This window comes from Stomoxys calcitrans, chromosome 1 (assembly GCF_963082655.1).
Source record: "Stomoxys calcitrans chromosome 1, idStoCalc2.1, whole genome shotgun sequence".
In the NCBI taxonomy this organism is placed as follows: domain Eukaryota; kingdom Metazoa; phylum Arthropoda; class Insecta; order Diptera; family Muscidae; genus Stomoxys; species Stomoxys calcitrans.
The window spans coordinates 113495125-113617020 of record NC_081552.1 but is presented as its reverse complement, the minus strand read 5'-3'; the positions used below and the strand labels follow the sequence as shown (position 1 = coordinate 113617020).

Sequence of the window (121896 nt, the reverse complement as noted above, 5' to 3'; positions counted from 1 at the left end):
AGGTATGTAACCCCACCTTTAATCCTAGTGCTGACTTCAATCAAAATATAATTTTAGATGAATTATTAAAAACTAAAAAGAAAAGGATTAAACCTTTATTAATGGGGTATGAGCCCAGTAGCTTAATTAGCTTATCTTTTTAAATATATTTTGGTGTAAAATGGCCATTAAATTATTGCGAAATGAGACGGACTCGTTTCTTTGTCAGAACACAAACAAAAGTCAAACAACAACACACAACAAAGACTATAGTATGGAAGCAGAGTTGATTCGCCCCATTTCGTGAGCTTATACAATAATTACATTTGCAATTAAAATTGTGTGAAATTTATTCTGATGCAGCGACATGTCGCTACTATTTTGCTTATAGAACTCAGTACCACTTGTATTGAATGTGTTCGCATTATCTTTGTCACCAATTTTTTATAGTGCGATTTGGCAGTTGTTCGTGTGAGAAGTCGAAGCCAGTTCTAGGCTTTTGGGTTGGTATTCTATTCTGCTTTCGGAATAGTCGCGAAAATCTTTAATTGTTCCGCGAGTGCAATTTGACAGTAATGTTTTTATTTTCATCTGCACTTATGGTTTTATTATTTTTTATTTTTATCTGCACTTATGGTTTTATTATTTTTTTCGCATTAAATAATTAAAAGAAAAAACGAACCATTGAAACCAATAAAACAAAAATGGTGCCGACAATGATGTCAAGTGTTGCCACTAAAATTTCTTTCGCCATTTTCCTTACTACTACTTTTCGCCTATTTTCCTCCAGCGTTTCGCCGATTTTTTTATATGGAGTTTGCAGCATTCCGCCTGAAAAGCAGAACAGAATACTCAGCTTTTGCAGGAGTCATGGTTCAGTAATCGATTACTTGTATTTTCATTAAAATATCAAAGAATCGATTGGAGGAAAATCGACTATTCCTTCATTCTTTTTAATTCGTAAAACAGTGATAGCAGCAGAGAGGCACCTCTTTCTCTCTCCGTCCTTTTTGTAAGGAAAATCCATTCCAAATAGCAAACGAATTAACGGCAACACTTGTGTGTGCGAATAATTTTAAAAAATATAATAAATAGCTATGGGTGGGTCCAATTCACCAAAGTTATACGATATCCAAAATTTTTGAAGCATAAATTAATATAAATAAACTAATTACATTTTTGTATATTGCAAACCAAAAAGTAGCGTAAAAATTAATGTAGCAAAAAAGAAAATCAAGTGCAATGTCTAGAGATGTAAACGAATCCAATTGGAAGTTTCTCCGCGAAGATCTTGTGAAATAGATATTTCCTTTAGTTTAGTCGTTGTTTTAAGCGATAATATGTGCATCACGCCCAAAAATTAATAAATTCTATGGAATCCTTCTGCGAAAATAAAAAAATTAAGTGCAATGAGACATGAATGCCTTTACAAAAGTGAAAAATAAAACAAAAATGCAAAGTGATGACTGAGAGCAAAAGAATTCAATTCGCAAGTGTATGGTGGGCCTCTGTTCGTGTGTCTTCGTATACAATTGTGCGTGTCATATGGTTGTGTATGTGTATCAATGTTCTGGACAATGGCCCAGTGGTTGGAAATTTATTGTGGAAACTGACTATGCTTATGTTATATCGACAATATGTTCATGACAGCTGTTCATGTTCATACAACGTTACTTTTCATTTCAAACTGCGGAATGGTTTGTCTCCGCAAGGTGTGCACCTGCCACACCACCATTTAGTTGTTATTTGGTCAAGTTGTATTATTGCTTACATGTTGGAAGGTTTAATTTGCATCAGGGATGAGAATTGCGGTTCGTGAAATGGTATTAAAAACAAGTAGAAAAGGTACTTTTTGGTTTTGTGTAGCTTGGTGTGCTGATTTAAACAATGTAAAAAATTCTTGAGAAATACGCCCTCAAAGGGACGGCCAAAATATTGCAATATATCAGTTGTTATTAAAGCGATTTGGATGAACTGCACATCAACTTAAGGATTTTTTTTAATATCTTTCAGATGAGCTATGCTTTACAACGTGCTTTAGTGTTTCCCAAACATCCCATTGCGGAACAAATTAGAGGGAAACTAACTTCTCACAATATCATTTGAGTGCCGCCCGTTTCAAATTTAAGCTCAATGATATGGGGACCTCCTGTTTTATGCCGAGTCCGAACGGCGTGTTACTGAAAAGTGACACCTCTTGGTTGAGAAGTTGTGCATGGCTGAAATACCCACAAATATTGTTAGCATTTGGTGAGGGAATAACCACCGCTGAAAAATGTTTTAAGGTATTCTAGCCGGCAGGGAATGAACCCGGGCGTTTGGGCACGATATGCGGGCATGCTAACCTATGCACCACGGTGGCTCCCAGATGAGACAAAAAAATATTATTTTACCCCTTTTTTTAATTAATTTCGTTAAATCTCAGAACGTGACACATATAATCAGTTGTTTTTCCCCATTTCAATGAAAATCCCTCTTTCAGACCTTTCATTTGGTATATAAAAGTTTAGTTTTGCATGTTGTTAAACTCAAGTAATTCATACATATTTCGTAAGAAAAAATGTTCTAGAGAACATTTACTCGTTTTTACTGTTGGTCATATGAGAGAGGAGAAAATTTTAAGCCCGGCCGATAAATAAAAAGGTTTTTTTTACCTAAAATACTATTGCTTTCATGAGAAACTCTAACTTTTTTATTTAATTTGTTCTTATAGACATACATTTTTTGAGAAGTTTTAGACGTTTTTATACTGTTGGACCTATGAGAGAGGAAAACATCTTAAGCCCAAATTTACCCCAATTTTGAAAAAAAGAGTAACTTTTTTAACAAAAATACTATTGAATTTATGAGAAACATACATTTTCTAGTTCAATTTAATTTTAACGCCAAGATTTGTTATTGCATTTGTATAGTTGTATCATTAGATCCTATAAAGTTTATGAACTGTATTTTTGTTTTTTGGTGGGATAATTTGAAGTTCAACGCCTTAAATTAAAGCTTGAGATCCTAGCTATTAACTCACGTACAAACAAACATACAGATGGAAATTTTTTTTGTAAAATTGCAGTTTTTTACATAAAATATAAAAAGGCTACAAGATGCGCATTATTTCGATTATATCGGCCCATTATAAAAGGAGATATTCGCATTTATATATATAAAATTTTAAAGGTCTATATTTCAAGAACCGGGTACTTCCCGGACAAAATTTTTATTTTATTTGGTTCGTGGCATGAAGCGCTATCTCCTGAAAAATTATTCAAATTGGGGCTCATAAACTACATTTGCTCCGAGTGTTCTTTCATATACATAATAAAATATGGTTATTGTCGAAAAAGTACCAAATCACCCCAGGTGTACCGTGGTACTTTCAATGTTCCAAAAGTTCCAAAGTATCAAAATTATCATCCCTGATTTGCCTTTTAAGATTTGAGATACTCTTTATACTCTTGGAATTTTAAGTAAATGAGTGAGATCGAGAGTGAATAAAGAGAAAGAGACCTTTGACGCTAGTGATACATATTATATGGTTACTTTTATGATTACGTGAATGAAAAATGTAAAGACCTAAACAGAATGAGAGCGCTGAGGAAGGTTGCGTTGAAGAATACAACTCTACAAACAAAATTCAAAAAATCAACTCGCAAAAGTTAAACAATTTTTAACTTTGACGAAAAAAAAAACGATACTGAATTGCGGCAACAGAGAAAGACGTTCGCTTTCAAGCGTTAAAGTTTAAAGTTTTAAAACTGTTCCGCGTCGCTTTTGTGGGATTTGTGTGCCGAACTGAAGGTTAGGTGAAACTCGACGATCACAAACAGCTCAACGCGTTCATTCTGTTTCGGCCTTAAGGATTGGAGGCACCTCATTTACAAGCAACTTGCATATCGATGCGATTTTTGTCAATTTACTTAAAAACTCTATCATCTTAAATTTACAAGGTTTAATTAATTACAATTCGATTGAACAGGAAAAATTTACTACTGCGTCCTCGTTTTTAATATATTTATATATGATTTGTTGTACTTTTATTTATATTTGATGGTTCCTTATTGGTTGAACAAATTGGGCTAAATTGCAGTTTACGGTAAAATCACAAAAAATAAAATTTTTTGAAAACTTCCCTAAAAGAGGGGGTTTTCTAAATTTGAAACACTCTATGGAAAAAATTTATACAATATAATAAATTATAAATTATATGTTATCAACACAATTCTGAAATCTCCCTGGATAATAAACTCCCGGGGAATTAATTTTTCCCTCGAATAAAATCATCCTATTCTTAATGAATAGAGAGGAAAAAAATTTGGGAGAGCGAATTTTCGAAAACAGCTGTTTTGCTTCAGCTGTTTTATTTAAGCTAAACATTTGAAAATAAGTTATAAATGATGTGATTGTGGAGTAGTTTTATTGAACACAATAAAGTACGAAAAAGGAAGTAAGAAGGAAGATAACTAGGTTTGAGATATTATTTTTATAAAAAGTGCATAGTATATGGGTTGTTGTTGTTGTTGTTGTTGTTGTAGCAGTGTTATACACCGAGGCGGCAGCCCTTGCCGATGAAGATCTTCATCGGGTCAATCCGGTACGTACAACCGGCTGCCATGGGATTGATAGTATATGGGTTGCATAAAAGTGTATTAGCGAGATGCCAGATCCTCATACACCAACAATAAAGGTTGTTAAAAAGTATAGTTGTTGTTGCCAATAAAAGACTCATGTTTATTTAATATAAAATTGTGCGACAATTAATTCGATTAACTTTTACGAAAGTCTATAGCTGAAAGCTGAACAACTCACGAGCAACTAGCAATTGCTTTCGTCTTTGTCTGGCAGCCGAAAGGTTGCCATCTCGTTTACTCGTAGAAGTCGGCAAGTTCAAGGTTGCCACAAAGTTTACAAACACGTTAAGGTTGCTTTTGTTAATGTTTATTTTTTGTATTTTAATAATACATAATAGCTTGTCAAGATATTTCTGTGTTGTGATAACAACATTCCGTCTTTATCCAACAATCGTTGGCTGAAATCAGATGTTTTCAGAGTGGTCTGGAGGACAGGCAAATATATTGTGTCGTGTTTGTGGAGTAAATGCTTTCAAAAGTGGCACCAAGTATTTTGGAATAATTGATTGTCTGATGTGCAATGTTCCAAATTTGTCCACGGTCATTGCGTTAAGAGACATGCAGAAGACATGGCGAAACAATTACAGGTGGTCTCATTTGTACCACAATAACAAATCATATAGCACAATCTGCCTACTCGACATCAAAATTTTATTTCAAAAATTACATTGTTCTCAATAAAATGAAAGAAACTTGCACTCGTGTGTGTACGAAAGTACTGAAAGGAGTGGTTTGCTAAGAATGTAAACCACAGATGCAGCGTTAACGTTTTGGGCCTTTTCTACCAAATTTGATAGGATTTACTTTAATTTTAAGGGTTTTGTCGGATGTAAGGCCCATTTCGATGTTTGTAGATTTTTAGCGATTTTGTTTTTATACTCACTACCTAGGACAAGGTGGTTATTCATTAAGTCATTCCGTTTGCAACACATCGAAATATACTATACTTTCTTTTAAAAAATCCACAATTACTTTTTGGGCAACCCAATATAATAACTGTTACAAGAATATTGCGTGTATTTCTATTTATTTTATAACTTTGGTCGGCTGGTAGGTTTTTTTTTGAAATTTTTTGGTCGGAAAACTTTTGTAGTGGCAACGCTGCTGAGACACGTACAAAGATCAGAAATAAACGAAGAAAATCAAGAGAAGAAAGAATTTCAACATAACTCTGTATGAACAATGAATGAGTTTTCAATGGATTTCGGACACTGTTTTGCTTTTAAACCGTTTTTACAAAACATTTTTTAACTCTCTTTTTAGCTTCATTTTGTTAATTAACTTGTATATTTCTGCTGATTTTGTGTTCGTAAGAGTGTTTGAGACTCTTAAGAATGAAACAAAAGAAAACGTCAGATTTCTAATCGCTGTTCGTGGTTGCCATTTTTTTGTGTGAGGACAAATTCATCTATGGGAAATCTATTGTTTGTGATGTAAACACAGAACTGACAACTTAATACCGTCAAACTGGCCGGCTATTTTCAGCTGTTCGCGTGAGACCACCTTCCTTATCCACCTTGTACAGCAGACTTCTTGCATATCAATGAGTGCTGCCTGATACTACTTTAAGCTCAATGATAAGGGACCTTTTAGTATCCGACTCCAAACGGCGTTCCACTTGGCGACATCTCTTTATACATATGGTTTAAGAATATTAAAATATGAACCACATATTTTGATACCTATGATATTCATATACCAATTTTAGAATTCTTTTATCTTATATATAAAAATCAATTTGTGTTTGTTTGTAGGTTTGTTTGTGTGTTCTTTATAGACTCAGAAAATATGGGACTCAAATGAAAGCTATTGAGGATAAAAAACGTATCTGATATCCAAATGTCGGACCAAGTGTTTGGGGGCCACCCTAACCCCCAAAACACCCCTAAATCGGACATATTTACCGACCATGGCAATATGGGACTCAAATGAAAGGTGTTTGCGAATAGAATACGAATCTGATATCCAAATGTGGGACCACGTTTCTGGGGATTCACCCCTTCCCCAAAACACCCCCCAAACAGGACTTATTTACTGACCATAGAAATATGGGGCTTAAATAAAAGGTACTTAAGTGTAGAATTCGAATCTGATATCCAAATATGGGACCAAGTGTTTAGGGGGCCGCTTCTCCCAAAAACTTCCCCCCAAGGGAACAAATTTACGACCATAGCAATATGGGGCTCAAATGAAAGGTCTTTGGGAGTAAAGCACGAATCTGATATCAATATTCGGGAAAAGTGTCTATTGGGGCCACCCCGGCCCCACAACTACACCCAAATAGGATGCATTTGCTGACTATTGCAATATGAGGCTCAAATAAGAGGGTTTTTAGAGTAGAACACGAATCGGATATATATTTTCAAGGCCAACTCACTGAGTGGCCGTCCATCCCCAAAACACCCCCCAATCCGGTCATGTTTGCCGACTTTGGAAATATGGGGCTCAAATGAAAGGTATTTGGGAGTAGACCACGTATCTGATACCAACCTTAGGGACCAATTGTCTAGGGGACGTTCTACACCATAACAACCCCTAAATAGGACGTATTTGCTCACCAAGACAATTTGGATCTTAAAGAGAGTGGAACTAAATATTTAAAGTTTTTAGGGCCAATACCCCAAACCGGACATATTTGCTGACTTTTGCAATAAGGCGAATTTGATATACAATCAAATAAATAATATATAGTCATATGAGAATAGAACACGTTGCTGATATATTTTCAGGGCTTAGTGATTGGGGGACCACCCCACTCCCCAATACTCCACAAAGAGCAATATTTTACTGATCATGCCAATATATGGCTCAAATGAAAGGTATTTGAGATTAGAAAACGAATTTGATAACCTATTTTGGGCCTATGTATTTGGGGGACGCCTCATCGTGTAAACTCCCCTAAACCAATGGCAATTTGTGGTTTAAATAAATGGTATTTGAAGGAAGAGCACGATGCTGATATTTTTTCAGGGCCAAGTGTCTGGGGGACCATTTCACCCAGAAAACACTCCAAAAAAATATCATGAAAATATCGGGCTGAAATAAAGTATTTTAAGAATGGAGTACACCTTACATTAAATTCGTAGACCAATAAAGATCATATGGGATCCAGATGCTTCGACCAATCAAAGCAAGAAGGAAGAAGTTTTTCAATTTTTGAGTATCAAACAAAAAAAAAAACAAATTTAAAAATGTTCAAAATTCCAATTAGCTCCAGGCAAAACCAACAGGACGGCAGGTTTAAAAAGTTTTCACTAGGTTGTTGTAGCGGTAAACTAGCTACCAATAATGCATTTAACCTTCCACGGTAGACCAGGGTAGTTATAACCCAATTCCAATGGGGCTGGGATTGATTCTAACATCATAGACGTTTGTCTCTATTATTTATAACCAGGGCCCACGCATCACATGTGTCAAACGCATGACTCTCTGGATTCCTTTTGAATTGAGTTCATTGATGGGCAGGATAATAAGCGTCCACCAGCAAAGTGCTCCCGGCACGGGATAGCTGTGTGCAGTACAGAAGCTGGAACTTTGAGGTCCGATCTGTTTGGTGTTCTTTGGTGTCACGTGAAGCTTAGCTGCAGGCGCGTCCACAGGTTGCGGATAGTGGAATGCTCCATACGGAGTAGCTGCAACAGCAGTCGCGGACAATCAGCGGTGTCGAGCGGAGAGTCTCAATGAAAGGTCGGGCGGCACTGGTTCTTGCACAAATACTGAGTGCCTATGATGCTCGATATGACAAGGCGAGTTATTGGCCTTGTAATTTATTATCCCATATTTCTCACTTTTTATTTTCTTTTCCTCACAGGCCAGACTGGCCACCGAATGAACTCACCTTTTCATGGTTAAAATTAATTGTAATAAATTCCACAATGAAATCATAGAATAGGAGAAAATCAGTTTTCTAAATAAAAATTTAGATTTTCATCACGGCACAATAAGTTATGGGATTTCTCAAAAAAAATAATAGTACATTCTAAAAAATTTTTGCAGCGCTATTTTCCAAAAATAATATTTTTTAAAATGTTTCACCTGCGGCGCTCTTTAAAAAAAGATAAATTTTTTCTATAACATTGAGCGACTTCGTATTCGTGTTCCTGGGGTAATTTTTTTGGGGGATGCAAAAAATTTTATTTTTTGCTATTTTCCCCGTAAACTGCACTTTTGCCCATTTTCCTACAACATATTGCGAAAACATCAGTAAAGTGTAAAAATATACCTATATACGATCACAAAATAAAAACATATTTTAGCTTTTTTTCATTTATACAAATGGTTTGTGCCTTTGCAAGACGTTTTTTTTTTACTAAATTAAATTGTGGTTTTGTTATTTGAAAAGCTACTTAAAATGCGAGTGCACCGAATTTTCTCCTTCAAAGGAACAAATGGGCGGTGTGGCAAAAAAAGCTTTTCGCTTTGCATTTCATCATCATACAATGCCAAAACCCAAATTTCCGTGAAAATCGGAACAGTACTGTATGTTCTTTTTTTTTCAATGCTTATTGCTGATTCCATTCAGTGGTATTTTTTGCTGTGTTTTGAAAAAAAGTTATCATGAACAAATAATGATTTTTATTAATACAAATTTGGTAGTGTCTTAATTGAAAATTTTGATTTTCACTGCAAAACAATAACTAGCAGCGGCCTAACGTCATGATTTTCCTCATGAATTGTGAATTTTACTAAAGCATATTTGTGTACAATTGGTAAAAAAAACCGATTCGATTAAACAAGCCATCAATGTTGCGACTACTCTAAGAACGTTTTGTCGCTTTCCAACCATTAATTTCGAATTTTATGAGAATTTACTCTCCCCCATGTAAGGTCTCTTTCTCTCACACACACTTTGATATTCATTCAATACCGTACACAACGTTGTGTTTGTCGAATGACAATTTGGCCAAAACGGGCAACTACCAACAAAATTTACAGTCAAGTGCCTTATACCAAGAGTGACGCATATACGGGTTGTCTCGCGGACTATCAGAAAGGTGTGGAGTGGACAAATAAGTTAACAAGATAGAACCAGAAGAGCTAAAACTAAACAAGTACAAAATAAAACAGCCCGATAAAAAAATAGAACAACGTCAAGTGTGCTAAGTTCATTATCATTTTACGAAAACCACACGCACACAAATGTAATACCAAGAAGCAAGAAATTCTTAGCCCATTAAATAAAAGAAAAAGTAAATAAAAACAAACAAGGCGATTTTTGTGCTTTGTAATTAGAAAAAAATAATAAAACAAATACGAAAATTCGTGTTGGCGAACAATGAAGGCAATACAAGAAAGTGGCGTTGCCGCCCTTGGTTAGTGATATAGTGTCGATCGATCAATGTGTTGAATTGTTCAAAATTCCGATGATGATATACTCATAAGATTAATTTCTGATGTATTCGAAAATCTTTAGGGAAAAGATTTTCTCTTTTAAATTTCTAACAAAGTCAAGAATGACTATCAAGTAATTGTGTCATTCTGTGAATGTGCTAGTACGAATTAATTGAATTAACCAGAATATTGATTGATTGAAATATTTGAAATATACTTGGCATTGTTTTCTCGTTTTTTTTTGGTTTTGTTTCAAATTTAGGCCACATCTAAGCGACATCTCTGAACGGCTAGTCCAGGCTGAAAGCACTAACACAGAGCCTGCTAGCTTATATGTTGCTAGATAAAAATGGTGCATAAACATTAAGGAACCCGAAACACATTTTGTTGCAATTAACTACCCAAGACACCAACCTAGAAAACTACAGGCCTGATTGTGTTTCAACGAACGAATCGAGTAAATTGTTGGAAGTAAAGGATTTCAATTGAGTCATATCACAAGTTCATTTCATACACATCTCTACTAAAATAACAAGCAACGTTTTAAAGTCCAATCAAAAATATAAACCCTCAGAAAAGGATTGTCGAACGAAAAGGAGAATACGATATATGTGACAAAGAGAAGGAAGGAAAGGAGTGGAACATTGTATTTGTGGTCAAAGACTAAGCAACTTCTGGTGATACATACAACATATTTACATACACTTACTACAACAAAGTTTTATTTTATATTAAAACGCACAAAGGGAATTTTGTTACTGTAAATATACGACTCGCGTCAAACACTCAACACCAGCACAATCACCTGTCTTACATACGACACGAAACGCAAAAACTTTTCCAAAAGAGGCCAACAAGCGGAAAGAATTATTATCTAGCTTACAGTTAAAAAACATAATATTAAAAAATATGACATCATATGCCTCGTTACCGGACAATGCGAGAACGCATGAGGATGGCTTTACATCAAATTCTAATTCTACAACACCCTTGTCACCGCCTTCCGAACAGGAACTGGCTTCAGCCATTGGTGCCAAGCAATTGAGAACACCCCTGACACCGGACTCCTTCTCCGAAAGTGAACGGGAGAAAATGGACTCTACGCCAGAAAATATAAAAAAGATCGATGATGTCATTAACGAGGGCGATCATCACCGTTCCCAACACCAGCGCCAGAATATGCCATCAGCGGTGTGTTTTTCACCTCAATCGGAACAATACACACCAAGTTTTGTCCCAATTGGACTAGCCGCGGCAGTAGATGACTCAAATGCTAAACTCTGTCTTGCCAAACCACCACCATGCATTAGTTCAAAAGGTAATAATAAAATGTTTTATGCAAATCGTTCGCCACTCTTTTTGTTGTTTTTACCCCTTGGGTAGTATTTCTTTTGTCCAATTTTAAAAAACTTATCATTATTTGTTGTGGTTTTCCATTCCTGCTCATAGTTGCCGCAGCCAATTTTAACGCTTGCTTTGTTAGAGATGTTTTCGCAGCCGTGAGTTTTTCAAATGTCGATTACTTATGCATACCACATGCTCTACAGTGAGTTGTCACTGTTTCAGTGTATTTCGCTGTGTTGGAATTTCTGTTGTTTTTTTTTTAATTTTGTGCTAAAAAGTTCGTGTGCTTCAGTTTTTTGTCACTTATATCAATGAGTTATCTAAATCTTGAAGGGAATATAAAAGGGGAATGTTTGTGATTTAATATTTGTCGAAGCAGTTCTGAATCAAATTTACAATTAGTTTGTTGTTTTTAAGCCATATTTGCATGTGGAGGTTGCGATTCTCGTCAAGCTATCAAAGGTGAGCAAGCTCGTTCCGGTGCCGTCCGGTCTTTTACTGAGTCTCGCCACTCGATGCAGTTACAGCTTCTCCGTATTGAGCATTCCTAGAGATGGACGATGCGTAAATACCCAAAGGTAGTTATCCGTTAAATTGGGTAACTACCCGGGTATTTACCCATTTATACCCAAATTCTGGGTATTTATAATTTTGCAGATATCTTGGGTATTAAAACATTTTCCAAACAATTTTGGATGATTTCGTATTTTTTGTATATAAACCTGACCCTCTGATACCATAAAATCGGAGTTTTGTTTTATATAGTCGCTATATAGACCGATCTTCAGACTTAAAGTCTTGAGGCAATAAATTGGCCATTTTCATCCGATTTCGATGAAATTTGGCACAGTGAGTTCTGGCAGACCCCTTCCCATTTCTGTGAAGTGTGGACTATATTTGGATATCGGACCATATTTGGATATAGCTATCCTATAGACCGAACGCTCGGTCCGATCTGGACGATATTCAGCAAAAAGTTGTAGAGGTCTACCAAATCTCACCGTTTTAAATTAAATCAAAATCGGATGAAAATCGGTCTGTATGGCAGCTATATCCACATATGGTCTGATCTCGACAATATTCAACAGAAAGGGGTAGATGTCTATCAAAACTTTCTGCTTCAAATTTCATCAAAATCAGATGAAAAATGCCCCTCTTATGAGTTCAATACTATATATCGGAAGATCGGTCTATATGGCAACTTTATCTAAAGATGGCCCGATCTGGACCACATTCAACAAATAGATGTAGGGATCTACCAGAACTCAATGTGTTAAATTTCATCGAAATCAGTTGAAAAATGCTCTTTTTATAAGCTAATTACACTATATTGGGAGATCGGTCTATATGGTAGCTATAACAAAATATGGTCCGATGTGGACCATATTTGACAAAAATGGGAAGGGGACTAACAGAACTCACTTTGCCAATTTTCATCGCAATCGGGTAATTAATGGATTTTTTATAGCCTTAACACCCTATATCGGGAGATCGAGCAGCCATATTCAAATAAGTTCCGATCTGGACCACACTTCACAGAAATGGGAAGGGGTCTACCAGAACTCACAGAGCCAAATTTCATCCAAATCAGATGGAAAATTACCAATTCATTGCCTCAAGACGTTAAGTCTGGAGATGGGTCTATGTATGGGCTATATATAACTAAGTTCCGATTTTATGAGATCAGAAGGTCAGGTTTATATACAGAATATACGAAATCATAAAAAAAATTTGGGAAAATGATTTCATTACCTAAATATCTGAAAAGTTATAAATACCCAAAAAAGTATTTAATGGGTATTTACCCAATAAGTACCCAATCATTGGGTATTTGCCCGGTAGACACCAATCTCTAAGCATTCCACTATCCGCAATCTGTAAACGCGTCCGGTAGCTCTCAGCTAAGCTTCTCGTGACAACGAAGGTTGAAGTTAAAATTTCCAGCCTAAGTGTTGCCCACGCCAGGATTAATTTGTAAATTGGATTTGGTTGTCGTCGCAGTTTTAGCTATAAATCGAAAAAATATTCTTATCGCCTACTCTATTTTCCACAGGTCTTCTTAAACATTCATAGGCGGGTGACCTTTTTTAAAAGGTTTTTTTGAGGTCTAAAACAAATGACTTCAAAACTGTCACCCCTTCTTGACCCATCCGACCGTGGAAATGATCCTCCCATTGCACAGTGAACAAAACAGCGAGCCTAGTGCGAGATAATTCAAATTTCACAACCCGAGTAAAAAAAAGTTGATATGTTCAGATCCAATTATATCTGGCATCAGATACAATCAGGTTTTTTATTATGTGTTTACCTTTAGACAAACAAATACAATTGGTCTATTTTTAGAACACACAGCATCGTCTTTTGCTCCCATCGGTACTCCTTATTTTATAGTTTTTTGCTTGCTCTAGGAATGTAGTTATGGATTTGAGTTTCCTCTTACTCTTCCAATTCAAAGGTAATTTAGGTTTAGGTTGCGCGCACACCCAACATATCGTTCATGTCTAGAGTATTCTGCCCATAAAAGGAGCATTTTTATCCAATTTAGATCAAGTTTGTAGTAGTGTGTTTTGGTACACCCACACACCTATTTATTTAATTGTGGTCTAGATTGGAAATCCATTTTTGGATTGGACCATATTTGGATATAGCTGCCATATAGACCGATCCCCCGAAATAGATTGAGCCCATAAAACGAGCATTTTTCATCTGATATCGATGAAATTTGAAACAGTACGTTTTTGTAGACCTTTACATTCCTTTGTCGAATGTGGTCCAGGTCGGACCATATTTGGAAATAGCTGCCATATAAAGAGATCCCCCGAAATAGAGTATTGAATCCATAAAAGGAGAATTTTGAGTCCATAAAAGGAGAATTTTTCATCCTATTTCTATGAAATTTGAAATAGTGAGTGAAACGTCAGGCGCTGGGGTCCATTATGTGCAACATCTGCTGTTCCTTTTGAATCTCATAAATTTGTAGAAAAATCCGTTTTTGCAAAAGAAAAACTTTGGACGAAAAACAAACAACTTTAAATTGGCGGAATGTGCAGATGTAAATAAAAATATTTTTAATATTTTAGATTCTGTAACCATATTAGGTAGAGGACTGGTTAGTGGACTAAGAATTCGGGGATTTATACTAATCACGGGTACGGGGAATGGGAGATACAGAGCATGTATTCTTACAAATAGTAGTCTAAATGTTTTTCTTCTTCCGTCGCTAAGTACTGAAGATTCAGTGGAATCCAGCCTTGAAATAAATACGTCTCAATAATTGCTGGCACACGATTCAGAGTTGTTGGTTGAAGTCGCTTCTGCAGAGAAGTAAAGCCTCATTTTAGGAAGTGATGCTAATGCACATCACCAGATATGGGGAAGTTCGGATGTCAACGAAAGGGGTGAGCTGCTTATCGAATATATTATAAGTTACAATCAGGCGATTTGTAATAATCGGAATAAACCGATTTTTATTACCAGGAACAGGCAGGAGGTACTTGATATTACCTTTGAATTGGAAGATATAAGCTCAAGAATATGCGACTAGGAATTGTTGCATGACCACAGTTTGTTTGATCATCGTTATATTAGTTTCATCTTCTGAGAAAATACTGCAGAAGTGGTCCATCGGCTAAACGGAAGAAAGGCGGATTGGGATAAATTTCGGCACAAATTTTGCACTTCTATCCCTTCTAGACTAGAAAAGGAAGTGGAAACTATGGAAGATATAGACATAGTGGTCCGCTTAACGGTTTGCCAAGGGGCAAACAGTGACCGCCAAACAAGAAAATATAAGGGCGAGCTGAGAAAGGCTCAGAACAAATCCTGGGTTGTTATTGAAGCCACATTCTCATGGGGAGGTGGCGATCTTCGTCAAGCTCATATAGGTGAGTAAGCTCGTTCCGGTTCAAAGGACCGATCGTCGTGGAAATAGGGTGACCATAGCTCATTTGAAGGCGCTAATAACTCGCCTTGTCATATCGATCATCATAGGCACTCAATATTTGTATAAGAGCCGGTGCCGTCCGACCGCTCACTGAGATTCTCCGCTCGATACCGCTGATTGTTCGCGACTGCCGTTACAGCTACTCCGTATGGAGCATTCCACTAACCGCACTATTCGTGACAGCAGTGAACACCTCACAGGTCGGATCTCAATGTTGCAGTCTATGTGGTGCAAACAGCTATCCCGTGCCTCCCGTGCCACTCTGGGTGGAATTATGCAGCTCCGTGGAGGAGACATCTGAGGCCTCTAGGCTTAGGAAGATTCTGTCCTCTAGACCTTTTACTGCGGGCTTTATTCAGAAGTCAGAGAATGAATGGACAATGCCTAGTGTTGCGGAGGCAATACATGAAAATATAAGAAAAATAAAACCATTGGATTTTAGTATTTTTACTTAAAATAAATAGAGGCCACCGTAGCGCAGAGGTTAACATGCCCGCCTATGACGCTGAACGCCTGTGTTCGAATCCTGGCGAGACCATCAGAAAAAATTTTCAGGGGTGGTTTTCCCCTCCTAATGCTGCTGTGCCATGTAAAACTAGTCAGAAATTAGCCCCTGTTCCTTAGTGGAATGTTCATGGGCAAAATTTGCAATTTTACTTATAATAAACAGAGCACATTTTTATTTAAATATTGTTCGAAAAAACAATATCTTACTTTTGAAAAAAAAAACCGATTGGTCGCTTGTTGGTGGCCGAAAATCCAAGAGAACAAGCAATTCAAATGTAACGAGTAACATACCTTGGGGCAAAGATTCCTGGTATGTTTCTATCACCTGTCGCAGCAGCAGCATGCATATAGTAAAGACAAACCCACTGAAACAGCCCTTCACGACTTAGTCGCCAACATAGAGGGTTCTCACGCTGTCAAGGAATATACAATGGTAGCATTTCTTGGCATTGAAGGTGCTTTCAATAACGTAAAACCGACGTCAAACATGAAGAAGTTGGAGTTTCTAGGCATCAACTATGCCGTCAGAAAGTTTATTAATAACTTACTAAATGATTCATTACGTCAGGCATGGGATCTGTGGATCTAAAAAGGTGGGTCAGCAGAGGAACTCTCAAGGAGGCGTACTGTCTCCTCTACTTTGGAGTATAGCCATTAACAATATATTATTGTCTCTGGAAGAAAAAGGTGTAAAGGTCCAATTGCGGTTAGGGAAAGTATATTTCAGGAAACTTTACGTGCAACAGCGAAGTGGGCTACCGAAAGTGGTATAGGCGTAAATCTGTGCAAGACAGAAGTAGTTATTTTCGGCAGGAGATACAAGTTACCTACAATGTCACCGTGTCTCCTTGGGAGGAGAGAATGTTCAATTTACAGAAAGCGCAAATATCTGGGTGTTTTGTTGGACACGAAATTGAACTACAATTTCAACTTTTTAGAAAGTGCAAGAAAAGCAACTCTTGCAAGAGAGCCATTGGCAAAATTGGGGGATTGGACCGCGCGTGATACACTGGATATATACTGCAGTTGTGAAACCTATAATGCTATATGGTGTTGTGGTCTGGTAGACGGCGCTTCAAAAGTCCACCTACTGTCCAATAGTCAACAGGATCCAAAGGATGGCTTTTTTGTGCACCACAGCCGCATTGAGGACGACACCATCTGATGCACTGAATTCAATGCTACATCTAATGCCTCTGTACATTGTGGCTAAACAAATTGCTGCGACCACTACCGTGAGGCTAAGGGAGCTTTCTCTTTGGTCATGTGGCGGCTACGGACACTGTGTAATCATTGATACAATGTCCGATGTTCCAGGCAGTGTGGATAACATAGTGGTCGCCTACGGCACGTCTAAATAGTGCCCAACATCTGTGAGCCTTCTCAGTACGCTCTTGAATTTGACACTTCCAATTCAGTTTCCTGTCCAAGATCACACCTAAGTATTTGACCTTGTCAGATATCAAAATCGTCTTATTGAGGAAACGTGGTGCGTTAAATTGACCCATTGGGTTAACATTAAGACCTCTGGGTCTAGCCCAGTCATATGCCATATGCAAGACCCTTTCGGCCCTTCTGCATAGTTCGTTCGGATCCTTACCCCTTAGAAGTATTATAACAACGTCTGCTACGCATCCGTAATAGGTCTGTTATGGTGATTACCATAGGAGGGACGAAAAAATGCCCCCCTGTGCCGCTTTCTCCCTTATATTTATGCCATGGGACACAAGTTATCCACCTGTTCCTTAGCATATGGTTTATCCAGTCTCTAAGGACCAGGTCTGGCTGGTTTAAGGATTGGATCAGTGTGTCGGTCCGCATATTGTTGAAAACCCCCTCGATGTCAATGCACATCGCCAGTGTGTACGTTTTGGCATCGAAGGATTCTTCTATTTTATGCACAACTTCGTGCAGAGCAATCTCCACCGACCTTCCCTTGACATAGACATGATGTTTGTATTTGAGCAGTTCGCTGGATGTCATACTCTTTATCATGGTGTCCACAATACGTTCCATGGTTTTGAGTAGAAAGGACGTGAGGCTTATGGGTCTGTAGGCCTTTGGTGTCGCATAACTTGCCTTGCCGGGCTTGGGTATTAACACTACCCTTGCCCCCTGCAAGGCTTTCGGAGTATATGCAAGTCCTAGGCACGCTGTGAAAATTTTGGCCAGACGAGGCGCCAGATAGTCTGTCTCCGTGAGTTCCTTTGTATCCTGTAGAAAATGGGTTTTCACCAAAAGCCTCAACATGTCCTCCGTTGTCTTTGCCCTCACTCTTGTGGCGTCATTAACGCTATCGACCTGTTCGCAGAAAAGCTTCCAGGAGGCACGTTTTGCCGCTCTGGTAATCTTATTATATTCCTTGAGCCGTGTGTAATACACATCCCAATAAACTTCCGCTTTTTTACGACGTGCTCTGTTAAAAAGTCTGCGAACCTCTTTCCCAATATTGCGAATCTCCCTGGTCATGCAGGGTTTTTTTTTGGACTGATTTCCTTTCCCGAAGAGGACAACTACCTTCGCAAGATTACGAGTGCAGTCGTACTCCTGTTGACACTTTCGTCAATGCCATCTAAGCTTAGACAATCTAAATTAACTTGCCCAAGTCTTCATCTGAATGGTCTTCCGAATTTTGTGCAATGTAGCGATAGTCAGAGAAAGAGTGTTCCATGGAGACGCTCCAATCCTAAACCTCATCGATCAGATTTTCTGAACATATCCTCACACCTAATACCTCCTCCCTAATCCTATTAACAAAGGTAGCGGTGTTACCAATATTAAGTGTTATTAGATCGTTAGTATTCAAGAACTCTGCCAGGGCTTGGCCCCGCTTATTAGTGTTGGTAACTACCCCACGAAATGTGGTGAGAGTTCGCATCGCACCCTATTAATACCTCGTTTCCTGTCTGTTTTGCTTTTCTTACCAGCCGTTGCAGCTCCGATGTGGGTGGTGGTGTCGGAGAGCCGAAAGCAGATAAAGTGATGCTCCACCCTTGACAACTCTGGGGAAAATATATAATTAAAATTTTTATGAAAAATAACGCAGGTCCTCGGCCGAGTACCAGTGTTAGCATATAATAATTGGTAGTTGATATGGTTCAGCCCAGAAACTTTGTTCCGTCCATGGCTCCTGGATTAGGGCAATATGAATCTTGCCCTTGCTGATTTTCTCCATCTCGCTCCGCTGGACGTTTATCTGGATTTTACAAAGTTGGTAATGGTTCCATCGTCGGGTCCCTGTTCGATAATCTTAATTGGGTTTCCATTCCCTGAACTGCCTGATGTTTCAATACCAGGATCTTTGCCTATCTTAGCCTTCCAAATCTTAAGTAAATGGGCTTCTTGGAAGCATGTGATGGTACCATCATAGGCCCCCTGTTCGTTGGGTTGTCGATGCGCTGCCTAATGTTTCAATATTAGAATCTTTACCTATCACAGTATTCCGAACCTTGAAGTCGGTGATGGGTCCGTCGTCGGGTCCCTGTTTGTTAGGCTGTGTTGGGTCTCTCGCCCTGCACTGCCTAATATTTTAGTATTAAGATCTTTGCTTATCCTACTTCTTTCCAATATTGAGAGAGGCCGTGATTGTCTCGTTGTTGTTGTTGTAGCAGTTTATTGTGTTCTATCTTTCGTCTGCTTGATTCTGTTGAGTGTCAAGGAATTCTGCGACTAAGATGGGGTGCGTCCACATGGATGTGGATGTGACGTGTATCGTGCGGTCCTTGGTTACAATCGGGACATACATCTCGCACGTCGTCGTAAATCCCTAATCTGTAGAAATTTAGGCGGCTGTATCTGCCGGAACGTAATTGAACCAGAACTACTCTGGTTTGCCGGGGGAGGTCAATTTCTTCAGGTGCAATGGGAGGCGGTCGTTCTCCAAGGACTACATTCACCCGGTAGCCATTTACCGCATCTGCTTCCGTGTCTACATGAATGCTGCCTAGACCTGCTTGATCTAGACGTTCTCTCTTGTAGCGCTGAACCTCACGCTCTAGATGATGTAGATCTACCTAAAGGCTTCTGGGCGGTGGATATCTATCCACAAGATGATGATTTGGTATTGGTTAGACAACATGTGGTTATGTCTTCGCACTGGTAGGATCTTTGTCTCCTGATGGAGGTGGTCCACATGAGAACTGAGGAGACAGCCCATCGCAGTTCGGAGGGCGGCATTCTGACAGATCTCAATATTATTCAACTGCGTGTCACAAAGTTGACGAGACCACACTGGCGCTGCATAACTTACCACAGACCGGCCAATTGCTTTGTACGTGGTCAACAAGGTTTCTTTGTCTGCACCCCAAGTGCTCCCACCAAGTGACTTGAGGACATTGTTTCTACTTTTGACTTTATCGCAAATTGCTGTGGCATGTGGGAAGAATGTGTAAGAGCTGTCAAATGTGACACTTGATGGTTGGAATCATTTCTCCATCGACTATCACAGTCAGCTCAGTATTCACCTCACGCGTATTTATAGTGAACAATGTGGCTGAAGATTTGGTGGCAGATTTCTTGCAGCGAAATATGAGGCAAGTTCGTTGATGTAGACGTTCAACATATCGCAGATGTCAACAATGGGTAGGTGACCTGATGCTATGATCGTACAATCGTCCGCATATGATACGATCTCTATGCCCTCTGGAGGGGGTGGAATGGAGGATAGGTAGAGTTTAAACAGTGTCGGAGATATCAACCCACCTTGGGGAACTTCCTGTTTCACTCTACGGTGTTTCGACTTCTTATCCCTAAATTCCACAAATGACTGGCGACCACACAGATAATTCGCGACCCATTATTTCAGGCCTGGCTGGAGGGACGTGTTGGCGACGTCCTCAAATAATTTGGCATGGCTGACCGTGTCGAATGCCTTCGATAGGTCCAGTGCCACGAGGACCGTCCTATCACATGGCTTGGGCTGATTTAAGCCACGACAAATGCGTGCGGTGATGCATGCAAAACAGTTATTGTGCTATGCAGTCTTCGGAATCAATGTTGATGCTCGGCGAATGGAAATTCTCTTACGAGGCTCGGGAGGAGTAATGCCTCAAGCGTCTTTGCCACTGGTGAGTCTGTACGACTCCCCCCAAACTCGGGTCCTTTCCAGGCTTCAGTAGCGGGATCACTCGCCCATTTTTCAGACATCGGGAACTATAACAGTGTTCAAAGACAGGTTGAGGACAGTAGTAAGGTACTTAACTCTAGGTGAATCCAGATATTTCAACATTAACGAAGAGATTCCGTCGGGGCCCAACGCCTTAGATGTTTTGGCGCCACGGATGACATTTGTAACATCGCCCACTGTAAATTGTGATGGCTTTTCATCGGCTTGGAGACCACGAATACAGCGAATGGCTCTCCTCCTTGCCCTGTCACTCTCGGGATGCACAATAAATTGACGGTTGAACAAACTGGCGCATCTCTTCGGATCAGTCACGGTTATTTCGCCAAAAGTGACTGAGGTACTGTTACCCGTCTACCGGGGTTCGGGAGTGACTTAACAGTAAACCACAACTTGGCTACACCGGTGCCTTAGTTACATTGCTCCAAGTGTTCTAGCCCCAAATTCCCCTTATGTTCGTTGACAACCCTGTTTTCTCCAGATTCAGCTCATTGATTCTGGGTTTGGTGGGGTACATTCCACGAATTCCATCATGCACTTCTGCGAGTACCACTGCCTGCGTCGGGAAATTGGAAAGCACTTGGGGTATTCGACCGGCTGGTAAAAAGCGAGCGGCTGCTGCGTTAATGTTGTCTCGGAATTTTCTCCCGGCCACTAGCACATCCGAGGGGGGTGGCAGTTCATTGAAGCGGCAATTGGTATACTCTCTGAAGCCAGTCCAATCGGCCTTCTTCTGATTGATAAACGTCCGGCGCTCAGAGGTTAGGAAGTCGGGTGGTTGGTCGATGGTGAGAATTATGGGGAGGTGGTCTGACCCCAAAAAGATGACGGCTTGCCAGGATACGTCACTCAGGAGATCAGGGGATGCAATGGAAATGTATGGCGAGCTGCTGCACCTCCTCGTAATCCTAGTGGGGGCATCCGCATTCACCGTGCAAAACGTGGAGCTTTCAATCTGCTCTGCCAAAGCTATGCCACGCTGATCGTTACCTAGGGAAGAATGCCATGAAGTGTAATGGGCATTAAAGTCCCCCAGAACCACCTTGCGACGTATCCAGTATGACTATGGTCCCGTAGTGAAGTGAGGCCAGAGCAAGATCGGAAATGTACCCACTCCATGCACCGGTTACACCTCACCGACCCCGACCGATGATGGAGGCGGTTCTGGCAAACCGAACAGAACCAGCGTCCGGGGTTCTTTTCAATCCCGGCACGGACCGGAAGCGTGCGGAGAAGGCACTCCGGGAAGTGCCTCCCCCATGACGAAAAAAGATGAACACGTACACTGAGGAGGCAGCCCTTGCCGATGGGGTTTCCTTTGGGTCATCCCGGGGCGTACAATCGGCTACCATGGGATTCGTTGTCAGCCCCCTGTTCGTTGGGCGGTGTTGATTTACCTGCCACTGCACGGCCTGATGTCTCAAAATGAGAATTTTTGACTATCCTAGTCTTCCCAATATTGAAAAAGATAGTTTTGCTCCCGTAGTGCGCCATGCCTTTAGTCTTAGCCAAACTCGTCACGGAGAGTGGATCAATGCCAACTAAAAGTAGAATTCCTTCCTCCTTCACCTCCCTGTGGAAGACCTCCCACTTCTCTGCGACCAAACCTTGATTTTGCTTGCCCAAGAATGCCAACATTCGTTCCGTCGCAAATTTACTGCCCCATCCCTTGATGAAGACCGTCGCCTATGTGAGCTGGGGGATATCCATCTTTCTTACCAGGTCGAGCTTTGCGCCCTCCCAGGGAGCGTGAATACCTCTGACGAGCTGTGTGACGGTATCAATACACTCTGCCGACGCAAAACGCAGCGTATAGATGTCATCTCTATACTTGCAGCTTATCTTTTGTAAGGGTGGACCCTCTACAGAGTTCGACACATGTTCGAAAATCCGATCCTTAACCAGATCCTTCACTTGGGACCGATGATCTGGTGGAATCCTACCGGATGCACAGCCGATATTGGTGACTGCATAAGTCACTTCCTCTGAATCCGAGTCAAACACCACCACCACCAGCACCAATCAACTTGTAGTATTTGCATTTCAAATGTTCACATGCATCCATGTACATTTATGCATTCATAGAAATTTTGCTACAACGAATTTTGGAACCAAATCGTATACTAGCCCAATCTACCTTTCCAGCCAGTCTAACATTTAACCACTTTTACATTGATACATCATTTGGACTCTTCAGATGTGTGTATTTACACCCAATAACCGTTAACCTAAAATAGGGGTTTCATTATAAATTATAGTTAAATCTTAATTATGTGTTTCAGATTTGGACAGTTTTATGGTGCTGTGGTGAGGCTTTTTGTGGCTTCGACTTAGTTTGTTCAGTTCGGTTAGCGATTTGCCATTATATTTTGTATTCGCTCATTCGTTCGCACATAATACTAGTAATAATATTTATTTGTCTGCTCTTCTTTGTTTTCTTGCGTGTTTTTCGTCTGCAGAAATGGTTACTAGCAAAAGCGGAACTGAGAGGAGCAGTGAAGACTGTGGCGGCAGCAGAGTTGATAACCAAAATGATGAAGACGAGGAAAAGTATAGTACGAATTCATCAAGGCACCACCACACATCGAGTCGAACAGTGACGGCAGGTAACGAGGCACACGTCCCCCCGCATGATCAAGAGGATAACGTTGAATCAGTATCATCGTCAAACGGTGGCAACACAACAATGACTACTTCTGCCAAACAGTCGTTGGCCTTTACAATTGACAATTTTAATGATAAGGAATGTGATGCTGCCGCCCAGGCAGCCAAATACAAGAGTATGATGGAGCGATTTCAAAATCGACATCGTCGTGGTGCCTCCATGTCTAAATTAGAAAATGATGAGTCGGGCAAGGCCGAAACACCTACACGTCTAACAAGTTCTCAGTCTTCTACGCCATTGACAACAAACCGTCCGTCGGCCCGTAACTCAATGGCAAGCAGCGAGGAGTACAATGCAACTTCCATGGATTCGGAAACGTCAGTAACACAAAAGGTAAACACTCATAATTTAGCAGAGTTAATTGAAAAACACTTTTTGTGGTGATCTTTTGGGAGAAGGCAAGAGATCCCCACCCAAGCAAGCTGATGAGTAATCGAATGGACTTGCTTGCTTTTCATTCTTTGTTGGTTTTTCAACGCATACGCTTTTGACTAAGTCTGAGTAATTATTGTGCATACTTCCATATATGACGTTTTCATCAAGTGTTTTATTTGAGTCAGTCGGTTGGATTTGATATTAAAAATATTTAAATGAGCTTGGGAGACGAAATATTCTCAATCATAAGATAACACAATGTATTATTATATAAATTGGTTCAATGTACGTAATTGAGCTAGTTTGCCGGGGGAGGTGAATTTCTTCAGGTCCAATGGGAGGCGGTCGTTTTCCAAGGGCTACATTCACCCGGTAGCTATTTACCGCATCTGCTACCGTGTCTGCATGAATGTTGTCTATACCTGTTTGATATGCCGCTTGATCTAGGGGTTCTCTCTTGTAGCGCTGAACCTCACGCTCTAGATGATGGAGTTCTACCTTAAGGCTTCTGGGCGGTGGATATCTATCCACAAGCTGATGATTTGGATAGTCTCTGCGATAACAGCCCAAAAGGTATTGTTTAGACAACATGTAGTTATGTCTTCGCACTGGTAGGATCTTTGTCTCCTGATGGAGGTGGTCTACATGAGAACCGAGGAGACAGCCCGTCGCAGTCCGGAGGGCGGCATTCTGACAGATCTAAATATTATTCCACTGCGTGTACAAAGTTGACGAGACCACACTGGCGCTGCATAACTCACCACAGACCGGCCAATTGCTTTGTACGTGATCAACAAGGTTTCTTTGTCTGCACCTCAAGTGCTGCCGGCAAATGACTTGAGGACATTGTTTCTACTTTTGACTTTATCGCAAATAGCTGTGGCATGTGGGCAGAATGTAAAAGAGCTGCCAGATGTGACGCCAAGTCTTTTGGGACACTTGATAATCGGAATCATTCTCCATCGACCATCACAGTCAGCTCAGTATTCACTTCACGCGTATTTATAGTGAACAATGTGGCTGAAAATTTGGTGGTAGATATCTTCAGATTTCTTGCAGCGTAATATGAGGCAAATTCGTTGATGTAGACGTTCAACCTATCGCAGATGTCAACAATGGGTGGGTGGCCTGATGCCATGATTGTACAATCGTCCGTATATGATGCGACCTCTACGCCGGCTGGAGGGCGTGAAATGGAGGATAGGTAGAGCTTAAGCAGCGCCGCAGATAATACCCGACCTTCTTACCTTCTTTCTTCTTTCCCTAAATTCCAGAGATAATTCGCGACCCATCGTTTCAGGCCTGGCTGGAGGGACGTGTTGGCGATGCCCTCAAATAATTTGGTATGGCTGACCGTGTCGAATGCTTTCGATAGGTCCAGTGCCACGAGGACCGCCCTATCACATGGCCTGTGTGCGGTGATGGCATGCAAAGCAGTTGTTGTGCTATGCAGTCTTCGGAATCAATGTTGATGCTCGGATGGAAATTCTCTTACGAGGCTCGAGAGGAGTAATGCCTCAAGCGTCTTTGCCACTGGTGAGAGAAGGGAGATCGGTCTGTACGACTCCCTCAAACTCGGGTCCATTCCAGGCTTCAGTAGCGGGATCACTCTGCCCATTTTCCACACATCGGGAACAATAAGAGTGTTCAAAGACATGTAGAGAACAGCGGTAAGGTACTCAACTCCAGGTAAATCCAGATTCTTCAGTATCAGTGTAGAGATTCCGTCGAGGCCAACGCCTTAGATTATTTGGCGCTACGGATGACATTCGTAACTTCGCCCACGGTAAATTGTGATAGCTGTCCATCGGCTCGGAGACCGCGGATACGGCAAATGGCTTTTCTCCTTGCCCTGTCACTCTCGGGATGCATAATAAATTGGCGGTTGAACAACCTGGAACATCTCTTCGGATCAGTCACGGTTAGTTCGCCAAAAGTGACTGACGTCCTGTCATCCCGTCTACCAGGATTCGAGTGACTTAACAGTAGACCAAAACTTGCCTACACCGATGCCTAAGTTACAATGCTCCAAGTGTTCCAGCCACAAATTCCGCCTATGTTCGTTGACTACCCTGTTTTCTTTTCAGATTCAGCGCACTGATTCTGGAGTTAGTGGGGTCCATACAACGAATCTCATCACGCTCGTCTGCGAGTACCACTGCCTGCGCCGGGAAATTGGGCCACACTTGGGATATTGGACGGGCTGTTTTAAAGCGAGCAGCTGCTGCGTTAATGATGTCTCGGAATTTCCTCTCGGTAACTAGCAAATCCGAGGGGGATGCCAGTTCACTGAAGCGGCGATTGGTGTACTCTTTGAAACCGTCCAAATCGGCCTTCTTCTGATTGAAAACGTCCGGCGCTCAGAGGTTATGAAGTCGGGTGGTCGGTCGATGGTGAGAATTATGGGGAGGTGGTCTGATCCCAAAGAGATGACGGCTTGCCAGAATACGTCACTTAGAAGATCAGGGGATGCAATGGAAATGTCTGGCGAGCTGCTACACCTCTTCGTAATTCTTGTGTGGGCATCCTCATTCACCGTGCAAAACGTGGAGTCTTCAATCTGCTCTGCAAAAGCTATGCCACGCTGGTCGTTACCTGGCGGAGAATGCCATGACGTGTGATGCGCATTAAAGTCCCCTAGAACCAGACGATTATGGCCAGATAGTAACCCACCTATGTGTGGGTTGTAATCTTTGCCAGCAATCTGCAGGTGTTTGTCAGCTTGGTGTTGTTGTTGTAGCAGTGTATTGTACACTGAGGCGGGAGCCCTTGCCGATAAAGTACTCCATCGGGTCAACCCGGTACGTACAACCGGCTGTCATGGGATTGTCAGCTTTGTGTCCTAGATCGCTGCGACCAATATGTCCTTCCGACTCATAAAATCCACAATCTCATCGATCGTGCCACGGAGAGCGTTGCAATTCAGTTGCAAAAATGATACACTTCCCGGCACTGTCCTGGCAATATTGGGGCTGGGATGCTGCTGTTGCATATATTGCCGCAACATGCTGTTGCATATATTGCCATGGGATTTGCAGCTGCGGTGGTGGCATCAGACCGTAGCATGTGGTCCTCCTCTCCTATAGGTGTGGATTCCTTGGCACCTGTTTGATAAGCTCACAAGCAGACCGAGAAAGCGATCCGGTGCACTACGAAGGAGACAGAGGTGCGTGTACCGGCAGCTCAATCCGGCGAAAGCGAAGGGTGCTGGAAGGGATAGAACTGACATTCCAAGCAATTCTATGGAAGCTAGAAAGTTAATCAGATTTCCCGAAGAGCATAACACTGCCAAGACGATGAAGAAGAAAAAGAGCTCCCCGCTTTCAAGTACTCTGGGAAGGGATGACCAAGCCAGCTCCACCGCAATGGGTGCCGGGCTATAGAGATATCGCAGGGAATTGTACAGAGACTAGCTTGCGAGCCTAGCACATTCCAAGGAAACTGGAATCCGTGTGGTGTTCATTGCTGATACGAGAGGCTTAGCTGCGACCTGCCAGGCGAGTCTACAGGTTGCGGAGTAGCTGCAACGGCAGTCGCATATAATCACCGGCCGGGTGGCCCCGGATCTTGCACAAATACTGAGTGCCTATGATTCTCGATATGGCAAGGCGAGTTATTGGCGCCTTTAAATAACCAATAGCCACCCTGTTCACGCGGCGATCGGTCCTTTATAGCGGTCGAGCTTGCTCAACTACAGTGGCTTGACGAGGATCGCCACCTCCACCTCCACATACAACAATAACAACGAAAACGTCTTAGTCTGATGACAGACTGCCACTTAAACCTAACCTAACCTATAGTTAGAATTCTCAAATTCCAATATTGAGCGCTGTTGAATTACTTTGTTTCAAACGCATCCCTATAATCAACTTTCCAAACTGTATTGGTAGGTGTTCGGAGCAATGATTTAACGATCATTGTACTTTCGTGCAGAGTTTTTGTTTCCAGTCGGGTCAAATTCGTCTCTTTTAGAGTTGACCCAACGCTATTATTTTTCTATTCGTGACACATATAGCGGTTGGGTCAAACGTACCTATTCACTTGCCAATTCGCTTTGTTACCTAAGTTTGTACATACATACTTATATAGCCCTAACAATTGTTGAATTCAACATCTGTTGCTGCTTTTTGTTTTTTATGTACGGCAGAGTTTCCCAGTTTACCAATCCATTTCACTTAATTAAAACTTGAACACTATTTAATTACATATTTTTATGGCTTGAGATCGAGTTTAGACTATCATAAGCTTATTATACCGAAAACCACTCAACTAATTATAAGATTTATTTTTACATCCAAAATGTGATTTTGTTTTTTTCCACCGTTTAGTTTTATACAATATTTTATTTTTCTACATGGTATAATTTTTTTTCCTACATTGGGTTTTGTCGCCCAAGTTTATATAGGACAATATCCAAATTAATTATTATAATAAAATTGTGTAGTTCATTATGACTTGCTGAGTTTCCAAACAAATGTCTGATTCATAAGCAACCGCGAATCTTATGGGATACTGTAGTGGGTTCATCTAGCAAATTGTAGATGGTTGAACAGATGAACAGGATGGGCGGGCAGTGTGCAATGACACCGAAGTGCACAAAACTGCTTGGATAAATGCCATTTAAGTTTTTATTGTGTCCTATGTCCCTCTTCTACTTCGCTTTGAAGCACGCATAACATCTTCCGCTAGACTTTCGTTCCCGACCGTTACGAAATTGAGTCTTATGGATTCAGATTTCAGTTCTAGGTACCACCAAAAGTTACAAGTCAAGCTATGTGAAGAAGCTCAAAGGCGGGAGTAGAGAAAGGAACAAGCCAATCATTTGAACTTAACTCAATTACAAAGTTTTCATTAAAACCACGATGCAAGTTGTCAAAATGAAAAATTAAAAAGAAATCGTCTAAACACACAGATATTGCCCATAGTCAAGGGCATATAATACGAATTGGCATGGCTGAATTTAACGCATTTTTATTTGTTTTTTCTTGATAAAAATTCTGCTTCAAACATGTAGCACATTTATAATCAAATTCAATTTATTTTCATCAACAGGTTAAAATGCGTGCTCGCGACCGTAGCACATCACGAGTGCGTGATGCTTCAAAACGTCATAGTTGGTCACCACGTTCAAGCACAAATGAGGACAGCCCGCAAACTCCACAGTTGAAGTCATCGGCAGTGACAACAACTACTCCATCAGCACTTCCACGCAAGACTACGAAAGCAACAAGCAAACCAGCACCAGCGCAAGTCCCCAAAGGAACATCCAATATGGTGGCAAACCGTACGCAATTTACCCCAAGATCCACGGCCATGCAATTGGCACTCAAACAAGTCGATTTTATGTGTCCCCAGCCGCCGCTGGCCGACTTTAAACATCTCAATGCTGATGCCGACGCCGATGATGTCAGTGAGGCGGGCACATATACCTTAGATGGAGATAACTACACAGAAGAGCAAAAGGATATCATGAATATAGATAAGTATGGCCAAATCATAACGGAGTCTGCGCGAAGAATCAAATCCCGTTCTAAACAGTTGAGTGATGTCACTCCAACGCCAAAACAACGATCGTCCATGGAATCGAAGAGGTCAAACAATGTATTGGAAGTCAATTACTACCATGGATCTGAAGAGCCTCAACAACTGGCCAGGCCACGCACTAGTACAGCAGCATCGGATTTGATAATGGGCTCCCATCAGTCAGCTGGAGCCTATCTGGAAAAGATAAAATTAAGGGTTTTGCGCAACATGAATGCTACAAAACAAATTGATAGTAAACAGGAAATGTTAAAATCAAAATTACCCAATGAAGATGATGACAATGAGGCCGATACCGGATGTTTTACCAGTGTAACAACCAGTGGTGTTCTGGCGAAGCAGCGAACCCTTGATGTCCGTCCAAAACTTTCGAGGCATAGTGGTTTATCGACATCGCAAATTGATAGTTCCGAGTATGTAAGCAACGAAACTAAACTGAAAACCTCAGGTACGCCGCCATCATTTGCAAGTGGCTTTACTGATCACCAAAAGGCCGAATATAGACTTAATGTCTTTACAAATCAGAAGGAGGCTTCGCAGAAGTTTGCAGCAACAAGAAATTTTATAGAAACCCCTCCAGAGACACCAACAGGACTTCAGCCGGCGTCAAAGTTAAGCGAAGTAGCGGTTTTACAAACAGCTCAAACAAAGCATGATTGGATTCAAGAGTGGGCTCGCAATGCCCGTGCGCGTAGTTTGGCAAGTGATAGGCACAGTACTAGTTCCAGGCAAGCGAATAACGATATGTTAATGACAAGATCGTACACTTGTGCCGATACTGGAAATGATTCCATGACAGATGATAGCCTCTACAGTGCGAACTGTAAACAATTTAATTCTAAACTAAACAGAACTTTGGCTGAGCGATACCGTTTGTCAGGCGGTAATGGCGATTGTGATTATACCAGTGACCCTTCATTGTCTAGTTCATGTACTAAGCCACCGAAGAGCCCAACAAAGATACCTTCGCCCCTTCATACATTGGGGAGAACACGTAGTGCGAGCCGCACAAGATCATCGTTACAGAACGTTATGGCGCCCGAAGAGGAGGATTATCTCCAGCAAACAGCAGCTGCCATCAATAATTTGCAACAGAATTTGTCCCGCAAAAATTCAATCAAGTCACCCTCACATTCAGCTTCCCCGAGGGCTCATTCAGCCCGTTCACATATCATGTATTCACCTGAGGGCACTGGGGTCGACTGCAGTCCACAGCACGGTTTGAACTCACAACGTCAGCAACGTCAAGCCGCACAGAATCTTATGACGAGCAGTATTAACGAGCAGCAATTGCAGTTGTTGACCAGTGGCGAATATTTGCTGAGGCAAATGCGGATGCGAAAAAATTCTTTTGATGGTAACTTAGGTGTCAACGGTTCTCCCCATCGAAGAGTACTGCAGGCAGGTGTCCCACCACAAGTCCAGTCGCCTACCACACCAACGGCAGCCTCAAACGAAGAATCGCTATCGCCTTTAAGAAGATCGAGCTCATTCTCCGCTCGAGTTGCAGCCACTCAAAGATCCGGCCGTCCTAACTTTCAGAACCTGTATACTCCTCCGGCGGCACGTCACAGTTATGGTCTAAACCTTGCGCCACCACCACAGTCATCTATGCAGTCCGCAGGACATCCCATCAAGAAATCGGCCAGTAGCAATAATTTCGGTCAGGCCTATAGTGATTATGACGAAAACTTGCAGTATTATATAAACGACGAAGATGATCAGGATGACTTGGTCGAAGAATATTATTCGAGTGGTGGAGACGATAACGGTGAGCCGGGTTACTACGAGAATGCCGAAACAGAAAACAGCGTTCCTCTATCCAACACTAGGTATAATAAAGCCTTGCTCATGCGAATAGAACGCAGCAAGCAAAAGGTCTCAGCCAAACCCCAATCGGCACCACCCACAAAAGCGGCTATGCTAATAGCTGGTGGTGGGGTAATGGCTTGCCCCAATACTCCAGAATTGCCGCGGAGAAATGTTAAAAGCGCCACTACCCGTTCTAGTGTCACATCACAACGCCAGTCCATGCCTCGGGACACTAGTCTAAGTCGGCTTGCCCAACAGGTACCGAACTCATTGGCCTCAGCCAAAAAACAACTACTACAAACTGCTGCCAATGTACCATCCACTGCTGCTGCAACACAACGTTCTACTTCTAGTCAACGGGCCACGCCACGCTATTTAGATATATCGAAATACAAGCCCGCCCAAAGTAACCAGTTTTTACGTAAAAATGATGCCAAAAGTACCCTTAAGCCTCAAAACAATTCAAATGAAATTATGAAACGTAGTCCCAGTAGTTCGTCAATGGGCCTTTCACGAACGGATCCCTCTCGAACGAGCAATCGCTCGGTACGGTCGGCCAGCTCAGCTATGACCAGCAGTGCCACCTCCCTTGGTGGTGGTACTGGAAGAGCTTCTTCTGCGGTTAGAAGAGATGCCTCAGGTAGTATTGCAATTGTCTTTGATTATTCTCCATTTTAAGCATTTATTTTTTTCGTTGGTGATTAGTATCTAAACAAAAAGAAGCTGAAATGGCAATGTGGAAACGTCGTTCCAAATACGATCCTATGAAGGCAGCCGCCGAAGATCGCCGCAAGAAGGAAGAAGCCAAGCGTTTAGCTCAGACGCAGCAATTAGGTGTTGTTGGTGCTATGCCAACGGAGAGGTAAGCATTTAGCTATTATTTATGATTTGCTGAATAGATTCATAGTTTGTCTGTTTTGGAGGTAAAGGTGATTTCATTTGTTTTCCAAAGAAAATTTTCTTCAAAACTAAACGTAACTAAATCAAAAACAATTGGTTAAGGTAGTAGCTTTAGAAAGACCGAAATAGACAACAACAACTCGATCTAGCAAGCAATTAATTAGTGAATAGGGAAAATCAACTTGATTGTCGTAATAGTTTAAAGTGTTGAAGATATAATAATAATAATAATTTATGTATAAACACCACACGTTTGGGTGTATCCCTAATTATCGCATGAATGTTAAGAACCTAAAATATATGGCAATTATATATGTATAAGTCCTTTATTAACAATTGGGGTATATTAAATATATTTAAAAAAAATATAATCAATAGTAACAAGTTCAGTGTGAACAAAGTGTGCCCTTTACTTGCTTGTATATGCAAAGAAATTTTAATTTTATTGCTCGATAGTGAATTCTAAAAATGATAGACCTTCATCGAGTTGAGTGTTCTGAGCTGAAAATAATTTGCGGCATGTCTGGAGTCCAATGAAAAAGGCTATAAATAATTATAAACATTAGGATAAGCTAATTTAATATAATCATTATTCCGAGGTGGGCATGAACTTACTTTATTAATGCAGATATCTGATTTGTTTTGATCCGATTTCATTCAAATCAAATTTCATCAAAATCGGATGAAAAATGCTCATTTTATAGGCTCATTACTCTATATCGGTCAATATGGCAGCTATAGGCAGCTGTGTAGAGGTCTACCAGAATACTCTGTGCCAAATTTCATCGAATTCGGTTAATAAATGAATCTTCTATGGCCTCAATACCCTATATCGGGATATTGGTCGGTTGGTCTATAGGGCAACAGAAATGGGTAGGAGTCTACCAGAACTCAATGTGCCAAATTTCATCGAAATCAGATGAAAAATCACGAATTTATTGCCTCAAGACTTTAAGTCTGATCTATATAGTGGCTATATATAACTAAAATCCGATTTTATGAGATCAGAAGATTAGGTTTATATACAAAGAATACGAAATCATTAAAAGTTGTTTGGAAAATGTTTTTATATCCAAGGAGACCACCATAGCGCAGAGGTAAGCATGCCTATCTGCCTATGACGCTGAACGCCTGGGTTCGAATCCTGGCGAGACCACCAGAAAAAAATTGCAGCGGTGGATTTCCCCTCCTAGTGCTGGCAACATTTGTGAGGTAATATGCCATGTAAAACTTCTCTCCAAGGGGATGTCGCACTGCGGCACGCCGTTCTGACTCGGCTATAAAAAGGAGGCCCCTTATCATTGAGATTAAACTTGAATCGGTCTGCACTCATTAATATGTGAGAAGTTTGCCCTTGTTCCTTAGTGGAATGTTCATGGGCAAAATTTGCATTTTTACCCAAAATATCTGCGAAATTAAAAATACCTAGCTTTTGATTTTTTCAAGTTTTTTTGTCTGTTAGGGCGAAGATCATTAAATTTTACAATTTTCGTTTGTTTCTCTTTCGAGACGAGCTCAATGATCGGAGATGCAAATGGAAAAGGAAAGCCAAAGATAGAAACACACACCAACCACTATGGGATGCCAATCCCATGGCAGCCGGTAGTACGCACGGGATTGACCCGATGGAATCCTCATCGGCAAGGGCTGCCGCCTCAGTGTAGGTGTTCGTCTTTTTTTTTCGTCATGGGAGAGGCACATCCCTGAGTGCCTTCTCCGCAAGCTTCTGGTCCATGCCGGGATTGAAAATTACCCCGGGCCCTGGTTCTGTTCAGTTTGCCAGAACCGCCTTCATCATCGGTCGGTGTCGGTGAGGTGTAACCGGTGCATGGAGTGGGTACATTTCCGATCTTGCTCTGGCCTAACTTCACTACGGGAGTATAGTCATACTGGCTATGTCGCAAGGTGCTGTGCGAACATAGCCAGCAGTGGGTCACAAGCGTCGTCGTCGTCGCCTTCGGCGTCCTCGTCGTCGGACTATGTGACCCCCCGACCTCTCCCATACGGCAATTTAGACAAAGCTGACCAACACCTGCAGCTTGCACAGTTGTCACGGTTACAATGTGCTACGTAAGGATCGCCCAAGGAATGGAGGTGGGGGATTGGCCTTCGTTATACACCATTCCGTGCAGTATAGACCTATCTCGCCTGCGCTTGACGCTAGTGACCCCTACATGGAATGTATGGGGGTAGCAGTCAGGTCTGGTACTGCCGAGATAGAGATATACAACGTGTATATACCGCCGGTTGGTAGCTGTGTCCCGATTAATGGGCAGGCTTACAACCCCGACATAAGTGGGTAGCTATCTGGCTATAACACGTCATGGCATTCTCCCCTAGGTAACGACCAGCGTGACATAGCTTTGTCAGAGCAGATTGATAGCTCCACGCTTTGCACGGTGAATGAGGATGCCCCCACTAGGATTACGAGGAGGTGCAGCAGCTTGCCAGACATCTCAATTGCAACCCCTGATCTCCTGAGTGACGTATCCTGGCAAGCCGTCATCTCTTTGGGGTCAGACCACCTCCCCATAATTCTCACCATCGACCGACCATCCGACTTCAAAACCTTTGAACGCCGGACGTTTATCAATTATAAGAAGGCCGATTGGACTGGCTTCAGTGAACTGCCACCCCCCTCTGATGTGCTTGTGGCCGAGAGGAAATTCCGAGACATCATTAACACAGCAGCCGCTCGCTTTATACCAGCCGGTCGAATACCCCAAGTGCGACCCAATTTCCCGGCGCAAGCAGTGGTACTTTCAGACGATCGTGATGAGATTCGTGCTATGGACCCCGCTGACCCCAGAATCAGCGAGCTGAATCTGGAAATAAACAGGGTAGTCAACGAACATAAGCGGAATTTGTGGCTGGAACACTTGGAGCAATGTAACTTAGGCACCGGTGTAGGCAAACTGTGGGCCACTGTTAAGTCACTCTCGAAACCCGGTAGACGGGACGACAGGACCTCAGTCAATTTTGGCGAGATAACCGTGACTGATCCGAAGAGATGCGCCAGGTTGTTCAACCGTCAATTTATTGTGCATCCCGAGAGAGACAGGGCAAGGAGTAGAGCCATTCGCTGTATTCGGGGCCTCCGAGCCGATGAACAGCCATCACAATTTACCGTGAGCGAAGTTACGAATGTCATCCGTGGCGCCAAATCATCTAAGGCGTTGGGCCCCGACGGAATCTCTACATTGATGCTGAAGAATCTGGATTCACCTGGAGTTGAGTACCTTACCACTGTCCTCAACCTGTCATTGAACATTCTTATAGTTCCCGATGTCTGGAAAATGGGCAGAGTGATCCCGCTACTGAAGCCTGGAAAAGACCCGAGTTTGGGGAGTCGTACAGACCGATCTCCCTTCTCTCACCAGTGGCAAAGACGCTTGAGGCATTACTCCTCCCGAGCCTCGTAGGAGAATTTCCATTCGCCGAGTATCAACATGGATTTCGGAGATTGCACAGCACAACAACAGCTTTGCATGCCATCACCACACACATTTGCCGTGGCTTCAATCAACCCAGGCCATGTGATAGGACGGTCCTCGTGGCACTGGACCTATCGAAGGCATTCGACACGGTCAACCATGCCAAATTATTTGAAGACATCGCCAACACGTCCCTCCAGCCAGGCCTAAAACGATGGGTCGCGAATTATCTGTGTGGTCGCCAGTCATTTGTGGAATTTAGGGATAAGAAGTCGAAGCATAGAGTGAAACAGGGAGTTCCCCAAGGTGGGGTGATATCTAGGGCACTGTTTAACCTCTACCGCCTCAATTTCCACAGAGCTAGGATTGATGCCGACGTGCAAGATGTATGTCCCGATTGTAACCAGGGACCGCACGATATACGTCACCTGTTTAACTGCCCGGCCAGACCCACTCGACTCAGACCCAGATCCCTGTGGACGCACCCCATCTTAGTCGCAGAGTTCCTGGGTCTTGACACTCAACAAAATCAAGCAGACGAAAGATAGAACACAATAAACTGCTACAACAACAACAACTATGGGACGCGTTTCGTCTTTGGTTAAAAGACTTTTCAACCATATTAGGCGTGATGGCTTCAAGGGCCGCGTGTTGGTATGTTGTATTTGAATCGTATTAATAGCGAAAACGCATCTATGATACAATTACCACATTAACCAGCTCGGCAACCCTGCTGATGCAAATAGAAAAGGTTATAAATGGTTATAAATGGATATTTATAATGGGTATAATGGGTACAATTTACCGGGTAAATACCTTTTGGGTATTAACCCATCGCCCATCTCTACTTATCTTATATATAAAAACCAATTTGTGTTTGTTTGTAGGTTTGTTTGTTTGTATGTTTGTGTGTTCCTTATAGACTCAGAAACGGCTGAACCGATTTTCTTGAAATTTTCACTGATGGTGCATAATGATCCCGTGGTAAAAATAAGGTACAACATTATTTGATATCTGAAGGTGGAGCGGACCCTCCTCCTTACCCTAATTTCAGAAACGCCAGATCTCGGAGATGGGTGTACCCTAAGAATAAAAATTTGGTATCCAAATTTCGGATGGGGTACCTAGGGGGGCTGCCCCACCCTAAAACCTACCAAACATGCATTTAGACCAATCACGACAATATGGGACTCAAATGAAAGGTATTTAGGATAAGAAAAACGTATCTGATATGCAATTGTCGGACCAAGTGCTAGGGGGACCACCCCAAGCCCCGAAACACCCCTTAATCGGACATATTTACCGACCATGGCAATATGGGACTCAAATGAAAGGTATTTGCGAGTAGGATACGAATCTGATATCCAAATGTGGGACCACGTTTCTGGGGGTCCACCCCCTTCCCAAAACAACCCCCAAACAGAACTTATTTACATACCATGGGAATATGGGGCTTAAATAAAAGGTATTTGAATGTAGAATACGAATCTAATATCCAAATATGGGACCAAGTGTTTGGGGGCCGCATCTCACCAAAAACATCCCCCAAAGGGGACAAATTTACGACCATAGCGATATGGGGCTCAAATGAAATGTCTTTGGGAGTAAAGCACGAATTTGATATCAATATTCGGGAAAAGTGTCTATGGGGCCACCCCACCCCCACAACACCACCCAAATAGTAAGTATTGGGTTGCCCAAAAAGTAATTGCGGATTTTTTAAAAGAAAGTAAATGCATTTTTAATAAAACTTAGAATGAACTTTAATCAAATATACTTTGTTAACATTGCTAAAGCAATTTAGAAAGCTAAAGCAATTACTTTTTGGGCAACCCAATATTTTCTGACTATTGCACTATGAGGCTCAAATAAGAGGGTTTTTAAAGTGGAATACGAATCCGATATACATATATTTTCAAGGCCAACTCACTGAGTGGCCGCCAATCCCACAAAACACCCCCCAAGCCGGTCATGTATGCCGACTATGGAAATATGATATCAGATACGCGGTATAATAGAGCACGTTGTTGATATATTTTCCGGGCTTAGTGTTTGGGGGACCACCCAATCCCCAAAACACCCCTAATTCTGGCATATTTACCGACCATGTCAATGTGGAGCTTAAATGAAAGGTATTGGGGGATAGAGCAAGAATTGATACCCATTTCGGGACCAATTTTCTGGGGGTCTACCCCTTTCCTAAAATACCCCACAAACAGCAATTTTTTACTGACCATCGCAATATGGGGCTCAAATAAAGGTATTTGGGAGTAGAATAAGAATTTGATATCCAAATGTAGGACCATTTATTTAAGGCAATACCCCTTTCCTAAAACACCCCCAAAGGAAAAAATCTTTTCGACCAAGCCAATATGTGGCTCAAATGAAAGGTATTTGAGATTAGAAAACGAATTTGATAACCTATTTTGGAGCCATGTGTTTGGGGGACGCCTCATCCTGTAAACTCCTCTTAAGCCAATGGCAATATGGTGTTTAAATAAATGGTATTTGAGAAAAGAGCACGATGCTGATATTTTTTCAGGGCCAAGTATCTGGGGGACCACCTCTCCCTCGAAAACACCACTAAATCAGACATCATGGGAATATTGGGCTGAAATGAAGAATGGAGTATACCTTATATCCAAACTTAAATTCGTATAGACCAATAAAGATCATGTGGGATTCAGATAAAGGCACTTATATTGTTAAACTGTTAGTCAAGTTAGCATGGTATTTCACTAAAAGATATTAAACTGTAGAAAATAAATATTCCAAGGGAACTGAAATAATAAATAAACAAAATCAGTGCAGAGACATTTTTTTATTGTTGTTGGTGCCATTATTTCTATTTAAGAAAATATACATTTCGGTGTAAGTGTTTTTTCAATCCAAGCTCCAATATTGAATAGAAAGAGGAAAAAAACTAACAAATATCTTCTTCTTCTTCATGTTGACGTATGTGTCAAAACCACCACCATATATTGGTTGCCCAAAAAGTTATTGCGGATTTTTCATATAGTCGACATTGACAAATTTTTTCACAGCTTGTGACTCTGTAATTGCATTCTTTCTTCTGTATAAAAGTATAAGAAAAGTATATTTGATTAAAGATCATTCTAAGTTTTATTAAAAATGCATTTACTTTCTTTTAAAAAATCCGCAATTACTTTTTGGGCAACCCAATATATAAAAAATGACATGAGATACTAAGTCTATACTGTCACTCTTATGGGGTATGCAAGTTTGAACTTATATGTTCATATCAAAAAGTTGTTATCGACATAAAATTTGTATAGCCGTACATAGACCTTGTCGTTGTCTCTCCTGAGAATGTCAATGATGGTTCGTTCTCCGATACCATGGCTCATCAGGGTCTGGTTGAGAAGGTTTCTTGCCGTTGGTTGATTTTCGACCATTGAAATGCCAGGTGATCGATAGATTGTATCTCGCCGCAATCGCAGCGATCTGTGACCAGTATGTCTACTTTGTATAAGTGCCGTCTCGTCCTTATGTGGCTACAACGAAGTCTACACTCCATCGTGATTATGTTGCGTAGATGATAGAGAATAGAGATGGCGTCCGTTATGCTCGAGTCCCATTTTGCCTGCCAAGCCTCTATTGCCCTCCTTTTATCATGGGACTTAAGGTCGTTGTGGGGCATTGGGGGGAAATTCCAACATCGTTGTGATTTACGTATATGAGATCAGCGTGCGTATTGCTATCAATATCCTAATGTCCGGGTATCCATAAAATCTGAATTGTGTATTCCCTCTCCTCTATGACAGCCACAGCTTCTGCCGAAAACATCGGGCTCTTCGGATGGAGTGAGAAGCTGGCTTCAATATCCAGATTAGGTACCCAAAATGCGCAGCTTGTTTTGGTGTTTGTTGTAGAGCTGTCCGTAAAAACGCGAATAAAATCATTAAATTTGTTCGTTATAATGGCGTCGAATTTTGCATGGATATCACTAAGGTCCGCGGTTGCCTTCCTTATCTCAAGGTAAAAAACATGGTGGCCGAATAATGGATATCTCGATGAAATTCGTATCTATGGGGTTTCCTGTTGAAGATTTCAAGATTTTCTCTTCATATTTCTGGTGAAGTGTTGGTCTACCCACAAATTTATTATTATAGCGCTGTATGTATTTGGCTGCAGGATGTCTTTCATTAGATATCATACGTCGGATATAATTTTCAGCTAGATATAAAAGTTTCAGGTATAGGTATTGCATTCCTGTTCCTGTTCCAAGGCAAGTGTATGAGTGGAGATCAACGCACCGAATGCAATTCTTATGCATTTGTATTGGATGCGTTGCAACTTCAACGCACTGAGTTTACTGGTTGGACAATCTGGTAAGAGCGGTGCCATGAATTCGATGATTGACATTATTACGCCGAAATATAGGTGGAGCGAATTAGAAGGATCGGACCCCCAAGAGACGCCACATAAAGCGCGAAGTATATTGATAAAACCGAAGCACTTCTTTTTCACATTTTCTATGTGCGGTTTGACTTTAAGGTGTGCTGCGAATGTGTATCCTAGAAAGTTAAATTCTGTCACGTATTCGACATAATCTCCGTTAATCTGCAAATGAGTACCACACGATATATTTCTGGATGAGGGTTGAAATATCTGACATTTAGGCTTCTGTGCCGAAAGATAGATTGTAAATTGTCTAGCCTTTCTATGATAACATCCAGGGCGGACTGCATCTTCATAACGGCAACGTCAATCGACTGGTGGGAGAAGAAGATGACTAGATCATCAGCGTATACCAAAATATCCACGTCCAAATCATAAAAAATTTCATTTACATATATGTTAAAGCTGAGGGGGCTAAGGGGGAGCCCTGAGGAGTTCCTGTAAGTGACCGTCGCTCTATGTCATCCTCTCCCAGATTAAAGATCAGCTCTTTATTTTGAAATAGCTTGTGTAATATGTTGCAAATTCCCTTCTCTATTCCAAGCGCCTTGTATTTGCCAATGAGGATGTCGATATTTACATTTTCGAAAGCATTTTTAATGTGGAGAAAGAGTGCCACCATAAATTTCCTTTCTCTTCTCGCCAGCTGTGCAGCCGACCAGAGGGTGACAGTGTTGTCACATTTTGCCCTCTCTCGACGGAAGACAGACTGCGCATTAGCAAGCTTCACAGATGACTCAAGCTGGTAGTCTATTCTATTATGGATAATTTTCTCAAACAAATTTCTCAAGCACGATATAAGGGCTATAGAACGCCATGAATTAGGGTTTTCGGGAGGCTTTCCTTTCTTTTAGATCGGTCTTATTTTGTATTTCATCCACGTGTGAGGAATTTTTCCGGATCTTAATATGTGACTGAATAAGTCTAGGATGGTTTCTATCACGAGCCCATCGAATTGACGAATATGTCCGTTACGTATTCCATCAATCCCCGGAAACGTGTCTTTAGATGTCTCTATGGCCGATTTAAGTTCCTCCAAGGTGAACAGATCGATGTTGTCTAGGGCCTCAACAGGCTGCATATTAATTGTGCCTATGGGGCCCGACATCATATCACAATATTCTGATGATGTGGTGTCGCAATCTACGCTTTCGCATAACGATTTCCATCCACGCCTTTTCTCACGTCTTAAGGTATAAAAGTATTCCTTTTTCCTTACCGATAGCTTACGAAAATACTCACTTGAAGGGTTTCGCTTAAATTCCGCTAATTCCCGTGTGAGTTGGGCTTATTGCAACTACCATTCCACCATGGGTTGTCGGCGTAATCTTTAATCTTCTTCTTTATCTTAAATGTGGTGTGGAATGCTTCTGACAGAAGGTCAAGTCTGGCCCCTTGAGGTGCATTGCAGAATTCGTTTCTATCATGTATGACATCCATTTTTCTATTAAGTACCTCCTCGGGAATATTCTTGGGTATGACAAAAATAGTACGTTGGCGGAGTAATGGCCTGATGTGTAAGTTAATGTTTATGGCGCAATGGCCACTGCCTAAACATTCATTAGACGTCCTCCAGGAGGAGACCAATGAAAGTGAGGCGCTGGCATTGTGAGTTCTATTGCAGAAGGGTTAGCGCGCCAAAAAAGGTTTGGGAGTCGTCGTTGAGAAGCGAACTAGGTTGTGACGCTCAATAAAATCAAGAACTTGCTCACCACGTTGGTCTGTTGCAGCGTTGTCCCATTCCCTTTAGTGCGCATTGAAATCTCCACAGATAAGTAGTTCGGTGCCAGTAGGAATCTGGTCGATTAGAAAGTCAAGGTCAGATGTTGTAAAGTCTGCTGATATGTATAACGTATAGCGATGATACGACTGTTTTACCGCGGTTTGCTTCAATTTCACACGCTATTATCTCGATTTGTTGGTTTCTGGGAGTTAAGTTTATTCTCTGAAAGACATCGATTTCCTAAGAAGGATGGCAACTCTCCCGTCATGGGCAGGGCGATGCTTTCTGATGATATTAAATAATGGAATTTCATATTTATCCGAATTGTTCAGCCATGTCTCTGAGAGGCAGGCTATGTCGATGGTTTTCTTTTTTAAGCAGTCGAGATAATTGCGGTTTTTTGTTTCTTGCACTTGTTAGATTAATCTGCAAGATCTTTGTCATCGTTAATATCATCTAACAATTCTCCATCCTCGCGGATAGATTGTTGAAATTGTTCAAATTTATCAACAGCGGTATTTATAGTCGTATGTGAAATATTTTATCTTTCTAACTCCAGTCTTAGAAAGAGGGCTTCGTGTTTCTGTGATGGGTGTAGAACCTGGGTCAGCGCTTTTGCGTGCCAGAACGTTATTGGAAAGTTGTAGCGATATCGCAAGATGGCTATCATCTATAGGGCGATAAGATACATAATCTGGTTCAGACTGGGCTGAAATGATCATATCTTTATGACTGTTAGTTGCTTATGACATGTTGATCGCTGGGTTGTCCCCGTCGACATCAACGGTTGTGGGCTCCGAATGTAGGGTGTCTGATGCCTGGGCATCGGTACAACCGTCCGGCTCGGAGGTCAGTATCTCGGGTTCACGATCTTTATTCTTTGCATTCTTGCGCCTACTACTACGCCTGGCTGCAGACAACTTAGGGTTTTTTTGGAGATCTCTGGAAAGTCTTCTTTATTAAGATTGAAAAAGTTATTCTCAGGAATAAGATCGTGGTCTAGGTCAAGTTTACGGGGCTGGAATTTCTCCGCTTTTTCTTTCGCTCTTTTCCCAAGCTCTAATCGCTTATCGCATTCTTTCGCACTTGCATCATGGAATTTGCCCCAATTTACGCAAGTTGGTATTAGTTCGCATACTCCGTCATGCGGAGCCCCACATCGTGGGCAATTTGTGCATTACGTCTGCAGAACCTGCAGAACGCCAGCATTTCTGACATTGGACTACCGGCTCGATAAAAGGTTTCACTGGGTAGATTATCTGGTCCAGAGAGACATGAGAGAGTAGTTGGTTGCCAGTAAGCACATCATAATGATGTCTGCATCGATTCTTTGGCAATTCTTATTATCATCAGGCCTGTGAATCTTTTTACTTCAGTAATTTCGGTAGTGTGGTGCATGGGTCCATATTCAGGCATATGTCTAATTCGGGCATTCTCAAAGATATATTTTTCCGTATACTCGGCTTCAGTCGGGATTTCCATTACAGCTTTGGTCTCGCAAAGTTCTATGGGAATGTGTACATTTTACTCCGTCCTCAATGCTTTGTCCTCTGCAAGCAAATTAATAGTCTCACTATTAACGCTTACTGCACGAAGTTTTCTCTTAGTCACTAAGAAGATATCGACATCCTTGTATCATCTGTATATATCCTTGCTCAGTTTCACCAGAGGAAGCGCCTTCTTCTCCTGGCGATGCTGATGGATGATCACCTCGTTTTTACACCTAGTATGCACATATCTTCTAATTCAATTGGCTCCGCCTCAGGCCAAACCATTTTGAACAAAAAGTGATTCGCGTCTGCCGCGTCAATCGCCTTGTCTATTTATCCTAACAAATATCTGGCCATCAACTATTGGGATGTAAGAACAATAGGTGTTTTTATTTTAGTACTTTATAGGTCAGTGAAATTTGTATGAATATGTAGAACATCTGTCGTCAGAATTGCCATGATATGTTTTTTCACAAATAAATGAAGCCACAGACATCGTCTATTGAGAATGGCAAAATAAAATTAAAACCAATTATTTATAAAATTGCGTGCACAAATCTTAATACATTATTTGACTTTTATGCCCTCAAATATTGTTAAAATTTTTTATAAATTTTTCATATATTTTCACTTTTTTCCTCGTATTATTCTGGCAGGTTTGCAAACGGCGTTACTACCTCATGGCAAACAAACAGACTTGCACTGAAAACTTGTTTGGGTTTTATTTTTGCCCTTCACGGCTTGTCTCTCCAGTACTAAGTAAAACACAGCAAATAATAGTCACTGCGGTCAGTCGTTCTTTTTGATCATTGGTCTTCTTCTTGCTTGCCTACAGGCTAGTACTATATTCGTTTTTATACCCTCCACCATAGGATTGGGGGTATACTAATTTCGCCATTCTGTTTGTAACTACTCGAAATATTCGTCTGAGACCCCATAAAGTATATATATTCTTGATCGTCGCGACATTTTATGACGATCTAGCCATGTCCGTCCGTCCGTCTGTCTGTCGAAAGCACGCTAACTTCCGAAGGAGTAAAACTAGCCGCTTGAAATTTTGCACAAATACTTCTTATTAGTGTAGGTCGGTTGATATCGTAAATGGACCATATCGGTCCATGTTTTGATATAGCTGCCATATATACCGATTGTGAGTCATGACTTCTTGAGCCTCTAGAGGGCGCAATTCTTATCCGATTGGAATGAAATTTTGCACCACGTATTTTGTTATGATATCCAACAACTGTGCCAAGTATGGATCAAATCGGTCCATAACCTGATATGGCTGTCATATAAACCGATATTGGGTCTTGACTTCTTGAGGCTCTAGAGGGCGCAATTCTTATCCGATTTGAATGAATTTTTGCACGAAGTATTTTGCTTGGTATCCAACAACTGTGCCAAGTATGGTTCAAATCGGTTCATAACCTGATATAGATGTCATATGAACAGATCTAGGGACTTGACTTCTTGAGCTTCTGGAGGCCGCAATTCCTATCCGATTTGGCTGAAATTTTGCATGACGTATTTTATTCTTACTTTCAACAACTGTGTCAAATAAGGTTCAAATCGGTTCATAACCCGATATAGCTGCCATATAAACCGATCTGGGATCTTGACTTCTTGAGCCTCTAGAGGTCGCAATTATTATCCGATTTGCCTGAAATTTTGTACGACGGATCCTCTCATGACCATCAACATACGTGTTTATTATGGTCTGAATCGGTCTATAGCCCGATACAGCTCCCATATAAATCAATCTCTCTATTTTACTTGTTGAGCCCCCAAAGGGCGCAACTCTTATTCGAATTGGCTGACATTTTACACAGGTCTCTAACATATAAATTAATTGTGGTCCAAACCGGACCATATCTTGATATCGCTCTAATGGCAGAGCAAATCTTTTCGTATATCCTGTTTTGCCTAAGAAGAGATGCCGGGAAAAGAACTCGACAAATGCGATCCATGGTGGAGGGTATATATTGGGTTCCCCAAAAAGTAATTGTCGGTAATATAGTAGTAATATAGTCGGCGTTGACAAATTTTTTCAACGGCTTGTGACTCTGTAATTACATTCTTTCTTCTGTCAGTTATCAGCTGTTACTTTTAGCTTGCTTTAGAAAAAAAGTTTTTTCGCCGATTACTTTTTGAGATAATAGATTCTAAACTTATTAACTTCGTTCAGTAGGACATTCCCTCATTACTTAGGATAAAATTTTAATAAAAATGTTATTTTATCATTGTTATTTTCGTAATGTTTCAAAAAAGTAATTGTGAAAAAAGGGTTTTCAATGGTGGAAAATGAACATAGTACCAGCCATAAGCACGAACATATTTACGTCAGTCGCGAAAAGAGTATTGTCAATTGAGTCACTTTTTTAGCGTTTTTCTTAAGTTACGAAATGAAGCCTTTTTTGGTGAAAAATTTTGGTGTTTTTTTTTTTGAATAAGAGATAAATACATATATTTATAAATCGGAAAACGAAAATTTTTTCGTCGCATGCACTCTATACGCGGTACTCTTGACATTTGAGCAATTAAACGTTATTTCTATAAAAAATCGTGTACCTTCTCATTGTCGATTTTGATATAATTTTATAAAAAGATTTATTACTGTTGGCTATTCGCGTGCATTTTATAGTCCGTGCACCCAAAATAGGTCGTTCTTTTGAATATATTTCGATTTTTTTGTTGGTTTTTTACGATTTCTTCCCTATTTATTTTATTTTTCGATACAAAAAGTAAGAAGCTGTGTGTTTTTAAATACAATAAAATAAAAAGGTGTATTTATTTGATTATTATTGGTTTTTTTGCCAGTAATAAATATATTTGCCGTAATAAAATAATTTACGTTCGTTTTGGGTTAAACTTTTGTTCGAAAATTAACATTTTTAAGATTTTCTAGTTCTGAACGTCAAAATCATTCGATTTTGATTATTATTTCTGAAAGTATTCTGAAATTTGTTTGATTCTTTGAGGATTAAAGCTTTCTTTCGTTCGTAATGTCGCTTACTCCATTGGATTTTGCACCAAAGCAACAGATGAGCATATTAAATTTGACGCCCATTTTTCTTCTGACCGAAATGAAGATTTAGATATTTATTCCCTTGAGGCCCAAGCTGTTGAGGTTATGAAAACGTGTGGTAGATTGAAGGAGATGCTTTATAAACGTCTTTCATATTTACAAACTTCTGAAAGTATAAAGGCCGAGGATATTACATTAGCGAAAAGTAAGTATCAGAAACTGGATGAACTGCGGGCTCCACAGAAGACATCTACTTCTACGGTGGGGAGAAGTTTTAATAGTACTCCTCAGGCAGAGTCTCGGGGAATCGATGGGAACATTCTTCTGGTCATTTTAATGATTGTGGTACCCATAGTCTAAATTTACCTCCTAGTGATATTGAAGTTCAACGGCGATTTTCTTTTTTGGCCTACGTTTCGGGTTTTTCCCAGCGGTGTTTATTAACAACAACTGCCTCAGCGGCATTGAAGATTGTCATTTACTTAAAGTTTCCTTTGACTCATAGAAGCTTCAGTTTAGCATGGAAGACCTTAAAGGACACATATGACAATGTCCGAATTCTTGTTTATAATCAACTGAAGTTGTTATTTGATCTTCCCGTTATAGATTCAGAAACTTGTTCATGTCTGAAAATCCTTCAAAGAGCTATTAACGGTTGTATTTTGGCTATGGCGATCTACGAGGTTTCTACAAACAATTGGGATCCCATATTGGTATTTATGTGCATTCAGCGTTTGCCTAAAGATACGGATTCCTTATGGGAGCATGCAGTGACAGATAAATCTGCGTTGTCTACTTGGAAAGGTTTGGACAATTTCTTTCGGAAAGGATTCAACCCCTTACATGCCTTCGTGGTATTGATTCGTCTAGTTCAGTAGTTCTTAGTGCCCTTATGGCAGAAAATACAAAAATGCCACCTATCCTGGAGCCTGAAAAAACACTTTCCGATGGTAAAAATAAGTCGGCTCCGCCGAAAGTTTTAACCCCTGTCGGGAAAAGGTCAGGTTCGAAAGTAAAGGAAAGATGCATTTTGTGTGACAAACATCATAAATTGAAGGACTGCTAGGTTTACACCGAATGTCCCACGAAAAAAGGTCAGAGTTTTAATCTCAATGTTGTTGTCTTGAAAGGAACAAATTTCGCAATACATGTCCAAATTCGAGGATGTGCAAAATCTTTCCCCCCTTAGATAATTCCCAAAAATTTGATGTTAGATCATTCAAAGGCAGAAAAATGGTTCCTTGTCCGCCGGTAGCTCACAGTTCACATTAAATTCTGTCGATCCGATGTCCTGTTTCCATGGTGGAGCAGAAGTTGTCGTTTAAACCTACGGTCACACTAGTTCCTACCATGCTCGTGCAAACTGACATAGAATGTCGTCGGATCCCAGTGCGAGCACTTCTAGGTCCATGTACCGGACACAGCCGAATATGTGTATTCCTTGGCTAGGCTTACTCCTAAAACAATGAGCCATGGGATATTTTTCCCATTGACAATATAGTCCATTTACGATCGTACTCAACAGGTTATGGTTTTTGCGCAAACGATGCCTTTGCAGCATTTGATTAAACCATCAATGTCTGAGCCGGAATGAATTAAAGAGAGCTATGCTGGGTTACAATTAGCAGGTCAATCCCATGGCAGCCGGTTGTACGCACCGGATTGACCCGATGGAATCCTCATCGGCAAGGGCTGCCGCCTCAGTGTACGTGTTCGTCTTTTTTTTCGTCATGGGAGAGGCACATCTCGGAGTGCCTTCTCCGCACGCTTCTGGTCCGTGCCGGGATTGAAAGGAACCCCGGACCCTGGTTCTGTTCGGTTTGCCAGAACCGCCTTCATCATCGGTCGGTGAGATGTAACCGGTGCATGGAGTGGGTACATTTCCGATCTTGCTCTGGCCTCACTTCACTACGGGAGTATAGTCATACTAGCTATGTCATGTCGCAAGGTGCTGTGCGAACATAGCCAGCAGTGGGTCACAAGCGTCGTCCTCGCCGCCTTCGGCGTCCTCGGCATCATCCTAGCCCTAATATTGCCAGGCCAGTGCCGGGAAGTGTATCGTTCTTGCAGTTAAACTGCAACGGACTTTGTGGCAAGATCGATGAGATCGTGGACTTTATGAGTCGAAAGAGCATATTGGTCGCAGCTATCCAGGAGACAAAGCTGACCAACACCTGCAGCTTGCACAGTTGTCACGGTTACAATGTGCTACGTAAGGATCGCCAAGGAATGGAGGTGGGGGATTGGCCTTCGTAATACACCATTCCGTGCAGTATAGACCTATCTCGCCTGCGCTTGACGCTAGTGACCCCTACATGGAATGCATGGGGATAGCAGTCAGGTCTGGTACTGCAGAGATAGAGCTATACAACGTGTATATACCGTCGGTTGGTAGCTGTGTTCCGATTCATGGCCAGGCTTACAACCCCGACATAAGTGGGTTGCTATCTGGCCATAATCGTCTGGTTCTAGGGGACTTCAAGGCGCATCACACGTCATGGCATTCTCCCCTAGGTAACGACCAGCGTGGCAGAGCAGATTGATAGCTCCACGTTTTGCACGGTGAATGAGGATGCCCCCACTATGATTACGAGGAGGTGCAGCAGCTCGCCAAACATCTCAATTGCATCCCCTGATCTCCTGAGTGACGTATCCTGGCAAGCCGTCATCTCTTTGGGGTTAGACCACTTCCCAATAATACTCACCATCGACCGACCACCCGACTTCATAACCTCGAATGCCTTCGATAGGTCCATTGCCACGAGGACCGTCCTATCACATGGCCAGGCTTCAGTAGAGGGATCACTCTGCCAATTTTCCACATATCGGGAACTATAAGAGTGTTCAAAGACATGTTGAGGACAATAGTAAGGTACTCAACTCCAGGTAAAACCAGATTCTTCAACATCACTGTAGAGATTCCGTCGGGGCCCAACGCCTTGGATGATTTAGCGCCACGGATGACATTTGTAACTTCGACCACGGTAAATTGTGATGGCTGTTCATCGGCTCAGAGACCACGGATACGGGATGCACAATAAATTGACGGTTGAACAACCTGACGCATCTCTTCGGATCAGTCACGGTTACTTCGCTAAAAGTGACTGAGGTCCTGCCATGCCGTCTACCGGGGTTCGAGAGTGACTTAACAGTAGACCACAACTTGCCTAAACCTGTGCATAAGTTACATAGCTCCAAGTGACCAAAAATTATCGTGTTTATTTAACTGAGCGCAGGTACGAGAATTTGAGCGTGGAAATGGCCACCCTAAATAATTTTTCACCTCAAGTGATGGTATAGGAAGCCGCGACCGCCGATGGCTGCACTCGTTTTCATCGAGCCTGTCGTTAATGTAAATTCGCCTTATTATCGGGAAAGGCGCCCAGTTAACCAAGTTGGCAGAGTGGATCGGATTGCCAGCGCAAATGTCGTTGGTTCGCCGTGGGCACACAATCATTTCGGTTGTAGACCTTGGGAGGCTAAAAAATCATTTTCATTTTTACCTTTTATTTTCCACTACCTGACCCGGGCCTCTTCGCTGCGCCTTCTTTTACTTTATATGGAACAAAAGTTTCCTTGGAATATTTATTTTCGACAATTAAAATCTTTTAGTGAAATACCATGCTAACTTGACTAAGAGTTTAACAATATAAGTACCTTTGTCTGAATCCCATATGATCTTTATTGGTCTACGAATTTAAGTTTGGATGTAAAGTGTACTCCATTCTTAAAATACTTCATTTCAGACTGATATTCTCATGATGTCTGATTTAGTGGTGTTTTCGGGGGAGAGGTGGTCCGCCAGATACTTGGTCCTGAAAAAATATCAGCATCGTGCTCTTCTCTAAAATACCATAGACCTTGGGAGGCTAAAAAATCATAAAAATATATTGTGGCGACGAGGATTTATTTCGAGGAACCACTGCAAGCCACAATAACAATTGTGGCGATGAGGACTTCTAAAAAGAAAAAAAGTAAGGTGCAAGCATACAATCACACTCATAATATCAATTGTGGCGACTGAAGTTGTCAAAAAGGAATTGCAAATTGATCAACACGAACACCGCTGCAGTTGTGATAAAAAATGTCGGTGGATTTTCAATAGCAAATTGCAATTATCAGCAGCCTTCCCGAAACAATTTTGGTGACTGGTATTTCATCATATTTGCAAACCACCAACACACTCACACACACACAATAACAACTGTGACATGTCAACATATCCCTCCAAACATTTTCTATCGTGCGAGTCACTAAATCTGCACTCAAGGAAGTTGGAAACAATCTAAGGCGATATCATTTTTTACTCTAATTAGTGTCTCGGTACGGGAGAAAACGTGCCACTTGGCGATATATACCCATGAGTGGCTAAATAGGGACTAAAAAAGTGTAAAATTCGATTATCAACGTCATTTATAAAAATAAATTTTTATTTCCCAAATGTTTTTTTTACCTTTTAAAGTGAGGCTAATTTTAATTTCTCTTTCTAATTTATTTCTTTCCCAAATCAAGATTAATAATCGAAGATTTTATTTGCAATGATTTTCCCTGACTGGGATTTGAACAGCCAACCTTACGATTGTAAGGCGTATGCTATCCCTCTGTGCTACCGGCCTTTCTTCATTACAGAAGGCTAAGTTAACATACATTCTCTTGTTTGGGGTTTTTTGAGTTAGCGTCCAAAACAACAACAAAAAATCTATTTTTAAATTTGTAGCAATAACAGTTGATTATGAGAAACTAATTAGCGAAACATGAATGATAGAATTCCGACAGTAATGTATTTTGTTGTTGTGAATCTTGAAATCTCTACAAACTATCATACAAAAGGACCTAAAAAGTGACTATTCTGGGAGGGAGTGAGAAAGTCACTTCCAAATGTTTGGAGGGTAATTGCAGCACTGCAACACAAACAGAGAAACCTTGTCGAGAATTTCTACATATGTATTTGCAAGTGATTAACACACAAGCAGACCTAGAACAGCCCTCCAAACATTTGGAAGGGACTTTCTCACTCCCTCCCAGAATAGTCACTTTTTAGGTCCTTTTGTATGATAGTTTGTAGAGATTTCAAAATTTACAACAACAAAATACATTACTGTCGGAATTCTATCATTCATGTTTCGCTAATTAGTTTCTCATAATCAACTGTTTTTGCTACAAATTTAAAAATAGATTCTTTGTTGTTGTTTTGGATACTAACTTAAAAACCCCACACAAGAGAATGTATGTTTACTTAGGCTTCTGAAATTAAGAAAGGCCGGTAGCACAGAGGGATAGCGTACGCCTCACAATCGTAAGGTTGGCTGTTCAAATCCCAGTCAGGGAAAATCATTGCAAACAAAATCTTCGATTATTAGTCTTAATTTGGAAAAGAAATAAATAAGGAAGAGAAATAAAAAAGCCTCACTCGAAAAGGTAAAAAAAATATTAGGCAAATAAAAATGTATTTTTGTTAATGACGTTGATAATCGAATTTTAAACTCTTTTTAGTCTCTATTTAGTCACTCATGGGTATATATCGCCAAGTGGAACGTTTTCTCCCGTACCGAGACACTAATTAGAGTAAAAAATGATATCGCCTGAGATTGTTTTCAACTTCCCTGAGTGCAGATTTAGTGACTCGCAGGATAGAAAATGTTTGCAGGGAGTCTACTAATATTCGAAGAAGCAAATATTGTGCAAATACTTTCAAGTGGACAAGATTTGTTTATCAAACTCACGTAACTCATTGCAAACCAAGGTAGAGATCTGAACGCAGTCACGCCATTAAACCAGCGGCAACAGTGCACCGGATAGAGTTGGACTTTTATAGAGTTTTTCAAAAAAACAAAAACATACAAAATTCAGAAAAAAGCATGAAATCTTTATTTGAATCGGTAGTACGGTACATATAATTTAATGTTTAAAGATTATTTCATGATTATAGACATGATCTTTAACATAGCCCCACAAAAAATAATCTAAAGGCATTAAATTGCATGAACTAGGCGCCCAATTGACCAGTCCCGAACATGAAATAAAATGTTCTCTAAACTCGCCTCTCAATAAGTCTATTATTACGTGTGCTGTGTGGCATGTGGCACCATCTTGTTAAACCAGAGGTCATGCAAGTCAAGCTCTTGCATTTTGGGCAAAAATGTTGGATATCATCTCACGGTAGGACTTACCATTCACAGTTACGTTACGATTCGTATCATCTTTGAAGAAGTACGATCCAATGATGCTACCAGCCCATAAACCGCACCAAACTGTGACTTTTTCTGGATGCATTGGTAGCTCTTTCAATGGTTCTGGCTGATCTTCACTCCAAAATCGACAATTCTGCTTATTTACGTACCCATTGAGCCATAAATAAATTTCAATAATTTGCAAGCGTTTTTCGTTTGTAAGACGATTCATGGTTAAATTATAGACTTAACTGAAGATGTTTGACATTGAAACAAAACACGAAACGTGCGTGAGCTGTTTAAACCAGTATTGCCAAAAAGGTAATAGCTAAAAAAATCACCCTTTAAATGTTCCTTAACTCTAAACCATAATCTATATGCACAAATAAACTCCGTCTTTAAACAAATTCGTACATATAACACAATAGACGATGAGGGGTAACTTAATTACATATGCTATCAAACTGAGTTAATGCTGTTGGAAACTATATAATGTAAATAAAAAATATTTTACTATATTGAAAAACGAAAATAATGTAGAAACGTCTGCGTAATGCCAGGATCTTTCATTCCTTTGTCTGGCTCTTTGTGCGCCTTCCTCTTTCTTTTGAGACCTGGCACGACTATCTTAGTGTGTCATACAGCGGTCAAAAAAAGTATTCATCATTAGCAAAATTGATAATAAATTCACTTATTTTGGGTAATTGAAGAAAATTTAAAGTAAACAAATAATGCAGTTTTATGCAATAGTTTATTTTTCGTAATATGTTTTAAAATAAATTCAAAAAATAAATTTAATTAGCGCAAAAAATGCAATTTTATATAATAACACCAAAAACAGAACAAAAAAAGTATTCATCATTGATGTGCTATCATCAAAGTCAAATTCAAATATTATTTGGGAATCCCCCTTTTCTGTTTTATTTAGTAAAGGAGGCTTTGCCCTTGACAGCAAATATTTAATTTCATTGAAAATATAGTTTTTGTCAAAATGGGTCGTAAGCAAAACGAGGTTTCTGATGAGGTAAAAGTTTTGATAATAAAACACCACAGGAATGGTTTAACTCAAAAAACTATCAGTGAAATATTAAATAGACCACGATCTACTATACAATCCATCATCAGAAAGTGGACAGAAACGAAAACTGTTGACAATAAACCAAGATCTGGTCGACCAAAAGCACTTTCAGTTGGAGATGTGCGTTGGCTAGTGCGGCAACTTCAGAAAACTCCGAAGACAAATGCGACCATTCTTCGTAAAAACACTATGGAATATTTAGGGAAGGAAGTTACTACACAAACAATTCGAAATACACTCAAAAGGCATAGTTACAGAGGAAGAACTGCACGTAAGAAGCTATTTATAAATAAAATAAACCGAGTGAAAAGGCTAAACTTCGCAAAAATGTATGTAAAACAGCCCGAATCATTTTGGAAAACAGTCATTTTTGCAGACGAGAGCAAGTTTAATCTTTTTGGGTGCGATGGAAAGGTCATAGTGTACAGAAAACCAAATACAGAGCTTGAAGAACGAAACACAGTTGCTACTGTAAAACATGGTGGAGGTGGTTTAATGGTTTGGGGGTGTATGGCGGCTTCAGGAGCGGGAAATCTTGAAATTATTAATGGAGTAATGGATCATAAGTATTACATTGACATTTTAAAGAGGAATTTAAAAGATAGTGCTGTAAAACTTGGGCTTGGTAATAACTTTCAATATTATCAAGATAATGACCACAAACATTCTGCTTTAAATACCAAGATGTGGATGCTGTATAACTGCCCCAAAGTCATTAAAACTCCTCCTCAAAGTCCCGACTTGAACCCAATTGAACATCTTTGGGAACATCTCGAACGCAAATTGAGAACGCGCAATTTTTCGAGCAAGAGTCAAATGCAACAGGTGATAATGGAGGAATGGACTAATATAGACCAAAATATAACCGCTAAATTAGTCCAATCGATGTCAAACCGTTTAAAAGAAGTTATAAGACGCGGTGGTCGAATAACAAAGTATTAATTTTTTTAAATTATGTTATTTATTTTTTTGTTTTTTTGCAATGATGAATACTTTTTTTGTTTAATTTTTTGTGTTCAGCTGTAAAATGGCCCTTTTTGTTCCAATAAATACTATTTTTTTCTTTAAAAACAATGAAATTGTGTACATATATATCACACAAGCACTACTGCATCATTAGTTTAATATGTTTTTATTCCAATTGTCTTTGTAGACTTATTAAAAAAAAACATTGAATGATGAATACTTTTTTTGACCGCTGTATATGGTCACACGCGCAAAAATATGCCTATTTAAAGTTACACTTAAAACGACTCTAGTCTAACACAGCTGCATTCTAAAATGCACTTAAAGATGCATACAGCACTTAAAGATGCTTACACATACTTCTTATGTATGTATGTGTACATTAGGTAGACACACGACTATTTTAGACTAAATCCAGCTAAGAAATACCTTGCCTATGTGTGACCTACGTTACAAGTGCCTTCAAATCTCGAAGTTAGAACCGATTTCAAGGAGTACGCCAGTCGAGTTAATCTTCAATATGAAATTTTTATACTTGGTCTTAAATCATCAGGGGACAGCGAAATCCAGAATCCGCAACAGCGCTAACAAAGGCAGCAGAGCAAATCAAAATAAACAAAAGAGCAAAGCCAGTCATGATTCAAACTGAACGTCAAACAAAACAAAAGATCCAAATTCCAACAACAGAGCAGAATTTCGAAATTAGTGTTTGCTGTAAATCAAGTTCAATTTAAGGAATTAAGAAAATATGTCACAGTGAGCTTGAATACAAAACAATTAAAGTTACAAGTGGACAAGGCCTTTGACATAACTATTAATTTAACCTCTCGATATATGCTAAGGTCCAATTCTTAAAATGCAAAGCTGAGACCCCCAACTTTATAACGTATTTCCATTGCCCCAAGTAATAACTAATTGCATGCAAAAAATTTTTTTGCGCCATCCAAGGATTGAGGTCTCTACAAACATTTTACTAAAAAATGCGAATTTTTCAAACATCTTTCCCCAATGTGGGATATTCGTCTACAAATTTGTGAAAAATTAGAACGATATCTTTAGTAGTTTTGGTTTTATGATATTTTCAATTTGAATTTTATTTTTCACCAAAGTGTATTTTTGGCCTCATTTTGGGTATACCCAAATAATACAACTTTAACCTTTTGTTTTTGCATTTTATTGTACCACACGTCTTGATCCTTCCAGAAACGCGTAATTTGTATACATAAATATGTTTTTATATGGGCCAAAATCGATGCACAATGTGCACACCTCGGTCATTTTGGCATTCATTCATGACAGAAAAGTTGCCTCGAAATTATAACTGTGTACCAAGGCATGCAGTTTGTTCATTACATATATGTTTGTAAAGGGTGATTTTTTTGAGGTTAGGATTTTCATGCATTAGTATTTGACAGATCACGTGGGATTTCAGACATGGTGTCAAAGAGAAAGATGCTCAGTATGCTTTGACATTTCATCATGAATAGACTTACTAACGAGCAACGCTTGCAAATCATTGAATTTTATTACCAAAATCAGTGTTCGGTTCGAAATGTGTTCATTCAACGTTCAGCGATGAGGCTCATTTCTGGTTGAATGGCTACGTAAATAAGCAAAATTGCCGCATTTGGAGTGAAGAGCAACCAGAAGCCGTTCAAGAACTGCCCATGCATCCCGAAAAATGCACTGTTTGGTGTGGTTTGTACGCTGGTGGAATCATTGGACCGTATTTTTTCAAAGATGCTGTTGGACGCAACGTTACGGTGAATGAACACATTTCGAACCGAACACTGATTTTGGTAATAAAATTCAATGATTTGCAAGCGTTGCTCGTTAGTAAGTCTATTCATGATGAAATGTCAAAGCATACTGAGCATCTTTCTCTTTGACACCATGTCTGAAATCCCACGTGATCTGTCAAATACTAATGCATGAAAATCCTAACTTTAAAAAAAATCACCCTTTATATTGACCTACGCCATATTTGATTGAATTATGTCATAAAATATGACCTGTTTGACCTTTTTCCAATTTAATTGCATCAATATAGTATGTAGTCGAAATATGTCATAAAACATGGCAAAAACCCTTCGCAACACAACTAGAGATTTAAAAAAAGGTTGGTTCTATTTTTTATTTGTAAAATATGTATCTCTAAATTATTTGATTTCAATAAAGTAATCGTCTGTGTTGGAATTCAGATCTAAAAGGTACATAAAATCCTTTACATTTTTTGAATTATCAGAGGTTAAAGACCTGTAACAAATCCATCTGTCCCTACACGCTGATAGTACAGGGTCCGAAGATAACAAAAGATGTTTAAAAATATCCTCATTCTGGGATTCTCTGGAACATTTGCGAGAATGGAACCGTTGGAAGTGTCGAAAATCACGATTTCTTGCCTCTTGGGGTTCTTCTGTGAGTTCTCCTAAGGGAAGAATATTATTTAGGACAATGTATTTGCAATACCTTGTGAAGTGTAGGTGTCATTTGTTTCCATGGATATAAATCTGTATACAGGTTTGAAACTTCCGAACAATATATGCCAAATTTCCCTGCATTAATTTTGGGTTTGCTATTAATTGCCATTAAAATGATATTAATTTTTTAATCAATATTTCGTCAATACGAGTGATTTCCGTTGTGGTTTCAGAGTCCATTAAAAAACGCCTCGCAGTATTACCATCGTTAGATCTTCCATAGCCAAAAAGTGGCTTATCAATATTTAGTCCTGATCTAGACTTAAATGCATCTTGTATCCTTTTCCTCTCCAGAGCGCGCATTTCTTTAAATTCCTGCTGGTTTAGGGATTTTTAAGAGTCCTTTAGTATTGTATGGTATTTGGGGTCGTATGAAAAATGCAGAAAGTGATTCAAAAACCGGCCAAAGCGGCCTAAAAAAGTTTTTTGATCCAGGTGTTCAATTTATCCAAATATCATAATACTTGTTGAAGCATAATCCATATCAGCATGTTTTCGAATTCTTAATAGAACCAAAGATGCCATAAAAACGCTTCTATAGTCCGTAGTCGAGGCTTGCTTGTATTTGGGAAGTGTAGATAAGCCATCACATCCCCATTTGCATATAAGCTGTACGTTGCACTGGTTTACTTCTTTCAGTGTTTGAGCAGAAAGTGTTAAAACTATCCTTACTGCCGTATTTTCGAGTAGGACAGAGAGACTTACAGTGGCTTTGGAATTTGTAACAACTGTAGGTGATAGCAAAATATTTTGCTTCGTTTCTTGTAAGTCGCCGTATGATGGCAACGCGTTAATGCCTTTGGATGATAATGCTTTTCTTAATATGATGTAAGAATCCCGACTGAGTCCAAGTTGCAACATGAGGGCAATAGTTTCTTCGGATGTAAATGACGATTTACTCTAAGAGGTCGGAATATTCTTTCCAATTCTTCTAAAGCGCAGAAAGAAAGAGTTGTTGACGATCATTGCACACGAGTTCCACACCTTCATTAAGCCATTGTGAATATCTCAATGTAAATTTTTCTTTTGAACGTTGCACAGATTTCTTCTTTACGTGGAAAACTGATGAAATTTCGAATTTTTATATATTCAGTAATTGTATGTTCAAAAAATAAAATTTGTTTTGTTTTCAAAATCAATAGAGCAATGATCCCATAATACGTTGAACATGGTTTAATTTTTTAATATAAACGCCATTTCTGAGTTATGAATGAAGTCATATCTTTAATATGAATGAAGTGATATCTGAAATATGAATGAAGTCTGATTTATTGTATATCATGCACCTGTTATATTTCAGCTACAGTAAATTAATCATTACCTGCTTTCCGCTTTTAACATAGTTGCAAATTAGATATAAATCGAAGGTTCTTACCTGTTGCAAAGAGTTAGGTTATTTTTGGCAGAGGTAAGTAAAAACACTTCATGTTTTATGACATATTTCAATATCAATATAGTATTGATGCAATTAACAAGTAAAAGCGTGCTAAGTTCGGCCGGGCCGAATCTTATATACCCTCCACCATGACGCGCATTTGTCAGTTCTTTTGCCGGCATCTCTTCTTAGGCAAAAAATGATATAAGAAAAGAAAGAAAGAAAAATCTGCTATTAGAGCGATATCAAGATATGATCTGGTTTAGACCACAATTAAATTATATGTTGGAGACCTGTGTAAAATGTCAGCCAATTCGAATAAGAATTGCGCCCTTTGGGGGCTCAAAAAGTAAAATAGAGAGATCGATTTATATGGGAGCTGTATCGGGCTATAGACCGATTCAGACCATAATAAACACGTATGTTGATGGTCATGAGAGGATCCATCGTACAAAATTTCAGGCAAATCGGATAAGAATTGCGCTCTCTAGAGGCCCAAGAAGTCAAGATCCCAGATCGGTTTATATGGCAGCTATATCAGGTTATGAACCGATTTGACCCATACTTGGCACAGTTGTTGGATATCATAACAAAACACGTCGTGTAAAATTTCATTCCAATCGGATAAGAATTGCGCACTCTAGAGGCTCAGGAAGTCAAGACCCAAGATCGGTTTATATGGCAGCTATATCAGGTTATGGACCGACTTGAACCATACTTGGCACAGTTGTTGGATATCATAACAAAACATGTCGTGCAAAATTTAATCCCAATCGGATAAGAATTGCGCACACTAGAGGCTCAAGAAGTCAAGACCCAAGATCGGTTTATATAGCAGCTATATCAAAACATGGACCGATATGGCCCATTTACAATACCAACCGACCTACACTAATAAGAAGTATTTGTGCAAAATTTCAAGCGGCTAGCTTTACTCCTTCGGAAGTTAGCGTGCTTTCGACAGACAGACGGACGGACGGACAGACGGACGGACATGGCTAGATCGACATAAAATGTCACGACGATCAAGAATATATATACTTTATGGGGTCTCAGACGAATATTTCGAGTAGTTACAATCAGAATGACGAAATTAGTATACCCCCCATCTTATGGTGGAGGGTATAAAAACATTGGATTAAGGTCAAACATGTAATTGTTTATGACATACTTCAACCAAATATGGCGTAGGTTAATAATTTTATATTGGAAACATATAAGCAATGAACAAACTACATACCATGGTACACAGTTATAATTTCGAGACAACTTTTCTGTTATGAATGAATGCCAAAATGACCGAGGTGTGCACATTGTGCACCGATTTTGGCCTATATAATAACATATTTATGTATTCAAATTATACGTTTCTGGAAAGTTCAAGACGATTGCTACAATAAAATGCAAAAATAAAAACAAAAGGTTAAATTTTAGTCCTATTATTTGGGTAAACCCAAAATGAGGCCAAAAAATACACTTTTGTGAAAAATAAAATTCAAATTGAAAATATCTTAAGACCAAAACTACTAAAGATATCGTTCTAATTTTTCACAAATTTGTAGATTAATATCTTTAAAAAAAATCAGTAAAAATTTTGGCCACATTTCTTGATGAAAACACCCCAAATCCCCACATTGGGGAAAGATGTTTGCATAATTGGCATTTTTTAGTAAAATGCCCGTAGAGATCTCAATCCTTGGATGGCACAAAAAATTTTTTGCTTGCAATTAGTTATTACTTGGGTCAATGAAAAATTTTAAAGTTGGGGGTCTCACCGTTGCGTTTTAAGAACTCGAAGGGGTTTCCCAATTTTTTGTTTTGTTAAAAAAATGTTATTATTGTACTTCACAGATTTCCTATTGGAGTTTACACAATTTATAAAAATTAATCTTAAAAGGCATCTACATTAAGTCTTTTTTACAGTACAGTAAGCAAAATTGATAGTGCTGGGCCAAGTTTTCTGTATAGAGACAAAACAATGAAATAACTTTTTATTTTACGAAAAACTGCTAAAAATTATTTTTTTTTACAAAAAATAGTAAATTTTATTAGCTTTCCGGTTAAAAATTTTTAAATCAGTTCAGAAATGCTTTCACAATTAACAAAATAAGAGACCAGCATCTGCGAAAATTTAGAAAAAAAATTAGTACAATTTCTTGGACACTGCACATTTAGGCCTGTTTTTGTAGGGCTTTTTGAAAATAAGAAAATAGGACCATAAATGCGCTTTTATAGCCCGAACAAAATTTTTTAGGGCCGAGGTGACCAACTTTGAAGGCCCACCAATCTCTATTCGTTTCAAAATGGGAGACTTATTTCCACTTATTTTTTCCCCATCCCATTATGCAACGTCTGCAAAATGCAGGTATGATTACTCCATTGGACACGTCAAAGTGGGAAGCTCCCATAGTGGTTAGTAAACGCAATGGAAAAGTCAGAATTTGCGATGACTATTCTACTAGTCTAAACAATGCCATAGAATCAAACCAGTATCCACTGCCTACTACAAGATATTCTATCGGAATGTCATATCTGCACAATCTTACATATTTGGACTTATCAGATGCTTATCTTGAAGCAAAAATCCATGATGAGAATAAGGAGTAACTAACCGTCAACACCCATGAGGGACTATTCAAGTGCACCAGGTTAAACCCAGGTGTGAAATATGCACCAGGTGCATTTTAACGTATTGTAGATCAAGTCTGCTCAGGCATAGATGGAGGTAAAGCATATATCGACGATAATTGCCAGTTCAAATATTGCCTAACATAAGCACAGCTTACACACATTACTAGAAGGTATGAAGAAGTTCGGATTTAGTTTAAAATTTGAGAAATATAATTTTCAAGAACCCAGTCAAGTACTTTAGACAAATAATTGATAAAACCGGTATGCGTCCAAATCCAGAAAAGATAAGAGCAGTCCAGGAACTCAAAGCTCAAAGCAAAAGCTTCACCCAGACCATAAACCGTTGTTAGCCATATTTGGGTTTAAAAAGTCCATCCCAGTTTTTACAGCTTATAGACTACAATAATGGACGCTAGTTCTACTTGGAAACGATTTTGATATAAAGTATACGAACACACAGGATTTCGGTCATGCCGACGTGCTTTAAAGATTAATAAGTTCGTATGAGAAGCTCGCAGATAATTGCATCTATGAGTTTGGAGAAAGACATCAGAATGATTTACACACAACATAATTTCAAAAGCGAGAAAATCAGATAAAAATTTTATCATAATTTTATAATAAATTTTATCATGGCTAATGGATTGCCAGAAAACCAAGGTGAGGTTGAACCTCAGGTTCTACCATACTTCAAAAGGAAGGATTCACTAGCATACGTGGACGAATGTTCGCTTTTCAACGCTAGAGTAGTTGTTCCACGAATCTACAGAAAGCAAATTTTGAAACATCTCCATCGTGGATACTTCACACTTGAAAAATGCAAACCACTCGCAAGTAGTTACGTTTACTGGCCTAACATAGATAAAGATAATGAGGAATATGTAAAAAGATGTCAAAATTGCCAGCTAGTTGTTAAAAATCCAGTGGACGGATTTGTCTTCATGGCCATTGACGACTAGACTTTGGAGAGTCCATATCGACTACGCAGGTTTATTTAAGGGACACTATTACCTTATAATAGTTGATGCATTTTCAAAGTTTTCAGCAATTTATCAAACAGCTACGATCACCGCTACAGCTACGATCAAGCTAATGAACGGATATTATTCGGATTTCGGAAACCCCGAGTAACTGGTATCAGATAATGGTACTCTGTTTTCTTCTGGCATTTTTTGAACAATGGTGTAAAGAAAGAACCATACAACATACTCGAACTGTTTGTTTCTACCCCCCGCTCAAACGGTCAAGCCGAAAGGTTTGTCGACACCTTCAAAGGACCGCTCAAAGAACCGAAAGAAACGACAGCGGATTTACTTCAAAGATTCTTACAGATCCATACCAAACTCAAAATCGCCAAAATGTGTATCGCCTGTGGAAATATTTTTAGGACGCAAAATGAAAACCATATTTAAAGGTGTCGGCCTGCACATTGTTAAAAGCCCCATCGATTTCAATGCATACCAATATGTACGTCTTGGTATCGAAGCATTCTTCCATTTGGGTACAACCTCGTGCAGGACAGTCTCCACCGACCTTCCCTTGACATTGCCGTGCTGTTTGTATTTGAGCAGTACGCTGGATGTGCTGCTCTTTATCATGGTATCCACAATACATTCTCTGATTTTGAGTAAAAAGGACGCAAAGTGGGGGAAAATCTAAAAAAACTAAAAAATATGGCATTTGAGAAGGGATAGAGATAACTCCTTGAAATTTGAGATGGTTAAATTTGTAGTATTATCAAGATCGAAAAATTGTTCGGGCTGCCAAATCTTCATTTGGTGTCCGATTTTCGAAATTCTTTTTTTGGTGGAAATTTTGGTCGAGATTGGCTTCGATCGTATATTTGTGGTTCAATTTTCATTTTTATGCATGATTCGGTTCGTGACAAAATGTACTGATTAATCACTTAAAAGTTATACAGTTTGGAAGTCAAAAAGTGTCTTTTTTTTGCAGTTTTTGGGAAAAAAGTATTTTTATTGATTAGTGTTTATTGAAAAAACATGCTAAAATATCTCAATTTTTTCTATTTTGTTTGTGAAGAGGATGTATTGTAGATATTTTTTAAGTGAAATTAGAAGATGCAGATCGGAGGCCACCGTGGCGCAGAGGTTAGCATGTCCGTCTATGACGCCTGGGTTCAAATCCAGGCATGAACACCAACAAAACTTTTAGCGGTGGTTACCCCCTTATTAATGCTGGCTACATTTGTAAGGGATCTTGCCATGTTAAAATTTCTCTATCAAGTGGTGTCGTTATGCGGCACGTTAAGGAGGCCCTTTTCATTGAGCTTAAACTTTAATCGGACTGCATTCATTGATATGTGAGAAGTATCCCCTGTTCCTTAATGGAATGTTCATGGGAAATTTAGTTTAGTATTCAAAAAGTTTAAAAAAAGCACTATGCAGCAAAAAAGAATTTTGAAAATCGGAAAACAAAAGAAGATTTGGAAGCCCGAACAATTTTTATACCCTCCACCATAGGATGGGGGGTATACTAATTTCGTCATTCTGTTTGTAACTACTCGAAATATTCGTCTGAGACCCCATAAAGTATATATATTCTTGATCGTCGCGACATTTTATGTCGATCTAGCCATGTCCGTCCGTCTGTCTGTCGAAAGCACGCTAACTTCCGAAGGAGTAAAGCTAGCCGCTTGAAATTTTGCACAAATACTTCTTATTAGTGTAGGTCGGTTGGTATTGTAAATGGGCCATATCGGTCCATGTTTTGATATAGCTGCCACATAAACCGATCTTGGGTCTTGACTTCTTGAGCCTCTAGAGTGCGCAATTCTTATCCGATTGGGATGAAATTTTGCACGACGTGTTTTGCTATGATATCCAATAACTGTGCCAAGTATGGTTCACATCGGTCCATAACCTGATATAGCTGCCATATAAACCGATCTTGGGTCTTGACTTCTTGAGCCTCTAGAGTGTGCAATTCTTATCCGATTGGGATGAAATTTTGCACGACGTGTTTTGCTATGATATCCAATAACTGAGCCAAGTATGGTTCACATCGGTTCATAACCTGATATAGCTGCCATATAAACCGATCTTGGGTCTTGACTTCTTGAGCCTCTAGAGTGCGCAATTCTTATCCGATTTTACTGAAATTTTGCACATAGTGTTTTAGTATCACTACCAACAACTGTGCTAAGTATGGTTCATATCGGTTCATAACCTGATATAGCTGCCATATAAACCGATCTTGAGTCTTGACTTTTTGAGCCTCTAGAGTGCGCAATTCTTATCCGATTGGATTGAAATTTTGCACGACATGTTTTGTTATGATATCCAATAACTGTGCCAAGTATGGTTCACATCGGTCTATAACCTGATATAGCTGCCATATAAACCAATCTTGGGTCTTGACTTCTTGAGCCTCTAGAGTGCGCAATTCTTATCCGATTGGAATGAAATTTTGCACGATGTGTTTTGCTATGATATCCAATAACTGTGCCAAGTATGGTTCACATCGGTACATAACCTAATGTAGCTGCCATAAAAACCGATCTTGGGTCTTGACTTCTTGGGCCTCTAGAGAGCGCAATTCTTATCCGATTTGCCTGAAATTTTGTACGACGGATCCTCTCATGACCATCAACATACGTGTTTATTAGGGTCAGAATCGGTCTATAGCTCGATACAGCTCCCATATATTTTACTTTTTGAGGCCCCAACATATAATTTAATTGTGGTCTAAACCGGATCATATCTTGATATCGCTCTAATAGCAGAGCAAATCTTTTCTTATATCATTTTTTGCCTAAGAAGAGATGCCGGGTAAAGAACTGACAAATGCGCTCCATGGTGGAGGGTATATAAGATTCGGCCCGGCCGAACTTAGCACGCTTTTACTTGTTTGAAATGCCGAGGTTACCAACTAGGTGGTCCTGGCGCCTCTTGGCAGGCCCTTAAACTGCCAAGAGTCGCCAGGACCACCTAGGGCCTTGAAATCTTTCTCACGATCTTGCTAACACCTCTTACCAATCTGAATTTCAAAATGATATCTCTTTCGATTTGCTCCCACTGTGGGACGTAAGGTTTATATGTCTGTAGGCCTTTGGTGTCGCATAAATTGCCTAGTCTGGCTTGGGTACATATCACCCTTGCCTCCTGCCAGGCTTTCGGAGTATATGCAAGTGCTAGGCACGCTGTTAAAATAGTGACCAGATGGGTCGCCCGATTGTCTGCCTTCGTTCGTAGTAACGCCGGAAATATTTCATCAGGTCCGGGTAACTTAAATGGCTTGAAACTCCTCAAGGCTTCCTTTACCTTTACTTTATTCTGTAATGATAAGCCTTCTACCTCATTATTCCTAGATTCCGGTATGTCTATGAGTCCCGCCTTATCGTGGGGAAATGTGTTTTTTATTAAAAGCCTCAACATGTCCTCCGTTGTCTCTGCTCTCACTCCCATGTCGTCTACTAAAGTTTCAGTTTGGACATGGGTTTTAAAGATAAACTTTTTCATCTTGGCGGCGTCATTAACACTATCGACCTGTTCGCGGAAAAGCTTCCAAGAGGCACATTTGCCTCTCTGGTAATGTTATTATATTCCTTGAGCCGTATGTAATACACCTTCAATAAACTTCAGCTTTTTTTGCGACGTGCTCTGTTATAAAGTCTGTGAACCTCTTTCCCAATGTTCCGGTCATCCAGGGATTTTCTTGAACTGATTTCCTTTCTCGAAGAGGACAACTATCTTCGGGAGACTTCACTACTGCAGTCGTTATGCTGTTGGCATTGTCAATGTCTTCTCTGGTCTTCTCAAGTCTTCTTTGCTTGACTATGTCTACTTTGTTTGCCACAGTCTTCTTTGCTTGACAATGTCTTCTTTGATTGGACAATGGTATTGATTTTTATACCCTCCACCATAAGATGGGGGGTATACTAATTTCGTCATTCTGTTTGTAACTACTCGAAATATTCGTCTGAGACCCAATAAAGTATATATATTCTTGATCGTCGTGACATTTTATGTCGATCTAGCCATGTCCGTCCGTCTGTCCGTCCGTCCGTCTGTCTGTCGAAAGCACGCTAACTTCCGAAGGAGTAAAGCTAGCCGCTTGAAATTTTGCACAAATACTTCTTATTAGTGTAGGTCGGTTGGTATTGTAAATGGGCCATATCGGTCCATGTTTTGATATAGCTGCCATATAAACCGATCTTGGGTCTTGACTTCTTGAGCCTCTAGAGTGCGCAATTCTTATCCGATTGGAATGAAATTTTGCACGAAGTGTTTTGCTGTGATATCCAACAACTGTGCCAAGTATAGTTCAAATCGGTTTATAACCTGATATAGCTGCCATATAAACCGATCTTGGGTCTTGACTTCTTGAGCCTCTAGCGTGCGCAATTCTTATCCGATCAGAATGAAATTTTGCACGACTTGTTTTGTTATGATATCCAACAACTGTACCAGGTATGGTTCAAATCGGTCCATAACCTGATATAGCTGCCATATAAACCGATCTTGGGTCTTGACTTCTTGAGCCTCTAGAGGGCGCAATTCTTATCCGATTGGAATGGAATTTCGCACGACGTATTTTTTTATGATACCCAACAACTGTGCCAAGTATGGTGTAAATCGGTCCATAACCTGATATAGCTGCCATATAAACCGATCTTGGGTCTTGACTTCTTGAGCCTCTAGAGGGCACAATTCTTATCCGATTTGAATGAATTTTTGCACGAAGTATTTCGTTATTATATCCAACAACTGTGCCAAGTATGGTTGAAATCGGTCCATAACCTGATATAGCTGTCATATAAACAGATCTGGGGATTTGACTTCTTGAGCTTCTAGAGGGCGCAATTCCTATCCGATTTGGCTGAAATTTTGCATGACGTATTTTATTTTTACTTTCAACAACTGTGTCAAATAAGGTTCAAATCGGTTCATAACCTGATATAGCTGCCATATAAACCGATCTGGGATCTTGACTTCTTGACCCCTAGAGGTCGCAATTATTATCCGATATGCCTGAAATTTTGTACGATGGATCCTCTCATGACCATCAACAAACGTGTTTATTATGGTCTGAATCGGTCAATAGCCCGATACAGATCCCATATAGTTCTCTCTATTTTACTTCGTGAGCCCCAATGGGTGCAATTCTTATACGAATTGGCTGAAATTTTACACAGGTCTCCAACATATAATTTAATTATGGTCCGAACCGGACCATATCTTGATATCGTTTTAATAGCAGAGCAACTCTTTTCTTATATCCTTTTTTGCCTAAGAAGAGATGCCGGGAAAAGAACTTGACAAATGCGATCCATGGTGGGGGGTATATAAGATTCGGCCCGGCCGAACTTAGCACGCTTTTACTTATTTGCTTTCTGTCAGCCAACACGCAGGGGATGTCCCCTATGAATGCAGTGTATTGCGTTGGCGAGAGGAAATTAGGAATTGGAGGGGGAAAAGGATGTAGTGATTATTCACATTTGTCTTAAATTTTTTATGTCAAAGTGGGTGGGAAAAACATTAGCCGGAAGTCGATTCCACATACGAACGGTTCGGACGAAATAAGAATTCTCTCTATAATGCATTGTGCGGTCCGCTGGCAAATCAATTACAAACGGGTGTGCGTTCCTGGAATGTCTAGTATCCCTGACATACATCCTTACATCAGTAATAAGAAGACGAATATCAGACGAACACACACCATGAAAGTACCGATAGAACAGCGTCAAACAACCCACATTGCGACGATGATGAAAGAGGCAAGAGTTGGATACCCCACTGTCCCCAATCAACGCCATCGCTCTCCTCTGTACGCGGTCCCATAGCTCCAGGGATGATTTTAAAGCTCCAGTCCATACATGTGAGTTGTACTCCATTTTCGGCCTTATGAAAGTGGTGTAAATGTTAAGAAGATGAGACGGAGTGAAATAATTCTTACATCGTTTAAGGAAGCCAACTTCACTTCAAATACATATTTAGTCCAACGGACACCACTTTGTATTTTCATACCATACCAGAACATCCAGAGCTTGACCCAACAGAAAATAAGAAAAAGAGAAGGAGAAAGAACAGAGTTCTGAGGTACACCTGCGGTAAATTTATGCTCATTGGATGAGAACCCATCGATAACGACTCGAATAGTGCGATCTCTGAGAAAACTCGAAATAAATCGAACGAAATGCGACAAGCTTTGATAGTAGTGCACCGTGCCAGACCCTATAAAATGCCTTGGCGATATCCAGAGGCACAACCTTACTCTCACCAAACTGGTGGATTGAGCGGCTCCAACGTTCCGACAGAAGTGCCATGAGGTCGTCCGTAGGGCGATTTCAGCGGCACCCATACTGTTGGTCGCTAAGAAGGCCATTAGACTCTAAATACCTTACAAGATGCTGATTAACCACGCTCTCTATGACCTCGGAAAGAGCGGAGTATATCACAATTGGCCGATAATTCGTAGGGTTGTTTGCCTCACCCTTCTTGGGTATAGGCTGAACGTTCGCAACCTTCCAACGCGACGGAAAGACTCCCGCACGGTAGGCAAGGTTGAAAAGGTTGCGTAATGGACGAGCGAGCGTCGAATGACACTTGCGTAAGACAAGTGTTGATATGCCATCCGGGCCCAGGGATTTATTTACGTCTAGATTCTCAAGAACACTTTCAACTCCACGAGTTCGAAAAAAATATTTGGGGCATGACACCAGATACATTTTCAATTGAGGGGAGTGGTTGATTGCTATCCGTCAGGGAAGAGTTCCCTGCAAATATATCAGCCAACAGGTTAGCCTTTTCAACCGGGTCAATGAACGTTTGATCATCCTTAACAAGAGTTGGAATAGATGAAGAACTACCCGTTGCTCTTTTCACAAACGTCCAAAAGCTCTTACTTCCTCATGTAGAAGCAAGAACCTTAGTACGCAGACGCTGTTCGTAAAGATCTTGCCTGCTTGCGCAGCAGTTCAGTATTGGCATTTTTATCCAAGCGCCAGTTCCTGAATGCCACCTCTTTCGATCTGATAGCATCTCTGCATGTCTGGTTAGACCAACTTTTGTCGTCTGATTTAGCCGTTATAGTATTAACTAGCATAACTGTCCTTATTCCATTTAAAATTATCTTATCAATCATTTCAGCAGTAGCATTTATATTGTCATCTAGAAAACATAGTTTCAAATTAAAATGCTGAAAGAATCCATTCAGCCCAACCCAACGTGCTTTTGCGTATAAAAATATTGACCGCTTCGAGACTGGGGAGGAAGCAGTACGAAGAGCAGAATATGAAAAAGACGCTGAAACAATAAAGCAATTAATGCCGTTTGGTACTAAATAAAGTAATATCGACTGAAACTGACGTGTTTAAATTCACGCAGTGAAAAAAATCTGTATATAACTAGAACTGAGCTGAGTTTTTCCTAACCTCTAAATGCCTTAATATAGGTTCGTAATTTATACAAATGCGTGGTTCGTTCAATGGAAAATGTAAAACCTAATTACTATTATTATACCCTCCACCATAAGATGGGGGGTATATTAATTTCGTCATTCTGTTTGTAACTACTCGAAATATTCGTCTGAGACCCCATAAAGTATATATATTCTTGATCGTCGCGACATTTTATGTCGATCTAGCCATGTCCGTCCGTCTGTCCGTCCGTCCGTCCGTCTGTCCGTCTGTCTGTCGAAAGCACGCTAACTTCCGAAGGAGTAAAGCTAGCCGCTTGAAATTTTGCACAAATACTTCTTATTAGTGTAGGTCAGTTGGTATTGTAAATGGGCCATATCGGTCCATGTTTTGATATAGCTGCCATATAAACCGATCTTGGGTCTTGACTTCTTGAGCCTCTAGAGTGCGCAATTCTTATCCGATTGGAAAGAAATTTTGCACGACGTGTTTTGCTATGATGTCCAACAACTGTGCCAAGTATAGTTCAAATCGGTCCATAACCTGATATAGCTGCCATATAAACCGATCTTGGGTCTTGACTTCTTGAGCCTCTAGCGTGCGCAATTCTTACCCGATCAGATTGAAATTTTGCACGACGTGTTTTGTTATGATATGCAACAACTGTGCCAAGTATGGTTCAAATCGTTCCATAACCTGATATAGCTGTCATATAAACCGATCTTGGGTCTTGACTTCTTGAGCCTCTAGAGTGCGCAATTCTTACCCGATCAGAATGAAATTTCGCACGACGTGTTTTGTTATGATACCCAACAAGTGTGCCAAGTATGGTTTAAATCGGTCCATAACCTGATATAGCTGCCATATAAACCGATCTTGGGTCTTGAATTCTTGAGCCTCTAGAGGGCACAGTTCTTATCCAATTTAAATGAATTTTTGCACAAAGTATTTGGTTATGATATCCAACAAATGTACCAAGTATGGTTGAAATCGGTCCATAACCTGATATAGCTGTCATATAAACAGATCTGGGGATTTGACTTCTTGAGCTTCTAGAGGGCGCAATTCCTATCCGATTTGGCTGAAATTTTGCATGACGTATTTTATTTTTACTTTCAACAACTGTGTCAAATAAGGTTCAAATCGGTTCATAACCTGATATAGCTGCCATATAAACCGATCTGGGATCTTGACTTCTTGACCCCTAGAGGTCGCAATTATTATCCGATATGCCTGAAATTTTGTACGACGGATTCTCTCATGACCATCAACAAACGTGTTTATTATGGTCTGTATCGGTCTATAGCCCGATACAGATCCCATATAAATCGTTCTCTTTATTTTACTTCGTGTGCCCCAATGGGCGCAATTCTTATACGAATTGGCTGAAATTTTACACAGGTCTCCAACATATAATTTAATTGTGGTCCGAACCGGACCATATCTTGATATCGTTTTAATAGCAGAACAACTCTTTTCTTATATCCTTTTTTGCCTAAGAAGAGATGCCGGAAAAAGGACTCGACAAATGCGATCCATGGTGGAGGGTATATAAGATTCGGCCCGGCCGAACTTAGCACGCTTTTACTTGTTTTTATTAATTTCTTATTTGCATGCAAAATATACCCCCTATGATATACTACACTTGTGCCTGCATTTTTTTCCCAGTGCTCAATTTTCTCTCTAAGCCCTCTCTCGTAGCAATGAAGAATTTATTTCTTCTCTTCGTGTTATAAGTGATGCAGAATATTACGAAACCCTAACGTCAAATCAGACAATTTTTTTACAAAAATAAGCAATTTAATGCGAATTACCACGTTGTTGTATAAAAAGGACCATAGCATTGTGATAGATGATAGTTATTAATAAAAAAAATACCCTCTACCTAATATACAAGTATTTATTAATATATGTGATGTTTTCCAATGTTAATGAATTAATTTTGTCTTACGTTACACATTTAGACTAACAATTCTTAAAACTAGACTGCGAGGGAAACGATGATTATTAAGTAAACAAGTTATTAATTTTATTTCGTGGTAAATGTTTTTTACTAATTCTTCTCTTTCACTTTCTTATATAACCAAATAATATACAAATTTAGTAAGCAGCCTTAAAAACATACTATAGCACCTGCTATTATTATTATTATTATTGTGCGCTAGATCGAAGACGGATTATGTAGAATTAATTTTCGTACAATTTGTTTTTGTTTGTTTGTTTCCTTAACTGAAAATGTGAATTAACTATAAGTTTTGAAATGATTTATATCTTGTAATATGATTTATTTAATTTGTTTTTTCTTTTTCTTCTTTTTAATTTGTGATCACCAAAATAAAAAAAAAAAAAACAAAATAAAAATCACATCCAACCCTTCTTCACCGGCAAATAAACAAAAAATATATATTTATATGTTTACGACACACATTTATTTTATTTATTTAAACACTTCATTTTTACTGTTATCGTTGCTACATACTTATAGACAATCGAGATCTCTCTATCGCCGCGGGCAATTATGACCAGAGGGATTACTGGTGACAGATCTCTAAGCGGATCGCATCAGATCTGTAACGAAGATATTAAACAACTTTTCTAGAAAATAATTTAAAAAAAAAAAATATGTAAACATTTGCTGCTATGCCTTTTTTGAGAAACGACAACAAACGACATTGAAAATTAATAGACTGTACTAACAACGAAAAGAAAACTATTATTTTTACAAGCAGCCATATAATTTGTTATAAACACACACACACACACAAACACACGTGAAAACGAACTGCTTATCGAAACGGGGATTGTAACACTAAATGCTTAAACAAAATATAAATAATGCATACCAAAGTCAACTGAAGTCAATGCAAACGGTTCCGGTTTAGTGTTGTACTAATTAACCGCCATACTTTTTTCTAACCACACAATAAAGTAAATAAAACAATTCAATCAAATCATATTTATTATTATGTAACGTTTACGAAGGCAAAGTGCAATTACAACATAATTAATTTATTCGATTTAACATCAGAACGACTACGACGTACGCTAAACAACAACCCTGCTACTATCCAATACTTAGTAGTGCCCTTTTAAGCTCTACGTACCGAATATAAAAGTAACTATTGAAGCATTTTTTTTTTCTTTTTCTATGTTTATCTTTTTGTTTCGTTTGGTTCCGATTTGAATGTTTATGGCATTTTGGGAAACAATACTCATAGTTTCTCTTTCTGTAACTGTTCGTTCTCTAACTTTTTTCTATTCATCGTATTTTGTAAAAAGTCTTCATTAATCGCTACCATATGCTGCTTTCTTAAAACCTTCATATGTATATCTCATCAAATTAACAACTATGACTAGAGTTTATGAGATTTGCTTTATATCTTATTGCGATACGTAAAAATACATTTGCTTTATTTTGTTAGATCAAAGTGTTCAGGGCACAGTTGTTGCAAGTTATTTTGGGTTTGTTAGTGAAACAAACGTTTGTTGTCTCAAGAAATAATGATTATCGGTTGTTATAAGCCCATACCAACAAATTAACATTCATCTTGTGTATATATGAAACCAAGTCATCGTAACAGTTTTTACATTTAATTCAGCGTTTATTATACTCTTCTTCAACCAAAGGGCTTCCAACAAGTTCATCTTTATTTTTGAACGCCCAGATCTGTACCAGAAATGTGCTTGGCATTGAATGCATTATATAACTAGGCAGTCCTGACCAAACATTAAACGGAATACGCTATAATATATGATGACGTTCGCTTTTATATTATGGCTTCTTAATCCAGATAAGAGTAAATACGTCATTACATAGACAGATGAGTTATATTAATTTCTGGACCGATATTTGTCATACATTTGTTAAAAATCGGGTTTCATTTTGACGATCGATTTGATGTTATTTTATATAAAATAAAATAAAAAAGTTGATGCATAACCACAACTGTAGCGTGCTAAGTTCGTCCGGGCCGATTCTTATATACGCTCCACCGTGGATCGGACAATCCCATGGCAGCCGGTTGTACGCACCGGATTGACCCGATGGAACCCTCATCGGCAAGGGCTGCCGCCCCAGTGTACGTGTTCGTCTTTTTTCGTCATGGGAGAGGCACATCCCGGAGTGCCTTCTCCGCACGCTTCTGGTCCATGCCGGGATTGAAAAGAAACCCGGACCCTGATTCTGTTCAGTTTGCCAGAAGCGCCTCCATCATTGGTCGGTGTCGGTGAGGTGTAACCGATGCATGGAGTGGGTACATTTCCGATCTTGCTCTGGCCTCACTTCACTACGGGAATATAGTTATACTGGATATGTTGCAAGGTGCTGTGCGAACATATCCAGCAGTGGGTCACAAGCGTCATCGTCGTCGCCTTTTGCGTCCTCGTCGTCGGACTATGTGACCCCCACCGATCTCTTCCGTACGGCAATGGCACTAGCGATCCCTACATGGAGTGCATGGGGATAGCAGTCAGGTCCGTAACTGCCGAGATAGAGCTATACAACGTATATATACCGCCGGTTGTTAGCTGTGTCCCGATTAATGGCCAATCTTACAATCTCCACATAATTGGGTTACTATCTGGCCATAATCGTCTGGATCTAGGGGACTTTAATGCGCATCACACTTCATGGCATTCTCAGCGTGGCATAGCTTTGGCAGAGCAGATTGAAAGCTCCACGTTTTGCACGGTGAATGAGGATGCACCCACTAGGATTGCGAGGAGGTGCAGCAGCTCGCCAGACATTTCCATTGCATCCCCTGATCTCCTGAGTGACGTATCCTGGCAAGCCGTCATCTCTTTGGCGTCAGACCACCTCCCTATAATTCTCATCATCGACCGACCACCCGACTTCATAGCCGATTGGACTGGCTTCAGAGAGTATACCAATCGCCGCTTCAGTGCACTGCCACCCCCCTTTGATGTGCTAGTGGCCGAGAGGAAATTCCGAGCAGCCGCTCGCTTTTTACCAGCCGGTCGAATACGCCAAGTACTCGCAGACGAGCGTGATAGGATTCGTGATATGGGTAGTCAACGAACATAAGCGGAATTTGTGGCTAGCACATTTGGAGCAATGTAACTTAGGCACCGGTGTAGGCAAGTTGTGGTCTACTGTTAAGTCACTCCCGAACCCCGGTAGACGGGATGACAGGATTCAGTCACTTTTGGTGAAATAACCGTGACTGATCCGAAGAGATGCGTCAGGTTGTTCAACCGTCAATTTATTGTGCATCCCGAGAGTGACAGGGCAAGGAGGAGAGCCATTCGCCGTATTCGTGGTCTTCGAGCCGATAAGCAGCCATCACAATTTATCGTGGGCGAAGTTACGAATGTCATCCGTGGCGCCAAATCATCTAAGGCGTTGGGCCCCGACGGAATCTCTACATTGATGTTGAAGAATCTGGAGTCACCTGGAGTTGAGTACCTTACTACTGTCCTCAACATGTCTTAAAACACTCATATAGTTCCCGATGTTTGGAAAATGGGCAGAGTGATTCCCCTACTGAAGCCTGGAAAGGACCCGAGTTTGGGAAAGTCCCTTCTCTCACCAGTAGTAATGACGGTCGAGGCATTACTCCTCCCGAGCCTCGTAGGAGAATTTCCATTCACTGAGCAACAACATGGATTTCGAAGACTGCATAGCACAACAACAGCTTTGCATGCCATTACCGCACATATTTGCCGTGGCTTCAATCAGCCCAGGCCATGTGATAGGACGGTCCTCGTGGCACTGGACCTATCGAAGGCATTCGACACGGTCAGCCATACCAAATTATTTGAGGACATCGCCAACACGTCCCTCCAGCCAGTGTGGAAATTTAAGGATAAGAAGTCGAAGCACCGTAGGGTTAAACGGGGAGTTCCCCAAGGTGGGGTGATATCTGCGGCACTGTTTAACCTCTACATGTCCCCCATTCCACCCCTCCAGACGGCATATCTAATGCGGACGATTGTACGATCATGGCATCAGGCCCCCCACCCATGGATGACATCTGCGATAGGTTGAACGTCTACATCAACGATCTTGCCTCATATTTCGCTGCAAGAAATCTAAAGATATCTGCCACCAATATTTTAAGCCATATTGTTCACTACAAATACGGGTGAGTTGAATACTGAGCTGACTGTGATGGTCGATGGAGAAATGATTCCGACCATCAAGTGTCCCAAAATACTTGGCATCACATCTGACAGCTCTTACACATTCTCCCCACATGCCACAGCAATCTGCGAAAAAGTCAAAAGAGAAACGAGGTCCTCAAGTCACTTGCTGGCAGCACTTGGGGTGCAGACAAAGAAACCTTGTTGACCACGTACAAAGCAATTGGCCGGTCTGTGGTAAGTTATGCAGCGCCAGTGTGGTTTCATCAATCTACATAATCTAGAGCGCGAGGTTCAGCGCTACAAGAGAGAACCTCTAGATCACGCAGGTCTAAACAATATTCATGCGGTAAATGGCTACCGGGTGAATGTAGTCCTTGGAGGACGACCGCCTCCCATTGCACCTGAAGAGATTGAGCTCCCCCGGCAAACCAGAGTAGTTCTGGCTCAATTACGTTCCGGCAGATGCAGCCGCCTCAAATCCTACAGAGCAGGGACCGCACAATGCACGTCACCTGTTTAACTGCCCGGCCAGACCCACTCGACTCAGACCCAGATCCCTGTGGACGCACCCCATCTTAGTCGCAGAGTTCCTGGGTCTTGACACTTAACAGAATCAAGCAGACGAAAGATAGAACACAATAAACTGCTACAAAAACAACAAAAACGGTCCAATGATGCCACCAGCCTATAAACCGCACCAAGCTGCGACTTTTTCTGGATGCATTGGTAGCTCTTGCAATGCTTCTGGCTGATATTCACTCCAAAATCGACAATTCTGCTTGAGTTAAAAATGAGCTTCGACGCTTCGTCGAAGAAGCGCGCGATGAACTTTTTTAGCAGAGCACGCATTTTGATAATAAAAAACAATAATTTGTTCGTTGTTCGTTTGTAAGACATTTCATGGTTAAATTATAGACCAAACTGAAAGAAACTGAAGATGTTTGACAGTGAAACAAAACACGAAATGTTCGTGAGCTGTTTAAACCAAAAAAAAAATCACCCTTTATTACAAATAGAGAACAAAAAACTTTTTTTTAAGTTAGGTAGAGAAATGTGTTTTTTGCTTTGTAATGCACGTGACTTGTTGTCGAGATCGCGATTTCGTTTGGTACCACTCAAACCTGTCAGTAGGAGTTGTCACAAGGTATGCCTTCCAGGTTGAAACTATGCTCTTAAGAGTATTTTCATTTGTAGCGCAGCAAGAAAGAAAGTTACTCCACTTTATATATTTCTATCAAATGAAGACATCCATCTATTACAACAAAACACACTTGCCTAACTGCTACTCTAAGTAATCGTCTAAAAAGCGCTTACAAAACCCAATCTAAAACAATGATATGATGTTGAAACTAAATAGGTTGCAAATCTTTTTCGAGGTTTACGTCGTTTACTACTTTTTATTCCTTTTGTACAAGTATTTATTTGACGTTTTCGATGTTTACAACTCGTTTACAGTCGAAAACCTAAGAAATCGTTATACATACCATCTCTGATTAATACCATACAGATTTTGTGTGATTTACAACTACATTTTGTAGTGTTACATTGTCGCAGGAATAGTATCTACCCCCAAAGATGTTTTGATTCAAAGACTTGACGAAATTATATCTACTATCTGAAGTCAAATGTTTCTTGTCGATTAATTTACGGTATTTGAAGCTGCGAATTGCCCATTTATCCTGTAGGCTGAATTTATCATTTCGAATTAGGTGGTAGAAATGTTACAGTTACTTTTTAAAATATCATAACATTTACATGAGGCTCTTACACTTATTTAGAAGCAAATGTACTTTGCACTCCTTATCTATGCCAATGTTTTGTAGATGTTGTCTAACTACTGACTTTTATCTTACCATACATAGATTATAGATTCGCTTCTAGAGACATATTTTAAAATTGTTTCCTTCTTTTCTAATTAAATCGCGTAAAGTTTGTTTCCCTACATCATAATTTTCTGGTAAAAAGAATCAACGGACATGTTTTTACTGTGGTCTTTAATCAGTTCTAATTTTTCCTGAATTGAAAGAACTTTACGTCCTGTTTTTATACCCACCAACGTAGGATAGGGAGTATATTCATTTAGTCATTCCGTTGGCAACACATCGGAATATCAATTTCCGACCCTACAAAGTATATTTATTTCGGATCGTCGTAAAATTCTAAGACGATTTAACGATGTCCGTGTGTCTGTCCGTCCGTCTGTTGTGATCACTCTACAGCCTTTGAGATATATTGATATTGAGCTGGAATTTGGCTTTCGTCTTTTTCATGCACGCTGGTTAAGTTCTTGAACGGGCCAAGTCGGACCATATTTGGATATAGCAGTTATATATATTTTCACCGGATTGCGGCGAAAGGGGGCTATATATATATACAGCGGTCAAAAAAAGTATTCATCATTCAATGTTTTTTTTTTAATAAGTCTACAAAAGACAATTGGAATAAAAACATATTAAACTAATGATGCAGTAGTGCTTGTGTGATATATATGTACACAATTTCATTGTTTTTAAAGAAAAAAATAGTATTTATTGGAACAAAAAGGGCCATTTTACAGCTGAACACAAAAAATTAAACAAAAAAAGTATTCATCATTGCAAAAAAACAAAAAAATAAATAACATAATTTAAAAAAATTAATACTTTGTTATTCGACCACCGCGTCTTATAACTTCTTTTAAACGGTTTGACATCGATTGGACTAATTTAGCGGTTATATTTTGGTCTATATTAGTCCATTCCTCCATTATCACCTGTTGCATTTGACTCTTGCTCGAAAAATTGCGCGTTCTCAATTTGCGTTCGAGATGTTCCCAAAGATGTTCAATTGGGTTCAAGTCGGGACTTTGAGGAGGAGTTTTAATGACTTTGGGGCAGTTATACAGCATCCACATCTTGGTATTTAAAGCAGAATGTTTGGGGTCACTATCTTGATAATATTGAAAGTTATTACCAAGCCAAGTTTTACAGTAGCAACTGTGTTTCGTTCTTCAAGCTCTGTATTTGGTTTTCTGTACACTATGACCTTTCCATCGCACCCAAAAAGATTAAACTTGCTCTCGTCTGCAAAAATGACTGTTTTCCAAAATGATTCGGGCTGTTTTACATACATTTTTGCGAAGTTTAGCCTTTTCACTCGGTTTATTTTATTTATAAAGGGCTTCTTACGTGCAGTTCTTCCTCCTCTGTAACTATGCCTTTTGAGTGTATTTCGAATTGTTTGTGTAGTAACTTCCTTCCCTAAAAATTCCATAGTGTTTTTACGAAGAATGGTCGCATTTGTCTTCGGAGTTTTCTGAACTTGCCGCACTAGCCAACGCACATCTCCAACTGAAAGTGCTTTTGGTCGACCAGATCTTGGTTTATTGTCAACAGTTTTCGTTTCTGTCCACTTTCTGATGATGGATTGTATAGTAGATCGTGGTCTATTTAATATTTCACTGATAGTTTTTTGAGTTAAACCATTCCTGTGGTGTTTTATTATCAAAACTTTTACCTCATCAAAAACCTCGTTTTGCTTACGACCCATTTTGACAAAAACTATATTTTCAATGAAATTAAATATTTGCTGTCAAGGGCAAAGCCTCCTTTACTAAATAAAACAGAAAAGGGGATTCCCAAATAATATTTGAATTTGACTTTGATGATAGCACATCAATGATGAATACTTTTTTTGTTCTGTTTTTGGTGTTATTATATAAAATTGCATTTTTTGCGCTAATTAAATTTATTTTTTGAATTTATTTTAAAACATATTACGAAAAATAAACTATTGCATAAAACTGCATTATTTGTTTACTTTAAATTTTTTTCAATTACCCAAAATAAGTGAATTTATTATCAATTTTGCTAATGATGAATACTTTTTTTGACCGCTGTATATATATCCAAAGTTCGGCCCAGCCGAACTTAATGCCTTTTTTACTGGTTTTCTCTTGTTGTTGTAGCCATTTTCTCCATTTTAACTCAACAACGCATAATAGAGGTAAACTATGGGTAATAGAGGTCGAAACCAAAACCATAATAGGCCGGTAAACAGATATTAAGGTTAATAGAGGCCCGGATAATCGAGGTTCAACTGTATAATTATTTGCAGGTGTTTTTTAGTAAACCTATGGGAATATTTTCTCTTAATAGCATTTGAAGTAGTGCCACTTAAGTTTCTATAAAATTGCCTAGTGTCTAGAGACGGAACTCTTGATGGAAAGAGTATAATAATGTAAACGAAAGGCATTTCGATTTTTGTTCACTGTTTTCTTGCTTTTTTTCTTTTCTGTATATATTTAGACAATTGAATAAAGATTTAAAAGGTTTTTAAAGCTTATATGAATAATTGGCGTGTTTTGTACATTGTTTATTATATTCGATTTTTAAGACCTTGTGCTCGATTTTCAGAAAAAGAACAAAAACAAGAAAAATACAAAAATAGGTCGAATGTGTAACAGATCCATTGGAATTAATTGATCATTAAAGCACGATTACACTACTCATTAAATCCGGATCCAGTACTTTTATATTTACTACACATTTTGCTCTAACATTAGCTGCTTTCCTAGTTTGATTCATGGCCAATATATATTTCATAATAAACAATAATTAGAATAGAGAAAAAAAGGTTTAAAAGTACGTTTACATTGGCCACTAAATCCGGATTTTTGGCCTTTTAAAGATTTAAGTGCTAAATCCTGTGTTTTTTTGCAGGTTTTACCTTACAAAAATAAATCCAATTTTTGCAGAATTTATTTTCAAATCCCAAATAAACCTGATTTTCTGGCTGTATTTAAGGACTGTATATGAATGTGTGTGTGTGATATGCACATTCATATATACGCATGTACGCTTGTGTATGCCACTTAAATCCGCAAAAACGCTGTGTAAACGGACAAGATTTGTTTTTGGATTAAGTTAAGGATACAATTTCCAATGTAAACGTGCTTTAATGCCATGTATAGTTTGACTTTCGAGATTCAATATTTTTTTAACCGAAATCGTACCATATTTTTAGGCATTATTATTATTAGTTGCAACAAAGAACAATTTAATCATTGCATTCAACACAACAATTCGATAAAGTTGTACACATTAAATTAGTTACATTATTTGGTAGGCCACAGGCACATAACAAACGCCTATTTCGTGTAAAAGAAAAGCTATATATATATATAACACATACGGCATATTAACTGCTACAAACATTAGCCTCTAACAAGTAGGCATTCACTCATGTCTGTATTCACTTTACATTTTCAACATATCTAACCCAAAAATAACAAAAACAGAAGAAAAAGACTTTGCTTTGTGTCTTGTTTTATCATTGAGAATGAGTTTTGATGAACAATCCTTACACTTTAACACATATACTATACCGATGATGTTGTAAATAATTTCGAAATTCATTTTCTTTCTCTTTGTATCCCTGCAATTTTAAATAGCGAACGATCTTTAGAACAACAATGGTCCATTGAAGAGTCTGGAGATTTTGACGAAGACGACTGTGTCTAAACCTTGGTCCACAACAACAACAAATTACTGCAAATTTTTATTTTTAACATGCTTTAAATTGGATGTGAACGAAGAAAAAAACTTTATTTTTTTCAAGATAGAAACCAGAAACAAACATACAACGTGATATAGCTTACATTAATGAAGAAATGAAATGAAATATTTATGAATAAATTCTAGCAAGACGTTTGAATGTTTCACAACATAATTTATTGAGATTTCTTTTCTAACAAAAAACGAAACGAAACATTAACGTTTTGTTTTTAAAGAAAACAACTACTGTCCTACTCTACTGTTACTACTTATAAAGAAACATGAAATAACAAACTGCAATACTACTGATGAATTGTAATCCATAGCATGTAGTTTTTTTTTTGTAAAATTTTAGTTACATCACTCTGTATATTTTTATATGAATATTGAAAATTGTTATATTAACATTTAGGGGTCGATTATGGATGGCAACTCAACTATAATTACATTGCCAGAAGGTAATATCATACAATAAAAATTAGAATGATGCTGAAAAGTTTTGTCAGTTTCATGCAACAGTAGTGTTTTGAACGTTCAGCATCTAAGAAAATTGTAAAAAGTATGCAATTCAATGCAGAAATGGACCTTTCTATAAGAAATTTGCCTGTTAGCACCTCAACTGAAGTTGGGTTGCAATCCATTATCGAGTTGTAAATGTCACTTTCGTTCATGGCAACAACATGAAGAGAAGCTTGCAAATGGCAAGTCGGATCAGTTCTCCTCGAGTAATTGAGTGCGATTATCACTTAATTTTGTATTTTGAAAATTTCTCAAAATCATCCTCCTCCGTTTATAGCAATGCTTTAATTATCGATATATGATACTATCATTATATACATACATACATAAAAACCGCAACATTTTAGCTCGTAATCAAATCTAATTACATTGCTTAGATATATTTTTTTTAAAGAACGGAGATATTTCATATTTGTTAACAATATCGTACTGTTGGAAATTGCAGTGCCGAAGAAGCTTCTGCTTCCTCATAGAAAGAGAGAGCAACCTCCCTAATAATGTTGTGAAATTAATTATAATTTAGATTTATATTAGTTATTCTAAAATAAATAAAATTTACCAATTTAACAATAAATGGTACTAATACTCAACAAAGAAATAAAACAAAGTAATTTAACTGTAATACAAAACACCAACAACAATACTCCTCAAACAAGATATTACTTAATATACGCAAAATATGCAAATATGTATTATTTAACCATCGCAAAATGGAAAAACATGTATCGAACCGAACGAACAAGAGGACTTAAACCAGGAAATAAAGTTATGGAATTGCAAGTATGTTTTTTAGCCTTCCTAGAATGTTGGTATGAGTGACTGGCCTTTTCTTGTAATCATTGGCAAACATAAGATTTTTTTTTTTGTTTTATAGGAGGTCGAGAAAGCTGCAGATAAAATCAACTGAATAAATTGTAGTAGAAATTTATTGAATTGGTGATTTATTCTTTAAATATAAATAAACGAGACTATAATGAATACGAAGTGGGTTTTATTTGTTAGCCATAATTTGATTTAATTGTTTTTAGTTACTTAAGTATTTTCGGCTAAGAGAAAACACAGGGTTCCATCCAGTCTGTTCGAGTGTGTACATAACAATATAGTAAACTAGCTGGCTCAGTGTGCTTCGCTTCACTCATAAGTTTTTGCGGCCCTCTTTTGACATGGTCAAATACCCTTCATTCGAAACCCATATTGCACCGTTTGGTGTACATGTCCATTTGGGGCATAATTTTGGGGTGGGGAGTCTCCCCCATCATATATTAGGGGGTGTTCTGTGTTTCACCTCACTTTCAATTTTCGAAGACTTTTCATCTTCCCGCTGCAAAAATTAGGTGTTATGTGATAGCAGGCAAAAGCAAATTTCGAATTCCAGTTCGAAAAATTAAAACATGATTTTTCTGCAAAGCCATATGGTTTGCAAACCGAAATATAAACAAAACATTGATATTAACGGCAGCAGTTGATAATAAAAAGAAACAAATTGAAAATGCCCCTTCCATTTTTATTAACTATGCAGATGCGAAGAAAAAGAATTTTTTCACAACATCGCATAAGACGACGACAACTTTTTGATTATTTGGAGAGCATTGTTCAAATTTGCGCACACATAGACAACCCGTACGACGCTGTCATAAGTCTCACGCCGCTAAAATTGTTTTGTACAAGAGCCAGTGCCGCCCGGCCTCTGCTGGATACCGCTGATTGTCCGCGACTGCTTTTGAAGCTACTCCGTATGGAGCATCCCACTATCCGCAACCTGTGGACGTGCCCGGTAGCTCGCAGCTAAGCTTCTGTTGGCAGCAATGGACACCACACAGATGGGACCTCAATGATCCAGCCTGTGTGGTGCTCACAGGTATTCCGGCACGGGAGCTGTATGCTGTATTGTATGCAAATATAAATTGATATTTAATTTTTTTTTATAATACAACTCTCTGCTCGCCTCTGGACGAATACAAACCATAAAAATAAAAAAAAAAAACAAGTAGGAGCGTGCTAAGTTCGGTCGGGCCGAATCTTATAGACCCTCCGCCATCGCATTTGTCGAGTTCTATGCGCGATATCTCTTTTTAGGCAAACAAAGAATATTGAATAAGAACTGTTATGGTATTGGAGCTATATCAAGTTATAGTCTGATTTGAACTATTATAACTAAATGCTGAACTTTGTAGAAGTCATTGTGTAATATTTCAGTTCATTCGGATAAGAATTTCGCCTTGTAGGGGCTCAAGAAGCAAATTCGGGAGATAGGTTTACATGGGAGCTGTATCAAGCTATTGATCGATTCAGACCATATTAGACACGAATGTTGAAGGTCATGAGAGAAGCCGTTGTACAAAATTTCTTCCAAATCGGATGAGAATTGCGCCTTCTAGAGGCTCAAGAAGTCAAAATCCCTGATCGGTTTATATGGCAGCTATACCAGATTATGAACCGATTTGAATCATACATAATACAGTTGTTAGAAGTGATACCTAAACACTACGTGCAAAATTTCAGTCAAATCGGACGAGAATTGCACCCTCCAGAGGCACAAGAAATCAAGACCCAAGATCGGTATATATGGCAACTATATCAAAACATGGACCGATTTGGCCCATTTACAATTCCAATCGACCTACACTAATAAAAAGTACTTGCGCAAAATTTCAAGTGGCTAGCTTTACTCTTTCGAAAGTTTGCGTGCTTTCGACAGACAGACAGACTGATGGACATGGCTAGATCGACTTAAAATGACATGACGATCAAGAATATATATACTTTATGGGGTCTCAGACGCATATTTCGAGGTGTTACAAACAGAATGACGAAATTAGTATACCCCCATCCTATGGTGGATGGGCGTATACTAATTAAACTTTTTATTTATATACACATTAAACTTTTTATTTTGGTGTTTTTATACCCTCCACCCTAGGATGGCGGGTATACTAATTTCGTCATTCTGTTTGTAACTACTCGAAATATTCGTCTGAGACCCCATAAAGTATACATATTCTTGATCGTCGCGACATTTTTTGTCGATCTGGCCATGACCGTCCGTCCGTCTGTCTGTCGAAAGCTCGCTAACTTCCGAAGGAGTAAAGCTAGCCGCTTGAAATTTTGCAAAAATACTTTTTATTAGTGTAGGTCGGTTGGAATAGTAAATGGGCCAAATCGGTCCATGTTTTGGTATAGTTGCCATATATACCGATCTTGGGTCTTGACTTCTTGTGCCTCTGGAGGGCGCAATTCTCGTCCGATTTGACTGAAATTTTGCACGTAGTGTTTAGGTATCACTTCCAACAACTGTATTATGTATGATTCAAATCGGTTCATAATCTGGTATGGTTGTCATATAAACCGATCTGGGATCTTGACTTCTTGAGTCAATAGAAAGAGAAGTTCTTATCCGATTTGGCTGAAATTTTGCATGAGGTGTTTTGTTATGACTTCCAGTAACTGCAAATCGGTACATACCCTGATATAGCTGCCATATAAACCGATCTGGGATTTTGACTTCTTGAACCTCTATGTGCGCAATTCTTATCCGGTTGAAATGAAATTTTGCACGACGTGTTTTGTTATGATATCCAACAACTGTGTCAAGTATGGTCCAAATCGGTCCATTACCTGATATAGCTCTCATATAAACCGATCTTGGGTATTGACTTCTTGAGCCTCTAGAGTGCGCAATTCTAATCCGATTAGAATTAAATTTTGCATGACGTGTTTTGTTATGATATCCAACAACTGTGCCAAGTATGGTTCAAATTGGTTCATAACTTGCAACAGCTGCCACATAAACCGATCTTGGGTCTTGACTTCTTGAGCCTATAGAGTGCGCAATTCTTATCCGATTGGAATGAAATTTTGTGCGATGTGTTTTGTTATGATATCCAACAACTGTATCAAATCGATCGATAACTTGCTATAGCTGCCAAATAAACCGATCTTGGGTCTTGACTTCTTGAATCTTTAGAGGGCGCAATTCTTACCTGATATGAATGAATTTTTGCACGAAGTATTTTGTTATGATATCCAACAACTGAATCAAGTATGGTTCAAATCGGTTCATAACCTGATATAAACAGATCTGGGGACTTGACTTCTTGAGCTTCTAGAGGGCGCAATTCCTATCCGATTTGGCTGAAATTTTGCATGACTTACTTTATTCTTACTTCCAACTTTAATTAATTAATGGTCCAAACCGGACCATATCCTGATATCGCTCTAATAGCAGAGCAAATCTTTTCTGATATCCTTTTTTACCTAAGAAGAGATGCCGGGAAAGAACTCGACAAATGCGATCCATGGTGGAGGGTATATAAGATTCGGCCCGGCCGAACTTAGCACGCTTTTACTTGTTTTTTATACCCTCCATCATAGGATTGGGGTATACTAATTTCGTCATTCTATTTGTAACTACTCGAAATATTCGTCTGAGACCCCATAAAGTACATATATTCTTGATCGTCGCGACTTTTTATGTCGATCTAGCCATGTACGTCCGTCCGTCCGTCTGTCTGTCGAAAGCACGCTACCTTCCGAAGGAGTAAAGCTAGCCGCTTGAAATTTTGCACAAATACTTCTTATTAGTGTAGGTCGGTTGATATTGTAAATGGGCCATATCGGTCCATGTTTTGATATAGCTAACTTACAAACCGATCGTGGGTCTTGAATTCTTGAGCCTATAGAGTGCGCAATTCTTATCCGGTTGGAATGAAATTTTGCACGACGTGTTTTGTTATGATGTCCAACAACTGTGCCAAGTATAGTTCAAATCGGTCAATAACCTGATATAGCTGTCATATAAACCGATCTGTGGTCTTGACTTCTTGAGCCTCTAGAGGCCGCAATTCTTATCCGATTTGAATGAATTTTTGCACAAATTATTTTGTTATGATATCCAACAACTGTGCCAAGAATGGTTCACATCGGTTCATAAGCTGATATAGCTGTCATATAAACAGATCTAGGGACTTGACTTCTTGAGCTTCTTGAGGGCGCAATTCCTATCCGATTTGGGTGAAATTTTGCATGATGTATTTTGTTTTTACTTTCAACAGCTGTGTCAAATAAGGTGGAGTGTGTCATTCAAATTTGTGCTCAAAACACCAAACGGCTGTATACACCAAACATGACAATGTGGGGTTCAAATGAAAGGTATAAGGCTGTGGACTGCGAATCTGATATCTTTATTCTACTCATATACCTAGCGGACCACCTCACCCCAAGACGGTCGATCAATATAATGACCAATAGTTCACGGTGTGATTTAATGTAGGCCGCCATACCCCCAAAATTATGACGTTAATCGTAATAGGGTAAGGGGCTCATCGATAAGGGGACTTCTTTTCCTAGACAAGTCCAAACGACGTGCTACTGGGCAATATTTTTTGTTTTACGTGGTATAAAGCGTTACTACTAAGAACTGTCGCCACCGCAGAAAATATATAGACCGGCAAATTAGTTATTAAGCACAGAAAATAGTTTGATATTTTGATTTTATTCGATTTAAAAACAAGTAAGAGCGTGCTAAGTTCGGCAGGGCCAAATCTTATATATCCTCCACCATGGATCGCATTTATCGAGCTTTTTTTCCGGCTTCTCTTCTTAGGCGAAAAAGGATAAAAGAAAAGATTTGCTCTGCTATTAGAGAGATATCAAGATATGGTCCGGTTCGGACCACAATTAAATTATATGTTGGAGACCTGTGTAAAATGTCAGCCAATTCGAATAAGAATTGTGCCCTTTGGGGGCTCAAGAAGTAACAAAAAGATCGATTTATATGGGAGCTGTATCGGGCTATGGACCGATTCAGACCATAATAAACAAGTATGTTGATGGTCATGAGAGAATCCGTCGTACAAAATTTCGGACAAATCGGATAATAATTGCGACCTCTAGAGGCTCAAGAAGTCAAGATCCCAGATCGGTTTAATGGCAGCTATATTAGGTTATGAACCGATTTGAGCCTTATTTGGCACAGTTGTTGAAAGTCATAATAAAATACGTCATGCAAAATTTCAGCCAAATCGGATAGGAATTGCGCCCTGCACAAGCTCAAGAAGTCAAGTCCGCAGATCGGTTTATATGACAACTATATCAGGTTATGAACCGATTTGAACCATACTTCGCACAGTTGTTACATATCATAGCGAAACACGTCTTGCAAAATTTCCAATCGGATAAGAATTGCGCCTTCTAGAGGCTTAAGAAGTCAAGACCCAAGATCGGTTTATATGGCAGCTATATCAAAACATGGATTGATATGGCCCATTTACAATTTCAACCGACCTACACTAATAAGAAGTATTTGTGCAAAATTTCAAGCGGCTAGCTTTACTCCTTCGAAAGTTAGCGTGGTTTCGACAGACAGACGGACGGACGAACGGGCGTACAAACGGACGGACATGGGTAGATCGACATAAAATGTCACGACGATCAAAAATATATATACCAAGACCAAGGCGGGCCTTAACAACAGGCATTTTAGGTAGTTTAAGTGCCAATCTTTGTCATAGATAAAAGTAGATATATATCTACATAACAATATCTTATATATAACAAGTAAGAGCGTGTTAAATTCGGCCGGGCCGAACCTTATATACCCTCCATCATGGAGGCAAATAAAGAATAATGAATATGGACGGAGGAGGAGCTATATCAAGTTATAGTCCGATTCGGGGCTCAAGAAACAAAATCGGGAGATCGGTTTATATGGGAGCTGTATCAAGCTATAGATCGGTTCAGACCATATTGCACACGTATGTTGAAGGCCATGGGAGAAACCGTTGTACAAAATCTGTGCCAAATCGGATGAGAATTGCGCTCTCTAGAGGCTTAAGAACTCAAGATCCCAGATCGGTTTATATGGCAGCTATATCAGGGTATGGACCAATTTAGACCATACTTCGCATAAATGTTGGAAGTGATACCAAAACACCACGTGCAAACTTACAGCCAAATCGGATAAGAATTCCGCCATCTAACAGCTCAAAATCAAGACCCAAGGAGTAGGGGCGGACCCTTCCCCTTGCACTAATTTTCTAATTTTCAGAAACGCCAGATCTCGGAGATGGGTGGTGCTATTTAAGCTAAATTTTGTGTGCTTTCATATAGCAACCCAATGGTAACCCAAAAATAAAAATTTGGTATCCAAATTTCGGGTGAGGTTCCTAGGGGGGCCGCCCCACCCTAAAACCTACCAAACATATATTTGCACCAATCACGACAATATGGGACTCAAATGACAGATATTTAGGATAAGCAAACGTATCTGATATCCAATTGTCGGGCCAAGTGTTTGGGGGACCACCCCAACCCCCAAACACCCCTAAATCGGACATATTTACCGACCATGGCAATATGGGACTCAAATGAAAGGTATTTCCGAGTTTCTTGGGTTCCACCTCTTCCCCAAAACACCCCCCAAACAGGACTTATTTACTGACCATGGGATCATTGGGCATAAATAATAGGTATTTGAGTGCAGAATTTGAATCTGATATTCCAATATGGGGCCAAGTGTTTGGGGACCGCTTCTCCCCAAAAACATCCCCCAAAGGGGACAAATTTACGACCATAGTAATATGGGGCTCAAATGAAAGCTCTTTGGGAGTAAAGCACGAATCTGATATCAATATTCTATATGGGGCTCAAATAAGAGGCTTTTTAGAGTATAACACGAATTCGATATATATTTTCAAGGCCAACTCACTGAGTGGCTGCTCATCCCCCAAAACACTCCCCTAGCCGGTCATGTTTGCCAACTATGGAAATATGGGGCTCAAATTAAAGGTATTTGGGAGTAGACCACGTATCTGATACCAACATTAGTATTTATTATCAATTTGGGGGATGTCCCACCACCATAACAACCCCCAAATAGGACGTATTTGCTCACCAAGTCTTAAAGAGAGTGGAACGAAATATTTATAGTTTTTAGGGCCAATACCCCAAACCGGACATATTTGCTGACTTTTACAGTAAGAGTTAAATTAGATTAGAAAACGAACTTGATATCCAGTTTTGAGGCCAATGGCAATATGGGGTTCAAATAAATCATACATAGATATATGACAATAGAGTACGTTGCTGTTATATTTTCCGGGCTTAGTGTTTGAGGGACCACTCCCATCCCCAAAACACCCCTAAATCGGGCATATTTACCGACCATAACAATGTGGACCTTAAATGAAAGGTATTGGGGGGTAGAGCAAGAATTGGTACCCACTTCCGGGACCAATTTTCTGGGGGTCTACCCCTTTCCCAAAATACCCCACAAACTGCAATTTTTTACTGACCATCGCAATATGGGGTTCAAAAAAGGGTATTTGGGATTAGAATACGAAATTGATATCCAAATGTAGGACCATGTATTTAGGTAAAAATTTTTCGACCATGCCAATATGTGGCTCAAATGAAAGGTATTTGAGATTAGAAAACGAATTTGATAACCATGTATTTGGGAGACGCCTCATCGTGTAAACTCCCCTAAACCAATGGCAATATGGGGTTTAAACAAACGGTATTTCAAAGAAGAGCACGATGCTGATATTTTTTCAGGGCCAAGTGTCTGGGGGCCACCTCACCCCCGAAAACACCCCTAAATCAGATATCATAAGAATAACGGGCTAAAATAAAGTATTTTAAGAATGGAGTACACCTTACATCCAAACTTAAATTCATAGACCAATAAAGATATGGGATTCAGACTGTAAGTCAAGGGATATACTATTTTCGTAGCATGGTATTTCACTAAAAGCACTTTAGTTTTCGAAAATAAATATTCCAAGAAAATTTTTGTTCCATATAATGTAAAAGAAGGCGCAGAGGAGCGGGCCCGGGTCAGCTTTTTATTTAATAAAGCCAGAAATTCAATAAAATATTTTGTGGCAGCCATTGGCGTAGCTAGACATTTTTCATTTTCATTTCGTTAAAATCCGGTGCGGGATGACTATGAGCATGAAAAGCCGGAGCGGAATCGGCTAAAAGACTCAGTGCCTGTGATACTTGATATGAGAAGACGAGTTATAGGCGCCTTTAAATGACTAATGACCATAATCGTCCTTCGGCGATCGGTCCTATGGAATGGGCTTTTGAACTCGTCGAGGATCGCTATCTCCGGAAAATGCACTATTATGAACCTACAGCAGCTATATCGGCATTTGGTCTGAATTGAACCCAACCCGCCACAAATCACTCTTCAAAATTTTAACAAAATCGGGTAATAAAGGGGTATTATATGGGTTCAATGCCGTAAATCAAGATATCAATATATATGTGAGCTATATCCATAAGTATTCCGATCAGCACCATATGTGGGGAGGATATTTAGGGGTGTAATGTACTTAATTTTAGCACAATCGGGTAAAAATTGCCTGTTTGTGGGTAATAGGCTTTCAATAGGGAGTTCGATCTTTGTGGGGCTATACCAAAAATGGTCCGACCTAAACCATACTCGACATGGACACCTATCATAGCTCACTGTGTTAAATTTCAGTGAAATACGGCAATAAATGCGGCCTTTATGAGCCTGAGCCCTTAAATCGGGAGATCGATGTATATAGTCCGACTTGGACCATATACGGTACAGATGTCAGGGATCTGAATACAAATCATTGTGCAAATTCCAATTAAATCCTTAAATAAATAGAGCTCTTACGAGCCTAAGGCTCTGAATTGGAAGATCGGCCTGTATGGTAGTCGTACTTAACCCGCCTATGGACATACAAATAATCTGTGCAAAGCTTCAGCTCAATATCTTAGTTTTTAAGACTGTAGCGTGCTTTCAGTAGACGTACGGACGGACATGGGTACATCGTCTTATATATTTACGACCACCAAGAATATTCATTAAACTGTCCCATGAATTTTGCTTTTGATCCCAATAAGCAAAACACCCAATATTATGACGATCGGTCAACCCTCCCTCTTGCCACCATTTTCAAAAACGTCAAATCTAGGAGATGGGTGCACCGATTTAAGCGAAATTTTGTATGCCACCTTATGGTACCCCAAACGAGTTATAATGCTAAAGTTTTCGCGGCGAATCGATGGAGCCTAGAAGGAACAAACAACGGCATTAGCATTTGCTGGATTATCAACAACCAATGCCTACACATCTTTGCATGCGGATTCATTTAAAGCCTGGCCTTGTGCCTTAAAAATTTTAACATTTGCAGACAATAAATCTTTACGTTCAATTCCTTCTTTCCTGTTTCCGGCTCGTATTCAGACATCGACGGTGTCAATGAAACAGTCTTTGCAGCCGAATCGAGAGCTGAGGGCAGCGCAATGACGGCAGAAATGAGCGATGGCTTTGCTAAGCTCAAAAGCAGTCCGAGAAAGCGATCCGAGCCACGACGAAGGAGACAGAAGATTATTTACCGGCAGCGCAATCGGGCGAAAGTGCAGGATGCTGAAAGGGATAGAACTGACATTCCAAGCACTTCTACAGAAGCTGGAAAGAGAATCAGATCTCCCGAAGAGCATTACATTGCTAAAATGCTGAAGAAGAAAAAGAGCATTTCCCTTCCCAAGTACTCTGGGAAGGGAAAACCAAGCCAGTCCTCCCGCAATGAAAGCTCCAGACAGTGTGCTGCGGTGGTAGACAAAGGCGGAACAGGGACGAAGGGCGCACGGCTCCTGAGTCTTCATGGAGGACTGTGACTTCCAAAAGGATGCCACAGCCATCACAGAAGGGGAAGATAGTCGCTGGGAATGGTAAGGAGCCGCCCTCTTACGCCAGACTGGCAAGGAAGCACTACAGAGATGAGCTGATTTATGCAGTCATCAATTTCGGCAGTGCACCCGGTAGGATTCGACCAGATCATCGGTCTCAAGTAGAGGATCTGACTAACGATCAGTGGTATCCACGCTGCCTGGGAGGGCGCAAAGCTCGACCTGGTGAGAAAGATGGACATCCCCCATCCTTACTTAAGATTTGGAAGGCTAAGATAGGTAAAAATCCTAGTATCTGGCTAACGATCGGATTTTCAAACATGTATAGAAAACTGTAGAGGGTCCACCCATACAAATGATGAGCTGCGAGTATAGGGACGACATCTTTACGCTGCGTTTTGTGTCGGCGGAATGTATTGATAGCGTCAAACAGCTCGTCAGAGGTATCTACGGTGCCTGGGAGGGCGCATAGCTCGACCTGGTGAGAAAGATGGACATCCCCCATCCTTACTTAAGATTTGGAAGGCTAAGATAGGTAAAGATCCTAGTATTGAAACATCAGGCAGTACAGGCACTGAATAGATTGTCACAGCACAGAAGACATTGACGAAAATGTCAACAGGATTACGACAGCACTAGTGGGGTCCTTCAAAGATAGTTGTCCCTTTCGGGAAAGGAAATCAGCCCAAAAAAAAAACATGGATGGCCGAGAGATTTGTAATATTGGGAAAGAGGTCCGCAGACTTTTTAACAGAGCACGTCGTAAAAAAGCGGAAGTTTATTGGGATGTGTATTACACACGGCTCAAGGAATACAATAAGATTGCCAGAGCGGCAAAACGTGCCTCCTGGAAGCTTTTCTGCGAACAGGTCGATAGCGTTAATGACGCCCCAAGATAAAAAAGTTTCTCACAAAAATCCATGTCCAAACTGAAACTTTAGTAGACGACATGGGAGTGAGATCAGAGACAACACAGGACATGTTGAGGCTTTCGATGAAAACCCATTTTCCCCAGGATACGAAGGGAGTCACGGATACACTGGAATCTTGGAATAATGACGTTGATTGAAGGTTTATAATTACGGAATTTATAGTGAAGGAATCCTTGAGGAGCTTCAAACTATTTCCGGCGTTACTACAGAAAGATGCAAACTATCTGGCGCCCCATCTGACAACTACTTTCACAGCGTGCCCAGGACATACATATACTCCGAAAGCCTGGCAAGAGGCAAGGGTGGTATTTATACCCAAGCCCGGCAAGGCAAGTTATGCGACACCAAAGCCCTACAGGCTCATAAGCCTTACGTCCTTTCTACTCAAAACCATGGAACGTATTGTGGACACCATGATAAAGAGTATGACATCCAGCGAACTACTCAAATACAAACAGTATTCCTATGTTAAGGTAAGGTCGGTGGAAACTGCCCTGCACGAGATTGTGCATAAAATAGAAGAATCCTTCGATGCCAAAACGTACACACTGGCGGTATGCATTAACATCGAGGGGGTTTTTAACAACACACTGATCCTTAGAGACTGGATAAACCATATGCTATGGATCAGGTGTATAAATTGTGTGTCCCATGGCATAAATATAAGGGAGAAAATGGCACAAGGTACGTCACAGGGGGGCATTTTATCGCCACTCCTAGGGGTGACCACCATAAATGACCTATTATGGATGCTGACTGAGGAGGGATCTGAACCCGTCTGCTACGCAGACGATGTTATAATATATCTAAGGGGTAAGGATCCGGACGAGCTATGCAGAAGGGCCGAAAGGGTCTTGCATATGGCATATGACTGGGCTAGACCCAGAGGTCTCAACGTTAACGCAGAGAAGACAGAAGTATGCCTGTTCACGAGGAAGACGAAGGTGGACCAATTTAACGCCCCACGTTTCCTCAGTAAGACGAATTTGATATCTGACAAGGTCAAATACTTAGGTGTGATCTTGGACAGGAAACAGAATTGGTCACATTCAGGAGCGTACTGAGAAGGCTCACAGATTTTGGGCACTATGTAGACGGGGCGCAGGCTCGAAATGGGGCATGAATCCGCAGCCACTGCGGCTATGAGACTTAAGACGATGGGAGAATGGATTGAGGATGGGAGCAGCTCATACCATCGCGGTATAATCAAGGCGACGATTAGAAACCTGGAAAGAAGGGAAGAGGTTTCCGATCGGATACCTGGGATGAACTTTGAGGTCGAGTGCGAGGCACTGATGGCAGTGGCACAGTCTTGAATTGACAGAACCCTAGTATTGCCATCTGGAAGATCATGTTAAGCGGATGGATCAAAGCTAGAGGACATAGTAGGCCTGGGGGTCTACATTGAGAACCCAGGGACTGAGATATGTTTTAGACTGCCTGGCAATAAAACGGTCCTGCAGGCGGAGATCCGGGCGATCACGGAATGCGTGAAGTAGTGTGGTGCTAACGCGAGGACGTCGAGTGTGAACATCTTTACCGACAGTAAAATTGTCATAAGGGCATTAACAACCAGGACGGTAAGGTCACGAACAGTCTTTCAGTGTAAGAAGGAGATAACGCCTTCTCTGAGGATGGCAAAATCCGCATCGCGTGGGTGCCGGGCCATAACGGAGTAAGGGGGAATGAAAGGACAGAAAGGGGGATCCAGATCGTGAGAAGACGAGACTATTACTAAGAGGAAGTAAGAAGGAGGTCCGTATAGCTATTGGTATCATGACTGGACACAGGACTGCGGGCTCCCTTCTGTAAACTCGGTGCGGCAAGTGATAGCATTTGTAGGGCATGCGGGGAAGATGATGAGACGTTGGAGCATTTCCTTTGTCATTGCTCTGCTTTCGCGTCCGACAGATACCGGCCCTTAGGTGGGGACATTATACCAGACATGAACCACCTTAGGGGAGTGGCATGGGGGGACTTTTTGGGGACTCTTCACGGCTTTGGGCAATATGGGTATCAAATGAAAGGTATTTGAAAGTAGAGTACAAATCTGACATAAAAATGTATTCCTTGGTGCCTGAGGGTCCTCCCCACCCCCCAAAACCTCCCAGCAGGACATATTTACGGATTGGGACAATATGGATATCAAGTGAAAGGTATTGAAAAGTACCTCAAGCACTTGACTCCATATTTGAATATCAGATTAGTTTTCCACTCAAATACCTTTCATTTGAGTCCTATATTGTCGTGATTGCTCTGTAAATATAGTTTTGGGCGTGGGCGGCCTCTCTAGATATTGAGCAGGCAAACTATCGAAAATCGCAACATTCGATATTTTCGATAGTACTAAAAATAAATACCAATAGCATCGAAACGACCCACTACCATGGATAAATTATTCATTATTATTTTATTGTAACTCCACTACCATATCCACAGTTATATCTAAATACGTAACAGTTTTAGCGAAATCAAGCAATAAATCAGCTTTTTACGAGATTAAGATCCTAAATTCCAACATCGGTCTATAGTCTAATCTGGATCATACTTGGATCGGATGTCGGGAAGCTTAAAACAACTCACGATTTCAACGAAATCGGGTAATTAATAAAGCTTTTTTGGGTTTCAGGCCCTTAATCGGCAATTCGGTCTATATGGCAGCTATATCTAAATATAGGCTTAAAATAACTCACTGCTTCAGATTAAAGCAAGATCGGGTAATAAATAAAGCTGTTATGGGCTTTAGACCCTTAACCACCTGATCGGTCCATACGGCAGCTATATCCAAATATGGTCCGATCTCAATCATATTTGGGTCGGATGTCGAGGGGCTTAAAATATCTTACTGTTTAAAATTTCAGCCAAATCGGGTTATAATTAAAGGTTTTATGGGCTTCAGACCCGTTATCGGCAGATCGGTCTAAGTAGCAGCTATATCCAAACATGGTCCGATTTGGCCCGTTCAAGAACTTAACCCGCATGAAGCAAAAATACGTATTTGTGCCAAATTTCAACTCGATATCTCAATTTCAATTAAAGGCTCTAGAGTTATTACAACAGACGGACGGACAGAGGGGCAGACGGACAGACATACGGACACTGTTAAATCGTCTTAGAATTTTACGACGATCCAAAATATTGGGTTGCCCAAAAAGTAATTGCGGATTTTTTAAAAGAAAGTAAATGCATTTTTAATAAAACTTAGAATGAACTTTAATCAAATATACTTTTTTACACTTTTTTTCTAAAGCAAGCTAAAAGTAACAGCTGATAACAGACAGAAGAAAGAATGCAATTACAGAGTCACAAGCTGTGAAAAAAATTGTCAACGCCGACTATATGAAAAATCGGCAATTACTTTTTGGGCAACCCAATACATATGTACACCTAGTAGGGTCGGAAATAGATATTTCGATGCGTTGCAAACCGAATGTCTAAATGAATATACCCCCTATCCTATGGTGGTGGATGTAAACATCAGGAGATTGAGTTATATAAGTACAGAAGAAATATTAATGCATAGACCGAATAAAATTAAATTTAATAAAGTCAGTTGGAAGCCATGAGAGAAATTCTTTCTAACAAATTTTTGCCTAACCAGATGAAAATTGCGTCCTCTATAGGCGCAATGTATCTCAAAAGGTACATTTAGTGTCGCATCGCCTATTTTTGTTAAATTTTGCTAAAAAAATTAACTTTGTCGATAGTATAATAGGGAATATATCAATCGATATTTAGACAAAAAATAAAATATCGATAGTGCCATCGATATATTGCCCGCTATACCTAGGAATCCCATCCGAAATTTGGACATCAAATTTTTGGTTGTTAGTTACAAAAAGAAAGCACACAAAATTTCGCTTCTATCGCACCACCCTTCTCCGAGATCTGGCGATTCTGCAAATTAGGGTAAGGGGAATGGTCCGCCCCCTTCAGATATCAAAAAGTGTAGTACTCTAATTTCACCACGGGACCATTATGCATCATCTGTGAAAATTTCAAGAAAATCGGATCAGCCGTTTTTAAGTCTATACGGAACAGCAAACAAAAAAATCAACAAACAACACAAATTGATTTTTATATATATAATTAGCTGAGCCCGGCCCGCTCCGCTGCGCCTGCACTTACACCACGAGAAAAACTTGTTTCTTAGTATTACTCTAAAATTTCTAAATTTTAATTAATCACATTTTTCTCCAAAATCTTTTTTCAATTTTTGTTTGTTTCTCTTTCGAGACGAGCTCAATGATCGGAGATGCAAATGGAAAAGGAAAGCCAAAGATAGCAACACACACCAACCACTATGGGACGCGTTTCGTCTTTGGTTAGAAGACTTTTCAACCATATTAGGTGTGATAGCTTCAAGGGTCGTGCGTTGGTATGTTGTATTTGAATCGTATTAATTGCGAAAACGCGTCTATGATACAATTACCACATTAACCAAGCTCGACAACCCTGCTTATTAGCTGTACTTTTTCCAATGCATTTATTTTTGCGTAATGGCAGACCTGTCTGTGTTATGAATCTATAATTTCCTTTGTCTATGCTGCTACTCGCTTGGAGCAGCTTAGCGCCTATAATATTGATCATCATGTGTTAGTTGTCTATAACTGACTATATGGCTAACTGTTGAATAGTCAACATTTAGTCTTTTTCAAATCAAATCAAATTGCCATATTAAACGATTCTCAGTGGTAGAGAACTAATTTGCCGGTCTATATATCTGGTGCGGTGGCGACAGTTCTTAGTGACTAAACCATGTAAAACGTTTGAACAAAAAAGTGTTGCCCAGCAGCACGTCGTTTGGATTTGTCTGGAGAAGAAGGTCCCTTATTGATGAGCTAAAAATGACAGCCACCTTGACGTTAAGGATTGCAACTCCTCCTATCACACTGAACGTCATAACTTTGGGGGTAAAGCGGCCTATATAAATTTATGTCCTCAAATTAATTAAATCACACAGTGTCCTGTTAGGTCATCATGATTGATCAACTGTTTTGGAGTCAGGTGGTCCGCTAGATTTATGAGCAGAATAAATATACCAGATTCGCATTCCACAGCGTTATACACTTAATTTAACCCCATATTGTCATGATTGTTGTATACAGCCCTTTGCTGGAGGGCGTCTATAAGAGGGTTGTGCGCCACATCCCATCTGCCACTTGAGCACAAATTTGAATGACGCACTTCACTCAAAAATATCCATCACTTGATTCGCCATTATATTAATAACCTATTGGAGGCGATTTTAAGAGTTAAAGCACAACCTAGATTCTTGAGCACAAAATTTTCGTAATCTGCTCCAAAATACCTTTCACCCCATTTTGGGGGCTATTTGGAGGTGGCGCGACCCCCAATTGCTTGGACCACATTTTTTATGTCATATTCGCCGTTTACTCCCAAATACCTTTCATTTGAGTCCCATATTCATATATACGTTTAATATGTCTGTTTGGGTGAGGTTTGTGGTGGGTTGGCCCGCTGGTTATTTGGGACCCAGAATACTCCCGAATAGCTTTCAGTTGAGTCCCATATTGTCATTATCGTCCAATATGCCTATTTGATAGTGTTTTGGGGTCGGGGCGGCCTCCTAGGTACATGAACTTTTGATATCTAATTTGTATTCTATTCCCGAATACCTTTCGTTAGAGTCCCATACTGTCCCGATCGGTACATTTTTATTTTTGGGTTTTACTTTGGGGTAAGGGGGAGGGCTTGCCCCCCTGGATATCAAAAAATTATATAGCCTATTGCTCCTTCCGGCCCACTCCCCACAATCTGTGAAAATTTAAATTTAATGAAGCACCATGCTACGAAAATAGTATATGCAAATCGCTTGACCAACAGTATAACAATATAAATGCCTTATATGAATCCCATATGATCTTTATTGGACTACGAGTTCGCTCGGAAGGTTTAATGTCATTTAAATTTGGATGTTAGATGTACTCCATTCTTAAAAGACTTTATTTCTGCCCGATATTCTCATTGTCCGATTTAGGGGGTTAGGTGGTCCCCCAGACACTTGTCACTTAAAAAAATATCAGCATCATGCTCTTCTCTCAAATAGTATTTTTTAAACCTCTTGAGCCATTGTTTTAATGAGAGTTTATGGGATGAGGAGTCCCCCAAACACTTGGCCCCAAAATTGGTTATTAAATTTGTTTTCTAATCTCAAATACCTTTATTTGAGCCACACATTGGCATGGTCGGTAAATTTTTACTATTGAGAATGTTTTGCGGAAGGAGAGTTGCCCCAAATACATGATCCCGCGTTTTGGATATTCGTATTCTACTCCCAAATAACTTTATTTTAGCCCCATATTGCCATTGTTTGTAAATAATTGCTGTTTGTGAGGTATTTTGGGAAAGGGGTAGACCCCTTAAAAATTGGTCCTTTAAGTGGGTATCAATTTCTACTACCCAATACCTGGTCGATAAATATGTCTGACTTAGGGGTGTTTTGGGGAGTGGGATGGTCCTCCAAACACTAAGCGCTGAAAATATATCAGCATCGTGCTCTGTTCTCATATATCTATTGTATATATCATTTATTTGAATCTCATATTGCCATTGGCCTGGAAATTTTATCTCAAATTCGTTTTCTAATATAAACTCCCTTATTACAAAAGTCAGCAAATATGTCCGATTTGGGGTATTGGCCCTAAATACTATCAACATGGAGCTTCACTGTCTTGAATACCCAAATTGTCATGGTGAGCAAATACGTCCTATTTGAGGGTTGTTATGGTGGTGGGACGTCCCCTGGGCAGTTGGTCCCGAATGTTGTAATCAGATTCGTGGTCTACTTCTAAATACCTTTCATTTGAGCCCCATATTTCCATAGTCGCCAAACATGAGCGGTTTGGGGGATGGGGCGCCCACTCAGTGACTTGGTCTTGAAAATACATATCGGATTCGTGCTGTACTCTAAAATACCTCATATTTCAGCCCCATATTGCAATGGTCAGCAAATACTTCCTATTTGGTTGATGTTATGGGGGTGGGGTGGCCCCATAGACACTTTTTTCCGAATATCGATATCAGATTCGTGATTTACTCCCAAATACTTTTCATTCGAGCCCCATATTGCTATGGTCGTAAATTTGTCCTCTTTGGGGAGAGGCGATCCCCCAACCCTTGGTCCCACATTTGGACATAAGATTCGTATTCTACTCTCAAATACCTTTTATTTTAGCCACATATTGCCATGGTCGATAAATAAATCCTGTTTGGGGGGTGTTTTGGGGAAGGGGTGACTCCCAGAATCTTGGTCCTACATTTGGATATCAGATTCATATTCTACTCGCAAATATCTTTCATTTGAGTCGAATATTGCCGTGGTCGGTAAATATAACCGATTAAGGGGTGTTTTGGGCGTTGGGGTGGTCCCCCAAACATTTGATCCGACAGGTGGATATCAGATACGTTTTCTAATCTTAAATACCTTTCATTTAAGTCCCATATTGTCGTGATTGGTCTATATATATATATATATATATTTGGCCGGTTTTGGGGTGTGGCGGCCCCCCTAGTTACCCAATTCAAATTACTATAAGAGATCAGTCAAAATTTCGTTTAAATCGTACCACCTTTCTCCGAGATATGGTGTTTCTAAAAATTGGGGTAAGGGGGAGGGTCCGCACCCTTCAAAATTTAGAACTCTATTGTTACCACAAGATCATTATGCACCATCTGTGAAAATTTCAACAAAATCGGTTCAGCCGTTTTTGAGTCTAAAAGGAACACACAAACAAACACAAATTGATATTTATATATAAGACTAGCTGAGCCCGGCCCGCTCCAATGCGCCTTCATTTAAACCACGCGAAAAATTTGCATCTCATTCTTACTCTAAAATTTCGACAACATTTAAATTAATCACATTTTCTTCAAAATTCTTTTTTCTATAGAAATTGTTTGTATATTTATATCTATTTTTATGTTATGGCAAATATTGGCACTTAAAATACCTAAAACACCAATTTTTAAGGTCAAAAATAATACCGCAAACAACCGCAACTAAATTCCTATATTTTATTTCTCTTTTTCAAGGGACTGATAGTTTGTCATAACAAAGATTAATGCTGTATGATCATTTTGACCACTCTGCCCTCTTTCTGTTCGTGTTGTCGTCTCCATCCAGTTGATCCATTTGCAAACAGCTAATAGATGGCGCTTATTTAAATATTAGTGCTGTCATGGATAAGGGAAAAGTATAGACTTTAAAACTCAAAATGTTAATAAAATAACTTAAAAGTTCTCCGTTCCATGTCGCCCCGGATCCTTGCGCAATCACATACAAACAATTTTACATTTCTCTCATTGAACACATTGTTATGAGTTTATAGATTTCCTTTGTCTATAGTGCTACTCGCTTCGAGTGACCATCATGTGGTAGTTGTCTATAACTGAACTATTAAATAGTCATCATTTAGTCTTCTTTAAATCAAATCAAATTGTCGTATTAAATGATTCTCTGTGATAAAGAACTTATTTGCCGGTCTATATATTTGGTGCGGTGGCGACAGTGAGTAAACCATGTAAAACGTTTGAACAAAAAAGTATTGCCCAGCAGCACGTCGTTTGGATTTGTCTGGAGAAGAAGGTCCCTTATTGATGAGCTAAAAATTGCGGCCACCTTGACGTTAAGGTTTACAACTCCTCTTATCACACTGAACGTCATAACTTTGGGGGTAAAGCGGCCTATATAAATTTATGTCCCCAAATTAATTAAATCACATAGTGTCCTGTTAGGTCATTATGATTGACCAACTGTTTTGGTGGAGTGAGGAGGTCCGCTAGATATATGAGCAGAATAAAGATACCATTGAGTGGAGTGGACGTTTGTTATTTCGCTCCGAAAGAATTTTCCTGTAAAAAAAAAATTAAGTAACTCAAGGATAGCTGCGATAGAGGCATCCATTAGGCGGTTGATGAAGTGCGTCTGTTGAGAGGCAGATCTAGAGCCCGGGAGTAGGCTTAGAATGGACTCCAAAGACCCAACAACTGCGGTGGTGGTATCAGGCCAAAGCATGTTGTCATCTACTGAAATCACGACTGGTGGAGCGGCTGCTCCAGGCTCCACTAGCCGACAGGCGAATGGTCAGCAGGGGCTTTTGACGAAGACACCTGGTTCGAGTCTAAAAGACAAGGCCGAACCTATTCCTTCTTCGCATGCCTATAATTTGGCTAGGCCAAATTATAGGTTGGAAAACCAACACGCTCTTTAAGAGGTTGGAATAATAGAAGACGCATCGCTCTCAGGTTTATTGAGAGGCTTGGTGCGAATGATCCTAAGACTCTCACTGATAGGGAGAGAGATTCCCTAAATTGGGCTCGGGAATTCGCCGCACAGGCTACCCCAAATACTACACGTCTAGATTCGGAAACTGCACCGCAGTCAGCCAAAAGGCTGCGATCACCTGGAGGGCATCCCATGTTCAAAATAACTAGGGCGAACAATAGTAAGATGGGTCCAAGAACCTTTGCCAATGTCGCTAGGACAGTTTGGTGATGGCAGTTGTCGACAAGGGAGAAGAACAGGGCTGCATACCTAGGAATAGTTGGAGTGGAATAGTCAATGGATTGTTATCAGTATACTCGATGTCCGTGCGGTATTTCCTGGGGCTCCTCCAGTTTGTCACGATGCAGGCTGGTATCGAGGACGATACAAACTAATTACCTTCGGCGATCAACACTCAATTGAAATGTATCGTTGTGCGCTAAAAAAGATTGGTGAGATCTGGCCAGGTGCAGTAATAGATTTAGTCAAGAAGGAAGATATTCCTTCTCGACCAATGGCGCATGCTTGGATACCAAGGATTCCCTCAGATCCTGAAGCGAAACTTGGAAGACTAGGGGAATGTAATCCCAATCTTTCAACCAGCCTTCACATTCCAGGGATACTGGAATCTGTGGGTATTCCTCTAGCGACATGTAAGCTAAGTTTTCAGGACCAGTCCCGAAGGACAACGAATGATATTAAATAGTCACAAAGAGGGGGCTGTGTGCATTCTAAAACTATGTGGCCTAATGTAGACTTGAAAAAGGTCTACTGCTTTGCTGTCATTGGCTAGAACAGACGTCTCAGTCATTGTGTCCGTCATGACAGGTCACTGTCTAATCGAAAAACATGTTGACAGACTGAAGGTTGCCAGCAACGACTTTTGCAGGAGCTGTGAGGACATCGAAAAAGAAGAGACTGTGTGTGTCCCGCACTTGCAGTCAGAAGGGGTTCCACTTTAGGTTCTCTGATTTAGCGGATGTGAACATTAGCAAGTTATTGGGCTTTTTAAAGCGATCTGGATGGTTCAAAGGTAGGAACTATTGTATTAGGCATATTCCTTCTTCTGTTCCTGTGGTATCACAATGGACGAAAACGTCTAAGTGAGTCTGATGGCAGACTGCCACTTAAACTTAACCTATCCTAACCTAATGAGGATATCCAAAAAATGTATCGTCAAATTTTTTTTTCACAACGAAGATCTACAATACTAGCGAATCATATTTCGTTCTCACCATCTGATCCAATTTAAGTCTTTTGCGTTAAAACGGTAACCTATGATGTAAACTATATACCGTACTTGATAATTAGAACGCTGCTTGAGTTAAGCGAAGATGCTAAATCCACTCATCCAACGGCATCTTCCATTTAACAACACCAGATATATGTGGATGATATATTGTCTGGTGGCCATTCTCACACGGAGACAAAAAATTTCCGCTTAAGAAAATAACAGCAAATCACTTCCAGATATTACAGAATTTGCTCCGGGAGGATCTTCTGGAGGAAGATTTTCGGAAGTTAGTGAAACCAAAACATTGGGCATTCGCTGGAATGCCATATCCGACTACTTTTTATACCCTCCACCATAGGATTGGGGGTTTACTAATTTCGTAATTCTGTTTGTAACTACTCGAAATATTCCTCTGAGATCCCATAAAGTATATATATTCTTGATCGTCGCGATATTTTATGTCGATCTAGCCATGTCCCTCCGTCTGTCCGTCCGTCTGTGTGTCTGTCTGCTAACTTCCGAAGGAGTAGAGCTAGCCGCTGGAAATTTTGCACAAATACTTCTTATTAGTGTAGGTCGGTTGGTATTGTAAATGGGCCATATCGGTCCACGTTTTGATATAGCTGCCATATAAACCGATCTTGGGTCTTGACTTCTTGAGCCTCTAGAGTGCGCCATTCTTATCCGATTGGAATGAAATTTTGCACAACGTGTTTTTTATGATATCCAACTGTGCCAAGTATGGTTCAAATCGGTTCATAACCTGATATAGCTGCCATATAAACCAATCTTGGGTCTTGACTTCTTGAGCCTCTAGAGTGCGCAATTCTTATCCGATATGACTGAAATTTTGCTCGACTTGTTTTGTTGTGAAATCCAATGACTGTGCCAAGTATGGTTCAAATTGGTCCATAACCTGATATAGCTGTCATATTAACCGATCTTGGGTCTTGACTTCTTGAGCCTCTAGAGGGCGCAATTCTTATCCGATTTGAATGAATTTTTGCACGAAGTATTTTGTTATGATATCCTACAACTGTGCCAAGTATGGTTTAAATCGGTTCATAACCTGATATAGCTGTCATATAAACAGATTTGGGGACTTGACTTCTTGAGCTTCTAGAGGGCGCAATTCCTATCCGATTTGGCTGAAATTTTGCATGACGTATTTTATTATTACTTTCAACAATTGTGTCAAATAAGGGTGAAATCGGTTTATAACCTGATATAGCTGCCATATAAACCGATCTGGGATCTTGACTCCTTGAGCCTCTAGAGGTCGCAATTATTATCCGATTTGCCTGAAATTTTGTATGACGGATCCTCTCATGACCATCAACATACGTGATTAAGATGATCTGAATCGGTTTATAGCCCGATACAGCTCCCATATAAATCGATCTCTCTATTTTACTTCTTGAGCACTCAAAGGACGCAATTCTTATTCGAATTGGCTGACATTTTACACAGGTCTCCAACATATAACTAAATTGTGGTCCAAACCGGACCATGTCTTGATATCGCTCTAATAGCAGAGCAAATATTTTTTTATATCCTTTTTTGCTAAGAAGAGATGCCGGGAAAAGAACTCAACAAATGCGCTCCATGGTGGAGGGTACATAAGATTCGGCCCGGCCGAACTTAGCACGCTTTTAATTGTTTAAAATGTCACTAGCATCGGAATCCCCACCGCTCTTATTTCAAAACGAAACATTTTATCTATTGTCGTAAAACTATTTGACCCTGCGAGTTGGCTATTATTATAATGGCAAATGTCTTGATGCAACAGCTTTGGATTGATGGTATCGATTGGGATAAGGAAAAATAAAAGCAACACTCTTTTGAAATATTTTATTTTTTCGCTGTTGAAATATTAAATGAAGTCATGAGTCTACTACGAAATCCTGGCTGTTATCGGAATCCGAGGATCAACTGCAACTGATTTAGAAAATTATGGGCTCTGGTGGCATGGACCAAAGTGGTTAACCAAAACAGTCGAATATTGGCCAAAACAGGCCGCACGGAAGGAGTCCAACCTAGAGAAAAAGATTTCAAGTCATCACACTCAACTCCAATGTGATGAAATACAATAACGATTTTTTTCATTCGACAAAGCTCTACGAGTCATTTTTTAAACCACCACCATAGGATGGTGGAATCTAGTCATTCCGTTTATAAGACCTCGAAATATTGATTTAAGACCCCTGATCGTCTCGACATTTTGAGTCGATCTAGCCATGTCCGTCCGTCCGTCTGTCGAAATCACGATAGCGGTCGAACGTGTAAAGCTAGCCACTTAAAATTTTACACAGATATTTATTATTGATGTAGGTTATTGGGGATTGTAAATGGGTCATATCGGTTCAGATATGGATATAGCTCTCATATAAACCGATGTCCCAATTTGACTTCTTGAGCCCCTGGAAGCCACAATTTTTGTCCGATTTGGCTGAAATTTTGCATGTAGTATTCTGTTATGACCTGGTATAGCTCCCACATAAATCGACCTGCCGATTTGACTTCTTGGGTGCTTATAAGCTGCAATTTTTGTCCGATTTGGCTAAAAATGCGGTGCTCTGTTACAACTTCTAAAAATTGTGCCAAGTACGGTCCAAATCAGTCTATAACCTCATATAGCTCTCATATAACCGGTTTCTCGATTATTTTTGTTCGGTTCCTAGAAGCTTTAGTTTTCGCTGGTTTTACAGAAGTTTGGTATGTAGAATAAAATTATGCCCTTCAACTAAATTTAGTTTGTATAAATTTTTAGCAAAATCCACTCTGGTGGGTTCCATTAGAAAATGTCCGAAATGGTATGGGCCGGAGATGCTGAAGGATTACAGCACTGCAGCGGAAATACAGTTTGTGAAATTTCGATTGATAGATAATACGCAAATGACGTACTATTACTACCAATATCAAGCATTAAATTCGAATCTGTCAATAAGTTTAAAAGCCGTCTACTGACGGGCGCCACGCCAACTCAGATATCGACTACAACGAAAGACCTCCCATCATTATAACTTGCCAATCTCATTTCTGCAAGCTTTGATTGATTTCACACATAAAGTTTTATTGCAGGCCGAACATCAGAGCAATACGACAAGAATTTTATGTTATACGTTTGAAAAATGCAATTCGCCTTGTGGCATATATAAGAACCAAGTCAGAAATCAGATAATGTCTGCTCTTCCCAACGAAAGGTGCACATTCTAATACCGGTTTGGATTTTGCTGGGCCGTTCAAACTGAAGACATCTTTTGCTTTAATTGGCTATGACAGAAGATTTGTTGTTGGCGTTCCAAGCTTCTCGATCTTCTGCTCTCATTTTATAATCTCTGACACCAAGTTTCGAGGTGTCTTCCACCAATTGATCTTTCCATCAGGCTTATGGTCGTCCCGGTTTGCATGTACCACCGTGTTTGCTTTAAAAGACTTTGCCGGAGCTTCTTCATTCAATCTGGCAACATGACCTAGCCAACGCAGCTATTGTATTTGGATACGTGTAACTATGCTATTGTAGTCAATCACTACAATATCAAATTAAACTATAAATCCGTTTGACGGGTTTTGGGGGTGGGAGGCCCTCCTAGGCATCCCACCTCAGATTCTGATACCAAATTTTTGATTTAAGGTTAATGTAAGTGTGCAAACAAAGTTTCGTTTAAACCGCCCTACCCATCTCCGAGATCTGGTGTTTTTGAATATTATTGTAAAAGACCGTCTTAGAGAGGGAAAGTTACAAAATAATACCGCAACAACCGCAACGAATTCATAACGAAGATAAATCCTGTATGATAAATTTTCATCACCCTGACCTCTTTCTGTTCAAATTGGTTTCTCCAAATTAGAGCCAACTAAATCTATTATGGTAGTGGTAGTTGTCTATAAATGGCTATATGGCTACCTATTAAATAGTCATCATTTAGTCTTTTTTAAATCAAATCAAAATGCCATATTAAACGATTTTCTGTGGTAAAGAACTACAATAATTTGCCAGTCTATATATTTGGTGCGGTGGCGATAGTTCTTACTATTAAACCATATAAATGTTTTGAACAAAAAAGTGTTGCCCAGCAGCACGTCGTTTGGTCTCGTCAATCGATGAGCTAAAAATGGTTGCAATTTTAACGTTAAGTTTTGCAACTCCTCCTATCACGCTGAACGTCATAATTTTTGGAGTATGTCGGCCTACATTTATTTGTGTCCCCACACATTAACTACAATGTATCACACAATATCCTGATAGGTCGATCAATCAACTGTTTTGGGGTGAGGATATATGAGCAAAATAAAGATGTCAGATTCGCAGTCCATGACCTTATACCTTTAATTTAACCCCATATTGTCATGATTGGTGTATACAGCCGTTTGGTGCAGGTCGTCCATATGAGGTGTGTGCGCCACACTCCATCTGCCACTTGAGCACATATTTAAATGACGCACTCTATTCATCTATTTTTATCACTTGATTCCCCATTCCTTTAATGGGTCAAATGATCTATTGGAGGCGATTTTAGGAGATAAAGCACCACCTAGATTCTTGGACTCAAATTTTAATGCTATGATCGAGTTATATTTCCATTTGGTGGGCTTATCGGGGGTGGGGCGAACATCAATTATATGGATCTCATTTTTTATGTCTTACTCGTAGTCTACTCTGGAATACCAGAGTAGACTACCTAAATTGATATGTACGTCCAATATGCCTGTTTGGAGCAGTTTATGGAGTAAGGCGACCTTTGGATACTTGAACCCAATTTTTAATACCATATTCGTATTCTACTCTTCAATAGCTCTCATTTGATAGCCATATTGGCCCTATCGGTCCACTTTTGATTTCGGATGGTGTTTTTGGGGTAACGGGGGAGGGTCCGCCCCCTTCCAATATGAAGCCTATACCTCTTCCCTGACCATATTCGTAATCTACTCCCGAATACCTTTCATTCGAGTTCCACATTGTCATTATCGTCCAACAAACCTGTCTTTGGGGGGTTTGGGGGTCATGGCCCTCAGTTACTTGGATCCAGCTTTTGATATCAAATTTGTATTTTACTCCCGAATTCCTTTAATTTGGGTCCCATATTATCCCGATCGGTCTACTTTTATTTTTGGGTGGTACTTTTGGGGAGGCCACCGTAGAGCAGAGGTTACCATGTCCGCCTATGACGCTGAACGCCTGGATTCGAATCCGGGCGAGAACATCAGAAAAAAATTTCAGCGGTGGTTTTCCCCTCCTAATGCTGGCAACATTTGTGAGGTACTATGCCATGTAAAAAAAAGTCGAACTAGCCATGTCCGTCCGTCTGTCTGTCGAAAGCACGCTAACATTTGAAGGAGTAGAGCTAGCCGCATGAAATTTTGCACAAATGCTTCTTATTGTGTAGGTCGGTTGGGATTGTAAATGGACCAAATCGGTCCATGTTTTGATATAGCAGCCACATAAGCCGATCTTGGGTCTTGACTTCTTGAGCCTCTAGAGGGCGCAATTTTAGTCCAATTTGACTGAAACATAGTGTTTTGATTTCACTTCTAACAACTGTGCTAAGTACAATTCAAATCGGTCCATAACCGATATAGCTGCCATATAAACCGTTCTTGGGTCTTGACTTCTTGAGCTTTTAGAAGGCGGAATTCTTATCTGATTTGGCTGTAATTTTGCACGTGGTGTTTGGTATCACTTCCAACATTTATTCGAAGTATGGTCCAAATCGGTCTATACCTTGATATAGCTGCCATATAAACCGATCTGGAATCTTGAGTTCTAGAGAGCGCAATTCTCATCCGATTTGGCACAGATTTTGTACAACGGTTTCTCCCATGCCCTTCAACATACGTGTGCAATTAGGCTGAATCGATCTATAGCTTGACACAGCTCCAATATAAACCGATCTCCCGATTTTGCTTCTTGATCCCCGAATCGGACTATAACTTGATGTAGCTCCTCCTCCTCCGTATATATTCATTATTCTTTATTTGCCTCAAAAGAGATACTGCGCAAAGAACTCGACAGATGCGATCCATGGTGGGGGGTATATAAGATTCGGCCCGGCCGAACGTAGCACGCTCTTACTTGTTATACCCTATACCACCACTGTGGTAAGGGTATTATAGATTTGTGCATTTGTTTGCAACACAAAGAAGGAGAAGAGCTAGACCCATTGATAAGTATACCGATCGACTCAGAATCAGTTTCTGATTCGATTTAGCCATGTCCGTCTGTGAGTCCATGTATCCTTGTAATCAAAGTGCAGGTCGTATTTGTTGTCCGATTGTCACGAGATTTTGCACATGCCACTTTTTTGGCCCAAGGACAAACGCTATTGATTTTTAAAAACCGCTTCAGATTTATATGTAGTTCCCATATACATCTTTCATCCGATAAGGCTTTTTTAGAGTGTAGAAGCCACAATTTTCGTCGGATCTTTACAAAATTCGGCATTGGGTATTTTATTTGAGGTCTACTTATGTGTACAAAATTTCATAAAAATCGGTTCAGATTTAGATATAGTACCCAAATATATGTTTCATCCGATTTGAACTTTTTAGGCTGTAGAAGCCATAGTTTTTGTCCGATCTTTAAAATATTTTGCGCGAGGTGTTTTATTTCACGTCTTAATATGTCTGGAAAATTTCGTGAAAATCGGTCCAGATTTAGATATAGCTCTCATATATCTTTCATCCGATATGTCTTTTAAAGGCTGTAGAAGCCACAATTTTCAACTGATCTGCACAAAATTTACCACGGACTGTTTTTTTTTACAGATCTTAACACATCATCAAAATCGGTTCAGATTTAGATATAGCTCCCATATATATCTTTCATCCGATTTGGCCTTTTAAGGATCACAATTTTGGTCCGATCTTTTCAAAATTTTGCATGAGGTGCTTTATTTGATTTATTATATATAGCTCCTATATATATATCGTTCATCCGATAGGGCCTTTTAAGGATGAAGAATCCGCAGTTATCGTCCGATTTTGCATGAGACGTTTAAACTGACGTTCCAATACGTGCGCAAAATTTCATTAAAGTCAGTCCTATTTTAAATAGATATAGCTCCAATTTGTATATTTCATTCATAAAAGCCATATCTTTTAAGGCATTAAAATCTACAATTTTGGTAACATCTTTACAATATAGGGCGTAAGATGTTCTATTTCATGTCCCAGTATGTGCCGTTAAAATTGGCACAGGTTTCGATATAACTCCCATATAATCTTTTATCCGATATGACCTTTTAAAGATGTGGAAATCCAAATCGTTTGTCCTATGGTAGGAAAATCTTACAAGGTTCTAAATTGCTATTTTAATTGTTGGTATCTAAATTAAAGTCTGACTTGATTTCCAGATAAGTTCTACATATAAAAAGTACTACATGCACTAGGTGGTGTAGGGTATTATATAGTCGGCACAGCCCGACTTTTGCCTTTCCTTACTGGTTATATATATAGATTAGCGAAGGTAAGGTAATTCAATTATACTTTGCCAAGCAATGGAAAAATGAGTATATTTGCGAATTACAATGTAGAAATAAATGGAAGACAACCCAGGAGAACCTTAAATAAAAAGACTTTGTAGTCCTTAGGAATGACAACTTATCCCCAATAGGTTTCAGCACTGCTTCTAGCTCACCAAAATGCAAAATGCAATGCAGAAGTGGCTAAGCCCAAAGGTTTCTGCTTTAATTGTTTATGTGCATCCCACACAAGAGAATGGTTCCCATCCCGGAGGACTTACATAGTGCGTAACCGTAATCACCACACTATGCTCCATTTAGATGATGTTCAACGCATACTAGATATGACATGCAGGAATAAAGCAAAAAAAAACACCAAGAAGCAGGTCACCAAACACCAAGAAGTAATATCCATTCAATACCTACCAAAAATGGCCAATACTGTGATAAATCTCAGCTAAAGGAATCACCACGAAGCGCAAACCAAAAAAGGAAAATCTTATGTGACCGACTAAGCTTACGTAATCACACCTATGTGTTTTCACCAACAGCGCTGGCAAAAATTCTCACCCCGAAAGAGCCGGTTAAGACCACGATTATATTCAGTTTTGGATCAGTTCAAACTGTCATATTGGCTGAACTAGTCGAAATATTAAATTGGCCCACTACTCGACTAAGCTTAACTTCTGAATTTATTTAGTAATGTCAACCCTTTACCCAATAAGTTGCTGTAACAGTGTGTTGTACACTGAGGCGACTCCATCGGGTGAATCCGGTACGTACAACCGGCTGCCATGGGATTGACCCAATAAGTACGAACGAAAAGCTTCTGGATAAATTAGGATAAAAGGCCAAAATTTTTTCATATATTCCATTAATATCTTCCTTAAAATTACATCTTTTCTAATGAAATGAAAGCCCTACCATTACATGATACAAAAAAACCTCACTTGTGCAACTATGTTAGCAGCGGTAAGATCCATATCATCAAGTTCCCGAATAAATCAAAATACATAAACTGAACTTTTTCCTTTTTTTCTTTGCTTCTGATTTGGAAACTTACAATTGTGGGAGTTTTCAAATGATTACAGTCTACTTTTCAGATCTTCTCCCGCATTTGTACACAATGGATAATTCGATTGAATCTATTTATATCTCTGTTTCTTAAAAAGAAGTGTTTTATGATGGTATTTTCTTATTACAGAACAAGTAAAAGCATGCTAAGTTCGGTAAAAGCGTGCTAAGTTCAACTATATCAAGTTACGGTTCATTTCGGACCATAATTGAAGTGAATATTGGAGACCACAGTAAAAGTCATTACGTAAAATTTCAGCCAAATCTAGTAAGAATTGCGCCCTTTAGGGGCTGTATTAAGCTATAAACCGAATCAGACCATATTCGACACGTATTTTGAAGGTCATGGGAGAAGCCGTTGTACAAAATTTCAGCCAAATCGGATAATAATTGCGCCCTTTAGAGGCTCAAGAAGTCAAGACCCCAGATCGGTTTATATGGCAGCTATATCACGTTGTGGATCGATTTAAACCATACTTAGCGCAGTGGTTGGAAGTCATAACAAAACACGCCATGCAAAATCTCAGCCACATCGGATAGGAATTGCTCCCTGTTGAGGTTCAAAAAGTCAAGCCCCAGATGGGTTTATATGACAGCTATACCAGGCTATGGACCGATTTGAACCATACTTAGCACAGCTGTTAAAAGTCATAACAAAACACTTCATGCAAAATTTCAGCTGACTCGGATAATAACTGTGCAAAATTTCAAGCGGCTTGCTTTACTCCTTCGAAAGTTAGCGTTCGACTTAAAATGTCAAAATCGACTTATGCTTTGATATAGCTGTCATATAAACCGATCTTGGGTCTTGACTTCTTGAGCCTCTAGAGGGCCGATGGTCAAAATCGGTCCATAAACTGGTATAGGTGCCATGTAAACCGATCTTGGATCTTAACTTATTGAGCCGCTAGAGGGCACAATTTTCATCCGATTTGGCTAAAATTTTGCATGAGGTGAGGTGTGCCGATTTGGCACAAATTCCTCCTTCTCCTCCGTCCTTATTCATTATTCTTTGTTTGCCTAAAAAGAGATGCTGCGCAAAGAACCCGGCAGATGCGATCCATGGTGGAGGGTATATAAGATTCGGCCCGGCCGAACTTAGCACTCTTTTACTTGTTTTTACTTAACAATTATTATTATTGTAAATAAATTGTTTTATTTTATTGAGAGATGAATAAAAACCGTCAGTCAAATCGGACGAGAATTGCGTCCTCTAGAGGCTCAAGATGTCAAGATCCAAGATCGTTTTTTATGGCAGCTATATAAAAACGTGGATCGATTTGGCCCATTTACCTACCTACCTACACTAATAAGAAGTATATGTGCACAATTTCAAGCGGCTAGCTTTACTCCTTCAAAAGTTAGCGTGATTTCGACAGACGGACGTACGGACATGGCTAGTTCGACTTAAAATGTCACGACGATCAAGAATATATATACTATATGGGGTCTTAGACGCATATTTCGAGGTGTTACAAACAGAATGACGAAATTAGTACACCCCCATCCTATGGTGGAGGGTATAAAAATATATTTTAACAAGTAAAACCGTGCTAGGTTCGGTCGGGCCGAATCTTATATACCCTCCACCATGGATCGCATTTGTCGAGTTCTTTGCGCGGTATCTCATTTAAGGCAAACAAAAAATAATGAATAAGAACTGTTATGTTAGTAGAGCTATATCAAGTTATAGTCTGATTCGGACCATAAATGAGTTGAATGCTGAACATTGCAGAAGTCATTGTGTAATATTCAGTCCATTCGGATAAGAATTGCGCCTTGTAGGGGCTTAAGAAGCAAAATCGGGAGATCGGTTTATATGGGAGGTGTATCAAGCTATGGATCGATTCAGACTATATTAGACACGTATGTAGAAGGTCATGAGAGAAGCCCTTGTACAAAATTTGTGCCAAATCGGATGAGACTTGCGCCCTCTTGAGGCTCAAGAAATCAAGATCCCAGATCGGGATCTTGATTTCTTGGGATGAAAAAGCTGTCATATAAACCTATCTGGCGTCTTGACTTCTTGAGCGTTTAGAGTGCGCAATTCCTATCCGATTTGGCTGAAATTTTGCACGACGTGTTTTTTGTTATGACTTCCAACAACTGTGTTAAGAATAGTTCAAATCGGTCCATAACCTGATATAGCTGCCATATAAACCGATCTGGGGTCTTGACTTCTTGAGCCACTAGAGGACGCAATTATTATCCCATGTGGCAGAAATTTTGCATGAGGTGCTTTGTTATAACTTTCAACAACTGTGCTAAGAACAGTTCAAATCGGTCCATAACCTGATATAGCTGCCATATAAACCGATCTGGGGTCTTGACTTCTTGAGCCACTAGAGCGCGCAATTATTATCTTGACTTCTTGAGCCACTAGAGGGCGCAATTATTATCCGATTTAGCTGAAATTTTGCAATTATGGTCCGAAATGAACTATAACGTGTTTTTTTTATAAAAAAAAAATTTTATCAAAAAATTGAAAACCGACTCCTTCTCTACTCAATTTTTGGTCCGATGAGACAAATATAATTTGTTCAATATGATCAGAAGGTCTATCAGAAGACCAAGGTATACTGAAAGATTTCTGTCTAATACAGCTGAATGTTCCACTTGCAAACGTCCATGCGAATTGTCCGAATTGCGTTCTATGAATGGTCGGATTGACAAATTTCCTTCTGTCCAGGATGAATTTAATAACTCACATAATATGTCTCAAGGCTCACAGGGGCAAAATCGAACTCTAATAGTGGTAAAATGCGTGGTGCTTTGCCAAAGCATTACAATACGAGAAGTGTTGCTCGTAATGTGGCTGATTAAGCAAGTCAGTTACAATCTCCTGATGGGTGTGAAAATTTCATAGGTCCAATGGAGACAATATAGTTATACCAGGGCACAGAATAATGTTAGTCATTCGCGTACCCCTCAACGTCCAAGTGCCAACAATAATGGTATAAATTATGCATATATCAGTGCCATAACTGAGACTAGCTTTAACAGACTTTTGCAAAATCTCGCTATTGGTTGCCCAAAAAGTAATTGCGGATTTTTGATATAGTCGGCGTTGACAAATTTTTTCAACGGATTGTGACTCTATAATTGCATTCTTTTTTCTGTCAGTTATCAGCTGTTACTTTTAGCTTGCTTTAGAAAAAAAGTGCGCGAAATTTTGTTTACATTTGTTTGTTTGGCGTCAATTTTAATATGGAGCCCACAAAGGAGCATTTTCGTCATATTTTACTTTTTTATTTCCGTAAAGGAAAAAACGCGGAGCAGGTTGCTAAAAAGTTACGAAATGTGCATGGTGATAAAGCCTTAAAAGGAAGACAGTGTCAAAATTGGTTTCGCAAATTCCGTTCTGGAGATTTTTCACTTAAAGATGAGCCACGTTCAGGTCGTCCAAATGAAGTTGATGATGACCAAATCAAAGCATTAATCGAATTGGATCGTCATGTAACTGAGCGTGAGATAGGAGAGAAGTTAAATATACCAAAATCAACCGTTCATTATCACATAAAAAGTCTTGGACTGGTGATAAAGCTTGATATTTGGGTACCACATGTATTGAAAGAAATTCATTTAACAAACCGAATCAACGCTTGTGATATGCACCTTAAACGCAATGAATTCGATCCGTTTTTAAAACGAATCATAACTGGAGATGAAAAATGGATTGTTTACAACAACGTTAGTCGAAAACGATCATGGTCCAGCTCAAACCACTTCAAAGGCTGATATCCATCAAAAGAAGGTTATGCTGTCTGTTTGGTGGGATTGGAAGGGTGTGGTATATTTTGAGCTGCTTCCAAGGAACCAAACGATTAATTCGGATGTTTACTGTCAACAATTGGACAAATTGAATACAGCCATCAAGGAGAAGCGTCCAGAATTGGTCAATCGTAAAGGTGTCATATTTCACCAGGACAACACTAGACCGCACACATCTTTGGTCACTCGCCAAAAACTGAGTGAGCTTGGCTGGGAACTTTTGATGCATCCACCATATAGCCCTGACCTTGCACCATCAGACTACCATTTATTTCGATCTTTGCAGAACTCCTTAAATGGTAAAACTTTCGGCAATGATGAGGCTATAAAATCGCACATGGTTCAGTTTTTTGCATATAAAGGCCAGAAGTTCTATGAGCGTGGAATACTAAATTTGCCAGGAAGATGGCAAAAGGTTATCGAACAAAATGGCAATTACATATTTGACTAAAGTTCATTCTAAGTTTTATTAAAAATGCATTTACTTTCTTTTAAAAAATCCGCAATTACTTTTTAGGCAACCCAATATTATTCAGAATGCACCAACTAATAGCAACAATTTTACTTCAGGGCAACAACCACTTCATGTACCGATCAATGATGATATTCCGTCTAATTGGAGAAATTATTCTCATAGCAACAATTCTATGTTATGATCGGACAAGATAATGTTTATTATCAGGAATGAAAGAGCCACTTCCCCTATTAGTAGTAGTGCTGACTGCAAAACCAAATAGCAAGAAAATATAATCTGTAAAAAAACTAATGTCGAGTATTATTAAGTTTAAGCCACCCTGCCCGAGACAAATTGTCCACAATGCTCAAATAGCCAGCAATATGGACATACCAGATCCTATTGTAGGAAAAACCCTGTATGTATTAAGCGTGCAGGAAACCACGCATCAAAGTCGTGCGAAGGCAAAAAGTGGGCCAATGAGGTAAAGTGTGCCCTTTGTAATAGCAATCACCCAGCTAACTACAAAGGGTGTACAACATACAAACAAGTATACACACAACATAATCACCCTTTTAGAACTGGTAGAGTGCCCCTAGCAGTGGCGTAGCCAGTTTACTAATATTGTTTCTACAGACAAATTTAAATAAACATTTTTTAAGTCAACATTTTAACCCATTACAACTGACCCTCGATTACGTTGTCCGATTTTGATAAAATTTTATATATTCATAATTTAGAGTATTTATATTGAAGTAGAAAATTTTTTTAAATATTTTGAATTTCAAAAATTTTTGAAACAAAAAATTTTTTTATTTCATATGCCCCTGCAACAAAAAAATCATTTTCTTAATATTTTATGACCGCTTAACAAATAAAGTTGGATTTAATGATTTTGGCATAAAGTCGCATCTGCTGTCAAAAGAAGTAAAGGGTGATTTTTTTGAGGTTAGGATTTTCATGCATTAGTATTTGACAGATCACGTGGGATTTCAGACATGGTGTCAAAGAGAAAGATGCTCAGTATGCTTTGACATTTCATCATGAATAGACTTACTAACGAGCAACGCTTGCAAATCATTGAATTTTATTACCAAAATCAGTGTTCGGTTCGAAATGTGTTCATTCACCGTAACATTGCGTCCAACAGCATCTTTGAAAAAATACGGTCCAATGATTCCACCAGCGTACAAACCACACCAAACAGTGCATTTTTCGGGATGCATGGGCAGTTCTTGAACGGCTTCTGGTTGCTCTTCACTCCAAATGCGGCAATTTTGCTTATTTACGTAGCCATTCAACCAGAAATGAGCCTCATCGCTGAACGGTGAATGAACACATTTCGAACCGAACACTGATTTTGGTAATAAAATTCAATGATTTGCAAGCGTTGCTCGTTAGTAAGTCTATTCATGATGAAATGTCAAAGCATACTGAGCATCTTTCTCTTTGACACCATGTCTGAAATCCCACGTGATCTGTCAAATACTAATGCATGAAAATCCTAACCTCAAAAAAATCACCCTTTAGTATAGAAACCATCAAATCCAACACGACATTAAAACGAATTCCAGAAATCTCACTCCTAAGAACTTTAACTTTAACTGGTTTCAGTCGACCACTTTACGCCAATCCAAATTTCATTAAGATTCCTCTATCCTAACACGAGCTAGAATTTTTTAAGGCAGCTCTATTCTTGGGTATTTTTCGTCTGCGTAATGAGTTAATGCAATTTTTTAAGTACCGAAACGCAATGTAATTTTTTAAAAAGATAAAAATATAGTGTTTGTTTTAAAGGATATTAATTAAAAGTTTCTTTAAGCCAAAATCTTCATGGAATTTACATGTCAAAAAATTTGTTATAAAAATTGTTCCGACAATCAAACATTTAACAAACATTTTTCTATATGCATTTTCTTTTATTTTTCGTTTTATTATATTAATTGAAATTTTATCTGTTTATTTTAAATTTATTTTAAAAATGACATTGGATATCTGAAAAAACTTTTGCATAAAGCTTTTTGATTACAAATTATTTGAATTATATCAGCAATAAAATGAAGAATTTTAAGAACTCGGAAATACAATTATAAAACCCATTATGATCACCCAAATCAATTCATATTTGAAAATAATTATTTCAAATGAAAACATTTCGTTTTTTTTTCTTGGAATTCCATAAAAAAAATTACTTTTGTAATGGACGATAATGACAATATGGGACTCAAATGAAAGGTATTTAGTAGTAGATTACGAAAATGATCAGGAAGGAGGAAAGAGCTTTTTAGTTTTTTTTTGATATTGGAAGGGGGCGGACTCTCCCCCTTTACCCCAAAAACACCACCTAAAATCAAAAGTAGACCAATAGGAACAATATGGGTATCAAATGAAAGGTATTGGGGAGTAGTATACGAATATGGCGTTAAAAATTGGGATAAGTATGCGAGGGATCGTCCAACCCCAAAAACTCTTCCAAACAAACATATTGGACGGTAATATCAATATGGGACTAAAGTAAAAGGTATTCAGGACTAGACTACGAATGTGACATAAAAAATGAGGTCCAAGTAATTGGGGGTCTCCCCTCCCTCAAATGGGAATATAATTCGATTCTAGCTAGATGAGCCTCAAATTAAAAGCATTTGGTAGCAGATTAAGAATATGACAATTAACTTTGTTTCCAAGAATCTAGGTGGTGCTTATCCTCCCCTTTAAAACAATGGGAGATCAAGTGATAGATATTTTTAAGTGAAGTGCGTCATTAAAATTTGTGCTCAAGTGGCAGATGGATTGAGGCGTCCCCCATGAAACTGCTGTGTGCACCAATTATGACAATATGGGGTTAAATTCAAAGTATAAGGTTGTGGACTGCGAATACGATATGTTTATTTAATATGGAGCCCACAAAGGAGCATTTTCGTCATATTTTACTTTTTTATTTCCGTAAAGGAAAAAACGCGGAGCAGGTTGCTAAAAAGTTACGAAATGTGCATGGTGATAAAGCCTTAAAAGGAAGACAGTGTCAAAATTGGTTTCGCAAATTCCGTTCTGGAGATTTTTCACTTAAAGATGAGCCACGTTCAGGTCGTCCAAATGAAGTTGATGATGACCAAATCAAAGCATTAATCGAATTGGATCGTCATGTAACTGAGCGTGAGATAGGAGAGAAGTTAAATATACCAAAATCAACCGTTCATTATCACATAAAAAGTCTTGGACTGGTGATAAAGCTTGATATTTGGGTACCACATGTATTGAAAGAAATTCATTTAACAAACCGAATCAACGCTTGTGATATGCACCTTAAACGTAATGAATTCGATCCGTTTTTAAAACGAATCATAACTGGAGATGAAAAATGGATTGTTTACAACAACGTTAGTCGAAAACGATCATGGTCCAGCTCAAACCACTTCAAAGGCTGATATCCATCAAAAGAAGGTTATGCTGTCTGTTTGGTGGGATTGGAAGGGTGTGGTATATTTTGAGCTGCTTCCAAGGAACCAAACGATTAATTCGGATGTTTACTGTCAACAATTGGACAAATTGAATACAGCCATCAAGGAGAAGCGTCCAGAATTGGTCAATCGTAAAGGTGTCATATTTCACCAGGACAACACTAGACCGCACACATCTTTGGTCACTCGCCAAAAACTGAGTGAGCTTGGCTGGGAACTTTTGATGCATCCACCATATAGCCCTGACCTTGCACCATCAGACTACCATTTATTTCGATCTTTGCAGAACTCCTTAAATGGTAAAACTTTCGGCAATGATGAGGCTATAAAATCGCACATGGTTCAGTTTTTTGCATATAAAGGCCAGAAGTTCTATGAGCGTGGAATACTAAATTTGCCAGGAAGATGGCAAAAGGTTATCGAACAAAATGGCAATTACATATTTGACTAAAGTTCATTCTAAGCTTTATTAAAAATGCATTTACTTTCTTTTAAAAAATCCGCAATTACTTTTTAGGCAACCCAATATTATTCAGAATGCACCAACTAATAGCAACAATTTTACTTCAGGGCAACAACCACTTCATGTACCGATCAATGATGATATTCCGTCTAATTGGAGAAATTATTCTCATAGCAACAATTCTATGTTATGATCGGACAAGATAATGTTTATTATCAGGAATGAAAGAGCCACTTCCCCTATTAGTAGTAGTGCTGACTGCAAAACCAAATAGCAAGAAAATATAATCTGTAAAAAAACTAATGTCGAGTATTATTAAGTTTAAGCCACCCTGCCCGAGACAAATTGTCCACAATGCTCAAATAGCCAGCAATATGGACATACCAGATCCTATTGTAGGAAAAACCCTGTATGTATTAAGCGTGCAGGAAACCACGCATCAAAGTCGTGCGAAGGCAAAAAGTGGGCCAATGAGGTAAAGTGTGCCCTTTGTAATAGCAATCACCCAGCTAACTACAAAGGGTGTACAACATACAAACAAGTATACACACAACATAATCACCCTTTTAGAACTGGTAGAGTGCCCCTAGCAGTGGCGTAGCCAGTTTACTAATATTGTTTCTACAGACAAATTTAAATAAACATTTTTTAAGTCAACATTTTAACCCATTACAACTGACCCTCGATTACGTTGTCCGATTTTGATAAAATTTTATATATTCATAATTTAGAGTATTTATATTGAAGTAGAAAATTTTTTTAAATATTTTGAATTTCAAAAATTTTTGAAACAAAAAATTTTTTTATTTCATATGCCCCTGCAACAAAAAAATCATTTTCTTAATATTTTATGACCGCTTAACAAATAAAGTTGGATTTAATGATTTTGGCATAAAGTCGCATCTGCTGTCAAAAGAAGTAAAGGGTGATTTTTTTGAGGTTAGGATTTTCATGCATTAGTATTTGACAGATCACGTGGGATTTCAGACATGGTGTCAAAGAGAAAGATGCTCAGTATGCTTTGACATTTCATCATGAATAGACTTACTAACGAGCAACGCTTGCAAATCATTGAATTTTATTACCAAAATCAGTGTTCGGTTCGAAATGTGTTCATTCACCGTAACATTGCGTCCAACAGCATCTTTGAAAAAATACGGTCCAATGATTCCACCAGCGTACAAACCACACCAAACAGTGCATTTTTCGGGATGCATGGGCAGTTCTTGAACGGCTTCTGGTTGCTCTTCACTCCAAATGCGGCAATTTTGCTTATTTACGTAGCCATTCAACCAGAAATGAGCCTCATCGCTGAACGGTGAATGAACACATTTCGAACCGAACACTGATTTTGGTAATAAAATTCAATGATTTGCAAGCGTTGCTCGTTAGTAAGTCTATTCATGATGAAATGTCAAAGCATACTGAGCATCTTTCTCTTTGACACCATGTCTGAAATCCCACGTGATCTGTCAAATACTAATGCATGAAAATCCTAACCTCAAAAAAATCACCCTTTAGTATAGAAACCATCAAATCCAACACGACATTAAAACGAATTCCAGAAATCTCACTCCTAAGAACTTTAACTTTAACTGGTTTCAGTCGACCACTTTACGCCAA

General features: G+C 39.6%; 1 protein-coding gene across 17 annotated transcripts; it reads left to right on the top strand.

Moving 5' to 3' along the window:
- Positions 1-929: 929 nt before the first annotated feature.
- LOC106089216 (enolase-phosphatase E1) lies at positions 930-82448 on the top strand. 17 transcript variants are annotated; one of them, XR_009396668.1, is made up of 7 exons: positions 1090-1532; positions 10195-11250; positions 23308-23846; positions 28941-31881; positions 31947-32103; positions 71798-72240; positions 80849-82448. XR_009396668.1 is itself a non-coding variant. In XM_059361314.1 (7 exons), exons 2-6 carry the CDS (start codon positions 10842-10844, stop codon positions 71314-71316), a joined length of 4086 nt encoding a protein of 1361 aa, XP_059217297.1. In that variant the 5' UTR covers positions 1090-1532; positions 10195-10841; the 3' UTR covers positions 71317-71351; positions 80849-82448. The 17 variants fall into 17 exon arrangements, 15 of the variants coding, with proteins under 15 accessions (XP_059217292.1, XP_059217296.1, XP_059217297.1 ...); XR_009396667.1 differs by having other exon boundaries at positions 71798-72427; XM_059361314.1 differs by lacking the exon at positions 71798-72240 and adding an exon at positions 71277-71351.
- The last annotated feature ends 39448 nt before the right edge of the window (positions 82449-121896 follow it).

What these genes read in the sequence shown, in the direction of transcription:
- LOC106089216 (XM_059361309.1), top strand. Translation starts at nt 10,842, where the DNA reads ATGACATCATATGCCTCGTTACCGGACAATGCGAGAACGCATGAGGAT. An exon ending in ACCATGCATTAGTTCAAAAG is followed by an intron (nt 11,251 to 23,307) that starts GTAATAATAAAA and finishes TTTCGTCTGCAG; the next exon opens with AAATGGTTACTAGCAAAAGC. An exon ending in AAACGTCAGTAACACAAAAG is followed by an intron (nt 23,847 to 28,940) that starts GTAAACACTCAT and finishes TTTCATCAACAG; the next exon opens with GTTAAAATGCGTGCTCGCGA.